At 38.0% G+C, this 113,340-nt stretch overlaps 2 protein-coding genes across 5 annotated transcripts; one reads left to right on the top strand and one right to left on the bottom strand.

Annotated features, from left to right (window-relative positions):
• Positions 1–10,636: 10,636 nt before the first annotated feature.
• On the bottom strand, positions 10,637–63,051 carry letm2 (leucine zipper-EF-hand containing transmembrane protein 2). 3 transcript variants are annotated; one of them, XM_051933321.1, is made up of 13 exons: positions 62,588–63,051; positions 53,350–53,429; positions 52,204–52,648; positions 51,657–51,800; positions 49,884–50,021; positions 37,614–37,817; positions 37,303–37,422; positions 33,105–33,224; positions 28,338–28,445; positions 19,512–19,568; positions 19,253–19,324; positions 14,137–14,774; positions 10,637–13,241 (listed from the first exon to the last, which is right to left on the bottom strand). In XM_051933321.1, exons 2-12 carry the CDS (start codon positions 53,403–53,405, stop codon positions 14,721–14,723), a joined length of 1,518 nt encoding a protein of 505 aa, XP_051789281.1. In that variant the 5' UTR covers positions 53,406–53,429; positions 62,588–63,051; the 3' UTR covers positions 10,637–13,241; positions 14,137–14,720. The 3 variants fall into 3 exon arrangements, with proteins under 3 accessions (XP_051789281.1, XP_028661840.1, XP_051789282.1); XM_028806007.2 differs by lacking the exon at positions 19,512–19,568 and having other exon boundaries at positions 62,588–63,047; XM_051933322.1 differs by lacking the exons at positions 19,253–19,324; positions 19,512–19,568 and having other exon boundaries at positions 62,588–63,046.
• ido1 (indoleamine 2,3-dioxygenase 1) lies at positions 53,460–112,819 on the top strand. Of its 2 annotated transcripts, XM_028806023.2 has the most exons (12): positions 53,460–53,562; positions 74,891–74,933; positions 75,594–75,748; positions 76,437–76,532; positions 83,207–83,326; positions 83,416–83,534; positions 86,112–86,126; positions 91,485–91,584; positions 91,835–91,952; positions 97,832–97,883; positions 100,658–100,806; positions 110,361–112,819. In XM_028806023.2, the coding sequence occupies exons 3-12, from the start codon at positions 75,656–75,658 to the stop codon at positions 110,732–110,734; spliced, it is 1,236 nt and encodes a 411-aa protein (XP_028661856.2). In that variant the 5' UTR covers positions 53,460–53,562; positions 74,891–74,933; positions 75,594–75,655; the 3' UTR covers positions 110,735–112,819. The 2 variants fall into 2 exon arrangements, with proteins under 2 accessions (XP_028661856.2, XP_051789283.1); XM_051933323.1 differs by lacking the exon at positions 74,891–74,933 and having other exon boundaries at positions 53,463–53,562.
• The last annotated feature ends 521 nt before the right edge of the window (positions 112,820–113,340 follow it).

The raw sequence follows: 113,340 nt of genomic DNA on the forward strand, positions 1-113,340 counted from the left end.
GCTGCATACATTTTCACACCGTGTAGATAATAACACTTTTTCTACTTGACAGCCCCTACCCCTACCAAATCGGGGCACCATAATGTATGGGACATAGCAGTGGCAGGTGTATTAAAGCAGTCTTATTTAGTACTTTATCTCATATCCCTTGCATGCAAAGACTGCTGGAAGTCTGTGATTCATGGACATCACCAGGTACTGAGTATATTCTTTGGTGATTCTCTGCGAAGCTTCTAATACAGCCATCTCCAGCGCTTGCTTGTTTCTGGGGCTTGTCCCCTTAAGTTTTCACTTCAGCATGTGGAAAGCATGCTCAACAGCAGGATTTAAATCGGGTTACTGGCTTGGCCATTCAATAATTACCAATGTTTAGCTTTGAAAAGCTCCTGTGGTGCCTTATGCTTGGGATAGTTATCTTTTTGTAGGATGAAGCGCCATCCACTGAGTTTGGAGACAATTATTGGAACTTAAGCAGATGATTCTATATACCTCAAAATTAATTGTGCACGTGCTGTCAGCAGTTACATCATCAATAAAGATAAGTGAGCCAGTGCCTGTGGCAGCCATACACCCCCAAGCCATAACATACCCACCACCATGTTTAATAGATCAGGTGGTATGCTTTGGATCTTGGCCAGTTCCTTTTCATCTCCACACTTTGCTCTTGCCATCACTCTGATACAGGTTCATCTTTGTTTCATCTGTCCAAAAGACCCTTTTTTCAGAATTCTGCAGGCTCTTATAAGTACTTGTTTGCAAACTGCAATCTGGCCATCCTGTTTTTGTGGTTAACTACAAGGTGTTAACAGGTGTGACATTAGGCTGGAGGTGGCAGTTGGGATTCAAGAACTTTCTCAGCTTGCACACAGAGGCTAGCAGTGTTAGGGAAGGGATGAACTGACAAGGATGAGTCAAGCCTGTCAAAGATCTGGTTGTTTATTAGCTCTGTTTTTGTTCCCTTCCTCTACAGGCTTTACAGCCCACTTGGAGCCAGTGATAGTCCTCATCCCATTCCACACTTCCTTCTCGTTGGTCTGCTGTAACTTGCGCTAAAGTTTGTCCTTGCAGTGAACTTTCTCCTTCTTGAGTTGCTTCCTCCTTATCTCCAAACCTGAAGGCTCTCTTCTTCTTATTCGGTAGGGCTTTTAAGTCTTTTGTGATTCTTGGTCTGTTGGAAAAAAGGCACACTGTCTTTGTGGGCATTGCGTTTTCCATACCAACCTTGATGTCTTCTGTGATACAATGACTGAGTTTTTCAATGTGCTCACCTTGTGACTCACAAAGCATGTCCGAACCAGTGTTTTCAAAGGCATCCTTCAGAGCCTGCCATGGCCTGGTGGTGACTGGTAGCTGCTAAACAATGAATTTTTATGCAAGTATGAGCTGTTTCAAGTTATGGTGAGATCTTCCCAAATGTAGCAAAGCAACAGACTCACATGTCCCTTTAACACAGATATATAACAATTTTTTTCCTTGTTGTACAGTCCACAAACTAATAATTGATAAAGGTGGAGGAAAGTGAAACATGGTTGAAGTCTACAGAAATTGTAATGAAAGCATTGGTATGGTCAGTATTGAGTTTGCTTACTACTGCATACAGTGTCTGTTTAAGACAAATTGTAAGACAATTTCATTAATCTATTTTGTAATTATTTACATTATTTTAATATTACTTATGTGATTATGTATATTATTTAAATATTTAAGTAAATTTATTTAATTAATTTAATTGATTTATTTATTTAAGACAAGGTAAGAAAATGGCATCATTTTAATTATGTTTTGACTCCTTTATTCTTTATCCAGAACCTTGTATCAAGTGAATGAATGATCATTCATATTATCCTTTCAAAAATCATCATATGCTTGTGAAGAAAATACTATTTTTCTTCGCTCAACCAAAGCTTACCCTAAGCATTTACACTGGCAGTGACATACATTAGAAATCTATTTCCTGTTTTCAATGATTGTTGTTTTATTAACAATATGTTTTCTTTCCACTGTTCTTTTTAGTAATATTCATGGGAGAAATATGGTTGAATAGAAACAAAAAGCTTTACTATTTTATATAGCCTTTGTGATTTGTCTATTTATGACTCTGCTGCCATTATGGTAATAATCCTCTTCTCAGGTTTATTATTTGGGTCTTCAGATTAAAGTTTTTAAGAACCCCGGTTTTAGAAACATTGGATTCGGTGTTTTTTAAAGAGTACTTGTCTACTAGCTGTATTTTTACTAGGAGATTTCAGTGCTCACAAAGGTAATGATTTAGATACATGGAGGGTTGTGATAGGAGGCATGAACTTGCCTGATCAGAATCTCAGCACAGAATACCTTGGACTGGAGGTTCATGATTGACTTTGCAGTTATCTCTTCTAATCTGAGACCATATATTCAGGACAGTTTGGTAAAGTGAGTTGCTCAGAAGTCAACTGATCTCTACTTGGTGAAGCTCCTGGCTCAGACTAATGGAGCTCTAGCTAGACCGAATCTAGAGTTGCTTCTACATTTTTGGAGAGGTCAAGGACTTGGAATTATATGGACCCTGTTCATGATCTCTGAAGTGGAGGCAGCTACAAGAACAAGATGTTGTGGATGGCTGTCAATGTCACAGCAGTAGAATCCTGGTGATAAACACCAGTAATAAGAGCTGTCAAGTTAAAAAAAAAGCCTTGTGTCACTGGAGAGGGATTTGCTTAGGATGTTGGGCTTCTTGCAGGCATTACATGTTGCTCCTGAGGAGATGTCAGCTGTGAGAATCTAACATGGATTATTATCATTGCAGCTACCACTCACCTAAAAAGAAACCTCCATTATTCAGCCTCAGATCTGACTCTTAGGTTTATGACATGGTTCTTTTGTAGATTACAAAACAATAGTCCAATAGATGGGGCATCGCAGACATTAATGCTAAATACAGCCAAAAGAGTGTAACTGCCAGGCAAAAAGAAATTTGCTTATATTAATAATAATAATAATTCTTTGCTTAATTGTAGCAACAGAAAAACTTTAGAAATACAGAGAAACACTTTGTTTGGCTTTGGTCAAAAATGCATCAGTTAAAGGCCTGTTCTTCACGAGCCAGCAAACCAATGTTCTAAAACACCCTGGCAGCTCATTTACAAAGTTAATCACTAAAATGGTGGGAAATCTAAGACTGGCCCAAGTCACTCTTCTGATTTAAATCCAATCCAAAATACATCCATCCATCCATTATCCAACCTGCTATATCCTAACTACAGGGTCACGGGGGTCTGCTGGAGGCAATCCCAGCCAACACAGGGCGCAAGGGAGGAAAAAAACCACGGGCAGGGCGCCAGTCCACCACAGGGCACACACACACACACCAAGCACAATTTAGAATCGCCAATCCACCTAACCTGCATGTCTTTGGACTGTGGGAGGAAACCGGAGCAGCCGGAGGAAACCCACGCAGACACGGGGAGAACATGCAAACTCCACACAGGGAGGACCTGGGAAGCGAACCCAGGTCTCCTTACTGCGAGGCAGCAGCGCTACCACTGCGCCACCGTGCTGCCCTTCCAAAATACATCTCACAGAAAATACCTTATAACAAATCTGTAAATGGAACGGTTTGACAAAGAATCTCAAAAAAAACAAAGAGGTTGGTGATGTCAGTGTATCAGTGACAGTCTAAATTGGTTACGTGGGCATACTGTCCATCATTATTTTGCTCTATTTTACACATAAATGTACAGTAGCTTGCATTTACCGTACATGCATGTGAGGAAATATTTTGGTTTGAATATGAGACACCATATAGACTGCAGATGAAAGCCTTTTTGAAATGTAAACATTCAAAGTGAAGCTAGAACACAATAACTGAGCTAAAGTCTTAGAAAGTGTCAGAATTTATGGTTATAGAGAGAAAGCGGGTGAAGAAGAGGAGTATACAATATGTAATTAAATCACTTATTGGAAAAATGAAGATAATAATACTATGTAAGATTGTATTCATGGTGACATCTACCACACTCTAGTACAATCTATTTTATCACAATGGCTTAACATTTGAGTACTTTTTTTTTTGGAAGTCATTAAGCCACCAAGCCTTTGGATGTCTCTTATCCAAACCAAACCATCGGGGCACAGTTGAAGAGCCAATCATCTCTTTGACAGACAAGAAACATGTTCCATGTTAATGTTATACCAGAGACACTATTTCCAAAATCAAAGTTCTGATGCTCTGTCTGTACGGTATGAAAGGAGTACTGCTCCTAAAAATATTTTTTATCTGTTACATTTCCCATCCGGGTTCGCTTCCAGGGTCCTCCCTGCATGGAGTTTGCATGTTCTCCCCGTGTCTGCGTGGGTTTCCTCCCACAGTCCAAAGACATGCAGGTTAGGTGGATTGGCGATTCTAAATTGGCCCTAGTGTGTGCTTGGTGTGTGGGTGTGTTTGTGTGTGTCCTGCGGTGGGTTGGCACCCTGCCCAGGATTGTTTCCTGCCTTGTGCCCTGTGTTGGCTGGGATTGGCTCCGGCAGACCCCTGTGACCCTGTGTTCGGATTCAGCGGGTTGGAAAATGGATGGATGGATGGATACATTTCCCATATTGTTTGTAGAAATGTCTGAGAAATAGTTTTAATCTCATGTTTTTATGGAAGTGGAGATCACAAAGTTTATAACAGGCGTTAATGGCTAATACTGAACAAAACTAAACAATATTAAAATGTCCAGAGAAACAAAATTCAATTCAGTCATGTCTCAATATCCACAGGTCATTTATCCAGTCATGCTGTATGTTCACAAGGAGCAAAACACAAGCATTTTCTGGTAAATATTGTTTATTATAAATACTTTCAGAAAAATCAGACTAGAGAATGAACAGGAAGTGCACTCAGCTGAAGAGGACACTTGAACAATGAATTAGTATAGAGGTGGATCTTGTAGGACTGACTGGCATCACCCATTTTGCTTTGGCACACAAGTCATTTACTTAAGAAGGACCTGCCATACTCTCTTCCATTGACTTTTAACTTCAATTCAAATGTTAGTTCTCTCTCCAAAGGGCATCTTTAACATGCAGTTTCTGGGTCTCATGTGAGAAGACTGATCAATCACAGGCAAACTGACATCCATATATTTGTCTGTAATGCACCATTTAAACACTTGGTCGAGTCGAAAGAGCCATAACTCAACGACTGGCACCCTTGATGGACAAAACCTTGCTCTAATTGTCAACCAAAAAGATTGGGCTTATGTGCACATACAGCATCAATGACGAAACGGTAATTAAATCCATTGCAAGTCCAAGATATGTGCTATCTTTATGCTTTGTGCTCTCGGCATGGATCCCTGTTGCCTAGGGTGTGGCCACAGCCAAGGCTGGCGTGATCCTTTTCATTCCAAAGGGTAACCTGGCACTGGACTGGACTGGAAATGTGGAGGACCAGGGGCCTCATGTATAACGCCGTGCGTAGAACTCACACTATAACATGGCGTAAGCACAAAAGCGGGATTGTGCGTACGCACAGAAAAATCCAGATGCAGGAATCTGTGCGCACGCATACTTTCACGTTCTTCCACTACATAAATCCCGATTTGCGTGAAAAGTAACGCACGTGCACGCGCCTTCTGTCCCGCCCCAACTCCTCCCAGAATTACGCCTCTTTGAATATGCAAATCAATATAAATAGCCTTCTGTGAAAAGACAATGGGAAAAGCACGGGAGAAAATATAAGAATTTCAGCGAATACCAAGTGGAGGCAAAGTGGAGTTGGTTTAAACAGTGATATAATCAACAAAAGAAAGTTGATCGAGTGACAGAGTGTCGGAAAAACTCGAAAGATCAAATTCACAAAGTCGCACAGTGCCTGAAATAAAAAAGAAATCACATATCAAAGTCGCCGTGAAAAGGCGAGTCGTAGCCCACCGTCTGAGTGTCATATGAAAGCGTATTAGGGTACAGACAAAAAACATAGGCACACAGTGGGAAAAAAGCACGAAATGTCAACTTTAATCTCGAAATTTCCACTTTAATCACGTAGTTTATTTTGCCATTAAAGTAGAACACCATAAACTTCATCTTTATTTTACTAGTTTCTCAAGTAGCATGTTAAATGCTTTTTTCTGTGTTTGATCTTCTATGTGCTCTATGTGTGTGAATCACTACGTGCTTCCGTTCTTTCTCTTTCTCCGACAGGACACAGAATGCATTACATTCGAGATATTACAGCTCTCTGAATAATTAAAATACTGAGATGTATACGTGATATCATTTTCATGATGATAGGAATGAAAGCATGTTATTAAACATGGGAACACGGTGGCGCAGTGATTGTTCATATCTCACGCAAGAGGCTTGCTGCACCATGTGTGACCTTCGATGAAATAATTTATTACAGAAGTACTGTCTCTTTCAAACGTACTAACCTCCAATTCCTGTCCATACTTTTCTTTCTCCAATCGCCACACAATCAGCTCTGTAATAGACGTTAAGCCATTTATAAGCTTAGAACGCCGATTCTTCAAAACTTTTAAGGAACATTGAAATATCTTCGTAGTACATGTTTAATTATTCTATTCGTCTATCCTTCCAGTGTCGCGTCAGCACCAGCAAGAATACAGCGCAAGGCAGGAGCTATCCTTGAACTAGCTATACGCTGCGGCACCGTGTCCTCACATGTTTAATTATTAACAACGCAGATTATTTAAATGAAGTTAAAGTTTTATCTGTATACTATAAGCAACATATTTTGCTGCATTTCATCTTAAAAATGATATTGTCATCATACGTGCTTTATAAAGTAGCGCAGGTTGTGCAATATTATAACTGTAGTGCAAGTTTACAGTGAGGTGATTGAATGCGTTTATAGTTCTTGGGATGAAACTGTTTCTGAAACGCGAGGTCCGTACAGGAAAGGGTTTTACGCTTTTTGCCGTGGTTGAGGTAGTGTGTACTTGAAACTGTATACCGATAATTCTCTTTCCGATCATCTGCTGCTGTGATTCACACTCAGATACAGTGATATAAATACTCCAAGTGGTGCAGTGAGAGTAATATGGAAAAAGATGATCCGCAGTGGCAACCCTTAACGGGAACAGCAAAAAGAAGAACAAGATGCAGTGAGCGTAACAACGCTAAAGCAGTTCTGGTATTTGGAATACTATGGCTATTCCCTGGACCATTATATTGTTACAGGTTAATTACAATCAGATGCATTAAATTTATGAACGATATGCGGTTAATTTCAGTGTATTTGATAAAGCCGCCGCCGTGGATGTGGATCTAAGAAAGGGTAACCACACAGGAACAGTAGCACTGCTTTGACGCTGGGTGCCGCCAGTCTGCAAAACCGGGCGGATAAATTGCGTACGCCAAGGAATGAGTTACCGTGGAAATGTGCGTGGCTTTACGCCAAGTTTAGGTTTTATACATCGCGATTTGAGCGTGGATAGGTTCGTACGCAACATTTCTGTGCGTACGCACCGTTTATACATGAGGCCCCTGCAGGTGAGTTAGATGAGGGTGATACAAGTCCAAAACTTGCTAAATTTAAGAAAGGATCAGAATCAAGGGAGGTTGTAGGTAATTCAAAATGTTCATCTAAAGACAGGAGTTGACTGATCACTGACTACCTAGCAGATATAAATTTTATGCTAGTAAACAAAGCCACTGTGTGTGAAACTTCAAAAACTAACTGCAATAACAAATGTAATCAGAAAGTGCAACCAAAGTGAATAAAGGAAAAGAGCTCCTGAAATTCTTCCACATGTGCCAGAAAAAGCCAACCCAGATGGATTTGGACTAAAAAATCATCTACACTAGGAATCAACAGAAGCCAAACCAAAAGCACACCTACTATCTTCAGTTTAAAAGCTTCAGTTTATAGTACTTTAACTTAGTATTTCCAGTAATTATACTCACAGAAATGATGGTTATGGAACAATAATGCTGGTGCATATTGTTAAAGTTGTAATTGTAAACGTTTAGGGGATATTTGTGAAGAAATGTGTTGAAATAAAAAAGACAATCAGTCTTTCTGCCTCACGTAAAATATTTTCTATGATATTAGTATTCCCTGAATGTACATAAAAAATAAAGAATTAGACTAATTAGAAAGAGACTCAAAAAAGGTCCCTCTATGAGAGTATGTGGATATTTGTGTGAGTGCATTCTGTGTTGTGCCCAGTCCTGTTAGAACAATAAATGGACGGTTGCTTGATACTATACTTGCACATCTCACCCCAGAATGCAATGGGTGACATGAAATATTTAAAAATATTAGTTGTTTGAAAGTAGAGATTTAAAACCACAATCTGCTACTTCCACAAGTATTCACATCACTTTGTTTTGGCAGCTCAAATGTGAAATTTTCCTGGGAAGAAGAAAACTGGCCTCTCGTTGTGCACATTCGAAATCAATATTAATATGAAGTAATGGTAATAATAGTCACCACTAAATTGATCAAAGTAAACATCACAAGAGACTATAAAATTACTGTAAGTCACGATATTTGCATCTCATGCTTCAAATGGTTGGTCCAATTATTAAGAAATGAAGGCTCCATCATAACACACATATTGTACATTGCTCATAAAAAGGTGTCTGCCAACTCAACTTCAAAGTTAAGACTTGCGAGGGAGGCTACTCAGAAGCCAGTGGTAATTATTAGAGGTGCACAGAATTCAATGGTTGATAGAAAAGATGCATCAGTAACCAGTTCATGACCCCAGCAAGACAATGGGCTGTACTGGAGGATGGAAGAATTACCTTAGAGCAGTTTGGAATTTGCAAGAAAGGCAGAAAATGGAATCAAACTTACTTTTGAAAAAAATATTTGGGCAAAACATGAAAATGGCCTCTAAATACATAAATGCTTTTATCAGTAGAAACTGAATAACAGCTTAACAAAATAAGGAAAACAGAAAAATACATATTTCAAAGGGGCCTATGTCAGCCTAGGGGTTAAGACCACTGTTTCACAACACCGGAGCCCAGACTTCAACTTTATGCCCTGTGGCATTGGCACACATTTCTCCCTTACTGTAAAGATATTCAAGTTAGGTTTGATCAGTGACTCTGTATTGACTGGGTTGGAGTGAGTGTGCTCTGTGATGGATTGCGGTCCTAGCCAGGGTTGGTTCCTTCACCCCATTCTAACAGGATATCGTTACAGGGAGCTTCAGCCCTAATAACACTGGGATGTGATGGATTTGGGAAAACAAGTGAATTATGTACTGATGTGAAAGAAACCAAGCACCCTTAAATAATAACAAAATATTCTTTAATCTGAAATACACATTATGAGCAATACAGTTGATGGGACAAAAAAAAGAACCATCACCAGTTTCCTTGCCAAAACACTATATTCAAGCACCAGTTGGATCAGGAACCAATGTACAATACAAGTATGTATTCTTTTCTACTTTCAAATTTATTTTATAGAAAGGGCTATACACATCTATTTGCTGATGAAACCACTATATACCATAAGAATGTATAGAAGACAGACCTTCCTGGAGTGTTAAGTCTGCAGATGAAAGACAGCAGCAGTGGCATGCAAATGTCTGGGCAACTTGTTTAAACTGTCTGTTACTGTGAAGAGTTAAGTGAGAAGAAGATGAACTGATCACCAAAAGGCATAAAGATGACACATTTCTCTAATATTTTAAGCAAGACTGTATTTTATTTCCATCATTCACAGGTACAAAATACCAAAAAATTGAAAAATGCCAGAAGCAAAAGTTTGGGCACCCAGCATGGTCAGTACTTAGCAATACCCCCTTTGGGCAAGTCTCACAGCTTGTAAAACACTTTTTATAGCCAGCTAAGGGCCTTTCACTTCTTACTTTGGGTATTTTCACCCATCTGTGCTAGCAAAAGGCTTCTAATTCTGTAAGATTCTGTGGTCATCTTGCATGCACTGCTCTTTTGAGAGCTATCGACAGATTTTTCAATGATAATTAGGTCGGGGGACTGTGAGGGTCATGCAAAACCGCCAATTTGCATGTCAAGGTATTCCATTGTAGATTTTGAGGTGTGTTTCGAATCATTGTCTTGTTGTAGGACCCATCCTCTTTTTCACTTCAACTTTTATTCAGATGGCGTGATGTTTGCTTCCCGAATTTGCTGGTATTTATTTAAATCCATTCTTCTCTACAATCCCTCCTAACCCATTAACAGCTGTGTTCGGTGTTCTTCCAGACGGACTTGAAGTAGAGAAGGACAAGCAAATGGTGATTGCATTCACTACACTTTTGGCACGCAGACTTATTTTGTTAAATTGGAAGAATCCTAACTCTCCTCTGATAAGCCAGTGGGAAACCGATGTTTTATATTATGTGAAATTGGAAAAAATCAAATTCTCAGCTAGAGGATCTGTACAGAATTTTTTCAAAACCTGGCAGGATCTAATCAATATTATTTTAGAATAAGAGAAATAACTTACCGCATTTATTTTCCTTCTCCATTTTTTATTTACCTATATATAATTCTTCCTTTCTTTTGTTTATTGTTGCCTTATTAAAAAGCCCTAAGCAAGTCTCCTTTGGCTAAGCTCTCCTTCTCAGGGGTGGAGTTTGATTTGTCTTCAATTTTTTCTTCTTTTTGTTATAAATTGATCTATTTGTATGGAATGATTACAATAAAATTAATAAATAAAATAAAAAAAAAATCCATTCTTCTCTCTTCCAATGACATGTTTCCTGTGCTACTGACTGCAACACAAGACGAAAGCATGATTGATGCACTCCCATGCTTAATAGTTGGAGAGATGTTCTTTTCCAGGAATTCTGCACCCTTTTTTCTCCAAACATACCTTTGTACATTGTGACCAACTGTGTTCTACTTTGTCTTCATTAGGCCAGAGGACTTGTTTGCAAATGAACATCTATAAGCAAGCCTGATGTATTTTGGAAACTTTAGGCACCAAATTTTGTGGCTAGAATGCAGGAAAGGTTTTGTTCTGCTGAATCTACCACGCAGGTTATATTTGTTCAGGTGTCGCTGCACAGTAGAACAGTGCACCACCACTCCAGATCCTGCTAAATCTTCTAGAAGGTCATTTGCAGTTAAAAAGGTGTTTTTATTTATCATTCTAGCAATCCAACAAGCAGTTCTTTCAGAATGTTTTCTTGGGCTATCAGACCTCAACTTGACCTCCACCGTTCCTGTTAATTGCCATTTCTTAATAACATTACAAACTGAGGAAACAGCTACCTCTACATGCTTTGTTATCTTCTTGTAGCCTTCTCCTGCTTTGTGAGGAGTTCATGGCTGCCGATTGTTGGGACAAGGTTTGAGTAGTCACAGAATTTATACAGCTTTGCAAATTTATATTACCTGAGGTTTTCTAACAATGACTGTGAACAAGCAATAGCCCTAACAAGCCAATGAAGGTCGGAGACCTTGGGAAAAGTTTACTAGGATCTCAAATATCTTGGGGAGCCCAAGCCTTTAGCATGCCACTGTAAAACCTGAGTGAGGCTGTTGAATCTCTTTCACAGGAAGAAAAAAAAAGAAAGAAAAAAAAGTCAAATGAGGAATTATGGAAGATTCTATAAGCAAGAACCTTCAAAGAATTTTCCACAGGCCTACTTGAAATAAATTATACAGCAGTGAACCAAAGTGAATTACTTCAGTTTTGTTTTCTAAGGTAGGACATTCAAAATACTTTTAAAAACACAAGATACTTTTATTGTATCAATGTTTGTGTTTAATTTAATGTTATATATTGCTTTCGTGAGCAAATAAACCCTGTTCAGATGATTAATTATAAATAAGCTTCTTGGGTGGACTATGATTTTTTGCACAGTACAGTACACATACATTATTTTAACTGAAGACATACGTTTTCAGAGAGATCAAGTTGTTATTGCATATGACGGTATTTTTTCAATGTGTATTAGACATTTATCTAAACAACAGGAGAAATGCTACTTTTTCCGAGAACAGAATAAATAAAGAATTGGATGTTCTAGTTCAAAGTTATAAGATGACATGCCAAAATATGATATCTGCTCATCTATTTGTAAACTACAGTATTACACAACAAAATGTCACTTAGCACCATATTAGAATAATCTAAGGTATTAACTCGGAGTTTAGTACTTTAAGAATATTTACATTTTATTTTTATGTTCTTGTATTTAACATCTTGTAAAGTGATACAGGGATTACACAGTATATTACACACACTCACAAATACATGCTATATATTTATGCATTTTTAAATATACTGTATAAACATACACATACAAAAATATATGTCTGTGTGAGCAATGTGTGTAATACACAGATGTATACTTTTAAAATTAAACCGCAAGTTTAACTGAAGTTTGCATAGCATGTAAACAGTCATACACTCTATATAATATAAAGCTTCATTCAAGCTTCAACAAAAAAATTAAAAAAAAAAAAAAAAGGCAAAAAAAATACAAAAAAAAGAAAGACCACAATAGTAAAGTGATTTCAGTTGTCTCTGCAATTTAAAATAAATGTGAAAAGGACAACTGTATTAAGGAATTACAAACATTACACAGCATATACAGGGGATTTTTTTCCCATTTTGCTTGAGTATAGCACAGGTGACAGATGATAAAGTTAATGTAAAAATATTCTAGAAGTGATTAAGGAGTGCTATTTTTAACAATATGTTTAAACCATCTTCCAAAATCTTTGTTTTAAATTATTAATTTGTGTATCAAACTAAAAATGAAGATAAATACTATAATAAATTATAGATTTTGTTCAGTAACAAAAGTATCAGCACATACTGAATGACTTTGTGGCCATAAATCATTTAGGTAAAGCCATTTGGTGAGAAAAATCTTGAACTCTACAACCAAAGATGTGATTTTGGATTATATCTCCAGCATAATGAAAAATAAGTTTAAATAGAGATGGAGAACACATTAGCAATTAGAAGAAGAAATAATTTGAGGAATAGATGCAGATTTTTGTAAGGCTACTCTGCAACATCCAGTGGGTTATTGCTTTTTTTATGTTTATGTTTTGGACATTAACTGCAGATAATAAATATTTTACTACAGTGAACTCAAAACAAAAGCTTGTCTTTTGTATGGTCAGTCCTGAAAAAGAACATGTCCATGAGTTAAGACCACTGGAACTTAAAACAACATACAAGCACACCTCCTCCAAAGCTATCTTCCACAAAAATATGATTTATCAAACTAAACTTTAAATCTAATTGCAAAAGGAGCAATTTTAACCTTATTCTTTCTACACAGAGTAATGATTTTGACAGTACAGTGATCCTTCGCTATATCGCGCTTCGCCTTTCGCGGCTTCACTCTATCGCGGATTTTATATGTAAGCATATTTAAATATATATCGCGGATTTTTTGCTGGTTCGCGGATTTCTGAGGACAATGGGTCTTTTAATTTCTGGTACATGCTTTCTCAGTTGGTTTGCCCAGTTGATTTCATACAAGGGACGCTATTGGCAGATGGCTGAGAAGCTACCCAACGTACTTTTCTCTCTCTCTTGCGCTGACTTTCTCTGATCCTGACGTAGGGGGTGTGAGCAGGGGGGCTGTTCGCACACCTAGACGAAAAATGCTGAAAGATTATCTTCACGTTGCTATCTTCTGTGCAGCTGCTTCCTGAAGCGACATGCTGCACGGTGCTTCGCATACTTAAAAGCTCGAAGGGCACGTATTGATTTTTGATTGAAAAACAAACTCTGTCTCTCTCTATCTCTCTCTCTCCCTGCTCCTGACGGAGGGGGTGTGAGCTGCCGCCTTCAACAGCTTTGTACCGGCGGTGCTTCGCATACTTAAAAGCCAAACAGCCCTATTGATTTGTTTGCTTTCCTCTGTCTTTCTGACAGACTCTGCTCCTGACGCGCACTCCTTTGAAGAGGAAGATATGTTTGCATTCTTTTAATTGTGAGATAGAACTGTCATCTCTGTCTTGTCATGGAGCAGAGTTTAAACTTTTGAAAAAGAGACAAATGTTTGTTTGCAGTGTTTGAATAACGTTCCTGTCTCTCTACAACCTCCTGTGTTTCTGCACAAATCTGTGACCCAAGCATGACAATATAAAAATAACCATATAAACATATGGTTTCTACTTCGCGGATTTTCTTATTTCGCGGGTGGCTCTGGAACACAACCCCCGTGATGGAGGAGGGATTACTGTATCTGCAACCAAACACAAACTTTCAACTTCAGAAAGTCTGCTTGTCAACAAAGTATATTCTTTCACACATTGCATTAACAAAACAGTACAAAAAGAAAAAGGCAATGCATTTTAGCAACAATATGTAATGAGTTAAAATTCCCCTTACAGGTTAAAAAAAGGCCAAATAAATTACCTCACTGTGTTACGAGGTTTAAAATATATGGAATTCCCTTTAAGAGAAATATTTATAAATATAAACTTTATTTTTTTTTACAGTTATTAGCAGTTGAAATATGTAAATATACATTATTTGCAACTTTTATCAAAGTTGCCTTTAATAACACATAATTATTCTACATATAAGATCTATGTAGAAAAAAAGTGGGTGACTGGAAATTTATATATAAAAATTTTCACCAGATACGGATTTAGTTATGCTAACCATGACATGATAAATAGGGTAAAGACTTTAATATATATATATTTTTTTTAAACACAGCTATGGCAAATCTTTACCAAACAATTTTCAAAAACACAATTGGTCTGTCAGGAACAGTTTAGTCCAATTCTGTTAACTTCTTTTTTTGTTATTTTCCATAGACTGACAATCTTCAGATGCCATTAGCACTGGCTTGGGACTTCTGGGCATCTGCTGAACCTTTACACTGACGAAAAAGAGACAGCATTAGTTGTTAGTGGCACAAAAAGTATAACTGCAAAATTTCTGATTACATAGGCAAGGCTTATAATATATGCATGCTTTAGGATTAGATTCTTTTTGATAATTTTTTAAAGCATCATGATTATTGAGATAAGTGTAAATATGAAAATTGTCAGTAAACTGTCATAACAATTATTTGAAAGGAGAAAAAAATATTCTCAAATTTTACTTCCCAGTGAAGTTCACAAACATTATTATACAGTATGTAGTGTCATGTGCATGTGAGTAGGGAGCTTTCAAAGGGCTTGTGTGGTCTCATTAGTGACTAGACGGGGTGCTCGTATTGACAGGTTGTCCTTTTTCATCCACAGACCAGAAGCTCAGAATGTCAAGGACCCATGAAGTCGCTTCCAGTTTCACCTCTCAGACTCGCAACTTTCTTCCCTGAAGAAATATAGCCCTCCACCTGCCATCATGGAGTTAGTTCACTAGGTGGATTCACATGTGCAACTCTTGTTTTAATTTACTGCTTGTGAAAACAATCAATCCTTTAGAATATATGGGGATCACCAACTGGTGCCTCAATTCTTTTTCTGGCTTTACTTGTTTAATTTTGACATAGTCGGAAGCCAAATCAATCCAAAAAACATTCTTTAAAATGTCAGGCCAAATATTTAGGCTACACAGGGAATACTTACTGTATACATTCCCAGTGGTTGCAACACACAACTCTACATTCCCCAGGATTCTAGGTTAAGCTTGGTTTAACTTAAAAAATGAAAGGACAAAAGCCATACCCACTCTAAATTCAGGCCTAGTAACTAACAAAACTTCCCCATCACAGAATGACTCCATGCCAACCCAGTCCAAAATGAGAGATGGCAAGGGGGTTGTCATGAGTGCAATGGCAAAGACTTAAGGGAGTCTCCGTCAGAGGTTTCTGACAGAGCATCACAACAAGAGATGGCTTCTGTGTTGGTCAGCCCTGAGCCTTTGGCTCAGCTATATTTTTCATATTGGTAAAACACCTGCCATCTTTAACAGGGAACAATGGAATGATGAATCTCTTAAAATTTACCAGAAATGCTGTGTTTTTTTAAAAAAAAACAACACACACACACACAAAAAAAAACGTTCAACCAACCATTAATTCTATGCCACAGGGGCCAGATTTCATAATTGAAAACAATCCATTATTTTGAATGGCCATACTCCATAAATACAGAGGAGAAAAAACAGAGAAAAAGAGGAGGATGAAACAGGAAGTGACCTCATAGATCTCGGATATTTTAAACTTCTAGTCTGTGGATGAAAAAAGGACAAGATGTGAATACCAGAAACCCCTCTCAACTCAGGATGGAACTAAGACCACACAAGCCCTCTTAATGTCTTCTACTGACATGTCCTCAACAGTGGTCATAACATCATGTGTACAAGCAAAACGTGAATGCTACATTAATTTTTAGTTTACTTGTGTACTTGTTGAAACTGATAAAATACTTTAAGCAACAAATGAGGCACATTATAAAGTTTGAGAAAATGTGAATGAAGACAAATGAAAAATTTCTGATGGAAAGATGGAGAAGAAAACTATGAGACAAATTCTACACACGCACATCTTCATATACATCACTTATCTCAGCCCTTCTGTGTACCACTGCAGGTAACAATGAAGTTTGTTTATAACAGAGTTTTTTTTCTTTCCATAAATAAATTTGTTGTTTTAGAGACATCTGTGTAAGAGTTTGAAGGTTGATGGAAGTCTGACTTTAATAAAACAAATATATTTAATAAAGGAAGGGCTAAACTATTAATTCTGCATGGTGTCACCATTTCCATTTTATTGCTTGTCATAATATAACATGCACATAAAATTAAAGATGGTTGGATTTTGGGTGCTTTATTAATTACTTTCTTTACACTTTTCCAGCAAAGCTGTTCTTTTTTTTTTTGTGTTAAACGCCATGACCACACCTTCCAAGAGTATAAAAAGTGTAAGTGAATGTGACCTCCAAAGAGCAAAATGCCTTAATTACCATAACTATCATAACTTTACTCTGCCCCCACTTTTAACGACCTGCAGTACAGCAGCCATATACTGATGTACACCCACTCATCACTCTCCTAGTTAAAGAAGTAAATCTGTCCCCATATCATTCTCCATCTTAACCCATAGAATGTACTTTTAACCAGTCAAAGACTCTTAACCATATTCCTAATTCAATTCCTTTCCAAATGTAATCATGTAAGAAATATGTGGAAATGGCAATAAAGTCAAGATTTACAGAAGAAGAGGAGAAAGTGTAGACATTAAAAGAGCAGGCTTTTAAACTTCATTCATTAGTGCTTTGGGGGTGTGGTAATAAACACGGTGCCACTTTGGTGCCCTAACATAGGCATTTTGAAGATAAGATACTAGTTAAATGACCAGCTAAGCTTAATACTGCTGCATACTGTGTAAGAGGCTTTATAATAAATATTGCTTTACAAAGATAGGTACATTATTGGAAATACTTTGACAAAGTTTTATAGGAAATTGAGGATGTATTGTGTATATAAAAGATGTTAGAGCATTTACAAATTAGCTATGGCGATTCATTTCACGCATAACAATTCATCTTTCTTTTACTGATAAAGAAAGAATTGGTCACATTTACATATATATGCTAACAGCACAACTATCCCACAAGCTCTCTTGGAAGTTCAGGACTATAAACAGTACTTAAAACAAGAGTATGGACTCTGGAGAACGCAAGGTTTCATTTTGGTAAGCAAGATATTAATAGAACTGTTATAGGAAAGATAAAATACAAAATTTCACATTCAATTTATAACAATTTACTCTTGTTAAAATATCAGTTTGGTTTCTGACATCCTTCAGTGGTTGGAGTTATTTCAAAAGTATTCATGGCAATAAGAAAAAGGGGAATAAAAACATAAGAACAGGAAAGATTAACCCTAAATAAAGCTGATATATATTAGTATTGTGCAGTATTTTGTTTATACCAGGCATGGCATATCATCTAATAACCAAAAAGTTCAATTTTGGTCGACTACAGAACCTTACTCTAGAGGAGTTCATAGTCACCTTCAAGGGGCAGTGCAATGTACAGTTTAAAATCCACTGGGGTAGTGACATGCTCATCCACCACTGTCTGCTACAGGTCTGTGGATGTCACACAGGCCTTGTAAACCATCATGGGGCACTAACTTTAAAAACAAACTTCTAAGCCAGCCACACTGTGAATTTTCAGGGAAAGAGTCAGCGAACAAGGTCATAAGCCTTGGCAAATTTCACTGATAAAACACTATTCACCAATAACTTTAATATTACATCAAATACTTAGCAAAAGAATATACATTTACTGACTAACTTGATCCAAAACCAAAGACCTTCAATGTTTAGTATTTATACTACATTTTCAAAAGTGTTTAAAGTTGATATTTTTGAAAAGGTACACTCTGCTGGAGATATCCTACAATTAACAAGTACCAATGTGGCAGAAATTGCTTTAACTAAGAAAATGAATACATTTAACTTGGATTTCAATATTTTACATTATTTTGTAAATGCTAGCTGTTACATATTAAGTACTAGCTGTCCCTTTGTAGTAGTGAAACACAACAAACTTTAAAAATCAAAGAAATGTAATAATTTGTATTGAGAAGAATTTATATTGATAGCTTTTGTATCCAATGGCCTCTTGATATACCATTTTTTTGGGTTTGCTATCAGGGGTGAGAATGTAGCTGTGATCTCTTTGCCAAAAATGTAAAAAGTTGGCAAGGTATCTCTGGCCAAGCGGAAGGTAAGTATGCTCCAACGTCAAACGCTGCCACTGTATCTGATCGTGTTCAGCTCTGATGGGATAGCGTCCCCCGTGTGGGTAGAAGACCATGTGGCGATGATATGTCTGCCAATGAACACGTAATAACAATAATAATATCACTACTACTACATTTACTCTGTAAAACACACGTAGGTGTGATCTCTCAAAAAAGTCACACGTTACTCTTTAATAACCTCTAGATGATAATGTTCGCTGAACAAACAGGTATTGCTAGCTAAGCGGAGGCAAGGTATGCTCTAACACGTGGCAGGAGGTAGAGCGACTGGAATGAGAGATGGCGCGTGAGTGAGGATGGCCCCGCCTGGCTCCCTACTCTTGAGGTCCCGCCTCACCTTCCCCTCGGCCAGCAACCTGTCTCTCGGATTTGCGTGAATAAATTGGTGCAGCAACCGAACTATAATACCTAGCATAAGGACAGAAGTTACAAAAATCAACCAGAATGTTCAAGCAAATTATGGAGAAAAAAAAAAAAACCCCGATCTAAATCCATTAAGTAGTTCTCTTTTGAAAAAATATATACATATACATACACACACACACACACACACAGAGAGAGGGAGTTGAATGGCTAAATAGCTCAGTCTTTCTCTGTATTAAAATATAGCATACTCCTGAAAATGGTGTAACTTACAGTAGCAAGTTCAGCGGCCTTTGCTGATTTGCTGCTAATGATTTCTGCAGTCTGATCTTCAAGTCTCTCTCCCTGAAAACAGAATCGAAAAATTTAAATTCAACGTGAGTGCTAAAGAAGGGCAGCCACTAAACTGTTCAAACTATATTTTTTCTATGAAGTAATGTCTATTTATAGACAAAAGAGGCTAATATACACTAAGGTGCCACAGGGTCACTGGTCTAAAACACCATAAATGTTAAAAGTAGTAGAAAAATACCAGAGGAAACCGACGTCTGATCCCAAAGAATGGTGAATAGTAGGAGAATGAAAATACCTAGAAAAAGGTGACCAATCTTTAATAGACTCATTGAAAAGTTTCTGAACAGATAACAGAATCTTTAAAAACAATTTCAGAACTGTTAAAACCTTATTCTATACTATAAAATACAGGTAAAATTCTGTAACAATGAACTTCCAGGGACCTAAAATATATTTCGTTGTAATGAGATTCTGCATTTGTCACTATAGTGCTTTCTTTAACTTGAGTCCAGGCGTTTGCAATCACTTCAATAGTTTCTTTCATGTTAATTTTAATCTTCTCCTGTCTACAAGTTATGCTGACGAGAATTTTTCTCTGCATTTCCTTGTGATAATCCACTTTCAGCGTGCGAATGATTCCCAAATCCAATGTCTGAAGCACTGCTGTGCAATTGGGTGGGAGGAATTCAACGCGAACATTATCTAAATGCGGAAGCATGTTGTGGGCTGCACAGTTATCAATCAGAAGCCGAATAATCCTTTTCTTCTTCTTCATATTGTGAGGTTTCTGAACTCTTTTGGGATCCCCCCCAATCCAACGGGAACATCACGTTGAAGTGCATTCCAAAGTGTAATTGCCGCGTCTGTGTAAGATTGTTTGTCCATTGCCAGGGCAGGGCAACAGCAGGCTCACAGCGGTGCAGTGAGGCTTCACAGAAGCGAATACTAATAGATTGGCGTCGCGCTATAAGTCCCTGTCTTATACCCAAAAACACGAGGCCGAATCTCAGTACTTTAGCAAAACCAACTTTTTTCAGCTTGAAACAGGAACAGCATGGTTATTTATTGTAGAGGGATCTGCCATTCTCCTATAAACAGACACAGCACTCAGGCAGGGTCGTGGCCAGGTTAGTGGTCAAATAATCCTGTGTCCTCCATTTACAATGTTCCTTACAATTAGGTCCATAAATATTTGGATAGGGCGGCACGGTGGCGCAGTGGTAGCGCTGCTGCCTCGTAGTTAGGAGACCCGGGTTCGCTTCCAGGGTCCTCCCTGCGTGGAGTTTGCATGTTCTCCCCGTGTTTGCGTGGGTTTCCTCCGGGTGCTCCGGTATCCTCCCACAGTCCAAAGACGTGCAGGTTAGGTGGATTGGCGATTCTACATTGGCCCTAGTGTGTGCTTGGTGTGTGGGTGTGTTTGTGTGTGTCCTGCGGTGGGTTGGCATCCTGCCTGGGATTAGTTCCTGCCTTGTGCCCTGTGTTGGCTGAGATTGGCTCCAGCAGACCCCCGTGACCCTGTGTTCGGATTCAGCGGGTTGGAAAATGGGTGGATGGATATTTGGACAGAGGCAACTTTTTTCTAATTTTGGTTCTGTACATTACCACAATGAATTTTAAATGAAACAACTCAGATGCAGTTGAAGTGCAGACTTTCAGCTTTAATTCAGTGGGGTGAACAAAACGATTGCATAAACATGTGAGGCAACTAAAGCATTTTTTTAACACAATCCCTTCATTTCAGGGGCTCAAAAGTAATTGGACAAATTAAATAACTAATACTTGGTTGAAAACCCTTTGCTGGCAATGACAGCCTGAAGTCTTGAACTCATGGATATCACCAGATGCTGGGTTTCCTCCTTTTTAATGCTCTGTCAGGCCTTTACTGCAGCAGCTTTCAGTTGCTGTTTGTTTGTGGGCCTTTCTGTCTGAAGTTTAGTCTTCAACAAGTGAAATGCATGCTCAATTGGGTTAAGATGAGGTGACGGACTTGGCCATTGAAGAATTTTGCACTTCTTTGGTTTAATAAACTCCTGGGTTGCTTTGGCTGTATGTTTTGGGTCATTGTCCATCTGTATCATGAAACGTCGCCCAATCTAGCTAACTCGCTAGCTAGATAGATAGATGGATACCTAGATAGATACTTCATTAATCCCAACGGGAAATTCACATACTCCAGCAGCAGCATACTGATAAAGAACAATATTAAATTAAAGACTGATAACAATGCCAATAACAATGCAGGTATACAGACAGACAATAACTTTGTATAATTTTAACGTTTACCCCCTAGGGTGGAATTGAAGAGTCGCATAGCGTGGGGGAGGAACGATCTCCTCAGTCTGTCAGTGAAGCAGGACATTGATAGCAGTCTGTCGCTGAAGCTGCTCTTCTGTCTGGAGATACTACTGTTTAGTGGATGCAGTGGATTCTCCATGACTGACAGGAGCCTGCTCAGTGCTTGTCGCTCTGCCACGGATGTCAAACTGTCCAGCTCCGTGCCTACAATAGAGCCTCCCTTCCTCACCAGTTTGTCCAGGCGTGAGGCGTCCCTCTTCTTTATGCTGCTTCCCCAGCACACTACTGCGTAGAAGAGGGCGCTCGCCACAACTGTCTGATAGAACATCTGCAACATCTTATTGCAGATGTTGAAGGACGCCAGCCTTCTAAGGAAGTACTAGGGGGCTCCGCCCTCTGCTCGCTTCGCTCGCCAACCCCTGGCGTTGGGGCATGACAAAGAGTGAGATGTATGAATTAGATATAGAATAGTGTGCAGGTTTGGATGATGCCTATATAAATAAAAAATAGAGTGTTTGGCATAGAGTAATGTTTTATTGGAATATTTCTTTGTATACAACATTAGTAGTAAAGATGGTGTCTTGTCTTTGAATGAGTCTTCCTTGGCATGGATCATTTATAAATTTAACTTTAACGTCAGATGAACGTCGAACACGTGAGAAGGCAACAAAGTTGTCCATGTCCAAAAACGGGCTCAGAGAGGTAGATGCCAACCTTGTCCATGGTTTGTCCTTGTGATTTGTTGATGGTCATGGCAAATGCAGGTTTAATGGGGAACTGTCGGCGTTTCAATGTAAAAGGTAATTCTAGGTCAGAACTCGTAAGGTCAATTCTAGGAATGAGAACAGTATTGTCAGCATGTGATCCTGTAAGAACTGTTGCTTGAATAACATTGTATGTCATGGTGTTGACGACTAACCGTGTGCCATTGCATAAACCCTGTTTAGTGTTAAGGTTTCTTAATAGCATGATTATTGTTCCGTTTTTAAGGGTAAGGTTGTGTTGTGGTCATCCGTCCGGGTTAATAGTGTTCAAATATTCTATGGGGAAATTCAGATGTTCATTGTCGTCATCAGAGTCAACTTTGTCAGAGTTTAGAAAGAGCCGTGTCTCTCCAGGAAGTAATGAAATGACCTGGTTATTAATGTGATTAACATTAATATTTTTTGGACATAATATAGTGCGTTGTGTTAACCACATATGCGAAAGCAGTATGGGCCATTGCCTTTTGGTGGCCTGATATGTACTCCGGTAGATGCAAAAGCAAATGAACTATTGTAGGATCTAATGCAGTTCATAAAGTTTGTACTTTCAGGCACATCGTTAGTTAGAAGCTTCTGTAGATATTCAGGATATGAATGTAAAGGAGGCAGTCTAATCTGCCCCTTTTGACAACAACGTGTAAATTCATTATTTGTATTGCCAGTTGTTTCTTCTGGGAAGTTAAGTGAATGACAATGATTGCAAATGACATTCATTAATCCCAATGAAATTTGCTCAATAGTGGACTCATTATTGAAGGCGTTGTCAGCCAACTGGCGTAAGCGTTTAGCAGGTGTCTGGCGTTGATGTCCGCGACGGGCATGTTTTTCTTGTGGCGTTTGAGTGCCGCGTTGTTGCATGTCCATTATTTGTGACGCGCTATTTTTGAGTTCTAATTGATTCGCCTCCGCTTTGCGCAAAGTCCGTTTCAGTCTACGTCGTGCATTGTTTGTATCGTGCCTTGTCCGTTTTTGTATGTCGGTCAGTTGAGCTTTCTGCTTTTGGAGTCTTGCTTTCTTTTTTTCTGGCAGGTCATATGCGCGTTGTACACGTCTGCGTTCATTTATTCTGTCTCTTCGCTTCCTTTTTTGTATGTCTGAGACGCGAGCTCTTTCTTTTGAAATCGTGCTTGTTTTGATGCAGCACTTTGAGACGCGCGCTGTATGCATCTACGTTCATTGTGTCTGTCCATTTGGGCACGTCTCTGTAACGGGGTTACTTGAGTTTTGCTTTTTTTGATCTGAGACATTTTTTCTCCCGGAGTTTCCGAAGCGCGTTGTATGCTCCGCCGTGTATTTTGTTGTTTCATTCGTGTTCGTGTGTTTTGTCCCGTTATCCGATCCGAATCGTTTTGTACCCGTGACCGTGTATTCATGACTTGTTTGTTCCTCAGCGTGCGAAATATGGATAAGTAATAAGGAGGATCGCACTCACTGTTAATATGGAGCCTTTTCTGCAGTTGAACGGTTAATAGTGCTTTATTATAAGGAGATCCACCTATGCTGCCTAGTGTGAAGGTGTTGAGATGACGTATGTTTAATATGGACGTTTCCTTTAGAAATGTGGCTTTGGGTGTCACTTCTTATTGGTGGGGGGGGGTGAGGATTGTTGTTGCGCGAGCGTCTTCTTTCTTTTTGTGTTCCAGGGGCTTGTTTAATCCCCCTCTTTGTGTGTGTCCCGTCCGTTGCTTGTAGGGTGTGTTGGGTGGTTTTGTGTTCTTTTTTTTTTTTGTGTTCCAGGGGCTTGTTAAATCCCCCTCTTGGTGTGTTTCCCGTCCGGTGCCAGTAGGGGGGTGGGGGGGAGCCTTGCTGTTGTGCGCGAGCGTCTTCTTTTTTTTTTGTGTGCTAGTTTCGTGTGCAATGGGTTCCGTGCGGCGCCTGCGTTTGACTACTTTTTTCTGTGCCTTTTCCTTTTTTCTGTGCTCGCGTTGCCTCATTTCTTTGACTCCTTTTTTCTGTGCTCACTCCTTTTTTCTGTGGTCTTGTCCGCCTCTCGCGGCCCCTCATTTCTTGGGGCGCCTGCGCAGTACGTCTTTTTGCGGCTACGGCCCATGGCCGGATGTCCCTGCGTCCATCCGGTTTAGCATTCTCGGTTAGTAATATGGATAGTCGGCTCTGTCCTTTCTTACACAGAGCATCAGTATTGGCAGTCCAGTCCAATTTATCATCCAGCTGCACTCCCAGGTATTTATAGGTTTGCACCCTCTGCACACAGTCACCTCTGATGATCACGGGGTCCATGAGGGGCCTGGTCCTCCTAAAATCCACCACCAGCTCCTTGGTTTTGCTGGTGTTCAGTTGTAGGTGGTTTGAGTCACACAGCAAGTTCCTGTACTCCTCTTCCTGCCCATTCCTGATGCAGCCCACGATAGCAGTGTCATCAGCGAACTTTTGCACGTGGCAGGACTCCGAGTTGTATTGGAAGTCCGATGTATATAGGCTGAACAGAACCGGAGAAAGTACAGTCCCCTGTGGCGCTCCTGTGTTGCTGACCACAATGTCAGACCTACAGTTCCAGAGACGCACATACTGAGGTCTGTCTGTAAGATAGTCCACGATCCATGCCACCCGGTATGAATCTTCTCCCATCTCTGTCAGCTTGTCCCTAAGGAGCATAGGTTGGATGGTGTTGAAGGCGCTAGAGAAGTCTAGAAACATAATTCTTACAGCACCACTGCCTCTGTCCAAGTGGGAGAGGGATCGGTGTAGCATGTAGATGATGGCATCCTCCGCTCCCACCTTCTCCTGGTATGCGAACTGCAGAGGGTCGAGGGCGTGGCGGACCTGTGGCCTTAGGTGGTGAAGCAGCAGCCGGTCCATGGTCTTTATTACATGTGATGTCAGAGCGACAGGCCGGAAGTTGTTCAGCTCACTAGGACGTGATATCTTTGGGACGGGGGTGATGCAAGATGTTTTCCAAAGCCTTGGGAATCTCCCCTGTTCCAGGCTCAGGTTGAAGATGCGCTGTAGAGGACTCCCCAGCTCCAACGCACAGGCCTTCAGCCGTTGTGGCGATACTCCATCTGGACCCACTGCTTTGCTGGCACGAAGTCTCCTCAGCTCACTGCTAACCTGGGCTGCTGTAATTGTGGGTTGGGGGAAACTCTCTCCTATGCTGATATCAGCAGAAGGATAGTTGGAGGGTGCAGTACTCTGAGGTGAGAGTGTGTTAGGGTTGTCAAGCCTGTTAAAAAAGTTGTTCATCTGGTTTGCTCTCTCCACATCTCTCTCGATAGTGGCACCCCGCTTCAAGCTGCAGCCAGTGATGATCTTCATCCCATCCCACACTTCCTTCATACTGTTGTTCTGCAACTTCTGCTCCAGCTTTCTCCTGTACTGCTCCTTCGCTGCCCTGAGCTGGACTTGGAGTTCCTTCTGCATGTGCTTGAGCTCATTTGACTGCATTTAGCTGGATTTGAGCAGACAGTATGTCTCTGAACACCTCAGAATTCATTCGGCTGCTTCTGTCCTGTGTCACATCATCAATAAACACTAGTGTCCCAGTGCCACTGGCAGCCATGCACGCCCAAGCCACCACACTGCCTCCACCGTGTTTTACAGATGACGTGGTATGCTTTGGATAATGAGCTGTTCCACGCCTTCTCCATACTTTTTTCTTGCCATCATTCTGGTAGAGGTTGATCTTGGTTTAATCTGTCCAAAGAATATTTTTCTAGAACTGTGCTGGCTTTCTTAGATGTTCTTTAGCAAAGTCCAATCTAGCCTTTCTATTCTTGAGGCTTATGAGTGGCATGCACCTTTCAGTGCACCCTCTGTATTTACTTTCATGCAGTCTTCTCTTTATGGTAGACTTGGATATCGATATGCCTACCCCCTGGAGAGTGTTGTTCACTTGGTTGGCTGTTGTGAAGGGGATTCTTTTCACCATGGAAATGATTCTGCGATCATCCACCACTATTGTCTTCCGTGGACGTCCAGGTCTTTTTGCGTTGCTGAGTTCACCAGTGCTTGCTTTCTTTCTCAGGATGTACCAAACTGTAGATTTTGCCACTCGTAATATTGTAGCAATTTCTCGGATGGGTTTTTTCTGTTTTCGCAGCTTAAGGATGGCTTCTTTCACCCGCATGGAGAGCTCCTTTGACCGCATGTTGTCTGTTCACAGCAAAATCTTCCACATGCAAGCACCACACCTCAAATCAACTCCAGGCCTTTTATCTGCTTAATTGATAATGACATAACGATGGACTTGCCCACACCTGCCCATGAAATAGCCTTTGAGTCATTTGTCCAATTACTTTTGAGCCCCTGAAATGAAGGGATTGTGTTAAAAAAATGCTTTAGTTGCCTCACATTTTTATGCAATCGTTTTGTTCACCCCACTGAATTAAAGCTGAAAGTCTACACTTCAACTGCATCGGAGTTGTTTCATTTAAAATTCATTGTGGTAATGTACAGAACCAAAATTAGAAAAAAGTTGTCTCTGTCCAAATATTTATGGACCAACTGTATATCACTCATCGAGTTTGCTTTGGCAGAGAGACGCAGCAGAGCTGTGAGCCTGCTGTTGCCCCAACAACATATAAACAGTCTTCCACATACGTGGTGATCGCACTTCGGGGCACTCTTTGGCTTGTTGTCCCATTGGTAGAGGTCCCAAGAGAATTTAGAAACCTCACATTTTCTTGAATGAGTGCCGCATTAATGGGAATGTTTCTTGAATGACCATCACTTAACCACATAAAAACGGCTTTCCCGACGTCTTCAAATGCAGCAGTTCGCATACATTTGCAACCAGAGATTTTTCTTCTTTTTTTTTTTTTTTTTTTTGTTCGGTCTTTCAAGAAAGTTGACAGTGTCAATGGCAAAATTCCAAATTCACTGGCAACGTCTTTTTTCTTTTTGTCGCAATCGAGAGCTGCAAAAATGTAAAGTTTTTTTTTTCTAATATGAACTATTATCGTTTTTTCGTGTCTGCCGTTTCTATAGGAGGGTGACAATGAGTTAAATTCCAATTTATGTTTTTCAAATGTTGACGAGCAATAAGCAAAAGGTATCTTTGAAAACCACTGAAAACAACAACAGCAAAAAAAACAGTGCAAGGAAAGTTCGAAGAAAGAAATTTTTTTTTTTTTTTTACAATGTTTCTGTTTGGGTATCGTTGTGCACAACTGAACTGCGACCACAGAACTAACTGCTCTGTGGATTATTCATTCAGGCATTTCAAGGTCTTTTGGGCACTTCGTTGTAATGAAAGTATCTGCTGAATGTACTTCGTAGTAACAAGATTTCTATAGACTCCTGTCATATGGGGAAACTGTCGGGACCATAAAAATACTTTGTTGTAATGAAAATCAAATTTTACCTGTATACTTAAGACTATTTTTTGGAGATTTAACTTGTTTTTTTTAATTAAAACAAAACATTATTATTTATTTAAATGAATATAGTAACTGACGTCATGTAGTACTTAAGTCAATTTTTATTTTTAAAAAAAAAAGGTAGTTTTTCTTTCATAGTTATGTGGAAAAAGTTTGTGGAGTATCACAGAGCAAACATTTACTTTACCTGTAAATATCTGACAGGAATACAAGTTCCACAATAATACAATTAATTGGAGTCTATCAATAGATTTACTACAAGAAGACAGAGGATTTGTCACATGTGAAATGAAATCATGATTGGAACATCAAAACAGACAATAGCTTTTGATCTACAGTTAAATATCATTTATAATGTTATCATTAAAAGGTACTGTATATTAGAAAAATATATGATGGAATTAAGAGAACAGTAATAATAAGGTAAACCAAAACAAAACTCTGTCATCTATTTAAATGTACGCATTGAATGGTCTAGGCTTTCCTTACAGGAGTAGTATGTTTTAATGCTATTTCATGAACTCAACTCAGGTTTACCAATGGTTTAAAATTTTGTCCAAAACAGTTACCTTTTCATTAATACATCAGGGCAAGTAAATCATAATGAATATTCTCAAACTAATGACTGAATTAAGCATAACAATTTACAGTAAGCAAAAACTTGAATACCTTGATACCATGAATTACTTCAGCTGGATCCTTTAGGGTCTCTGTGGTGGGTGTTAATATTTTTTCATTAGTTGGGGCTTCTTTATTTGTAGCGGCAGGAGCAGCAGTCTAAAAAAAATAAAATAAAGATTTTTTGATTTGGCGATTGTTTTTTTCTGTAAAATGTGTGTAATTGTTAAGATTGTACCATTGTAACTATGAACTTGCTTTTTACATATGCATAAGAGAACTGCAGAAATTATATTTAATTTCGATACAGATTAAAAGTACCTTGCTTATTACAAGCACAAAAAAATCAAATTAATCAAATCAACTTTTTAAGTAGCTGTGATGTCACTATTATTTGTATTTTTAAAGCTGCATGGTGAAGAACAGGCAACTTTTATAGTTTATCTTATAGTAATGTGAGAAATATCTGTTGTGTCATTTGTTTTAAGAATTGCTTTCTTTTCACCACATATTGGGAAACGGTTGTTAAAAAGGTGCCCAACTTGAACATAGATCAGAAAAAAATGCTAAATGGAAATGCAGAAAACAAACATTTTGAAAATGACACCAGAAACCCAGGGAAAGGTTTAGCAGCTAGTTGCTTTAATTCTGCTTGACCTAAAACAATTCACAAAGACCTACAGTGTTCTGAACTTAACTATTCCTAGCAATCTGCAAAAACACTATGATTTTTCCTTGTTTCACTTTGAAACCTGTTCTTAGCTTTGCTGATGTTGAGTTACAAATACAACACTTTATATTTATGAGGGAGGGGTCATTGATGAAAGTGCTACTGCTCTACAACTTTATTCATACTTTATATAACTGCAATTCTGGGTTTACTGCATCTGTTTTCTTCAAAAGATTATCTTTGTGAAAATGGCAGAACTGATTTACTTATTATGTATCTTAGAAGAAATTCTGTGTCTCAGACATGGCTTATAATTTAACATAGGCAATGTGCAATCAGGCTGTATGCAGGTAGATGCTGGCTTATATAGTAGTTTTGCAAACATGACAGTTTATACAATTTTATTCTAGAAAAATGCTAATGTTTTTGTAAGTAGTAAGCCTACATCTTCATCCTGAGCCTGGAACAGGGGAGAGTCCCGAGGCTTTGGAAAACATCTTGCATCACCCCAGTCCCAAAGGTATCACATCCTAGTGAGCTGAATGACTTCCGGCCTGTCACTCTGATGTCGCATGTGATGAAGATCATGAAGCGGCTGCTGCTTCACCACCTCAGGCCACAGTTCCGTCATGCCTTCGACCCTCTGCAGTTCGCATACCAGGAGAAGGTGGGAGCGAAGGATGCCATCAGCTACATGCTACACCGATCCCTCTCCCACTTGGACAGAGGCAGTGGTGCTGTAAGAATTATGTTTCTGGACTTCTCTAGCGCCTTCAACACCATCCAACCTCTGCTCCTTAGGGACAAGCTGACAGAGATGGGAGTAGATTCATACCTGGTAGCATGGATCGTGGACTATCTTAAAGACAGACCTCAGTATGTGCGTCTCGGGAACTGCAGGTCTGACATTGTGGTCAGCAACACAGGAGTGCCGCAGGGGACTGTACTTTTTCCGGTCCTGTTCAGCCTATATACATCAGACTTCCAATACAACTCGGAGTCCTGCCACGTGCAAAAGTTCGCTGACGACACTGCTATTGTGGGCTGCATCAGGAGTGGGCAGGAGGAGGAGTATAGGAACCTAATCAAGGACTTTATTAAATGGTGTGACTCAAACTACCTACACCTGAACACCAGCAAAACCAAGGAGCTGGTGGTGGATTTTAGGAGGACCAGGCCCCTCATGGACCCCGTGATCATCAGAGGTGACTGTGTGCAGAGGGTGCAGACCTATAAATACCTGGGAGTGCAGCTGGATGATAAATTGGACTGGACTGCCAATACTGAGGCTCTGTGTAAGAAAGGACAGAGCCAACTATACTTCCTTAGAAGGCTGGCGTCCTTCAACATCTGCAATAAGATGCTACAGATGTTCTATCAGACAGTTGTGGCGAGCGCCCTCTTCTACGCGGTGGTGTGCTGGGGAGGCAGCATAAAGAAGAGGGATGCCTCACGCCTAGACAAACTGGTGAGGAAGACAGGCTCTATTGTAGGCATGGAGCTGGACAGTTTGACATCTTTGGCAGAGCAATGGGCACTGAGCAGGCTCCTGTCAATCATGGAGAATCCACTGCATCCACTGAACAGTATCATCTCCAGACAGAGGAGCAGCTTCAGCGACAGAATGCTGTCACTGTACTGCTCCACCGACAGACTGAGGAGATCGTTCCTCCCCCACACTATGCAACTCTTCAATACCACCCGGGGGGTTTTTGACGGGTGAGGGGTTAAACGTTAACATTATTCAAAGTTATTGTCTGTCTGTATACTTGCATTGTTATCACTCTTTAATTTCATATTTTTTTTATTAGTATGCTGCTGCTGGAGTATGTGAATTTCCCCTTGGGAGTTAATAAAGTATCTATCTATCTATATAAAGAACAAAATCGTCAGTGTTTATTTAAATGAGGAGTTTAAAATACAATACTTATAAGTAAAGCACAGATGTATGGTTACATTGTTATAGTGAACAACCTATGACATTGACTTTAAGCTTAATAGCTACATTGCTGCAGCAGCTATGTGTGTGTGTTAAGTGTGAAATACAAGTCTGTGTTAAGGATGTCAGGCAATTTGAAACTGCAATATTCACAACACTTGAAAAACACATTGTAAACAAGTAAAGAAACAAGGAATGCACATCTCTTCATGTACAGTCAGTCAGATTAAAATTATACATCATTATTTGTATAATCACAAAACATGTTATACATTTTGAGTCTACAGTTTGGCATTACTCTTCACAATATTGTTTTTTTTAGTGTTTACTTACACATACAGTATTTGGTTTTTGTCAGTCTGAATTTTATAACTGTTTCAAAGTGTTTACCATTTCACAACCATTAACAATTTGTGTTATTTGTATAAAGATTCCCAATTACTAAATAATTTTATATTTTAGAATTTTAAAAGTTGTAGAGCAGAAACATGGAGTCCCTTGTGTTCATTTCTCACATTTGCAGTATAGGAACAGTCTGCACCTTTTATTCCTTTTAAATTCGCCCTCTTTTTATCCATTTTAAATTTTTTAAAACCAAATTTTCCCATTTCTGAGCTACAAATTAAAACTTAATCACTTCAGCTACTTCACAGCTTGACTGGCATGACATTTTGTGTTTGCCAGGTGATCTTAATACAGTTATGATTTGCCAACAAAGGGAAATACATACTTTTACTATTGCTATTTTGGGTCTGTTTAAGACTTTCTCATGCAGCACAACACTGCCCACGTCAAGAAAAAAAATGGTTAAATTAAACTTGGAATTAAACCAAGGAAAAAATTTAGGGACAACATTTTTTAGTGTTAATTACAGATATACCAAAGCCAAAAACAAAACACTGTTTTCAGTGCGAAATTATTCTCAGAGGTTTAAGTAAAAACATCAGCACCCTCAGGACAAGCTATTAACATGATTTAGTACAAATATCCGGCTAGCCGTTTTCTGAAGCTACTTTGTCTATTACTGGGGTCATATGGCAGGAACGCAAAGAAACGCCTACATTCTCACTTTACAGACACCAATTAACCTACTACACAAACCTAAAAGGACAATGGAAGTAACATGAGAACCTAAAGTAAATCAGCAGAGACACAAGGAGGACAAACAAGAACCAGACATATTTATAACAAGGAAGGAATTCAAGCCTATGTCCTAGGAAATGTTATGCTACATTCTATTTAAAATGGGAAGTCGGAATTTCCAAGTTCCTAGCAGTAAAATTTAACTGGGATGTCCCTACAAGTTGGATTTCCTACTGAAAAAGACAGGCAAGCCTCACCAGTCCTGACCTCAAAATTCAAGATTGCTGTACCAAACATCAACAGTAGTAAAAGCTGTAAAGTATTATACTGTTTATTGGCACTTTTGTGTGTATTTCATTATATCAGTCTTACAGACAGCACTGGCCAACGTCTATCATGTCCATGCTGATACAGTGTTTGGATGCTGAAAATACCATGTCATGTATTGTTCAGTAGTTGTTTGTATTCTGAAAGAGCAAGCACAACAATGTTTTTTCTGGAGATGTCTCTATTGGTTTTCCAAATGTTTTACTGCCAGAATGAAATATGTTTATGTCAATTATTGTAAAGAATTTAACCATTTGTTTATCTCTTTCAAATCACAGGTTTTGGTTAACCTGTTTATGTGTTCCTAAATACAAGCTAAATACTGCAATTTGGTTATACAAGTTTACATTTTTATTGTTAGGAAAAGTCAAGTAATTATTTATTCAAACATTTTCTGAACTTGCCTTTTGATAAATGGGGTGTGGCAAGTAGATAACATCAGATGTAAGTTGGGAACCAAACACAAATAAGATACCATTTCACTGCAGAGCATGCTAATGCAGAAATACTAAACCAATTTAGGGGGCAACATTTCATGTAATATGTATGTATCTGGGATGTGGAAGAAATTCTGACCATACACATAGGACACAACAAAACCCAGGTGGACAAAGGGAGAAACTGACAACGATTAGCTCTGAAAGAAAACAGGGCTTAAAACAGCTGTCTTCTTCACAACAATCTGACATTAGTTTGCCAAAATAAGAGGACTGCATCTGCTTATCATACATGCAATAGGCTTAATATAAAGCAGGTGAAAAACGTGTGTGTGCAGAAGCCATAACAAAGAAGGTCTTACCTGGATATTTGGTACAGGTGGGATGATGGGAGGTTTTGCTTTAATGTCAGTCAAATACATGGCACGGGAGAGTAAAAGAAGAGAGGGAGGAACATTTTCCTTTAAGTGAAGATCCACCCACTGTGTAATAAATAATTTAGTTTGAGAAAAGATAAATCTGGTTAATAAACAGTAGTACTTAAATTTACAACAATCTATTATTATCAGTGTTCTTCCATTTTGCAGGTCTAGAAGACTCAAAGCAAAAAGAAACAATCTGAGTATCACTGCAAGTATCCTAATTTAGAACTGCTGTGAACATTATCTGGTGCTTATGACAATATGTGACGGGGGGAAATTTACATTCATTAATTTAGTGCTTTTACCCACAGGGAAACTTGCACATACTATTAACTGCTGTACATGCAGTATGTATATGCATGCATGCATATATACATTCAGTATAGAAGGTGTTGTAATGGTGGGACAGAAGGCCCTGGCCAGTCAAACAGAAAATGCAGCTTGACTGATGTTCCATGAGTGATGAATGGGAGTTCCTTACCTGACCTTGAGATCAGCATAACGGAAAGACATTTGGGGACATCATGACTGAGATGGTCAGTGTTCTCCTTTCCTGGCTAGGATGGTTAAGGTTCCCTTTCCCAGTTGGGAGGCTAGGGTGAAAGAAGGGCACTTGGAGGCTGCCTCCTGTGCTCACGTCACTCTCCCATACACTGGGGGCAGCATATCTACTGGGAAGTGCCTATTTGGATAACTGCTGGGCAGCATGGGAGTTGTGGTTCTGCAGGGTGCTAGAAATAGATTCAAAATGGAGCATTATACACAGCTGGAGGAGATGGAGTCAAGAGAGAAGGTGGACAAAGCTTGCTCAGGAGAATTGGAGGAAGAAAATAAGAAATGGTAGTATGGGCTGTGGAAAAAGGGGTATTTTGTTAAATAAAAACAGTTTTTTAAATTCTGGACTATAGTTGGAGTAAGTGTGTCTGGAGTGGAGATGCCCCCTAGTAGCCAGAGTGTTTGTTCTAATTAAATTAGATTCTAACAGAGCAGAAACATAACTGCTGTTATATATAGCTGTTATAGTTGACAAATAAGTTAGTACAAACTGATTTTTTGGAAAGTAGCAGATGTAAAAAAAACAAAAATTACAACAGACATTAGTTTCCAAAACAATAAACAACTGTGCTGTGGAGTGTTGCAAATATGGTTTGTTGAACTTGCTTTTGCATTACCAAGAAATGTCTAGATACCCACAATGTCATCTTCTGTTAAATTCATGTATCAGATTTTCTTCTGTTCCATATCCCTCTATTATTGAATTCACTCAATCCAGATCACGAAGAACAACATGGCCTTTTCCGGGTGAAAACTGGATGGAGAATCAGTCCATTTAAGGACCTAAATTATGGGAAATGTGTGACATTTTTGGCAGGATTACATTTACTACAGAAAGTTATTTAATAAAGTTGTGAATTTCATAGCTACTATAGCTTTCTATTTTATGCTTCTATTTTATCTCAAGTTATATTCTACATGAGAAACAACTTCATAGATTTTTTCCCCCCACAAACAGCTTTCCAAATTGGGCAAGTGCAGGGTTTTACAAATGAATGAGTACATGTAGCTTAACCTTCTCTTTGGAGTGTGAATTGCTTGTATGTTAGATTGGACTATGTTTTACATATTAAAATTATCTTTATAACTTTTTGAGTCTGATTGCTGTTTTATTGTAATGCATACATTTTAATACATAAAGCACAACACCAGCAAATTACTCAGGCTGACCTATAAATTACAAAAAAGTAAACAAAAAAAATGCACAGCTACATGTGTCAGCATTAGGTACATCTCCTTAACTAGCAAAACAAAAAGCAAGTTAATTTTGCCATTGATTTCTAAAAGTGTAGATTGGGGTGTTGTGTCTCTTATAAACACTGCACAGGTAGGAAATGGTACAGGGTATTTTGCAAATTGTTGGTGGCACCTGATCATGTGCAAAACAGGCTCCCTTGTACGCAAGTGTGAGATGACATAGCTGGTCAAGGAATTATCCAGAATTGTTTTTTTCATTCGCTCTCCACAATGAAATTGCTGCTGTGTCGGGTCAGGCATTGTCCTTTGAGGAAAAAACCTACCTAGCCTGTCACAAAACATGGCTGAAAGCATACCTTATTGTAATTTCAAATCATGTCATATTTTTTAACATTGATTAAAATATTTTTGGATACAAAAATTTAACTGAAAAACAAAAGATCTCTTCTAGGAAAATTAATTAGTAATAGTTTCCTTAGTTATAGGATGTATAAATTTATACAATTAATGCTTAGCGGAAACAGCTTTTGCTTTTATTACAGCAGCAAATGTTTCAATTAGTCAGCACTAACGTAACAGACTTGAATTATGAAATTCATATTTAATTTTCTTTGGAGAACAGTTCAGGTTGAATCAGAGATTATCACAATATCTTCTATGCATTTACCTCATATTATATATAAAAAAATAAAAGTCAATGCGTGTATGTATGTCTGAACAGCTGGAGTGATTTTCATGAAACTTGGTACACATTTCTCATTGGTCGACTAAAAATACTGTAGGGTGAAATCAGCCCTAACCCACCCCCTTCTGGGTAGGGTGGGGGGTGATCTTATGGTCTTGTATGCATATTATCATTTAGTTGACACTCGGAATGACCACCAGAGGGCAAAATGGAGGTGATTGCCAGCATTTTTTGTTTGAGCACCACCGCACCCCTGTTGCTTTTGAAATTAAATAGAGCTCTACGACTGCAATGAGAAAATGAGACGTAGAGTCAGGGTGAGGGCTCCAGCTCTGAGGATATGCAACCGATGCCAGCACACTGGCAAAAGGAAACCTAAGAAAGACAGTCGCTTAGTTGCTAATACACAAACAATGCAAACGTGTCGGCAACACGAATCCTCATAACAGAGAGATACCCAGAGTAGTTCTGACGATTCCGATACTTTCTAGGATCCCGACGCTGGCTTACACAGTTAATATATAGCAGGCGACTGCCACCATTCTTTATGTTTAAGCAGCACTGCGCCCCTGTTGCTTTTCAAATTAAATAGCGTTGGCCGGTTCCGAGCGTCAACTGGATGATAACATACATACAAGACCGCAAGACAATGACATTAGTGAGTCTTTATTGTTTGTTAATTTTTAAAAGTTGTGTTTTTTTTAAATTATGTTTTTCTCAAACCATTAACTAAAAAAAAAAAAAAAAAAAAACCACTTTATTTTCCTCCTGGGCAATGCTGAGTATTTCAGCTAGTTATAGATAATAGAGATGTTCTCCAAGATTAAGACCTGAAGGACTGACAGTGCCATGCCATATCACTGATCTTCCTTTTTATAAGTCATATCTTGGCTGACAAGGCTGTGTGCTTTACATTGTTTACATCATACTAAGAAGATTCAGAAAATGACTGGAAGGAAGACTAGTGTATTTGCAAAATGACAGTTTTCAATAAATAAGCGCGGAGACATAGAAGTTGTGTCTTTACACAAGGGTAAGTGTGCTGCTTTTTCAAAGGCTTGCATTGTGTTTATTATTTATTTGTGTCTGTCATACTGTGTCAGTTTTGGTAAGAAACAACCACTGCATAATTAAAATGGTAATTCACATTTAGAATTAAAAATCTCAAGAATCAGGAATGTCTAGCTGGAACACTGAAAAGAAAAAAAACACATTTTAACAGTTAGGAAAAATGTATTTTAAGGGAATTATTTAATTTAGCATTTTTATGGTCACTGAACAATAAGCTTACAGAATTTCATTTTGTTAAAAAATGAACAGGTAACACTTGTGGCCTATAGTTTAATTATGAAAATAGCAAAGTTAACACTTTAATGTAGAACATAAGGCTTTTTCATGTCTGGTTATGCAGGAGGTTAGTGTAAATGTTTTTTAAAGAGATAAAGAAAATAAAAAATCTGAATTGGCCAATCGAGTAACAGGATATCTGTGATCAGTACTGACCCTAAAAACACCAGATCTGAGCATTCCTAACTTTCAAGCTAAATATTTTAACGTAGAGAGAATAGGGACCAATGTACTGTAAATTTCTCAACAACAAGCAGAAGAATAAACAATATTAAGAGATAACTACTAACAGAAAGAGAAACAATGTGAGAGAGAACTACAAACAGTATTTTGAAAACAAAACTGTCAAATCACCTGTGTCAGTTGTTCTCTAAGTTGGTCCTCTGTTAGTCCTAGTGATCGCATCCCCCGACTCCTACATGCAGCTTGAAGCTCCATAACACTCATAGCAGCCACACCTTCCTTAGCAATCATCTGAAACCATTTCAGAATTAATATACTAATCTGAACATAAAACAAATCAGCACCAATAAGGAAAAAAAAAAAAATCACAATACCAAAATAACTACACAGTGATATTAAAAAAAGAGAAACCTTTAATTTTGTAAATGTAATTTTAGATTTCAAAGGACATCACACATTATGTCTGAGTTTGGTTTTCTCACCTCATCATCAGCTTTGATAGACCTCAGCTTCATAAGAAGCTGGAAACGAAGGAGATTGTTGGTTCCAATTGCCTGGAGTTCTAACAATTTGCATAAGGCAACCAGTTGAGGGCGCTCCAAGTGCTCCAAGGTAAGCTCATCCTCAAAGAGCTTAGAGAAACGAATTATGTCCTTTGTAGCTGGTTGCTCTCCAGTATGCCGAACCTAGATAAGACAGAAAGAGTGATAAATCCTTAATCCTACAAGTCTGTCATGTTAAAATTTGTGGGTCAAAAATAATATAAGAAAAAACATTTTGACTTTAATATTAGCATTATTTATTATTTCTATAATCTGTTACAAATTATTACCAGATTGCCACAAATATTTAATTGTAAAGCAGTTTTCTTATCACTGTGATGAACTGACATCTTGTATTAAGAAAATGGCTCCATAGCTGCACCACCTACACTCGGGGAACCCTTACACTGCCACCTAACAGCAACTGGCCTCACGTTTAAAAGGGAAACACTGTCCAACTCTTGTGCTGGGCTACATGCTAACCTCTGTCAGTCAGGATTAAAAATGTCAGTAATGTTAAAGTTAATAAAGCCCTGTATGATATAATGTGTCCATAGCCTTCAAGAATCACAGTAAGTCTGTCACTCATCCAACTGACTGTATGTCTTAAACTAAAATTCTTCAATTGCTAACTAATCACACATGTTAAATGATGGAAAAAAAGGTATTGCCTACCTTACTGTATAAAGTTCAAAACGGAAAAATAAATTAGAAATAATCCTACTTGTATTAAGAGTTTTCATATATCCATAACGCACATAGTATTCATCTCTGCTCCTCCGAAACATTGAATATGGCTCTATTAAATGTTAGAGCTTTAACTAACAAGACGTTTTTTATCAACGATCTTATTAGTGATAAAAAAATAGATTTTATTGCACTAAGTGAAACGTGGCTTAGCTCACATGGCGCAGCTGTTCTAATCGAATCTGCGCCTCCGGATTATAGTTTTACTTGTGCTGATCGCCAAGGAAAGAGAGGTGGAGGGCTAGCAAACATTTACTCAAGCAGGTTAAAATGTAAAAATATCAGTTTTGGTAAATTCAAGTCTTTTGAGTATCTCGCCATTATTATTCAGGGAGATTCTCATGTTCTAGTATTATCCGTGTATAGACCTCCAAAATTCAACACGTCTTTCTTTGAGGAATTCTCTGACTTGATGTCAATCTTAATTACGAACTATGACACACTCTTAATAGTTGGCGACTTTAATTTTCATATAGATAATCAATGTGACCAGAAAGTAAAAGAATTTATGAACCTCCTGGACTCTTTTGATTTGAGACAGCTCGTTAATCAGCCTACACATAAAGCAGGTCATACGTTAGACTTAGTAATTACTAAAGGACTAAAAGTTGATATAAAGCAGGTCATTGATATTGGTCTATCAGACCATTTTCTTCTACTCTTTAATATAGAAATAATGATAGAAAACACTCATGAGAAACATATTGTTAAAAAACGCTTCTTTGACTCATCAGCAGCTTTAAAACTTTCAAACATTCTAACCAATCAGTCCGTTTATAGTGCCAACTATAATAGCGAGGAGAATGTAAATAGTAAGGTGGAAAGATTTAATACTAAAGTGAGGGCTGCTGTTGACTTAGTTGCACCTGAAAAGACAGTTAAAAAATCTTCTAGCATTGTTATACCATGGAAGACCCAAAGAGTGTCTGATTTAAAGAGAACATGCCGTAGAGCTGAGCGTAAATGGAGGAAAACTAAACTCACTATTGACTATGAAATATTAAAAGTTAAAATAACAGAATACAATAACACAGTCCGTCTTGAGAGGCGCTGCTATTTCTCTAAGATTATAAATAACAAGACTAGTAATCCCAGAGTCTTATTTTCGACAATTGATCATCTGTTAAACCCAGGTAACTCAAAGGAATGCCTCCTAAGTACTTCCAGTAAAAACTGTGAGGCTATCGCTGTATTTTTCAATCAAAAAATTAATGATATTAGAAATAACATAGTATATCTCCCCAACACTAAGGATCATCCTAAACCCCAGTACCCCATAATAAACAAATTAAAGTCTTTCACTAGGATAGATTTACCTGATTTACATAAAATAATTTCTCAAATGAAACCCTCCACCTGTGCCCTTGACCCAATACCAACAAATTTTTTCAAAGTAGTATCGGGCGTGCTTAGTGATAATGTTCTTGACATAGTAAATTCGTCATTAGATACGGGGGTCTTCCCAGACTGTCTTAAGACTGCGGTAGTTAAACCCCTACTTAAGAAAAATAATCTCGATCCCTCTGCTCTTGAAAATTATAGACCCATCTCTAACCTGCCTTTCTTAAGTAAAATTCTAGAGAAGGCAGTCATTATACAGTTAAATAAGCACCTCAATAAACGTGCTATTCTTGATAAATTTCAGTCAGGTTTTAGAACAAATCACAGCACAGAAACTGCACTCGTTAAAGTAGTAAATGACTTGCGGGTAAATGCAGACAGAGGCCATTTATCTGTTCTCATCCTCTTAGATCTGAGTGCCGCATTTGACACCACTGATCATAATATTCTTAAGAATCGCCTTAGTCAATGGGTGGGCCTCTCTGGCAGTGTCTTAAATTGGTTTGAATCCTACCTGGCAGGGAGAAAATTCTTTGTTAGTTGTGGTAATTATAACTCAAAGACACATGATATTCTATATGGTGTTCCACAAGGCTCTATCCTGGGTCCACTGCTCTTCTCAATCTACATGCTTCCATTAGGTCAGATTATCTCAGGGCACAACGTGAGCTACCACAGCTATGCTGATGACACACAGCTGTATTTATCAATAGCACCTGATGACCCCAAATCTCTTGATTCGCTAACACAATGTCTAACTTGTATCTCAGAATGGATGAATAGTAACTTTCTCAAATTAAATAAAGAAAAAAACGAAATCTTAGTGATTGGCAATAATGGATACAATGAGGCTATTAGAAATAAACTGGATGCATTAGGATTAAAAGTCAAATCGGAGGTAAAAAGCTTAGGGGTAACCATTGATTGTAATCTGAATTTTAAATCGCATATTAATCAGATCACTAGGACAGCATTTTTCACCTAAGAAACATAGCAAAAGTTAGACCTCTTATATCATCGAAAGATGCAGAGAAATTAGTTCATGCGTTTGTTTTCAGTCGGCTAGATTACTGTAACGCACTCCTCTCAGGACTACCCAAAAAAGACATCAATCGTTTGCAACTAGTGCAGAATGCAGCTGCTAGAATCCTTACCAGGAAAAGAAAATCCGAACACATTTCTCCAGTTTTGATGTCACTACACTGGTTACCTGTGTTATTCAGAATTGACTTTAAAATTCTGCTTATGGTTTATAAAGCTTTAAATAATCTCGCCCCGGCTTATATATCGGAATGTCTGACACCTTATAATCCAAATCGTAACCTCAGATCCTCAACTGAGTGTCTCCTTAGAATTCCAAGAGCAAAACTTAAAAGAAGTGGTGAGGCGGCCTTCTGCTGTTATGCACCTAAAATCTGGAATAGCCTGCCAGTAGGAATTCGCCAGGCTAATACAGTGGAGCACTTTAAAAAAACTACTGAAAACACATTATTTTAACATGGCCTTCTCATAACTTCACTGTAATTTAATCCTGATACTCTGTATATCTAATTCATTATAATAACTATTCATTCAAAATCTGTACTAGCCCCTACTCTCTCTTCTGTTTCCTTTTCCGGTGCCCTGTTGGTGGTGGCGTGCGCCACCACCATCTACCCAAAGCACCATGATGTTCCAACAATGATGGATGGATTAAAAGCCAGAAGTCTGTATGACCATCATCATCAAGTGACTCCGTGAAAAACCCGAACTACAAAGAGGACTATTTCATTTATGTTAGGTAGAATGCCCAAAGGGGACTGGGCGGTCTCGTGGCCTGGAACCCCTACAGATTTGATTTTTTTCTCCAGCCTTCTGGAGTTTTTTTTTGTTTTTTCTGTCCACCCTGGCCATCGGACCTTACTCCTTTCTATGTTAATTAATGTTGTCTTATTTTAATTTCTTATTTTGTCTTTTATTTTTCTTCTCTTCATTACGTAAAGCACTTTGAGCTACTTTTTGTATGAAAATGTGCTATATAAATAAATGTTGTGGTTGTTCATGCGATTATCAGGGGTTAATTTAACTTTATAATAAATTTACAAAACACACAAACAAAAAAAATCAAATTTCTTAGACCTTTACCTTATTCTTTTCAAATGTTTTATTGAAACAGATACTGTATGATGAACATATACTGTAGGTGTAAAAGGGATCAAGTTACATGGTAATTTATTAGCTCACTCTGAATCTCTTTATTGTATGGCTGCTGGTTATGGAAAAAAAAACAGTTGAGGGTTCAGAATCATTAAATTAATTTAAATCAAAAACAATCCAAAATAATTATGTTTCATTAGCAGCAGTAAGAAAGTGGCAGCAATGAAACCTGCAGCCACTGTGATCCTCCATGAGTTTGACTCCCGTGCTGTAAATGAAGAACATGTTCACATCTGCTTAATGCAGATAAAATAAAATATTAAACACTTTAGGAAAAACTTTCCATAAGTGCAAGAAACATCAACGGATAAACAAATTACATGTGTAGCATTCCTGTACAACTACATTTATTTTCACATAAATATTGAAACACTCAACATGTTCAGTGTCATAATGATCAACTATGTTCAACTTATTAGGACTGTCTAATATTCGTATACCCCAGGGATCTACTTCTGCACGGAGGTGGTGAAAATAACATCCAAGTGCTCCATTAACTTCCCAATATCTTTCTGTTCTTTACTGTGCTATACTTTAATATGTTTACAAGGTATGTAGTACTTAGGCTTCCCTTCATCTTTACGGCAAAAATCCAAAACTTGACTAAGTGCATCCTATTCTATTAATATACATTTTTCCTATTCAGGGGATAAATTTGCCGTTTACTCTTCAACAACATTCAAACAAATGGTCTTCCTGTTTTCATATCAGACACACCCACATTAAAAATGTAAAAACAAAATAATTATTTTTAAACAGGCACACAATTGTTATAGGATTAAGTCAAAGTCTTCAGTTGAGTATATTTAACAGAATATTATAAGTCAGTCAATTAAAGAAAAATCATAATATGAAACAAGGTTATTATAGTTTTGCCTTTTTATATTAGTTTTTATTTCTATATTTTTTCTAACCTTACTTGGAAATTCAGTTTAGTTTTAGTTCTCTTCCATTGTACTGTATATTTTTAGATTTATTTTAGTTTTTATTTCACAAAGACATTTCTACTTTATTTTTTATATCTATTGATTTCGGATTGGTCAACCGCCACCAGTACTGTTAGCCAACAGGGTGCTGGCAGAAATTGGGCTACTGTTGGCCGAAGAAGAAGAGGGGGGAGACGTATCCGGAGGCAGGAGGAGGAGGAGGAAGGTAAAGACAGTGGAACTGAGGGTAGGAACTTTGAACGCTGGCAGTATGACTGATAAGGGGAGAGAGTTGGCAGGTATGATGGAGAGAAGGAAGGTTCATATATTGTGCTTGCAAGAGACTAAATGAGAGTAAGGCCAGGTGGATCGGTAGGGGTTATTCTGAAGGAACAGTATATCAAGAGTGTTTTGGAGGTGAAAAGAGTGTCAGACAAGAGTAGTGATTATGAAGCTGGAAATTGGAGGTGTGATGATGAATGTTGTTAGTGCATATGCCCCGCAAGTTGGGTGTGCAATGGATGAGAAAGAAGATTTTTGGAGTGAGCTGGATGAAGTGATAAACAGTGTTCCCAAGGGACAGAAAGTGGTGATTGGAGCGGATTTCAATGGACATGATGGTGAAGGGAACAGAGGAGACGAGGAGGTGATGGGTAGGTATGGTGTCAAGGAGAGGAATGAAGAAGGTCAGAGGATAGTGGATGTTGCCAAAAGGATGGACATGGCTGTGGTGAATACATATTTTAAGAAGAGGGAGGAATATAGGGTTATGTACAAGAGTGGGGGAAGATGCACACCGGTAGATGACATCCTATGCAGAACAGTCAATCTGAAGGAGACTGAAGACTGCAAAGTGGTGGCAGGGGAAAGTGTAGTTAAGCAGCATAGGATGGTGGTCTGTAGGATGACATTGGAGATCAAGAAGAGGAACAGAGTGAGGGAAAAGCCAAGGATCAAATGGTGGAAGTTGAAAAAGGAAGACTGCAAGGTTGAGTTTAGGGAGAAGGTGAGACAGGCAATGGGTGGTAGTGAAGAGTTACCAGACAGTTGAGAAACTACAGCAGATGTAGGAAGGGTGCTTGGTGTGACATCTGGGGCCTCATGTATAACGCCATGTGTAGAACTCACATTATAACATGGCGTAAGCACAAAAGTGGAAATGTTCATATGCACAAAAAAATCCAGATGCATAAATCTGTGCGAACGCCAACTTCCACGTTCTTCCGTTACATAAATCCCGGTCAGCGTGAAAAGTAACGCACGTGTACGTGCCTGCTGTCCCACCCCAACTCCTCCCAGAATTACGCCTCTTTGAATATGCAAATCAATATAAATAGCCCTTAAGTTCAGCCTTCTGTGAAAAGACAATAGTAAAAGCACGAGGGAAAGTACAAGAATTTCAGCGAATACCAAGTGGAGGCAAGGAAAAACTTACTATTTGTTGGTTTAAACAGTGGTATAAACAACAAAATGAAGTTGATTGAGTGACATAGCGTGTCGGAGAAACTCGAAAGCTCAAGTTCTCAAAGTCGCACAGTGCCCAAAATAAAAAAGAAATTGTCACATATCAAAGTCGCCATGAAAAGGCGAGTCGTAGCCCACCGTCTGAGTGTCATATGAAATTATTAGGGTACAGAGGGGAAAAAAAAAAAAAAAGGCACACAGTGGGGAAAAAAGCATGAAATGTCAACTTTAATCAAATAAACTACATGCTTAAAGTGGAAATTTCGAGATTAAAGTAGAACATCATAACCTTCATCTTAAAATTGTTTAATTTACTAGTTTCTCAAATCCCATCGTAACTAAAGTAGCACATTAAATGCTTTGTTTTGTATTTGATCTTCTATGTGCCATGTGTGTGTGAATCACTATGCGCTTCCAGGCTTTCTCTTCCTCCGACAGGACACAGAATCCATTACATCTGTAATATTACAGCTCTCTGAATAATTAAAATACTGAGATGTATACTGTGCATGATATCATTTTCATGATGATAGGAGTTAAAGCATGTTATTAAACATGGGAACACGGTGGCACAGTGATTTGCATGAGACATGAACAGATAATTGCTGCGCCATGCGCAACCTTCGATGAAATACTTTATTGTAACACTACTGTCTCTTTCAAAACGTACTAACCCCCAAATCCTGTCCTTACTTTTCTTTCTCCAAATACCCAGTCACCACACAATCAGCTCTGTAATAGACGTTAAGCCATCTGTAAGCTTAGAACGCAGATTCTTCAAAACTTTTAAGGAACATGGAAATTTCTTCGTAGTACGTGTTTAATTACTCTATCCATCTATCCTTCCAGTGTTGCAACATCACCAGCAAGAATTCAGCACGAGGCAGGAACAATCCGTGAACAGAGCGCCAGCTCCTCGCTAGCGCTGCGGCACTGTGTCCTCACATGTTTAATTATTAACAATATAGATTATTTAAGTTAAAGTATATCTGTACAATATAATAAACATATTTTGCTGCATTTCATCTTAAAAATGATATTGTCATCATATGTAAATACATGCTTTATAAAGTGGCTCAGGTTGTGTAATATTATAACTGTAGTGCAAGTTTACAATGAGGTAATTGTACAAACAGTTCTACAAGGAGCACTTGATGGACTGATTGAGTGCGTTTATAGTTCTTGGGATGAAACTGTTTCTGAACCGCAAGGTCCGTACAGGAAAGGCTCTGAAACGTTTGCTGTATGAGAGCAGTTCAAATAGTGAATGCCTGAGGCAGCGTGTGCTTGATGCTATATACCGATTATTCTCTTTCCAATCAGTTGCTGTAGATCTGTGATTCCCCACTCACATATAGTGATATAAATACTCCGAGTGGTGCAGCGACAGTAATATGGAAAAAGGCGATCTGCTGTGGCAACCCCTAACGGAAGCAGCTGAAAGAAGAAAAAGAAGGTGCAGTGAGAGTAACAACACTAAGGCAGCTATGGTATTTGGAATACTTTGGCTATTCCCTGGATCATTATATTGTTACAGGTTAATTACAATCAGATGCCATAAACTAATAAACAATATCCAGTTACTTTCAGTGTATATGATAAAGCCGCGTCAGGGATGTGGATCTAAAAAACAAAGGGCAACCACACAGGAACAGTAGCACTGCTTTGACGCTGGGTGCCGCCAGTGCAAAACCGAGCGGAGAACTTGCGTACGCCAGGGTTGGAGCTACTGTGAAAATGTGAGTGGCTTTACGCCAAGTTTAGGTTTTATACATCGCAATTTGTGTGTGGAAACGTTCGTACACAACATTTTTGTGCATACACACCGTTTATACTTGAGGCCACTGGACAGAGGAAGGAGGAAAAGTAAACCTGGTGTTGGAATGGGGAAATACAGGAGAGTATACAGAGGAACAGGATGGCAAAGAAGAAGTGGGATAGTCAGAGAGATGCAGAAAGTAGACAAGAGTACAAGGAGATAAGGCGCAAGGTGAAGAGAGAGATGACGAAGGCTAAAGAAAAAGAGTATGAGGAGTTGTATGAGAGGTTGGACACTAAGGAGGGAGAAAAGGACCTGTACTGACTGGCTAGACAGATGGACCGAGCTGGGAAAGATGTGCAGCAGGTTAGGGTAATAAAGGATAAGGATGGAAACATACTCACAAGCGAGGAGAGTGTGTTGAGCAGATGGAAAGAGTACTTTGAGAGGCTGATGAATGAAGTGAACGTGAGAAGAGGTTGGATGATGTGGAGATAGTGAATCAGGAAGTGAAATGGATTAGCAAGGAGGAAGTAAGGACAGCTATGAAAAGGATGAAGAACAGAAAAGCCATTGGTCCAGATGACATACCTGTGGAAGCATGGAGGTGTTTAGGAGAGGTGGCAGTGGAGTTTTATGGAATCTTGGAAAGTGAGAGGATGCCTGAGGAGTGGAGAAGAAGTGTACTGGTGACAATATTTAAGAATAAGGGGGATGTGCAGAACTGCAGTAACTGCAGGGGGATAAAATTGATGAGCCTCAGCATGAAGTTATGGGAAAGAGTAGTGGAAGCTGGGTTAAGAAGTGAGGTGATGATTAGTGAGCAGCAGTATGGTTTCATGCCAAGAAAGAGCACCACAGATGCAATGTTTGCTCTGAGGGTGTTGATGGAGAAGTATAGAGAAGGCCAGACAGAGTTGAATTGCGTCTTTGTGGACCTGGAGAAAGCATATGACAGGGTGCCTCGAGAGGAGTTGTGGTATTGTATGAGGAAGTCGGAAGTGGCAGAGAAGTATGTAAGAGTTGTACAGGATATGTAGGAGGGAAGTGTGACCGTGGTGAGGTCTACAGTAGGAGTGACGGATGCATTAAAGGGATTACAGCAGGGATCGGCTATGAGCTCTGTCTTATTTGCAATGGTGATGGACAGGGTGACAGACGAGATTAGACAGGAGTCCCCGTGGATTATGATGTTTGCTGATGACATTGTGATCTGTAGCGATAGTAGGGAGCAGGTTGAGGAGACCCAGGAGAGGTGGAGAAATGCTCTATAGAGGAGGGGAATGAAGGTCAGTAGGAACAAGACAGAATACATGTATGTAAATGATAGGGAGGTTAGTGGAATGGTGACGATGCAAGGAGTAGAGTTGGCGAAGGTGGATGATCTTAAATATTTGGGATCACCAGTACAGAGTAATGGGGATTGTGGAATAGAGGGGACAAAGAGTGTAGGCAGGGTGGAATGGGTGGAGAAGAGTGTCAGGAGTGATTTGTGACAGATGGATATCAGCAAGAGTGAAAGGGAAGGTCTACAGGACGGAAGTGAGACCAGCTATGTTATATGGGTTGGAGACGCGGTGGCACTGACCAGAAAGCAGGAGACAGAGCTGGAGGTAGCAGAGTTAAAGATGCTATGATTTGCAATGGGTGTGACAAGGATGGATAGGATTAGAAATGAGTACATTAGAGGGTCAGCTCAAGTTAGGTGGTTGGGTGACAAAGTCAGAGAGGTGAGATTACATTGGTTTGGACATGTGCAGAGGAGAGATGCTGAGTATATTGGGAGAAGGATGCTAAGGATAGAGCTGCCAGGCAAGAAAAAAGAGGAAGTCCTAAGAGAAGGTTTATGGATGTGGTGAGAGAAAGGACATGCAGGTGATGGGTATAACAGAACAAGATGCAGAGGACAGAAAGATATGGAAGATGATGATCCACTGTGGCAACCCCTAACGGGATCAGCCGAAAGAAAAAGAAGAGAAGATCTACTGGTTTCAGTTTTAGTAATTATGGTATGGTTAAAGAGCTACAATGTAGTTTAGTTTTGTGTCACAATCAGACACAAGTGTACACTTAACGAGTTTGGATATAATATTAGTTTAATGTTTGTGGAAGCTTACTACACTACATGGTTTACTATCTGGTATTGTTTTTGTGCGATAAACAATCAAAACCAGTTACCGAATATTAACAATTTTATAATTTTTAAAATATTTTCTTTGTCATTTGTGCTGAACAAATGTGCGCGGACTGTTGACACTTTTTCAGCTTTTTCTTTTATTGCCCAGGATGGGCTGATTTATAATGAAATTTAGATGAATTTTAAGGTTTGATGGTTTTTTACTCTACAGGTCTGTAGCACACAACATGTCCTGCTCCAAGACAAGGTGCTTATAATGAATGCCACCTGCAGGCCTGAAAATAAATTCTACTGTGATCTGACAGGTGGGATCATGAAAATCATGGGGCTTAGGAAGAACAGGGCTCTTAGGCTTGAAGGTGTCAAGCTTATGGGCAGTTAGACTTGAAAAGCCCATGCATAAGAACAGAAACCCAAAATGAGCAGAGTAAGAGCATGTAATAGGTGTATGGACAGCCACAAAACGACAGAGCATCTGAGATTTGGAACAATATATACGTTATTTAAACTGGTTTATCCAGAGCAGGATTGCAGGAAACCTGGAGCCTAACCTAGTAGGTTTGGATGCAAGGCAGGAAAAATCCTTGGTATGCAATATGTATGTTGATGTTAAGAACAAAAAAGAATATGATATTTCAACTATTTTGAGAGAGAGAGAGAGAAATTGAAAAAACGGGGGCAAATATTTTAAAATGCAATTCCGCTACTGGATTATTTTCACAATATCAGATATTTTGAGCTGTGAATATCAACTAAAAGAATATAAATTAATAAATATAAAATAAATACAAAAACACATTAGTATGTTTAGTTTTTCACCAGTTGGCAGACTCTTAACCCAATTACCTGAATTTTACAAGGTTTGTATCACTTCATTGTTAAATTACTTTTTTTAAAGCAAAAGTGACTGGTCAGCAACAATATGCTGATTTAGTATGACCTAGTCAGTCTCTCAATCAGTACCATTTTATTTTCAAAAAGGATTCCTCCTGTGTGAAGTGGCAGGTGAATTATTGTCAACAAAACGCAGGCACCTGAGAAATAAACTGAGACGTTACTCACATGTGATTTTTCTGTCCATACAGTAAAGGTTTTGTTGACCAGCACATTCTGATTTCAGGCATTTGAATTACATCTTGATATACAAGAAGCGCAAAGAAAAGCAGCACCGTAAATCACTTTCTATTTCACACGCTTTATGCACCAGTGTTCAGCTTGCTCTGTCACAGCAAATGCTGTGTGAACACCCACCCTCCTTCACCAGCCGCCGTTCACTGGATGAATATGTGTGGGCAGCTGGTGGTGGATTACTTTCTGTTTTAGAGTTAAAAGTTACAAGGGTTAAAGACTAACGGCAAGGATATTCATTTAAAAACGAAAACTAAAAATATTTTTGTAAATTATTATTTTATTTCAGTTAGTCTTTCCAGCTACTTTAATTGTTTCCTTTAGTTTTTCATTTCGGTTTTGTTAATTATTTTATTTCAGTTGATGAAAATGTTTTTTTAATAATAGTTTCAGTTTTGATTTTAGTTTTCGTTAACTACTGTATAATAACCTTGATATGAAAAAAACGCGTATAATTTACAAACAAGAGTCTTAAATAGTAAAACAAGAAAAAAACAAAACAAAACAAAAACCTGTTCGACATAAGTTGAAAACTTTTGGGCTTCATTTGCTGTTTGTGCTTTGTTTCGCCTTGCCATCTCAGCAATAGTCTCCTGAAGGAACTTTGCCATCTCGAGTTTAGCAGCAAGTGCTTTCTTCTGTTTTTCTTCCTGTTGGAATTACAGTAATATACATGCTTTACTTACCAATCATTACTGCATGTAGCTATATTTTACTTAGCATAGAATTGTAATTTTTAATTTATCACACAAGAATAGGACAAATAAAGAAAGTTAGAATTGTTATGCAATCTTGCAGAGGGCTTTGCAGCATGACAAAACATTAATAATCTACAACTGTATTTACTCAATTTGAACATTCCACTAATATTTAGACATGCTCATTTGTGAAAAAAAGAATAATTTCAACACCAGCTCCCCTGTAAGTGGTTTTGGCAAATAGCCCTAGCTCAGAAGAAGCTACTCTGCACATCCTTACTGTAAAATACTACCCATCTATTCATCTCCTCTTCCAAATGAAGATATTTATCTATGCACAGGGTAAAGGGTATGTGCTTGGCTATTCCCATTCCACTGTGGACTTGGCTTTTTATTTGTACACAGTGCTGACTTCTGGCCATTATCTACTTCTCTAGTAAAGGGAAAAATCTACTTAAGCCACCATGCATTTTGCATTGTACTCCAAGTCATTAACAGCCTCAGCTGATCACAAGGAGGAACATGCAAGCGCTAAATGTGAACAGTGATAAAGAGTGATTGCTACATGATCTGGGGTATGCAATCCCCGCTTTGCCAGTTTATACAGGAAGGATCTGCACATTTTCCTGGAACATATTTAGGAGAGGGCATATTTTCATTGAAAACAAAAAAAGAACAAATCCATTTTGTAGGATGCCAACCAGAAAACATTAACACATTTAATGCATTTACTTATTTTTATTTTTGCAAACAGCAAAAAATACAAAAACAAAATTTCTGCTCAATCCACATAAAAATGTAGTTAAACAGTAAGCTTTTTTGTCCCAAAAATAAATGTATTGAAAAATTTGATAATGTCAGAAGATGCACAGTATGGGGTCAGAAAATATAACATGTGAAAACAGTAAATCACAAGTGAATTTTTTTTTTTTATTTAAGAAAAAAAGAAAGAATAAACTGATGACAGCATGCAATCGAGCTAGTGCTTGCTTCTTGCCATCAACTGCTGGTATTCAGCTTAGGAATTAACTGGTGTCTTGAAACCACCTTGTTCCCTTATGGCTTTAACACAGTTTCAATAGCGGTTTAGGATTAAATCCATAATAAGAATTAAGAACAACACACAAGAAAAAAAGCTTGCTTAGGTAATCCTTTATGACTGTTATATGGCATCTTACTTTACAGGTATTGCAAAAATCATGGAAATGTATTGATGAAATTAAAACAACTTATGACTATTTCCAAACTCCAATAATTGAATAACTTATCCATTGTCAAACTTTAAAATATAATTTAAAAACTCACATAAAAGATGAAGCAGAAGTGATACTATGCTGTTCTTTAAACTATGGTTTTAATTTGTCTGCTTTCCCAAAGCTTTTTAATTGATAGCACAATTATAAAAGCACTACAAAAGATGTCTAGCAAACTGAACATTGGTGCTAGTGATACAAAGTCTAAAAAATGCGGGCTTATTCTTCTGTGCTTAAACAATGTATTCATTTAACTTGTCAATTTAAAGAGAAAAACATTCAAAATAAAACAGTTCACTTGCCTTTTTCTATAACTGCTTATTTAATTACTAACCTTTTTTGATTCTGTTTCAAAAGTTGACGGGAGCATTTCTGGAAAGAATTTTAGAAATACAGGCAGGAGAAATTCCATAAATGGGACAATTACAAAGACCATGAAGGGAACAAGGCGAAAGAGATCTGCACAGGTTCTGAGAAGCTATAAAAAAAAATACAGATAGCAGATGTTAGAAGATGCCATTGAGAAACAAACTTTAAACTAATTTCCACTTAATGTGTATTAGTTCTGTTCATTTCCTCAAAGGCATATTTTATGGTGCTCCCCAGGGCTATTCCAATACAAACACAAAAGGGTTAATATTTAATATTTTTTTATTATTACAATTTCAAAACATAAATGGATCTGTCATGCATCTGTTCTCACATTCTTATTTTTTACTTAATAAAACATAGCTACCTAGACTAACATTTGCATCTATCAAGACTAAAGTCAGGGTCATGAAACCAAATTCAACAACTTACCTGAACTAGCAAAATAATCTCATCACAAACATATAATCTTCAACATGAACATAAATATCCATCATCTTCTTTACACTTACCCTTCTCCTCTCTCTCCTTGTAAGCTGCTGACCATGCAATAGCCTCCAGACCATGCGAGCTGCAATGTTGGTGTCAATTCCTAACTGGCGAAATCCATTATAGTAATGTTTGAGTTCATTCACAATGGTCTGCTTCCAAGACTTCTTTACTACTACTTTTTCTTGAGAATTAGATGTGGTGGGTGTTGCAGTAGACGCTGCGGCAGACACCGGTGTTTCATTCTTTGGAGAAGTAAAATCATCAATTCCAGACTTTGCCTCTTGGAGCAAAAAGCAAGAAGTATGAAATGCATGAGTGCAAAAACAAAAAGTGCTCAAGTGTGGCGATGTGCAGTGGAGTTCCGGCTTGCTTTTTAAATGCAGGGTTTTCCTTGAAGCATTAGAAGGGCACTGAAGAACTAAAAAAGCTGGAAATGTCCGATAATGGCATATAAGGAAAGGCTTCCTATAACAAAAACAAGATAGTATTTTCAGTATAAAGAGATAAAAGTGTGATGTACTGTTTGAACCAATTGCTTGAGAAAAAAAAAAAAAGAGAGTTGCTTTAATAAGCTTCACTTAATCCAATGCTTCTTAAAAATAAACATTAAATGTTACATCTTAAAGTGCTTACCTTATGTAAAAAAAAACAAAACTTTGTCAAGTTATTAGATTGAGTCACTTTTTGTTTTGATTTTATTAAAATCACACAACATTCCATACAAATAAATCAATTTTACAAACATAAGATCGAAAACAAATCAATCCCCACCCCTGTGAGTCACATCTTCTACCGTTTATAACCCTCAACATTAATGAAGTAATACACCGACTAGTTTAGTAAATTTTTTAAATTCTGTTTACTAAAATGAATACTTAATGTTGAGTTATCAAATGTCAGCATAATTTAGGGGATTTCAAAAATAATTTTAAAAGAAAAAAGTATTAAAATTCACCCAAACAGACATAAGAAAAATGTCTGCAGTATAGGCAAATGCTTTAATAGTTTTTTAGTAAGTCAAAAAAATGTGTAAACTTAAATTTCAAATTAAGTATAAAAAATTAAAATGGAATTTCATGTGGCAAAAAAAAAAAAAAAAAAAAAAAATTGGACAAATTGATGTTTTGTTTTTTTTTTCTTGGATGTGAATTCCTATCATACAGTACCTTGATTTTAACATACTGGAAAGTATACTGGAACCAAATGCTGACATAGTGCTCATAGGGGTGGGATTAGTGCTGATGACCTGATAGAAAGAGGAGAGAAAAAGGTAAATAAAAAAATCAATACCAGCAGGAAGAAAACAGCTGAGCTGAAGCAAGCATTTTAGTGTTCTGTACTGCTCTAAGAAGAACTATGAAAATACACTGAAACGCAAGGTAAGGGAAAATTATTAATTAAATCATATCTTTTAAAAACCAAAAATGTTATATTTAATCCGTTTAAAATGACAGGTGAAAAAAATTACTAAATAAACTGAGAACAAAAATTCTGTTAATAAATTATTAGATATATCCTTCTGAAAACATGTACCTCCATCTTTCATTGTGATAGTTTTCAAAAATTCTAATAAAAGGAGAAATAAAACTGCAACCCTCTTCAAATAAATAAATAATAATACATTTTAACACAAAATGTTTATTATTAGAAATCCATCTGAATGGATTACTGCACTAAGTTTAAACCCAACTGTTTGATCTGGAATCAGATTAGGAGCTTCATTAAGTGCAGTACAGTGAAAGATATAAGATTAAACATTTTACCAAATGTCAGACACTGGAAAAATAAGGCTTAAAGTGCTCACTATATTCATAAAATGGATCATCTTCAGATTGACATTATGTTTTCATTTCTGATCACAAGCAGGTTACCCTATTGCACTAACCTAATAAGAAGCATACCACTTAGCAAACGAACTTAATGGACTAAATGGTTTCATCTTATTTATGAAATTTCTAATGTTCTTATATGTTTTTAACAGATTTAATTCTCCCTTTTTAATGTTTGTGACAATAGAAAACATTAAATATTTATAAAACAAAGATTGTCTCAAACTTCTTTCCCCGAAACATTTTGCAGAAAACTAAAGAAAAAAAATCTAAAACACTAAATACATTCTGGATTAGATAACCCAGGAAAGAGAATTCAAGTGGGGCCAATAAAATCGATGAGCATAGGGACAAGGTTTAACCAAACTTCAAAGCATACTTTGAGAGTTATAAGCATATTGAAAGAGGGCAAAGGGGGCAGAGTTGTATGTACACTGCGGAAATTTTCAACCAAAATGCTTCAGATATGCAGCATGTTAATGTTGTTTTCTATTTGCAATGTCTGAACTGCATCATGCACAGGAATTCACAGAAAACCAAGTGTACTCAAGTACATTTAATTTATTTTATCAAGCATTTAGTGAGTTTTAACAAATAATTGTGCTGTGTATTCCACTGTTCAAAGCTTTACTAATATATACAGTAATAGGCTAAATTTACTTGTATACAATTTATAATGTAGTAATCTATTTCAGCTCTGCTTGTTATAATGCATGTGCAGTGACAACACTGAAACTAAATCTGTCACCCTTAAACCATAGAATGGTATAGACACTTGACTTGCTCTGATAAAGTAGTAAGCCATTTTCAATGCATAATTTGGAAATTGTAAAAATAAATAAATAAATTGCATGTTATGTAATTGATAAAACAATAAAAAAAAGCAAAACTGCAATACTATATGAGTATTCCCCACACCTTTGATTGCCACCACTGTGTAGAAAATCTTAAACCAATATAATGCATGCATTAGCAGAATTATTAAGCAGATTTCAAAACTAGTCAGAGCAATACTGCATTAAAGGGTATACTCACACACACTAGGTAATGCAAATGCAATTTTTACCTAAAACACGTCTTTCAAATATAATCAAAGTAGTCAGAGACACATTCATGCATACATAGGGATAGTGTGCCGGCTCCAAAGAAGACAGTGTCGAGTATGAAAATCAAACTACTGTACTGCGCCAATCTCTTCATACTAAAAATCATCCAGAAGCTGAACAGGTCAAGCAGCCAAACACAATTTACTATAGGTTTTAATACAATTAGACAAATTCCACCCAGCCTACATTCAGGAGCACAGGTAGCAACATTCTATTCAACAATAAGGGTAGGGACACTGTAAAGTTTTCTACTTTAGCTTTTCAGAAAAGACTAAATGTAATTTTCTTCTGTGTAGTGTCCGGTGATCTTGGTATATATGGTGGTACATACAGTAGCTTGGATAGTGCCATTGCAGTTAAACTGCACTGCTCCTGGTCACATTTGTTTGCAAGTGTCTTGTAGTATCACTTGTAATTGCCAGATCAGTTCAGTTTATGAATGTCGTGTAAAATTTAAAGCATTTTAATAAAGTTCAGAATCCTTTGTAACAGAATTTAATCTTTAGATTTATACATGTTTCTGTATATAATGGTGTTGATACACAGCATGAGTTTTTTTTTTTAGTAATTATTTCAATTTAGGCTTTCATTCATAGAATCTGAGGTTTGCAGAAGTGCACATGCAGATGGAAGTTTTCAGGGGTTATGGGTGACCATTTAGCCACATTAACATTACATAAAGGCAGCACAGTGGTGCAGTGTTTTCCACTAACTCATGGATACATTTTCCTGGTTTTGAAACTTGTGTCTAGTCATTGTTCTCACACACTATGCATGTTCTCAAAGACATATAGTTTAGGTTGATGGGTGGTTTCAAACTGGCCTCATACACACAGTGCAAGTGCATGTATATGCATAAGTTGGCCAACACTCAGGACTGTTTCTTGTCTTATACTCACTGCTGCCACTAAAGCCTCTGGCACTCATGACTCTAAACTGGATTAGATAGTATTTGAGAATATTGTTATATATAATGTCAAATAAATTATCAGTACTATGCCTTTTTGGCATTAGCACCCTGATTATTTGTTATACAAAGCGCTTAGGGAGAATGGAACTTAGTCAAGTACAGAAGCTGTCAGTCGTATGACAATGAAAAACTTCTAATCAACTATAACTGCCACTTCCTGGGACACAAACTGTTTTTATCTGTATTTGCCCATTTTAGTTTAAAGTAGTTACCATATTGTAATACTTTAATAATAATACATTTTATTTATATAGCACCTTTTCCATGTTCAAGGCACTTTGCATTTGTATACCTTGTATTTGTTTACTCTGGTTTTATAAAATAAACAAACAGAAAGAATTGTAATCATTAAGTATAAACAGTGATTCGGAGATTCAAAAACATCTAAAGCATTTTTAAAAAATTTGTGTAAAGAGGTAAGGAATGGTGAGCTTCTTGCTTTACGCAAAGCAAACTCTTATGATTACATGTGTGATTTTTCCAAGTTTGTTGCCAAGTATTCAGTTTGGAGGCTTAATATCACAGCTCTAATTCATCCAGCAATTGTCATTTCATATAGTCTTTACCAGCTATCATAGTATTGTTGCAAATGTTGGAGCTAAGAGAATCAAATAATACAGGCTGAAAAACAGGGAGCTTTACTGTCTTAAACTTTCTAAAAATAACAGAACTAGGGGGACCAAGCCCCCTGGCGCACAACCCCCAGTTGCAGCCAGAATATTAGTAGAATGTGTAAATGTACAAAAGAAAAATGATTATTTATTGGAGTCAAAAATCACAAAATTCTATAAATATGTAAAAGAAAAATGAATTATTATTTAATGGAGTAAAAATCATGAAATGAGAATAAAATATTTACTCTCTTACCATTTGAAGTATTCCCATTAAACTGAGGTCCACTATGCTCGGCGAGTATTTATAAGAGACTAAATAAACGATCTATTCATTTTAATGGACATTCTTATGGATAAAAAAAACTTTTTTTTTAAAAATAACTTATTTAAATGACAGGAAAAATCACGTGAAAACTAAAGTGGTATGCAATGGGTCATCGTAACTCGACCTTGAGATAACTAAATCACCTAAACACAAACATTGGTGTTATGAATAGATATATATATATTTTTAATAGTTTGTTCCTATGAAAGAAAGTTTACTCGATCAAAAATAAAAACCATGACTTTCTTGATATTTTAGTTTATAATTTAAAAACCGAATAAGAGTCATCCCATTAAAGTTCGATAAATTCTGAAATGAATGATACCAAACATATATATGTAGGTTTTAAAATAAGCCCGATTTAAATCATGACAAAAAAGTGACATAAAATCATCACATAAAATTGTTGCACTTTTAGGCTTAGGATTTTATATATAGAGAGCAGATGTGTGCCTAGTAACTTTGAAAACTGGAAGGAAAAGTCTGGAAAGAAAAGAAAAAAAAACATGGAGTATGTCTTCATACTGGGTTGAAACAGAGTTTCATATTGTAGGAGTGAATAACTGTTAATTAAATCCACAATAAAAAAAAGAAGAGGTACCTTTTGAATCAATATAAAAATTAAAATGACCTAGTAGGAAGAAGAGTCTATTAGAGGGAGTCCAAATACAAGAAGCTATAGAGAAAGTTAAGTTTGTAACTGTGGGAAAATGAAAGATGTTGGGCTAGATAATCTGAAAGTCAGAAATTCAAAAAAGGTTTAATTGGGCAGTTACATAAAACATTAGATTTGGAAATTGCACACAGGACCCCATTGCATATAAACATAATGAGACTGTACAGGGATTCCTGTGCTTAAGGGCTTGTACAGTACCAGGTCTCCTTTATAGAAGATAATGGATTTATTGGTCCAAAATTTTAATGTTTAAAATATGCTTAAAAGATTATAGTGCACTTTGCAGGCAGAATGAAAAAATTAGAAAACAGAAAATTAGAACATGACTATGGCATCAAACTATGTAAATAGTTTCCTTTGTTAGGATTTATTCCTAAGCATATGAGCCCAGTACCATTGGATACATACTGTACATGGATGAAAGATAGGCTGGGAAAACAGTCAACCTTCCTCAAGGTAGCAAAATCTACAGTATACATTTTCCCTAGAACCAATTTTGGTAAAGAAGACAATTGGTTATAGAACACACCAATAATGAAGCAAAATATAACCAAGGAAAACTCATAATTAAATCACCTATTTGTAATGTTTGAAATAAAAACTGACTAGAAGCAAAACTACAATGGAAGACCTATATTACACCTACAGGAAGAGGGAAGAAAATGATGAAATGCATATTCATCCACCTGATCCTGAACTTGTGAAACCCAGTTCAGGATAACAGAGATCAACCCAATGCCCAGCAACACTATTTTCAAAGGAGGATGCAAATCATGGAAGGAGAATAGTCTATTGCAGGGCACACCTATGCGCACTTATTCTTGAGCAATTTCAAATCATCAGTTAAACTAGCACAAATCTTCTGGAAATGAAAGGAAACCCTACGTAAATATTGGCAGAAAGTGCAAACTATACAGTGACAAGGCCTGGATTCTAACAGGCAGAAGGCAGTGGTGTGAACTTCTGTGCTTACACATGAAAGGTATAAAATCCATATTAAAAAATGGCAACTGCATGGTATACTGTGGGCCATTTGGCACTAACCCTGGTGATTATCTTTTATGAAATAAAAACTATGCCTGACAGATACAGAACTGAACATTACTATCTATATCAAGCAGTGTTGGTTTTTTCACTATTCTTATTTAAGCATAATGCAAACAAATACTGTCAGCTTAGTCATGATTTGATTATAAAAAAGACAAAAAAACTAAAATTCAACACATCTTAATAAATATCTTTTGATTATTTTAGTCATATTTTACTCCAAACCAAGCACTTAATTTTCTACCTTTGAAGATTTCATGGTGTCAAAAAATAAAAGTGGATGGTGATCATGTGGCATTTACAAATCTGAGGTGCACTCAAGCAAGTCACTAAATTCTCCTATAACATTTTTCTTTCACAAAAAAAAGACATTATTTGCCTATTAAGACTGTCTGACAACTTTAAATTTGCCCAGTATGAGAAAGTGTGTGGTGATAATTTGTCCTGCTGAATTATACATGGATAACAAAATTTAAAACACCTTATTTTAAATTAAAGATGGTAACTTTTTAAAATTGCACACGATACTGTACTTTTTTTAATGCTTAATTCCACCAAACAACAGCAATAGCTCAACATACATGATAAGTAGCTTCAAAATAAAATGTCTGCTGTGAATTTATCAAAATAGCCAATCTTTCTACTACATTCTGCTAAACACATAAATCAAATCCACATCAAAAAATAAATAAACAAACAAACAAATGTTAGACTACCGTGTACATGAAACACAATACCTTTCCCTTTATTAGCAAAATTAAGATGGTAAGAAAGAATCACATGGAAAAATAGCCAGGAAACACTTGTGTTTTTTACTTTAGGATACCTGTCACTTTACAAATGTGAGAATGAAGAACTGTCTGTGGTAAGATTAAGTTAATTCTCCCCTTACAAAATGTCCGTCTTGGAGAATAATGGTTATCTATACCTACAGTGCATCCGGAAAGTATTCACAGTGCATCACTTTTTCCACATTTTGTTATGTTACAGCCTTATTCCAAAATGGATTAAATTCATTTTTTTCCTCAGAATTCTACACACAACACCCCATAATGACAACGTGAAAAAGGTTTACTTGAGGTTTTTGCAAATTTATTAAAAAAAACAAACAAACTGAGAAATCACATGTACATAAGTATTCACAGCTTTTGCTCAATACTTTGTCGATGCACCTTTGGCAGCAATTACAGCCTCAAGTCTTTTTGAATATGATACCACAAGCATGGCACACCTATCCTTGGCCAGTTTCACCCATTCCTCTTTGCAGCACCTCTCAAGCTCCATCAGGTTGGATGAGAAGCGTCGGTGCACAGCCATTTTAAGATCTCTCCAGAGATGTTCAATCGGATTCAAGTCTGGGCTCTGGCTGGGCCACTCAAGGACATTCACAGAGTTGTCCTGAAGCCACTCCTTTGATATCTTGGCTGTGTGCTTAGGGTCGTTGTCCTGCTGAAAGATGAACCGTCGCCCCAGTCTGAGGTCAAGAGCGCTCTGGAGCAGGTTTTCATCCAAGATGTCTCTGTACATTACTGCAGTCATCTTTCCCTTCATCCTGACTAGTCTCCCAGTCCCTGCCGCTGAAAAACATCCCCACAGCATGATGCTGCCACCACCATGCTTCACTGTAGGGATGGTATTGGCCTGGTGATGAGCGGTGCCTGGTTTCCTCCAAACATGACGCCTGGCATTCACACCAAAGAGTTCAATCTTTGTCTCATCAGACCAGAGAATTTTCTTTCTCATGGTCTGAGAGTCCTTCAGGTGCCGTTTGGCAAACTCCAGGCGGGCTGCCATGTGCCTTTTACTAAGGAGTGGCTTCCGTCTGGCCACTCTACCATACAGGCCTGATTGGTGGATTGCTGCAGAGATGGTTGTCCTTCTGGAAGGTTCTCCTCTCTCCACAGAGGACCTCTGGAGCTCTGACAGAGTGACCATCGGGTTTTTGGTCACCTCCCTGACTAAGGCCCTTCTCCACCGATCACTCAGTTTATATGGCCGGCCAGCTCTAGGAAGAGTTCTGGTGGTTTCGAACTTCTTTCACTTACGGATGATGGAGGCCACTGTGCTCATTGGGACCTTCAAAGCAGCAGAAATTTTTCTGTAACCTTCCCCAGATTTGTGCCTCGAGACAATCCTGTCTTGGAAGTCTACAGACAATTCCTTTGACTTCATGCTTGGTTTGTGCTCTGACATGAACTGTCAACTGTGGGACCTTATATAGACAGGTGTGTGCCTTTCCAAATCATGTCCAAGCAACTGAATTTACCACAGGTGGACTCAAATTAACCTGCAGAAACATCTCAAGGATGATCAGGGGGAACAGGATGCACCTGAGCTCAATTTCGAGCTTCATGGCAAAGGCTGTGAATACTTATGTACATGTGCTTTCTCAATTTTTTTATTTTTAATAAATTTGCAAAAATCTCAAGTAAACTTTTTTCACGTTGTCATTATGGGGTGTTGTGTGTAGAATTCTGAGGAAAAAAATTTATCCATTTTGGAATAAGGCTGTAACATAACAAAATGTGGAAAAAGTGATGCGCTGTGAATACTTTCCGGATGCACTGTATGTAAATGTACTTTTTGTACAGTTGTAAACGAGTCGATACTTTACAGAATATATGTCTTGCCTTTGCTGATCATACTGTATTAGCAGGGAATCGTACTGGCATGGGCCTAAAATGTAGTTGAACAGTCTAGAATTTAAGTGGGAACTGGATCTTCCAGAGAGAGAGAGAGAGAGAGGTTGGGAGCATGCACTGATGCAGTATGTTGCCACACCCACCACAGGACAAACCACCTCAAGATTCCAAATTAGGACCAGAGTGCAGCCATGCAATGGGTGACACCTCAGCACCACACTAGTTCAATTGGCGACTGAGTAATGAACATGTTTTTGTGATTCATCAGTGTGCCAGACTGAAATGCACTGTAAGGATTGTGACTTGCAAGATGGATCATCAGATAAGGGTATATATTTAGCATTATGACAGCTGGAACTTAACATAAAACACAGAACTAAATTTTACTTTTACTTAAGGCATAAGCATAGCCCTTACCAAACACATTTAAGAACAATGAAAGATTCAACATATTAACAGCTTTCCACTATAAGATAAAGCTTGTGTTTCACACTTCTTGGCCCATGAACAATGCTGGCATTGCATTATCATTATACAACACTAAAAAGATAATTAAAAAACAACTTTTAAAAACAGATGTAAACAATGGCCAGACACTGACATAATTGACATACTGTATATTAATCTGAGATATTTATGTTAGTGTCTGCCTATAGTCAATATGCACAACTTGATGTATCATTTTTCAGAACAACATATTACCAAACAATCTGGAAAATGTTCTCATTCTCCCCTAATCTGTATTGCTTTATCCTCTCAGATCCCAAACATGGGAGTGCTGGGTTGAGAAACAATTCAAAATGGACTAGGTATGAACGACATGACAACATATCAGAACATTACCATAACTGTGACAAAAACAGCCCATTCAGTCCAACATGTCTGTCAATCTTATTCACCTAGATTCTCTAAAATAACATCAAGTCGAGTTTTGGAGGTCCCTGAAGTGTTACAGTCTACCACACTACTTGGTTATATGCTGTTGCTGCATATGGCATCCCATCCAGGTTTAGATTTAGTATAGCTCCTTTAAATTTGAAAAGGCACGTTTTAAAAAAATTAAAATGTCTAAATCTACATTTATTTCAACAATAGCTGCAATACCTAGAACCATTCTTCTTTAATCGTAAAGAATAAGACACTAATACATGTTATGTATATTACATACGCTCATGTTATATTACACTTCACTTACCTGTAAATGGTTTTAATAATGTAAATGTAACCAGAGAGGTCAAATCACAAGCTAATCATATACTGTTAAAATCCAAAAATAACTATTGCTCGAAAGAACCCAAAACAAAAAAGGGTTGAAAAGAAATGCAAGTTTCGTTTCTAAATGTCTCCTTATCATTACTCTTTCTTTTGTTCTGTCAAATTGCTGTGAAAATACGTTATCACACTAGTTCACATAAACAAGAGGTTCAAATCTGGAAATTCCATTCGATAAAAGCTAGCATGCCTAAAAAAAGCGAACGAAGCTCAGTAACAGCAGGCCTGTTCACAGTATCCGGCCTCCCTATTTAAGTTCCAGAACACCCAGCTTTGCAAGGAGGTCTGGGGGACCGCAGAATTCATTGACGCGCCGATCAGGAGAGGAGTGAGAACCGCTGACGAATAAGCCAGTTGTCCAATAGAAACTCTCATTACTGCGCAGACTCGCGGAACAACAACAAAATAGCCAAGTGTTTAGACAGCGCCCCTGTAAACTGGCCAATGCTATCTGATGGATCGTCCAGTTCCTGTGACGTCACATGTTAGTGAGTTAAAAACAGGAACTTGTGGGACTACGAGGCTTGTCAATACGAAAGTGCCGGTGGACGAGTAGGAAAGAGACTCAAAGTTGTTGAATACTGTAAAGTAGTACGTTTATGTCCACCTGACATTATACCTGTCCCATTTGAGGCTGGTGTGCCTACCCGGAGCTTCATTTGTATTTTTTCGGGCAAACATCGACTTGGATATTTTGGAGGCATTATAAAGGAATATAGAGTACGATAGAGGAATTCCTCAGCAGATACGGAAGACACTGCCAGAGATGGTTATGGTCTCCTCCGCTGTGTATTTTGCTAACGTAATCCACACCAGAATAAAATGGGCGAAAGTTAAATGAGATCCAAGTATAATAATGTTGGTAGAAGCAACTGTATTAACGGAAACGTTTGGCATTGCGTTCAACGTTCAGGTTGGCTCCTTTATTACCACGGAAAATATGTACAAAATATACAGTGAATTTGAATGTATAAAGGGACAAGTAAGAAATTTTACGCATGACGTTACCTGCCTTCAGGTGTGTTCGGAGATTTGGTTAGCTAGTTTAAGAGCTGGTGCATTTTTACATTTTTAGTCACTTCATCAAATAGTTTTCACAGTTTTATCTTTAACTTTGGTAACTGTGATTAACTTACTTTTGTAACTGTGAGCCATATTCAAAATAACAGGTAACAGAATGTAATTACTACATGTATTAGTGTACATAAACGTGATTTACAATACCATTTTACAAAGTCTTGTGGCTGAAGTTGCATTCACATAGAGCACATTCCAACTTGAGTGGTGAAATGATTATTTTCCTATTGTTAGATAGATAGATAGATACTTTATTAATCCCAATGGGAAATTCACATTCTTCAGCAGCAGCATACTGATACAATAAATAATATTAAATTAAAGAATGATAATAATGCAGGTGAAAAACAGACAATAACTATGTATAATGTTAAATATTAACGTTTACCCCCCCCCCCCCCCCCGGGTGGAATTAAAGAGTCGCATAGTTTGGGGGGGAACGATCTCCACAATCTGTCAGTGGAGCAGGACAGTGACAGCAGTCTGTCGCTGAAGCTGCTCTTCTGTCTGGAGATGATACTATTAAGTGGATGCAGTGGATTCTCAATAATTGATAGGAGCCTGCTGAGCGCCCTTCGCTCTGCCACAGATGTTATAAACTGTCCAGCTCCATGCCAACAATAGAGCTTGCCTTCCTCACCAGTTTGTCCAGGTGTGAGGCGTCTTTCCTCTTAAAGCTGCCTCCCCAGCACACCACTGCGTAGAATAGGGCGCTCGCCACAACTGTCTGATAGAACATCTGCAGCATCTTATTGCAGATGTTGAAGGACGCCAGCCTTCTAAGGTAGTATAACCGGCTCTGTCCTTTCTTGCACAGCGCATCAGTATTGGCAGTCCAGTCTAATTTATCATCCAGCTGCACTCCCAGATATTTATAGGTCTGCACCATCTGCACACAGTCACCTTTGATGATCACTGGGTCTATGAGGGGTCTGGGCCTCCTAAAATCCACCACCAGCTCCTTGGTTTTGCTGGTGTTCAGTTGTAGGTGGTTTGAGTCGCACCATTTAACAAAGTCATTGATTAGGTCCCTATACTCCTCCTCCAGCCCATTCCTGATGCAGCCCACGATAGCAGTGTCATCAGCGAACTTTTGCACATGGCAGGACTCCGAGTTGTATTGGAAGTCCGATGTATATAGGCTGAACAGGACCGGAGAAAGTACAGTCCCCTGTGGCGCTCCTGTGTTGCTGACCACAATGTCAGACGTGCAGTTCCCAAGACGCACATACTGAGGTCTGTCTTTAAGATAGTCCACGATCCATGCCACTAGGTATGAATCTACTCCCATCTCTGTCAGCTTGTCCCTAAGGAGCAGAGGTTGGATTGTGTTGAAGGCACTAGAGAAGTCTAGAAACATAATTCTTACAGCACCACTGCCTCTGTCCAAGTGAGAGAGGGATCGGTGTAGCATATAGATGATGGCATCCTCCACTCCCATCTTCTCCTGATATGCAAACTGCAGAGGGTCAAGGGCGTGTTGAACCTGTGGCCTAAGGTGGTGAAGCAGTAGCCTCTCCATGGTCTTCATCACATGTGATGTCAGAGCAACAGGCCGAAAGTCATTCAGCTCACTAGGACGTGATACCTTTGGGACTGGGGTGATACAAGATGTTTTCCAAAGCCTCGGGACTCTCCCCTGTTCCAGGCTCAGGTTGAAGATGCGCTGTAGAGGACCCCCCAGCTTGGTTGTTTAGGACCTGTGGCTCAGAAGCAAACCTATGGGAGTGTCTTGTGGGTCTAAGGAGGCCCAGGCCCCTCCATTCAGAAGCCAGCCTGCCCCCCACAATATTTCTATGTGGTCTACATAAGTATAGGACCTCTGCAATCAATTGAGCCACTCCCAGCCCCATCCAACTTTAGATTGATAGGACAATGAATGGAGCCACTCTAAACTTCAAGGGGGATTCCAACCTGGAATTCAACCCAGGTCCACAAAAATATTAATCTAATAAACAGCTTTTGACATGACCACTCAGTTGTTTACAGACTCCCCCGCTCTGCAGGTGATGTGGCTGTGGTTCATATATAAAATGTTTCAAATAAGTACCTAATGGAGATTTAAAATCTGTGCTGAAGTCTCAAGCTAAAATTGCTTCCGAACATGACAAAAAGCGGATCACTGTGGCCCTTTGCCGATTAATTACAGTGTTAGAGAAATACTGAATCATTGCAATGTTTAGATCAGGGCTATTTAGTTACAAATTCATTTGGGCCAGATTTTCAAACCAAAAAATGTAGCTCGGCCAGACATTTTCATTTGGTAAGCAGTGGGTAATGACAAATTTTAAATCAACATGGATGTATTTAAAAACAAGTAATGTTTATTCATTGTTTCCCTTTTAAATTTGGTCACATTTGACACAGGCACATCAAAAATGTATATAAAAAAACACTTAAAGCTATAATTGAACAGAATCTGAGGTAATAGCAATACTTTTTTCCACTTTTGAAAAAAAAACCATTTTGTTCACAAATTGCAAAAAATAAAAAAAGTGCACACTATTAGTAATAACTTTGGTTTCCCTTTTGAAATATGTAATCCTCCCCCAGTTTAAAGGGGAGGTCATGACAAGAAAGGAATTTTTTTCATAGAACTTAAAACTATTTAATTCACACAGTTTTAATCACTCATGTGACAGAGGTTAAATTTGAGTTCCACAACAACACATTTCCTGTGGAAATTGGTTTTTTTTTCCACCAGAAAAAAAACTACCTGAGTAAATGCTTAAGAGCAAGGCACCAAATGTGGCGTGAAAGTGGATTAGTACATTTATTGTAATGATTTGTCTTCAAAATGTCTTTGTACAGAGTTATTGTGTGTCACATAATGAATTATTAATTATAATTATTACTATTATTATTTTGTATATACTTAACTTTGTTTCTTTGTTAATGAGCTCCCATTGAAGAATTTATTGATAAAAGAATATGTAGCGTGCACACCAAAATGACTGAAGTAAAAACTAACGAAGTGGCATTTTTTGATACCATTTTAACAAAGTTTACTGTCTGCCGGCAATCACAGAGCAGCCCAGTAAAATGACAGTAATACACTTGAAACCTTAAAACGCAGTCTTCATCACATCACTGTGTGTGACTAAACAGCAGGCAGGCGACTACTCGTACATGTTTACTGACAGACAGACAGGCTGGCATCTTGCATGGGGTATGAGTTAAATCAAAAGAGAAACAGCATGCAAAGATGCGTGAACATAGGGAGATTGGTGACAATTAAACCTAAGTGTGCCTGTGTGAAATCAGAAGGGACCACTGAATTCCACGAGGCAGAGATATCTTCATAACTGGGGACCTATATGATGGGCAGAGGAATTTCAAATGTTTTGTATGCCTACCTTTTATTTTGATGACCGGTTGCATCATATTCAGCCCTTCGTTCGTTATTCTGGGAAAAGTGTAACCAACCTCTTGTTGAAATTCACAGTCGTCCTGTCAGCAGCACCGTGTACTTAGAAATATTTTCCTGTGCATATCTCCAAGTCCAGTCATGTTCACTGTGACTCCCTTGCACTGCATAAACTGTCCTTTATGAGGCTCAGTGATTTGCCAGGGGGAGCTCGTACCAACACATATGTTAATGACATATCCACTCAACAATAGAAGTTGGCCTTTGCATCTGTTACAACATAATAGTTTAAAGTTTCAATGATTTCATTCGCCACTGGTGAACTAAGTAGAAATGATACATGGCAAAGCCTATTTTTTGCGACCATTTAAGTTGCAGTCTGGAGCTCTGATGGGACCAGGGGCTGGGCCACTCGAAAGTTGCTTCTAGGCCACATGTGGCCCTCAGGCTGCCATTTGAATCGGCCGGCTTTAGATAATGCAACAATATTTTTTTTACTTTTATGGACTTTTAATGTCAATTAATTGTTTGGATTTCAAAGAGCAGGAGTCCTGTGCAAGTATTTATCGAGTGTCTTAGAGTAGTAAAATGGTCTTACCTAGCTCGAAAATCTCAGAATACACAAATTTGGCATTAGTCTAAGAAGTAAAAACAAAAGCATTTTATCAAATATTGATTTAGTAAACTACTCTCAACTACACTAGGATTTAGGAGTGTTCGTTAGGTGTCCATATGTTCTAGGAGCTGTCAGAAGCACATTCTGGGTAAAGTAGAATGTTTTGGAAACACTGGGCAACAGTGAACTCAGAAAAAGATATTGATTTGACAAATCTTGTATGTCACGTGATCGCTCCATCTACACAAAGAAGCTGTGCTCTGTTAGCCGAAACAAAAGCTTTTGTAACGTTATGTTTTTAACTTTGGGTAAAATACAGCTTTGCAATAGTGATGATTCACATATGTCATAACCAATCGTTTCTGAAAATTTGCACCATTCTTTGAAAGCCCTTACAACACGCGAGGGAGGTATTAAAGCAGATTCATAAGTTTCCCCACCACTTCACGTGCAGTTATGTTAAAACAAGCTTCATTCATGCAAATCAATAGTTTTCCTAGAGTTGTTGGTGTGATGAACTGCACGAACATAAAGATCAGGTGCGGATGAGCATGCATATGTGAATCTTAAGCAATATCACAGTATCAATACACAGGTGACACCCTTTCAGATTTGTGAATACTGTGACCCATTCCCATTTAAACTTTCTCAGCTTAATGCTCCCTCTTCCCCCACCTTCCTCATTTTGGATCCAGGTCAGCTATCAAGGAGCGTCAAAACACCTGCTATAAAACACTTCTTTTTGATTAGATCCAGGATGGGTGGAGAAATCTTCCTTTCAGATTTTGAAATGTACCATTGGGCATATGTTCTTCGTCCACTATACCTGTGGCTGAACCCCCCACTTCCCCTCACATCCTGGCTACTTATAGAAACAAATCTTGTTTCCCTCCATGCTCTGCAATATCTACCATTTATTAGATTTAAAACAAAAAACAGAGCAGACAAATATAATCCTCTCATAAATTATGTTTGGCCCAAAGTGGAAGAACACCTTGGTTCCACACTGTGCTGGCACTTCCTCACACCATTGTTTCACAACAGCTCTCTCAACATTGGTGGATGACCCATCTCTTTTTCACTTTGAGCTTCTAGTGGTATTGGCACACTCAGCAGTTTGTTTGATGGAACTGGGCTTGCCTCTTTTCAGTCTCTGAAAGACAAATATTGTATTCCTCCTTCCTTCTTTTTTTCTATTTACAGGTTAAATCTGTTCTCAGGACGTGTGGAATAAGTTTTTCAGTCTCCATTCCCAGCCACCCATTGTTTAATTACTTTATCTTGCCCTCGTGTTCCAATAAATGCATTTCTGTTCTGAACGTTCAACTTTGTGACTCCATAACTACATCTATCTGAGTCACTCAAAAATGGATACGAGATCTTTCCTTATCAACACCATTGTTTTGCAATACTATTTTTAAAAACATTAAAAATTCTTCTAGAAACTCAAACCACCAACACATCCAATCTAAAATTGTCCATAGAGTTTATTATTACTCTAGGAAGTGTTTCATGATAGACTTAACCCCTGATTCACACTGCCATCAGTGTGCCATCAGTGTGATGTACAGGGCACCTTTTATCACACATTCTGTTGCTATTCTTTGGGGTTCAATTGCTAAGGCCCTCTCCTCCATCTCTATCCCTTGCTGTTCTTCTACTCTGTTAGATTTCTTTCTCTTTTTCTTTTCATAATCATCACATTATTTCATTGGCCACAACAGTAGCCAAAGTTCTAATAGTCTCCCAATGGAAGAATCCATATCTGTCACCTTCTTGGTCTGGAAGCCCTTTTTTTAATATCTAACATTATTAGAACTGTCAGCCATGCGGACTGACGGTGTACCTGCACCTTCTGTTAGTAAAAGGGAAAATACTATCACCCTAATCATGTCATGGCTAACTGCAAACCCTTGATTTCAATCCACTTTTCTATTAGATTTCTTTCCTCAGCTGAGCATGTGGGCCTCTGGGCCCTGTCAGTGACCACGTGTACCGCATGGGTTTTGGGTTGTCATCGTTGGAGGGGTTTTTTTTTTCCTTCAAAATTTGAATATGAAAATTCATTTATTGTTGCTTTTCTATTTGTTTGACATCAATAAAAAACTGATTACAAAAAAAGAAAAAATACACAGGTGACATCATGGATGCAAACTGTATTGTAGTCGCCAGCATATTACACTGAAGACAAGCGAGGCTGGATGGGTGATTGACAGAGAAATGTCACACAGGTATGCTGAGCTCTGCATTCCACAAACCCCTGGAGTATTCATGTTGACCTTCACAAGAATAGGAAAGCTCAAGAAGAGAGGTGCAGACTTCAAGGTATTGGATAAATTAAGCCTAGCAGAAGATAAGAAGGAATCAGGAAGAGAGGCATGCCATGCCACTCTTGGGTTAGTTGCAGTGTACCTGAGATAGTACCATACTATCAAGACCAGGTTACATAGTATAGTAATAAGGGAAGATGATCCTCAGGTCTAAGTGCTTTCACAGTGTAGAGCGGAACAAGATCAGTCCCAAGTTTAACTAATCTGCAGCTAGCCTTGGTTTGGTATTGTGTTTCTCCTTGGCTTAATTTCCTGTTAACAACAACACACTAGCAATAAATTTATCACCCCCTTTCAATTAATGATGTGCTGTGACACATTCCTTTGTATTTAAAGGGACAGTGCACAGGGAAAAAGTACTTCCTCAAAAAAATAATTGCAATCTTTAAGCTACATTAGATCAAAATTAGCCTTGACATCGTTATTGTAAACGTTCACTTCAAGTGTATGAAAAGGCTGTGAAATACCTACATGGAAAGTAATAATGACAAGAGATACACGTTAGAAAAATTACATCAGAAGCACAACATTCTCTCTCTCTAACTAACTTCCCAGAGACATAGATAATACAGAAGATTTGATGCTTGCCATTCATTATGCACCCAGCTTTTCCTAATAACCAAGTTAATCCAACAGTCACAAAAGTATAATAAAATGCCAAGACAGAGGCTGGAAAATATTCACAAAGACTGTCCCAATACAGCGGAAACTTCACAGTAGAGCACAATCTCTTATTTAGATTTCTCTTCTGGTCTGTCCTGCTTCCACTTCAAAACCGGTCCTGCCCACACACAGCCGACACGGCATTTTTCGATTCCTATTCATCCTCTTCCAAACCCTTCCCCACGCTACCTGCGTCTCCTCTTCAAAACCGGTCCCGCCCACATGCAGCCAACACAGCATTTCTCGATTCCTATTCGTCCTCTTCCATGTCATGCACTATACTGGCCTGCTGAGCGTAATACATCCAACAAGTACTCAAGGTGCTGCCACAACAATAAAGTAGCTTTACCACCTTTGCGGGACCTACCTGTGTCTTTCTTACACAGCAAACATCAGAAGCTAAAAATTATCGTGAACACATTCGAGAATACAACTCTTCTCTAGCGTTTGCTTCCATGGGTGCACAGATAACTGAACCTCCTGGCCATGGACCATACTATTTTAAAATACACAGGCAAATTTATCACCAAATCTCTCCACTATACGCTAACACTTCTACCTCTCCAGGATATGGACAGTTGTATGTTTTTGACACAGCTCAAGCTACTGAAGTACGCTTACAAAATAAAGCAAGCTCTGCATGCAGCGAAAATGTACTTCTCCAGCTAGATTCCATGCTCAGAACCATCAACTGCTTTGCTAAATCATACAAACACATGCATGAAATCGCTCAGCCCAATCCAACAGCATCTGTACGAATGGTTTTCAAGGAAAACCCTAGGCAGGATTTACGATGATACAATGCCCTGACATGTCACACCGATGATGCAGCGATTTTCGTCGGAGAAGATGGTGAAACACCTGCCGAAAGGGACATTTGCATCTATCCCATAGGCAAACTCCTAAAAACAGATTTCCACGCTCGATATCTCAGATTACATCAATAAGATCTGCGCGTGGAACTATTAGACGCACTGCAAGCAAACGCTGAAAATAACAACGTACGTGTAGGCAAGATGATCATATTACCATCCACATTTCCAGGAAGTCCAAGATACATGCAACAAAACTATCAGGATGCCATGGCCATAGTACGTAAATCCAGAAAGCCTGATTTATTTATCACTTTCACATGTAATCCTGCTTGGCCGGAAATTCTACATGCACACTGCGTCTTTCAAGAAGTATTTATTTCTTCTTGATTTCTGAATTTCTTTCTCACTATTTTCCGTACCTATATTTACACGGTGGGCGTTGGCTTGTCATTATATAATATGTATTGGGAGAGATCTCATGTCATATCTGGAGGACATTCACAAAATACCTCCACAACATTCAGAAGGAATACAGAATGGAAGAAACTGCTAGCATCTTTCAATGTGTACTTTCCGAATTAGGGCCATGCATCATTGCGCACCTACAAAACTTATGGAAAAGAATGAAAATAGGAGCCAGAAAAGCAATGAGAGAGCATTAGACAATGGCTATGCAAGAACAGTTGGGGTTCAGCTGGTATGGCTGCTCCCAAATCGACACTGATGTATGTTCATATGTATTTTTCTGTATAAATATTCCCATGCATCACAATTCCTTTTCAGTTTCATTGAGTTAAATATATGTCAGTATCATGTTATACTTCAGTCCAAACATAAATATAAAATATGTTTTCCATATTTTTAGTGGTATATAATTGCTTTATCTTGTCTGTAGAAGTCGTCTGCTTGGTGTATGTGGAATTCATTTTGTAACATTACAAACCATACTAAGTCTGTTGGACCTGCTCATGAGGTAGTCTAAATTGGAATGTAATTTTGCTCCCCTTCTCCGACTCCAAGAAGCATACTGCAACTGCACCTAGTCTTATTGTTGATTTGCTACTAGTCCACACCTCAAAGGCGCACAGCAACAGCAGTAAACCTTGTTACCATAAATCCATACTAAGAACAGATCAGCATGGTAAAACTACAAAATGTTAACATAAGTGCCATTCTGCAGCTCCAGGTACTATAAAATGTTATAATGTCATTCATTCTCAAGCATGAATTTCTGCTCCTTGCTGGAAGTAAAATGACGTTTCATAACTACTTCTCATGGATCTTCTGGGGGAGAACAAATTCTTATCCAGTCAAACAATTAGTGCATTTCCTAGTAGTAGTTCTGAAATGCTTCATAAATATGGGCACTAAGCTGCTTTGACTGAGGTTTGTGCAAGAAGTTGTGCAACTTTAGAGATGAGTATGGGGTGGCGCTGAGGTACAACCCAAACATACACCATCAATGAAAAGTTTTAGAATACCTCTGTTTTTCTTAAAATGTAATAAGCTGGAATGCAATGAATAATCTAAAATGGTGAAAACGTGAGCAATAAACTGTCAGAGGTTTAAATTTAAAGTTTAGGTTAGCAAAAACATTAAAAAGAAAATATCAAAATATTATAAAAGACCTTCTTCAGGGAACAACTAATAGTTTACAACCTACATATGTTCTACAGCAATTAAGGTAAATTAAGCCTTGCAAGTTGAAGCCAAAAATTTGCCGAGGTGTCCAAACTTCAGCTGATTACTTAAAAACCCTCTGACAGTCTTAAAGCAGAGATGGAACAGACTGGGTTACTACACCCTCTGAAGTACTACTTGGCAAATATACCAGTGAAAATGGCAAGAAAATGACAATTAACAAATGAAATGAGACAGAGCATTATTAACCTTAGAAGTGTAGGCATTTCATTTAGAGAAATTGCAAAAAAAAATCTAAATGTCAGTGAGTGTGGGGTCCTACACAATCCAAAAGCAACTGGAAACAGGAAGAACTCTGATAGGAAGAGATCTGTTAATTGCTAATATTATAAGTCAAGCAATAACATAAAAAATGAGCAGAGTTGTGGAGGGCTGGAGCCTATCCCAGCAAACACTGGACACAAAGCAGGAACAATCTCTAGATACTGGACCAGTTCATCATAGGGCAAAGACACTCAAAAGCAAATGTGAATTTAGCATCACCAATCCACTTAACCTATGTCTTTGGACTGTGGGAGGAAACCTACACAGACAACAGGAGAACCTAGAATGTGAAACCTGGTCTCCTTACTGCAAGGCAGCAGTGCCACTACTGGGTAACTTACTTATACTGTTTTTGTGTTACATTTTTGCATATTATATGATTATATAAATTAATGATTGTTATTATTTTAAGCCACACATCACCAAATGAATCTAGTTTGAAAGTGTATTTATTATTATCAACAACAATTTATCATGGCTAAAAATAAACAGTCACAAATACTTTTACAGAGAGTGATTACCCTGATGAAACTGGCAATCCACAAAACACTTAGGCAGCTGTTTTAAATAATCCACACTGGGACCTTGATGGACCTGTTTGCTCTGTCTGATAACTGGTCAACTCTCATTTTGAAGACTGGCGTCATTTGATTGATTTTACATGCTGATGTTGATGCTGAGTTGCCTGGTTTGATTTAGTTTCAAGGATTTCCAACTCCTTTGAATAGACTCTTTATATTAACTCTGTATGGACAATTACTCTTGTTCATACTATTCCTAATTTCAGAGAATTGAACACAAACAAAACTAAACATTGAACACTTACTTATCTTTTATATTCCTCTTCTCTGAATCACCTGCTTAAAGTTTATCATTGATGATCCATTGATATTCCATTCAAATTACACCCCTTATGTCCTTAATTTCTCTCTTCCCTTTATTTTTATAATATCCATGTTTCTTGCCAGGCTGTGTAGTATCGTGGTTAAAGCTGTGCAATTTAAACCTTGGGGTTGTGGGTTCAAATCCCTCTACTGATCCTGTGTGAGCATGAGCAAGTTGTTTCAATGTTGTGTGCTCTAATTGGATAAACAAAGTAAATGTCACATTGTAACTAATTGTATCTTAGATGTTGTCAGCCAAATAAGTCAATTAAAATATTTTCTAACTTTTATTAAATTAGGATGCATTTTTATGTATATTTTAATTTCTCCATGATTAAAATATATTTGATTGATTATCTACTGAATTTTGCTTTCAGTTTTTTATGCACTTTGTAATGCTCTGTAAAAGGTTTTATAAAGCTGATTGTATTTTCATTGACATTGTCACTACTCCAAAAACAAACCTCCCCTACATTTATTCACTTTCTAACCTACTTTTTCCATTTTAGGGTCACAGGCTGTCTGGCCTATACTGGTAGTGTTCGCTGCAAGGTAAGAGCCTCCATAGAGCACAAGTACATTGCAGAAGACTGTACAGGAAATAAGCTATGATAGCAAATTGATAATTATCTAAATATTTCTTTAAAATGCTTAAAAGTGGGGCATCTCCCAAATATTTCCCTTTTCAGGAGGTTTGTGGTAATAGATTCCCCTAACTTCTTTACCACATTGATGCAAATTCATCTCCACGCTTCCCCCTACTTGATATACAGTAAGGACTTTTTTGTGAGATCAGGTTATGCTGTACATAATCATAGAGTAGGATAATAATGGCCACATTAAATAAATTAACAGTAGAAGAAGTAAAAAGGTTGAGTTCATTCCACCTAGCTGTTTTGATTATGTGATAACTAAAGTATTTCTGCTATCTATTTTAGATTGGGTAGTTTGTTTCACATTCTGTTTGAAGAGGGTGATTGAACATCAGAGCATCTCTTGCCTTAGTAAACAGCAGACATGGCCTCAGACTTTTTTTTATCTCAAATTGGTAAACTAACATCTTTTTGGGTCATGAGAAATAACGATGCCAAAGTCCTTGGGTAGTGAGTGCAGTTTCGTAATCTATTTGCATACAGATAAAAAGTTCAGAATATCAAGGCTGAGGACTGTAGACCTTTTAGCCTCATGTATTCTTATTTTTTACTTTTCTAGAAACTTGATTTGAAAAGTTGAAACTGCAGTAAGGTAGTTTTCCAGTTCTTTCAAAGGAAACAATGGCAAGCAGTATGAGTGAAACCAGCCGGGTTTTTGATATGGACCATTACCATGTTACAGAGGATCACGGATTTATTCTGCCGGAGCCTCTGGTAAGAACTACTTTCATACTGCTATTCAAATTTTTCATATTTTTCAGCTTTTGTTAATATCTTAATTCATGAAAGGAGCTCTACCTTGTTCTAAATGATGTATGATGTAATTTATTAAAATTATATTTTCTATGTCTGAGATATTTGTCCGCTTTTTGGTTTGCTGCTAGATTATGACAAATATGTCCAGATTTCTTTTAGGTAAGAAAAACAGTAGTTTTCTGTTTTTTATTAAGGTAATTATACTTGTGAATCATGCCACTGAGGAGTAGTGGTGTGTTACATGTTGACTAGGACATGCAAGGAAGAATTCCTCTGTACTCTACACATATTACAATAACGACACTATAAACCTATTATTATATCACTTTAACCCTTTTATGTCAGAAATACGTTAACAAATAGATTTTTTTTGCATATTGTTAAGTTAAGAAACTTGCTAATGACGCTTTAGACAGAGAACAGTGTGATATTGGCTAGGCATGGTTGTGATGAATATACCTTTTTAATGTAGTCTTATACAGCCAATTCCACAATCAAAATAGTATATGTAAATTCTGCTGAATGACGGCCCTTAAAACTAATGTCCATTGCAATTGTAAATTCTGTTGAGAAAATTTGAGAATGTATTTATCAATATATACTTTATAATGACACACTGCTCATTGAACTATGTGTAATTTTTTAGACAAACCTATCTGAATATTACCAGCCCTGGATGGAGATTGCTAATAAGATTCCATTCTTGATCAAGACACATTCACTACGGGAGGAAGTGAATAAAGTAAGTAGAGGACATTATCAATATAATTCCCTGTTTCTAAGTGATCTCGTTTCACTAAGGAGGTGGTTTACTATTGCTGCTAGTGACAAAAATGTCTTGTGGGACCATAAAGGATGAGAAACACTGCTTTACAATATTTTTTTTTATCTTATTTGATCTAAGCCCCTGCCTGAATATTTAATATTCAGATTCTTTATAATATTACTGGTTTGTATCTTACATTTTCTTTTTAATTTTCAAGATTACAATTAAGGTAGTCCATCATCAAAGTCACTTAATTTGATGTGTGCAATGTTACAGGGAATCCTGGTAGAATCAACTCTGGACAAGACCCCAGTTCATCATAGGTTATTCTCACACACCTACACCCCTTCACTCATTCATGCATGGTCTATTCAGTGTCTTCAGTCAATATAACCCGCTCTGTCTTCTGGATGAACACAGACAAGCAATGATGAAGACACAAAGAATTTAAAAAACTCTTTACAGACAGTGACCAGGCTAGAATTCAAACCCAGTCTAGTGGAGAGAGAAGATTTGATCAATATGGCATCATGCCAACACCACATTAAAACTACATAGATAAGATATATGAAGTGATCTTTATTTATACATGTTCATGTATAAACTCCTATCACATCAGCTGGATTGACAAGTGATGAGTCCATCTCTGACTATCAGTATACTTTGCCCAAAGCTGAAGACCAAATAAGGAGCCAACTTGAGTCCTTGAGTTCTTAAGGCCTTTGCTGACCAGCTTTGTGGTGTCCTCTGTCTCCTGTTCAGCCTGTTCCTAAGGCTCCAGAAAGTCCCGCTGCTGTGGCAAATATTCTGCATTGTTCCTGTTCCAAAGACACTTCCCATATCATGAAGACCTTTGAGGTGCTGGTCCAGGAATATATGAGTCCTCTGGTGGTAGACCATCTGGTCCAACTTTACATTGTCTATTGGACAAAGACTGGAGTGGAGGATGCAGTTTTTCTATCTGCTCCACAAGGCTTATTCTCCTGGATCATGTTTTTTAATTTCTCGAGTGCCTTCAATACCATCCAGCCAGCATGTTAAGGGTTATCTCAAAGGTATGCAGGTTGTTGAGTCTATGGTGTGCTGGATAATGGAGTATCTGTCTAGCAAACCACAGTTTCTGAGACTCAAGGACTGTGTTTTTGATATGAATGATAGGAAGCAGCAAGTGAGACTGGGAAAAATCACATCCAGCACACGAACAGTCAGCACTGGCGCCCCCAGGGATGTGTCCTCTCTCCTCTGCTCTTCTCCCTCTACACAAATGACTGCACCTCAAGAGACCCGTCTGTTAAAATCCTGAAGTTCGCAGATGATATGACAGTCATTGGCCTCATCAAGGACAGTGACGAGTCTGTATACAGACGAGAGGTCGAACAGCTGGCCCTCTGGTGCGGTCAAAACAACCTGGAGCTGAACAAGCTTAAAACTGTGGAGATGACAGTGGACTTCAGGAGGAGCCCCCCAGTGCTGCCCCCTCTCACACTACTCAACAGCATTGTGTCTGCTGTGGAAAACTTTAGGTTTCTGGGATCCACAATTTCCCAGGACCTAAAGTGGGAACTAAACATAAACACAATTGTTAAAAAGGCCCAGCAGAGGTTGTACTTCCTGCGCCAGCTCAGGAAGTTCAACCTGCCTCAGGAGCTGCTCATCCAATTTTACTCTGCAGTAATCCAGTCTGTTCTCTGTTCATCTATCACAGTCTGGTTTGGCTCAGCCACAAAACAGGACAGGAACAGACTTCAACGGACAGTCAGGATTGCAGAAAAAATCATTGGTGTTGATCTGCCCTCCATTCAAGACTTATACAGATCTCGAGTCAGGAAACGGGCAGAAAACATCATTGCAGACCCATCACACCCTGGTTACAACCTTTTTCAACTTCTTCCCTCTGGTAGGCGCTACAGAGCACTGTACGCCAAAACTACCAGACATGTGAACAGTTTCTTTCCTTAGGCCATCACTCTCATGAACACTTAAATCAATCTCACAGCATCAGGGACAATACTAGGTAAAACCGGAGTCCAATTCCTTGTATGTGTACATATACTTGGCCAATAAAGCTGATTCTGATTCTGATTCTGATTCTGAATGTGAGCATCACAGTCAGATTTTAAATATACCACCAGACTATGTCACTTGAAAAAATTCCCAGATAATTCTGGACTTATGGGGTGTATTGAGAGAGAGTATAGGAGTCAGTTGGAGAACCTCTCTAAACTCTCTCATCAACAAACTGTTTCCAATTGAAAAACTGTTGCTTGCTGGATTTGTTTTTCCCACCATTTTCAGTAAACCTAAGAGACTGTTGTGCTTGAAATCCCAAGGGATCAGCAAGTACATAAAATACTCAAACCAGGCCATCTGGCACCAACAATCATGCCATGGTCATAATCATTGAGATTACATTTTTCCCCATTCTGATGTTTGACGTAAGCATTAACTGAAGTTGCTGAGCTGTATCTGAATGATTTTATGCATTGCACTGCTGCCAGATTAGTGGCTGATTAGATAAATGTATGTATGATCAGGTGTTCCTAATAATTTGTTCAATGTGTATTTATGAGCTACAGAGTGACAAAGCCAACATTTGTACTAAGGTTTCAAGACGTAAGGTTCTAACCACTGCACCACTGTGTCCTTCCACTGCCTACAGCAACTTGATTCACTAGTAGTCATTAGATCTAAATACAGGTCTATACCCAAAATAACCCTGAACAGTATGCCTTTTAAACAAAGAAGATATAACAATCATTTATGTGCCTGTTCATTGAGAAACTCAAATGTTCAAGAACTTAAGTGGCAACAATTCAGAATCTACTAAAACCTGAAATCTGATTATTCTCTGACAAATATATCCAACTCCACATCTGGATGGTTCCACTGGCTGCAGGTTTTCATCACAATCTTATCTTTTAATCAGAACCAAGTCAGTGGTTGAATATGATCTCTCTCTTTGGGTTTAACATCCGTTTTTCTTGTATTTGATCTAAATAGCTGTCATACGTATAGTATATTGAAATTTGGAAGTTTAATAGCACTTATTCAGTCAAGCAGTCGAGTTTTAAAAACCATCCATTTTAGCATACTACACCAGAATCTTGTACTCTTGGATTCTTTCTTGTACACAATTTTTTGAGACTTTGTAAATGAAAATGATTACTTCAGAAACATTGTGACTGTGATGAAATATCAGTGTAGAAAAACTGAAGAATTTGTAAACAGTGATTACTTTAATCACTTCACAGTGGTCCTTATCAAATATGCACCATACACTCATGTAATCTATTAGCCTGGAATCAAATCATGTCCAAAGGACAAAAGCAGCCAAACAAACGTAAGGTTTTCTTTTAAAACTCATTGCAGTAACTCAAATATTAATCACAAAAATGGCATGCTGTCATCATCCATAGTGTCATAATAAGTAGAGACAGCCTCACCAAGCACAGCCACACTCTTTAGTATTCATAGCAAACATAGTAGTGAATGGTCCTTGAAGGCAATAATGTTTTAAAGACCTTTTTCCCAGTCCTTCATCATGATCTCTGTTATAATTGTACTAATGTAACTTGAATTGCTACCAACAAGGTACCCCTTATGCACATCTAATGGGAGTTGGTGAACTGCAGCCGAGTGGCATGGCAAAAGCTTTACATATCATCAGTGACATGTACTGCAAACAAGAAGGAACACTAACATTTTTCTGTCTAGCATGGTAGCTGTGGCCAATGCATTTTACAATCACTCTTGGAATCTTCCTCAGTGTTTAAGGTAAGAGAAGAATTGGGTGTTCAGACTGGAAAAAATATACTGTTACATTTATGGCAGTAAAATAACTTATACAAAGTATTACTTTCATTTCGGAATTGACAGAATAAATGTGTAGCAGAGCTACTGGTTAATGGTGTAACTTAGTATTCTGCCTTCGTTTTCATGTTGCCTGCATAGTGTTGTACTGTTATTTTATTTTACCCAAGGAATTTTACATTGAAAAAGTTCAGTTGTCAACGATAATGAATGATGCATTGATGTATGTTTAGTAAACTTTACAATTTCTTTTTTATGAATGATTTTGAGTTCATAGAAAATAGAACAGTACATCAAATACACCTCTAGGATCAAAACAGAGGTCACATTTACTAAATATTCTAGAAAATCAGAAGACAAAATGTGGAAATCAGTCATCTAACTAAATAAAAAGTGTAATAGGAGATTATTTGATTATCATTCCAATTACAATTAAATTCTCATCCAGTGTAGTTCTCTATGGACTGAACTGAAAATTCCGCTTTAGAATTTTTTAGCTCAGAATAGTGAGAAGTTAAGCTTTTTACACCTTTTATTGGCTAACTACAGTAGAAAGATTATACAATATGTAAGCTTTCGAGGCAACTCAAGCCTCTTCTTCAGGCAAGGGGCCTGAGTTGCCTCGAAAGCTTGCATATTGTAATCTTTTTAGTTAGCCAATAAAAGGTGTCATTTTGCTTAACTTCTCACTACATCCATAATGGCTAATACAATGCAACACCCTAGTACTACTTAGTTCAGAATATTAAAACATTTTTGTTTTTTTTGGATCTTCAGAACCTATAGTTACCCTGATTAGAATCTCGTAGAGATGTATTATTTTGCAAACCAGTAACTTGACTTTAGCATTCATAGTTTTCATCCTCTTCCTCTGTACATTTAGCATTTGTTTGCTCAGAGGTTGATGCGCTTGCTGCTTCCTGAGCACCTTTTCTTTTCTCCACCCTAGTGGCCCGCTTCTTCTCTTCTTCTGTCGGCATCTTTTCGCATTAAAATTGTTTAAGTCAGTTTTTGTGTTGTAATTACTTAGTACATTTTTCTTAATTTTTCACTTAAGCTGGCACTTAAGAATGATTTAAGATATGAAGAGGTAGAGGAAGTGACGGCGAAGGTGGTAGGGATGAGAATGGTGCTTGTACACATGTGCCGCACAGCTGTCCTTCTGGCTGCTGCTGAGAGTTGATTCTACAATAAAATAAAATAAAAATAAAAGCAGGAATAAAAATCATCACCCAGAAAGCGGACAGTAGAGATCACTTAGTATATGTTTACCAAATTTCAGGTCAATAGGTCAAACGGTTTACGAGCTACAGGTGATTTAAAATCCTGGACAGGTAAATGGACAGTAGCGTATTATATAAGAAGATTTTCATTTCGAAGTATTGTTAATTTAATGTTTCTTTTTGCCTGTAAACTCACAGGTTTAGAGAGATGTCAGTACAGTAAATGTGACACAACCCTGCAGTGTCCAGTATTCTCAGCAAGCGTGTTACTAAATAAATGCAAAGTGGAGTATAATAGTATTAAAATAAATACAAAAAAATTACGTAAAATGCAGCTTTCACAGCAGTTGCTTTCCCACCACAATCGTTATCAACATTTGCTCCATTCCATCGCCATTCTCCTTGCTGTTTCCCTTTTCTCAATACACACACATGCTCGTGTTTTTATAGTTAGATTGTTCAAGCACAAATTTCCTACTGATTAACATTTCGATTTTATAAATAATTTCTTGTTCACACTTGCTCACAAAAAATAATAATAAACAACAGATGCCAACAGTAATCAAAGTGTTTTTGAAATCCTGTCTAACTCTGCCCCCATGTGAGCACACTCTCCCACTGTGAGTATTGTTGTACTTCTGATTAAATCATAATTTTCACCCACATAATGCTTTCCAAAACCCTCAACAATTATTCTCCACATCTTTTCCTCTTCTGCACCTCAAATGTTAACCAGTATCCTCCCTATAGATAATAACACTGTTATTTCTGTATGTTTTTTTTATTTCTGCATGTTTAATCAGATTGGATTTGACTTGTCCGAAACCTGACACAAAATTTTGGGTCATCAGAAGTTCAGATTTTAGAACATTGGAAGTTTTCCACTGGTAGTTTGGGTGGTTACGCTGTATGCTTTGTAGAAGGACTTATTTTTCTTTAGCAAATCACCCAATGTCATCACTTTGAAGAAGACTTTTTAGCCTTACTACATGCTATCTAATACTGATCAGATGCTTCTATACCTTTTGTTCCTGTTTACGTCAAAAGTACAACTATGTAGCCAAAAAGTGGACTGGGATTACTTAAAGATAATGTCAATGATAAAACTGTGGTCATTCTCTTTGTGGCTGCCTTCTGCATATGTTAGTGCCAGGTTCAGCCATGAATGATGCACACCTTCAAAGCCCTTCTTGCCATACCTGATGAACAGCTATATGTGAGTCTTTTCCACATATGAGTTCTTAAAAGATATCTCTTGATGTCTAATGTGCTGTCACTCCCTCGTTGAAAACATTGCTCTGAGTTATTGACACATTAGGAAAAGAATGCGTTCACTTCTAATGACAGATATACAAATGAGGAAAGGGCTTCCTTTTCTCAAAGTCTGTTTCGCTTTGACACACACACCTCTTGCTCTTTAATCACTTTGAGATATATTACAGTAATGCCAGGCTAGCTTTAGATATCTCATGTGTTTTACAATTTAGTGCTATACTTGGCATCTGGAAATCCGTATTGTTAATTTGTCTGTTATAATGCATTTGGTCCTAACCAAAGTCTTTCTCTATTTTGTTATCTTTGTCTAAATTTGGATTTTTTTTTTGTTTTCTTTTAAAGATGCCACTCTTAGACACAAAGTACCTGAATGGGTATAAAGAGCAGAGGCTGGCACATTTGTCTTTAAGCTTTATTACAATGGGCTATGTATGGCAGGAAGGGGAGCAGGGATCCATCAAGGTAAGGTGCTTCAGTAACTCCTGATTCGAGGTATCAGATTAGTTCAAAATTAATTTATAAGCTTCAATAAAGCCAACATGTTTCTACAGGCTTTGCCTCAAAATCTTGCCATCCCTTTCTGGAATGTGTCTCAGTGTCTTGGACTTCCAGCCATCTTGGTACACGGAGACAGTGCTTTGGCAAACTGGAAAAAGAAGGACCCTAATGGGTATGTCTGCAAGGTTAAACTAAATAAAGTTGAAACGGATATCAAAAACATTTTTTTTTACCAGACTAAAATTCAAGAAAAATATCAACCAGTTAATGTTAACTCTAACCTATTAATCTCTGAACAGCTTTCCCATGTTGAAAATTACGTTCAGCACTTGCTAAATTTAATGTGTGATTTAAGAAGTACGATTATAATCTTCCAAGCATGGGTCATCGTAGTTGGTGGAAAGGGTAATGATTACCCAGGGCCCACGGTTTTTTAGGGGCTTGAAGCCTGGAATGAAAAGAGACTGTTTATGTTTCAGGCCCACAGTTCTGTGCTACACCCCTGCTTCCAAGCTAAATGTGAGCATTTTTTAAGTACTTACTCCTCTAGAAAGTTATAAAGACTGATATCTTTTTATGTACGTAGTTCTGACACTTAAAGAGGTTGGTGGAACTATATTTTGTCTGGTCAAGCACAACATATCTTGGAGGATTAAGAAGATTATTAGAACACCATTTTGCCTTTTTTTAATGACGGCAACAAGGTACTCCATTTTTTAGGTTAACTGGAGACTGTATACTGGACCGTTGAAAGTTGTGAATTGTGTTGTCTGAATATGATTTGCCAAGGACTGGCATCCTATCCATGGTTGATTCCTGCCTTATGCTTGATTATTCCAGGGCATTCTTCATTCCACCAGAACTCTGAATTAGATTAGGCAGGATTGATAATGTAACGTTAAGTCTGTTAAATGCATCCCACAATGAACCGGTGCTCTGTTGAGGGCTAGTTCTTGTCTTGCCGCCAGTGATACTGATATAAGCTCTAGCCTCCATGAGTGCTAAATGTGGCACTTGGTGCCACGGCCCACCTGCCAAGTTGTTTTGCCTGCCTAAGGTAAAATCATCCCTGATGGAGGATCGCAGGAATCGTGGGAAAGAGGGGTCCTTTCATCAGATTAGTGTTATTTCAGCTGTGGAATGGCCAAATGGGGGAGGCAGCTTGATGAATGAGGTCTCCAGGACACTAAACAAATCCAAATCATATTATGTGATATCATCTACTGTTAAATTCTACTCCGTACTTCTAAAATCTTTATTTTTATACTGTATTGAGGATTTGTTCTATTCTGTGTATTGTACTGTATTGTATTGTCCCCCTTCTTTTTGACACCCACTGCACGCCCAACCTACCTGGAAAGGGGTCTCTCTTTGAACTGCTTTTCCCAAGGGTTCTTCCATTTTTTCCCTACAAGGGTTTTTTTGGGAGTTTTTCCTTGTCTTCTTAGAGAGTCAAGGCTGGGGGGCTGTCAAGAGGCAGGGCCTGTTAAAGCCCATTGCGGCACTTCTTGTGTGATTTTGGGCTATACAAAAATAAATTGTATTGTATTGTATTGTACAGTGTTCTCAAACTCTGATCCTGGAGGGCCACAGTGGCTGCAAGTTTTCATTCTAACCCTTTTCTTAATTTGTGACCTGTTTTTTTGCTGCTAATTAATTCCTTTTCCTTTCATTTTAATTAACTTGTTTTTTTTTTAAGATTTGTTCCCCTGAATGTCTTCATCGTTCCTCTGAATTGGTTCATTTCTTTCCTTAAATGGCACCCAAACAGAAATAAAATGTGATATTAGTGAGCCAACAGAAGACCAACTAAGTCAGGGCCTCAAACTCCAACCAATTTCACTCCAACCAATTGCTTAAACAGACGCAGAGTCTCATCGTTAATTAAAACTGTTCTTTAATTCCATGGCTTGTTGCTACTATCATTGTGTAATGGCATACATTTCCAAAATTATCGATTTTGTCTTTTCTATGAGCACTGATAAAATGTTTTGTGGACAGAGCAGATCAACATTCCTGATACCTTCATCTTTCTTTATTTTCAGATATTGTGTGATGGACACATTTTGCTGGTCATGTTTTGGCTCATTTTGTATCTCATTGGTTGACTGCTAATTAAGGAAAAAGAAACAATTGAGGGGTCTGAGTCTTCAAGAGAAAGTCAAATAAAATTAATTCAAAAGAAGTTAATTAGCAGCACAAACAGGTCACTAATTAAGAAAAGGTTAGAATGAAAACCTGCAGCCACTTCGGCCCTCCAGGACTGGAGTTTGAGACCACTGATTTAGTGGGACTGAGAATGTTGCATTGTAATTAATCTATAAATGCCAACTGGGCAGAGCAGTGGCACAAGTTATCAATGCTGCCTCACCTAAATTTTAATGCATGTCTGGTTTCTTTGCATGTTCCAAAGGCATACAGGATAAGCTGAATTAATAGACTAAACTGTGTGTGTGTGTTTGTGTGTGACTGAAGATGGACTGACGTTCCATCCAGAAGTGGTTTCTGCCTTGTATTTTTGTTGCCTGGATGGGCTCAGGCTCTCCTTGGCCCTTTAGTGGATTAATTAGGTTCAGAAAGTAGGTGGATGTACAAACAACTGTTGATGCTCTTACATTTAGAAAATTACAAAAAGTTATTTACTTTACAACTTCAAAACTGAAAGCTTTAGGGGCACCAATTCTACAATGCTAACATCTTCTTTTTCTATTCATTTACATGTTTTTTTTGTGGAAAATTCCTAAACAAGTCCGTTTGAACTTGAGTGAGTATATATTTTAATAAATTAACATGTTTCACTACAATCATGTACAAAATGTATAAATTAAATAACAAACCTAAAAATAAAAGAATATTCACTTGATTTTTTTTAAAAGATAATGAAAAGAGATTTGATTGGTGGCCACGGTATTACTTTCAGTTACATTTGTCTACCACTTATTCTTTATACTGTTTGGTTTCCTATGAGAAAAGATGTTTTAGCAGTTCCAGGATGTGAAGCTTATCATCTGTGCCCCATGTACATATTTTAAAGCAACAAGTGCCACTGAACTTATTCCTTTCAAGATTCTGATTATGTCTATTATGTCTCCTCTCAGTTCCTGTTGCCTTAGGCTGAAGACTATTAGATCCATCATTTTTTCATTATATCTTATGTTCAGTCCAGGAATAATTCATCAATAGTTCATTTTTGACTTTTCGCTAACCTGATTATGCCCTAAAGCAATGAGTCAGAATTACTCTGTAGAAGATGGTTTTTATTGCTGCCTTTTCTTTCTGTTAAGATGACAAGACTTTTTACTGCAATTTTGAAAATGACAAATTTAGTCTTTACCTCCCTACAAACTTCATTATGCTTGTTCTTAAAGTCACTGATTTAGTCCACAAAATTTTCTTGAGGCTCTGTGGCTGAGGCTAGGGATCTGCGCCAGCAATCGGAATGTTGTTGGTTCGAGTCCTGTAAATGCCAGAAGTGACTCAACTCCGTCGAGCCGTAGAGCAAGGCCCTTAACCTGCAATTGCTCCATCCTGGGTATGACGTTAATCTGAATTCAGCCATGCAAGCAGGGTCTTCAACTTCCTGGGAAAACTTGGGGATTGGTGCAGGATTGTTGGCACTTCAGTCACCATAAAAAAACTTAAAGGCTGTTCCAGTGTGGTGCTGAGGTGTCACCCACTGCACTCGGGTCCCAAACCAAGTTGTTCGCCATGTGGTAGGTGTGGCAAAGCGCTACCAGCGCATGCTCCCAACCTCCTCCTCTACATTTTTTATGACGATTTTTATTAAAATTTTAGTTCTTTATTTGTTTTCGTCCCTTGGCTGCTTTCAGTTTGAATCAAGTAAAACACGTAAATAAAAAGGGAACTGACTTGATACAATTTGGACCTATGTGTTCAGAATAAAGTATGGTAAATGTTTGAATTCAATACTCATAAAGGAGCAGCAGCTGAAGAAGTAAGTTGTGCTACTCCTGCCTTATGACACACTGGCTAGGCCTCGAAGAAATTGACTATAATCTCAGCCTGGGTACTGTGCAGGTTGAGTTTACTCAGAAGTAATTTCAGGACTTTGTACAGGACAGTGTTTTAAATGTTTTTCAGGTAAGGAAGACAGCATTTAGAGGTAAGGTTTATATACTTAGCAATCATTGTGCCGGAAACCGGTGACCATCTAAACCTGCAAATTTGTAAGGTTCTCCCCTGCCAAATGCTCATTGAGTGTGCAGTTGGGCAGAAATTTATGATAACCACTCAGTTGGTGGAAGAAAGAGATGGCAGAGTTTGGATTGAGAAAGAGAGAGGAGTGGGAAGAGGAAAAGGAAGTGTCAACTGAGAAAGTGAGTAAGCACCTATATGCACACCTTTTTCTATATTTTGTGCTTCTTTGGCATTATTGTGATTAGGATCACACACCTTATATACAATATATATATATTGTGGCAGACGGCTGGGGATCCTGCTCAGCCGGAATGCCTGGAAGGTCCGGGAGAGGGACAATACTTCCCCTGGGCCACAAGATGGCAGCCGCCCTGGTCTGCATGGGGGCCATGGGATCAGAGCTTGGAAGTTCATCCCCGTTGGGGCCTGTGGCCACCACCAAGGGGCGCCCAGCCGATTATGGAGCCCTGGTCTGCAGCACTTCCGCCACAGCAGGAAGTGCTGCAGGAACAGATTCCAGGCAGACCCGGAGTGCTTCTGGGTGCTCAGGACCAGGAAATGCCATCAGAAGATCATCAGGAAGTACCTGGAGCACATCCGGGGTATTATAAAAAGGGGCGCCTCACTCCATTTGAGGAGCCGGAGTCGGGAGGTAGAAGAAAGAGAAAGAGAGGACTGAATTGACGGTGAATTGTGCACTGCATTGTGTTCTGAAGAATTAAACCATGTGCGTTTTGGGACATTTGGTGTCTGTCTGTTTGTGTCCCGGTTCAAAGTCTACAAAATATATAGCGTCATGCAAGGGTATGTTGAGAATGAGTTTAAATGTTACACTGGGAAAGATATCTGTGCTGGAATGTTGTAAACAGACAAGATCAAGACATAAAGAAAACTGCAGAAACTCAAACTGAAGTGGCACATCAAAAAAATGATATTGTAATTATAGTTTTAGAAATGTAGAACTCATAAAAAACAATTATTTTAAAGAGAATCCATGACATTTTGTAATATTGATAGTTATTGATACAGAGGCTGTTTTGGACTATATTTCTACAGTATGGCTTTTCTTGAAGTAATAGTCAAACTTCTTTTCCGTATTTTAAATTCATGAGCATATTTTTCTAATTCTCTTGACTCTGAAATGAATCATGAGGCTTGATAATGATCAAACAGACACTTTTTCCATTTCAAAAACTACTTTCTTCATTATATTTTTGTAAAAGGATGATAAAACAGTACTTCTGGGTCATTACCACTTTGGGATCAGGTTCTTTTTAACCGTTTTGAACTGTTTTGAAATGGCCATTACTGTGAAGGTTCCATGCTGCCTTTTTGAAATGTATTTTTTGGGTAATCAGATAGGGATTTGTGGAGTAATGACTTTAGGAAAATTTACTCTCTATATAAAACATCCTAAGGCTAAAAGTGCAATGATTTTGTGCAACGATTTTATATGACGTTTTTTATGTCACCTTTTTTGTCACGCTTTAAATCAGGCTTATTTTAAAACCTACATATATATGTTTGGTATCATTCTTTTCAGAATTTATCGAACTTTAATGTGATGTTGTTAGATTTTCAGATTCTTATTCCGTTTTTTAAATTATAAACTAACAAATATCAAGAACTCACAACTCGCAAGACGAGACTTTGTGCCAAGACATTTAACCACGGCCGGAAATAAAAGACAAAGAGTAGGACAACTTTTATGACGGCTTTTAAATATTTAAAGTGCCGCGCAAGTTGCAGATTACGCGGCACGGCAGCAATGGCAAGCCAGCAGCTGATCGAGCAAAAAGGAAGTAAAAACAGAACTGTATTTGTCTTCCACTGTATCACCATGTAAGAGAGGGTTTAGGAAGAGCGACCGCATCTCCTTGGGATGCGTTCAGCTCCCCTCTTCACAATGCGAGCGGCAGAGACACGAAGTGGCTGGCGCGTAGCGCAGGCAGGGGAGGTTGGCGAGTGAAGCGAGCAGGGGGTAAGCCCCCTAGTAAATAAATAAAATAGATTCTTTGTAATATATACATTGCTGATGACCATCACAGTATGTTTTTGATGATGATGTTTTTGATCAGAGTATCTGCAAGGCAATATGCAGTGGCAGGGATGATCAGGGGAGCTTTCATATGTTGTTATGTTTTGTGAAAGAGTGAGTCTAAACCGCATTCTTGTACATGCAATATAAAAGATGAAAGGTTTGTATGCTGTGTTTAAGCAAAGTTATGCTGATGGTCAAGAAATCCTTGGACAAAATGTATGTTTTTGTTTTGGTCGTCATGTTGAACTGGGTCATGTACTGCTGAGATTGCTATATTATAGAGAATCTCTCAATGTTTCAGCATAGAAGCCCAGTGAGATCTCTGAAGCAAAACATCCAATGCTGTATACATATGCTAATAATCTTAAAACAGTCTCTATGGTGCACCTTATAATGTTAACAATAAACTTTCACTAATGTTTGAATACTTTTTACTATTATAAATAAATTTATAATATGAATAACACTATGTAGAGAAGGTCACTTTATCAGTGTGTTAGTTATGTTTGACTTATTTAGACAGCTGTCACCAGTAGGGGGCACCACTGATCCCCCAAACACCAGACACACTGCCCAACACCACTCCGGGTTCAATTAAAGGATTTTTAGTCCACACAGCTCAAATATAACAATTAATATGGCCAATATACAGACTTAAATGCTCGCTGTTTCGCTCTCTTTCTTTTTTCTTTCCTTCTCTCCTCCAGTGAGTGCTGCCGGCCTTCTCCCAACTCTGACTCCATGAAGTATGGCGGCAGGTTCCTTTTAAGCTGAACCAGGGAATACTTCTGGTGCCACGTCGTGGCTTGATGGAAGCACTTCCAGGTCATACAGAAACCAGGGAGGTCCTCACCCGGCAGCACCCTCTACAGTTACCCAAGGATTCTTACAGGGCTGTGCTTCTGGACTCTAATTTCCATGTAGCCCTGCGGGGGTCTAAACTGGGGCAACTTGTGAGGAACACTGCCACTTATTAATTTAGGGGATGAACTGCTCCTGGCTTCCAGCTCTCACCAGTCAATTCCTCCTTCCAGCATCTCAGCCAGGACAGCAATTAAAAGGTGTCCTGGCCAGGTGGTGTCCACAATATCACCATCCTTCCATTATGGTTTACCAGCCGGGCAAGAAATCCTCCTTCATCCTGGCTGGGATGCCAGTCCATCCTCCTGGGAACTTGCACAGCATTAGTTTATCAATAATTTATCACATTTTTGTTACCATTAATCCAACCATTTTTGTAACCCTTCTATACACATAATTTATCTATTTATCCTGCAGGTTTTGGAGCCCACTGTTTCAAATAGAGCTGCAAGTCCAAATCGGATATCTAATTCATAATTCAAAACTGTTTTTTTCAAATGTTTTCATATACTCAATAATAAATGCATAACACTGTGTTACAAGATAAAAAAAACATGTACCATTAAAATGTATTTAAAGTATATTGGGTGCTGGACAAGAGGTGTGTATGTGAACTGCAAACAGGAGGGTAGTAAGAAGGTAAAGCAGAACCCTGGCAATGGATGGCATTTTAAGACCCCTGGTGCATATTATGGAGAGCAGACCACCTGGGCTTACCAGCAATGCGTTGTCCTGACAATGAGAGCTGGAGATCAGGGTGCAGGTATGCCTTACTTTGAGAAGCTACTGTATTAAGCAACAGTGCTAACCACTGGACCCCCTGGCTCCTCTTATTTATTTATGCTTATCATAATTGGTGTACTTAATTTAAATGGATATTAAGGTAGAAGGCTTTGTTATTATGGTATAAGTGTAGTACTTAAAGCTTGATAGATTATGTTTTCATACTTTGCATTTCTAACAATTTCCACTTTTATATGTGAAATGCATTATAGTACACTAAAATGAGAAATCACATAAACAGTAGACATGAACATCCCATTTTTCCCTACTTTTTATTAGGAATCTGGATGTGATTTTCTCTTTTCCGGGAGAAGACAGTGCAAAAGGCTTCTTTCTTGTGACTCTGCTGGTCGAAATGGCCGCAGTCCCGGGGATTAAGGTACAAGGACAAAATTATTTGCTATTTTTTTTTAACATAAAAATATGATATCTGTATTCTGCATATCTTAAAAAATGAGTTTATATGATACACATTGTGGTCAAACTTGTTGGAAAGCTTTTCATTTCTGGAACTAATAATGTGATTACTGATGAACATGAGGGCCACCGATGTTCTGTTATTAATGAAGAATTTGATAAGGCCTGCACAGGAACAAATAAACAATGTTGGCTTTGTGCTTTGATTGTAGGCAGCGGTGACATCCATAAATGCGATGATTCAGAAAGATGACAGGAAGCTGCACCAGGCGCTTCAGGATATTGCAGACTCCATCGAGTGCATGGTCACGGCTCTTAAAATGATGCAAGGTGTCTGATCTCTCTCTTCTCTGGTGATGTAAGGTAGTTTTGCAATATGACCTGTCACAAGTGTGAATGTGTCCAGCAAACAGAAAATTTGAATCAATCAAAAAATAATGCATAATTTTAACATGAATTTCAGTGCACATTCTGGAACTTTCTAATATTTCTAGAACTCAAAATATTAGAGTGAAGATATTTGCAATCAGGTATATAGCACACTATTATGATTGCCATGGATGTTGTTACATAGACCTGAATATTAGCAGCTTCTGTAAATTCCTACGAAAACTGCGTATTGGTTACATTTCTGGTGCACTACGATCCTGCATTGGATTGAACAACTTTGGAGTGGAAGGCATGAATGGATGAATGAACATAATGTGGTACGTCAGTCAAGGCAATTCACTCTTTGATGAATCTTCAGTTGGAGTTCGAAAAACATAAAATGGTGCCCATCTTGTTATCATAGAGAAGTGCTTCAGAAAAGAGCTGTGAGATCCCATAAATCTCATAACTTCCTAGGTGGCAAATGCCTTTTCAAAGGTTATGAGTTTAACAAAAAGAGAAGAAAATCCCAAAAAGACTTATCATGTCGTGCTCATGATTATACCCCTGGGCACACTCTGTTGAACTGGTGTAGCAGGTGACAGTATACAGAATACTAGGAACTCCCAGAATACTAGGAACTAGGTTAGCACATCACTTTCATTTTCTCTGGTGCTTGTCGCTGTTCTCTTGTAAACTTGCGACTTCTTTATCTGGCTCCATGTTTTACCTTGTTGTTTTCATGCTTGAAGTTGACCAAACATTTGCCTAATCTTCTTTACCCTGTTCTTCCTTACTGATTATAGATCCCTGCCTGTTCTGATGACATCTCTTTTAAATTGCCCTGTCTTCTTTTCACAGTCTGATTTGTGATAACAAAAGTTTCCATGTCCTTTACATCCATTGCAAGCCTAAGACTTAATCAATGATTTAAATATGAGTATTACGGCCTGGACAGAAAAGTGCAGGAACTGCTGACTCCATTTGAGATCTTACTGAGGGTTAGGTTGAGTCCAGGAGATGGCCAGTAGTTTTGTGACTATGGTGCTGTCCCTACTCTTCCTTTTAAAGAGATTTCATCTGGATGCATGGTCCCAGAATCTTAGCCTCCATAAATGCATGTAGTCAGTCCAAACACAGTTAAGGACTTTTAGTCCTTGAGCTAGCACTCAGGAAATAGAGGTGCAGATGGCCCAGATAACTGGTAACCTCAATGCTTTATACAGAGGTTCTGGAGCCTTGTAGTTATTCAGAGTTTCCACTGGCTGTTATCCCAAAGATATATTATCAACCCCTATTGGAGCAGGGGTGTCTAGATGTGGAAAAATAGAAATAGTGGCAAGAACCAGAGATTTTATATTGCAAGAAAGAATAACATTGAGTGCACGTTGGTTCCCATGAGTATATGCTGAACTCTTCTCACACTCTTACACCACTAAGAATTTTTGAGTGCTGTAGATTGGTTTTAATTCATTACTGATTATTTATTTTGCTACTTCCAATGGGAATGCTGTTCCTAAATATCAGCCCCATTTAGGCTTGACGCAAGAAACCAACATATCATGCTGTAGCCTTTGTTCTTCCCTTGTTTCACCTATACATTCATATTTGTATTTGGGCCCCAGTGTATCTTCCTTCCTGACAGTAGCAACAAACCACATTGCCATGAAAAGCAAGTCAACTCCACTAAGGCTCACTTTCCCCAGCTCCATGAGGTAAGCTGATCCAAGCCAGGATCTTTCCCAAGATCTGGAACACACTACGAGTAATTTAACTTTTGCTGTTTCTTGCACCCTTATTTCTTTTAGTTGTTATCTTGTTGCAATTTGCAGTTGTTGTTCCATTTGATTTCTGATGGTTGCATGAATAATGCTCAATAATTTAAACCCTCCTCTATATTTACCTTCCATTAATTTATTAATACTATTTTAATATGCATTACACTGTTTTTTGAAAAGTAACATTCAAGAATATGTTGCAAGCCAGTCACCCTGGTTTTCAGCTGCCATGTAGCCTCTGTACTGTTCTGTGATCACTGATTAGTCTGTTTATCACAGACAATTTAATGGAATATGCAAAGGCATTCTTATGAACTTGTTTGAATTTTTCATTTGGATCTGCAGTTGAGTTAATATATTTGCTAAAAGGTGCGCCATCAGAAACCAAACAACAATCGTGTCCATCACAAGTACCAGCATAAGATTACTTTCCACCTGATAGCCAGTCTTTGCTGGTGGCATCGTGCCATACGTTTGGGGGTTATCAGCCTTTTCTTCAACAATAAAACTAATCCAACAATTTATATAGTTAAAAAAGAACAGCCGCAAGTTCTAAGTGGTTTCTTGTCAGGAATTCTGCATAACTGCAAAAGACATGCGATCCATGCTCAGTACACAAACACCCACGCATCACTTAACTTGGAAACTTCAAGCCCATTGGAATGCTGTCCTAAATTTTGTTTTTTTTTTTCTAAGATGTTGGTAGGCGACAGATCTAATTAATGGAAAAGATGTGGAAAGTAAAAGGCTTTTTCTTATTACAATAGTACTGTCATTTCACTTAGAGGGAAGATTTTTAAACAATAGATCTCTTAGAATTTGAATGTTGCGCTGCATATTAAGGAAACACTAATGTCTGCATCAACATGTGAAGATAAGAAGGTGTTACTGAAACGAGGAAGAATCTTCCTTTCATATTTCATTGGCTGAATTTCTTTAGTGCAAGTGAACCACTGCCTCCCATCTCTAAACAGATAGCACTATTAAGCAAAAAATGAAATAAACAGTAAACGCTCCTTAATTAATTAATGTATTGTTAAAATGGTTATAACAAAATAAACTGGGTCATTGTAATCAACTTTCATTCCAATTCCTTTCTAGACAAATATTGTTTTTTGGAGAATGTGACATTTTCTTTGTTCCTTGTGCCACTAGCATGTTTCCGGGTTGGATCAGAGTCAACTCCACTAGGGCTCACTTTCCCCAGCTCCATGAGCTAAGCTGATCCAAGCCAGGATCTTTCCCAAGATCTGCTGGCAACCACAAATCCAGGGCAATGGATTGAGAGGAGTGGGTCTTGAAAATTTTACTCTCTCACTCATTCATGGGAAAGGTTCTGTATAAATAAAATGTATAATTATTATTTTATTATTATTCACTCACACACATACATACCCTCTATATGGCTTCACAAGATAGCTCGGCTCTTCCCTCAGTGTCACTGTCCCAAATGTACATGTATCAAACAGAATTGTTATGATACACATGCAACTTGCTGTAGGCATCACCATCTCAAACTTTAAAAGCTCTTAAATGAAGCAATGCATTCATTTTGTCCATTAATCCACATAGCCATTAAAGGGCTTTAAAAGTTTCATACTAAATTATCATTTAAAAACACATATGTGATGTGAATGAGGGTTTCTGGGTGTGTTTAGTAAACTTTTCAAATTTGCTGATGACACTAAAAATAGGAGACAGCAAAAGAAATACAAAAGTGTGTAGTCTCCACCTGTAAAACTTAGTGTAATGCAAAAAAGTGCAAACTGCTACATGAAGAAAGGAATATTATAAACAGAAAATGCAATTCTACAGGAAGCAACTTCTGAAGCAGGTTAAGGATTTTAAGGCTACACAACATTTTCACTATGTTCAGAAAGAATTGGAACATCTAACAAAATTGTTATATTGTTAAATGTGTTGCATATAAATCAAAAAATATTTCTTGACTCTGACTTTGTTATGTGATAATAAGTCATCATTCTGGATACTGTGTGCAGTTCTTGAATCTGTCCAGACAGAAGCATCCCTGGATGACAGAGAGATAAACGAGTAAAACGTCTTGAATTGTGCATTCAAACAATAAATAATCCAGGTCTTAAACATCCTCAAATACGCTGATAAAGCTGATCCAGCAGAACTCTTTTTATTAAATTAATCATGTACATGAGTACACTCTTAGATATTAAGAATGAAGCACTGCTTCCTTCACACTAATGGTCGAAGGGTATTTGCTGCTACCTAATGACTCATTTAGTTGAAGTGGGAACCATTACAACTTTTACAAAGTATCTGAATGAGACACTTGGAGAGATTACGTTTTAGCTGACCAAACTGGCTCGATGACTGAAGTGTCTCCTCACCTTTCCCAGACTTGTTATATTTTAATGTTACTCCTACTACAGCATGTAATTTGGAGGTGTGTGATATAAAATATATCATCTCAGTGAACTGAACTGAGGCAGCACGTTGGAACAATGATTAGAACTGCTGCCTTTGAGCTTCAGGAGACAGGGTTTGAAACCAGGTCTTCTCAGATTCTGTAGAGAACTGGAACATTCTCTACCCATGTCGGTTTTTGTTTTTCTTTGTGTACTCCATTTCATTTGCTGTAGAGTTCCTGTATGAGAGGGACAAATGATCCAATGATTTCCTCAGCTGCTTTTACCACTTTCTGTAGGCAATGCAGTCCTGATACCAGATGGAGATGCAGGTGCTGCCTCTGTACAAAGAAGTGAGGGTGGGGGGGGGGGGGGGGGGGGGGCGGCAAGTTCTTCTCATGTGCTAAAGGGAGTGCAGTCGCTTCTGTGCTCGCTTAATTAGGGAGGGGATGTGTTGGGTCCAGTAAAGCTCATTTGTTATATCCACTCCCTGGAAATTTGTGCTCCTTGCTGACTCCACAGTGGAGCCATTGATAGAAGGGGGAGATGGGTGGCAAGGCTCTTCCTGAATTCAACAGTTGTCTCCTTGTTTCATTGATATGTTCTTTCATCAGTCAACAAGTTATTTGACCAACTCTCTGCAAGCTATCTCTTCATAGATAAGGGAGTCCAATATTTGTGAAGGAAGTGTGTTTTTGAGTTATTTGATTAGGCTTCTTGGAAATTACCAACACAGAGTTTGTGTTTCTCCTTCTAAATTTAATATTATTGATAAATTTCTTATTCTTACCAGGTTTGTTGTTCATTACAACGTTGTTCTGTATCAAGGCTCACTATTCTTGACCACTTAGATTAAAACTGAAGTAGCATTGGAATGATAATTTTTGAACAAATCTATACAGTCATGACATAGGAGAAATAGAAGGGAAAAATGAGACAGAGATTTAAGCAAGGAGAAACAAACAGAGTACATAAGTGAGCTACACCAAATTATTATACATTAGCCAGAGTCTAGGGTTTGTAAGTATTTTGGTGATTCTTCTGCGACTAATATTAATTATCTTCAGCATCACCCCTTTACTATGTGAGTCTTGTTCATGCCAAATATGTAAGAACAGAAATATAATATTTTACTTTTGTCATCTAAACCAAAGAGAACAAACTGTGTCAGCTGGCCTAAAGTGGACAATTTCTTGAGAGGGGAAATGGAATATCAAAGGATAGGTAAGCGTTCTTAATGGTTGTCAGACATTTATTTTTGTTAAACAGTTGGCAGTAAGAACAGCTAATCAGTAATCATGATATGTTAGACTAAAGCAGTGAGTCTTTAGTGTAGATTTAAATACTCAGACTGATGGGGAATCTTTGACATATTAGGGCAGATCATTGCACAGCTTTGGGGCCCTGTAGGTAAAAGCTTGCCTAGTCCCCCCCCCCCCCCCAATTTTATATATATATATTAATAATTTAATATATACTGTATATATTTTAAAATCTGATTCACAATCTGATTATTTGGGTGGCCACCTACCAGGTAACACTTGTGGTTGGTCAGCCAGTCGGCAAACACCCGCCACGTCCTCACAGTTCCGAGAACCAGCTCATAGGTATGTAATACAGTTTCTGCCAAATAATACAAATATATATACTTTATAAATATATTCTCATTCTTCCTTAACAGGAAATGTTGATCCACAAGTGTTTTATGGAGTTATTCGGATCTTTCTGTCAGGGTAAGTAGTTTTCTCCATGTTTTCCAATCAATTTCCACCTCCATAGACTATTCTTAAATGATTATAGTGGGAGCAAATAAAAATAAATATGATAATAATTAAAATAGTCCACTAGTGCTCTTGCCAAAACCATGCATTTTTTTGTGAGCAATTATTTTTTATTGATTGAAAACTGAAATTTAAACAGAAGACAAAAAAATAAAATGAGCATGTAAATTCCAGGACAAACCACAAACTAGTTTATAAATATATAGAGTTCCTTGCCAAAGTACTCATGCCCTTTTGAATATGCAAAATCTTTGCATAATTTTTATTTTGAGTGTTATCAGATGTTAACCCAAATCTTAAAACTAGAACACCAGAAACAAATAACATCACACTGCTGTATACATTTTATTAAAAAAAAAAAGTAGTGTTCAACATCCCCTTGATTTGCTAATTGCTACATGGCCTTTAGCTGCAATTGTTGGAGCCTGAATGCTTACTGTAATTGTTGATCAGCCTCTCACATTGCTGTGGAGGAATTCTGGCTCATTACTGCGTCAGCAAAGTATTAATATTTGAAGCTTGTCTAGCATGATGCCAGGAGAAAATTTCCACAGAAGTCAATTTCTTCTATTTTGAATTTCTTTATTATCACCCGTGCTCTTAAAGTGTTTTGATCATTATCTTGCTGAATTGCATTTTAACTGTAGCAAACTGTTGGATGCCATACCTTTAAATTTTATATTTTTAATAATATGCTAAAGTCATAGTTTCTTTATTGATGGTAATTTTTGAGGTCTAGAGGTGGAAAAACATCTCGACCCTACAGTATTGTTTCTGTCAAACTTCACATTTTTTAACTATGCCTTATTCTCCCAAGCTTTTTACACCTGAGTCCACCATACTATGTTTTAGCCTCTCTCTGATAAATCCTATTTTCTTCTGATAGTGTAGTCAAGAAAAATGACATTAGTCAAGGCATTAAGATCCATATATGATTTCATAGTTTGCTTTTAGATAGATAGATAGATAGATAGATAGATAGATAGATAGATAGATAGATAGATAGATAGATAGATACTTTATTAATCCCAATGGGAAATTCACATTTTCCAGCAGCATACTGATACAATAAATAATATTAAATTAAAGAATGATAATAATGCAGGTGAAAAAAAGACAATAACTTTGTATAATGTTAAATGTTAACATTTACCCCCCCCCCCCCCCCCCCCCCCCCCCAGGTGGAATTGAAGAGTCGCATAGTTTGGGGGAGGAACGATCTCCTCAATCTGTCAGTGGAATATTTTATACAGATTGTGGCAGCTTTTAGCACTATTGATTATTGCCACCTTTTAAGAATGTGATTGTGGTTATGTGAAGCACCTAATACAACACTTTAAGAGAAGATGTGAATATCTGTTTACTGTGAGTCTTTGGGAATGTTGTTTGGAATGGGAGATGAAGTGCCATTAGAATCTGCCTTGTTAGCACATCTCAGAGATGCTGAGAACTGAACTCTGTGATATTTATATACGACATGACTGTCTTCAGTCAGTTTTAGTTTCTCAACATACCCTAAAGCCATAAGGTTTTATGTTCACTAAGAGGGCAGCACAGTGGTGCAGTTTTAGCACCAGTATAGAGACAGGGGTTCACATCCCAGGTGCTCCCCGAGTAGAGTTCACATGTTCTCCTCATGTCCACGTGGGCTTTCTCTGGGATCTCTGGTTTCCTCCCACAGTCCAAAGACATGCAGTGTAGATGAACTTGCAATGCTAAATTGGCCTCTAATGTGTATGTGTGTGTGTGTGTGTGTGTGTGTCTACCTTGTGATGAGCTGCCATCAAGTCCAGGGATTGCTCCTGCCTCACCCCAGCTGCCCCAACAACCCTGCTTTGGATAATTGGGTTTGGAAGATGGATGTTCACTCTCCATACCTGCCTAATTAAACTATCTTCTAATAAACACATCAATTATCCTGGAAAAAGAAATGGCAAAACCAAGTCCAAGGAAACATTAAAACTTAAACAGCTAAAGACCCAAGACATTTTCCTTGGGCCTGCTTTAATAGGTAAAATGGCTATCCTTTTACCATAGGGGTATCAAACTTGGTTCCTTGACGACCACCATTTTCTCTTCAACGGATTTCTTAATTAGAAGCCAATTATTCCTATTAAAACATTATTTAATTGTAAGGCTTCTTAGTGCTCTCATTTTCCCACACCAGACATTTCTAAAACTGTTGATTTTATTTTTCCTAAAAGCACCATCCAAATATTTTGATGAACCAGAACAAATTAATATTTCTCAGCTCTTCACCTTCTTCTTTTCAGATATTTCATTAAAGTTTATATGATGGACATATTCGTACCAATGGGATCAGGTTAGCTGGCCACCTGTAGGCTCAGCTAGCATTTGATTATGGTTTGGCTGCTGGATACTAAGGTTTTGAAACTTAAGCAAATTAATTTAAATTAAGAAGAATGTTCCTCTAGCAGCAGCGATTGATTACTAATTAAGCAAAGTGGCTGCAGCTACCTTTGTCCTCCAGGATCTGAGTTTGACACCACTGCTCTAAAATGTAGCAGTGTGAGTATGTCCTGCAATGGACTGTTACCCTGTCCAGGACTAAGGCTATATTAAAATGGCTCTGGGTGGGTTTGAAAATGGATGAATGGACATAAACAGTCTGTTTCTTCTTTATGAAACCTATGTAGGCTGTATAAATGCACACAGTTTCAAGGACGACATTGCAGAACTATTTTTGAATTTTCTCCTGGCTGCAGCTGGAAGGATAATCCTTCTATGCCAGATGGCTTGGTGTACGAAGGAGTTCATGAAGACCCAAAACAATTCTCTGGAGGAAGTGCAGCCCAGAGTTCAGTGCTTCATTGCTTTGATGCCCTTCTGGGAGTCTCTCACAGTGGAGAAAGTGGTAAGTTTACTTCTGTATCACAACAATTACAATATCAGTAAAGTGTTCTTTTTTTTTTTTTCAAAAAATATCACAAGCTTCTTTATTTATTTGCACATTAACTTAAGTCCTTCCAGACATGGCAGTCAATCACTGTTTGGAATTATCTAAATTCATTTGTCTATGCTATAGACACTTAATTATGCTATTGTGTAATGGAATGTCTCGAGAGGGACTATGTGCCCAGTATGGCTACTAGGGGGTGCATCCGGCCCCAAATCCCAGACTCAACTGAAGCACCAGAGTCACAGGTTCAAATAAAGTGATTTTACTTACAAAAGTACCTTAGTTTCTTCTCACTCTCTTGAGAACAACACAGCACAATGTAATAGAATATAATCCTTCCTTTTTCTCTCCTTCTACTCCTTTCCCTCCTGGCTGTATGTTGTCCTCTTCCTCCCAACTCTGACTTGCAGACCAAGGCAAAGTGGCCCTTTTTATGGTACTTCAAGTGCCACAGTATTGTATGGTGGAAGCCCCTTAACAGGTGGATAGTTTTCGCCTAGAGCTTCCTCCGGTGGTACCCAGCAGGGCTGCCCAACAGGACTACAGTTCTCAACATACCCTGTAGGTAAATACATGGGTGCACCAGTCCAGCAGTGCTGTCACCTACAGTATCAGAGGAGCATACAGTCTTGAATGGCTGTCTCCCCTCAATCCACCCATTTTACAGTCCTATCCGGGGACAGGAACACCATCCATCGAGGCTGGGACCTCAGTCCAATGCCACCTCCTATTACATTAGTTAGCTGAAGTTAGATAGACTTCATTTTGCTTCTGCCTAATAACTGTGGATCCCAGAGTTTTATTTTACCAGAATTCTATGTACATCACTTGTTTTGTCCCTTTCATTGCCAGGAAACTTTAGCTTCATATATCGATGTTTATATACTGTATACACACCCTTTTACATAATTATGAATAAAGATCTTTAAGAACCCTATTAAAAATAATAATTAACATATAAACCTACTTAGCTACACTAGGTTTACTTTCTTCTTACCTATTCTTTGTACCAGACCTGTACAAAAGATATATCAATGATTGTATTGGTGTTACCTGTTGCTCCAGAAGCCAGCTACAGGAATTAATTAATAATTTTAATAGTGTCCATACATCTTTTATATTTACAGTTAACCTTTTCACTACAAATCTACCATTTTTGGATCTCAGTCTTTCTATCAGCTTTCCAGGATTTAAAGCCTCTGACTATTACAAGATAACTGATACACAGTTGCCTTCTCTACAGCTCCTTGAATCCCTGGCTTACCAAAAACTGTCTTCTTCTTTGATAGTTCCTTAGGCTGTAGCCCCTCTGCTTTGATGAAATTGACTTATGTAATGAATGAGGAATTTCCATCCATCCATTTTCCAACCCGCAGAATCCGAATACAGGGTCACGGGGGTCTGCTGGAGCCAATCCCAGCCAACACAGGGCACAAGGCAGGAACCAAACCTGGGCAGGGTGCCAACCCACCGCAGGACACACACAAACACACCCACACACCAAGCACACACTAGGGCCAATTTAGAATCGCCAATCCACCTAACCTGCATGTCTTTGGACTGTGGGAGGAAACCGGAGCACCCGGAGGAAACCCACGCAGACACGGGGAGAACATGCAAACTCCACGCAGGGAGGACCCGGGAAGCGAACCCAGGTCCCCAGGTCTCCCAACTGTGAGGCAGCAGCGCTACCCACTGCGCCACCGTGCCGCCATGAATGAGGAATTTCCTCAATATATTAAATACCTTTCTCATATTATGGTTAGGGCCCTTAATCAAGCTGGGAGAAGACCTCATGACATCCACTCTAAGAGGAACCCCAATAAAGAACCTTGAATTTCATTGGTCCTCCCATTCTCCACCCTAATAACATCTTTCCCACAGATCATCTAACAAAATGTTCCAGTTTTGCAGACTTATCCTTCCACAAAAGGCTTTTCTTTCCCTAACCCTTCCTTGTCTTAATTCCACCAATCACCTAACCTGCAGAAACTTCTCATCTGTAGCTCACTTCACAGAGGAGAGCCACATTCCTCATCGGTCACTTCAAGTTATAACAAGAGCCACTGTGTCACTTGCAAACATGTCACTAGCAATACCCTTGTAACTACTTCTTCTAGTAAATTCAATATTAAAACAATGGGCCTACTGCCTGTCTAATAATTATTTACTTCATTTCTAGTAGGAAGTTTCCATTAATCTACATAGATTAAACAGGGAGACAGCTAGCAGACCTTTTCAGGGACGTTCAAGCAGTTAAGATCGAATATCTTGCAGAGACTATTGTAGAACACTTCATATCTCTTGATTTTAGCTACATCGACTTCTGTTTGCGATTTTCATGGGGCTTCAATTATACTTTTCAAGGAAGAATAGAAGAAGCTAAGATCATTGTTATTCTGGGATCACACTTTTCTTTTGGTTTAATTGATTTGACTTTTTAATCTCTCCCTTTATCTTTTCTAATGGCAGCATTTTCATACCTACTCTCACCTTCTTCTTTCATCTGCCCTGGCTTTGTTCCATTCTATATATGTTACCTGCTCTTTCTTTTCCAGTTGCACATCTGATGAAGGCCTTAGACCAAAACATTATCATTTTTAGTGTTTCCTTTTCAATGTGGAAATAATCTTTAACCTTTTTTTACTTGCAGATGCACACTGACACAGCCCTACGCTATCTACATATATGTGTGTACTGTATATTTACATATAGTGTTGAGTTGTAGGTACATATTGCATGTTGTTTTATAAGGTATGATGAACCACAGTGTCTCTCACCAACACACCAGTATTCCCAATGTCAAGCCAGTTTTATATGTGGAAAATCCTACAATTCTTCTGGAAATGAAAGAAGATTGATATAGCTGGTGATGTCTGTGCAGACAAAGGGGATATACAGTCACCATGCTGAAAGTCAAACTTAGGTCAATTCTCTAACCACTATGCTGCATTGTTTTGTTTTAACTATATTTCATAAATGATTAAAACACTCTGAGCTTTTAAATGGAAGTATGTATGCAATGTTACAATAAATTAAGATTAATTGAAATGAATACATTAATTAAAAGCACTATGATGGACTGACATTCCATCCACGGCTGTTTCCCGCCTTGTGCAAAGTGATTTAGGTATAACTGTGATTCCCATTACCTTAAATTGAATTGATGGTTTTTTTATGTTATTTTATTTACTTTGCCAAAAGTGAAAATAAAAACATAGTTCATGGCAAGACAAAAACAATAGGAAATAAAAGCACTGTCAGTGCCAAGACTTAGCGAACACCTACAGCCTCTATAAAATGCGTGAATTGGCACTTATGTTTAGAAATAACCAATTAAGTATCTTCTGTATAGCAGTTTGCTAATGATTAAATTTCAAATTATTTCTGTATAGATCTCTTCACTAAGTATAGCTTGCATGATATTTGCATTTTTTTTATTTTTTATTATTTTGCCAGGGGCTAATATTATTAGTTCAATGGAGTGTCTTAGTCTTGAATGTGCTACATACGGTTATCCATGAGTAAAACATTCCTGACGTAGATCAGTTCCTGCTTTTCCTAGTAACTGACATTAGCTTCTGTTGATGATCATTGCAATACGCAATTTTTCAGGAAACTGTATTCTTCTGAATTCAAACAGGTAATTTAGTTGAATAATAGGAATTTTGAGTATTTATGTCCATCTGCCTTGTGCCCTGTGCTTGCTGGAATAGGTTCCAGCTTCTCTGCTCAGGATATAGTAGGTTTAGAAAATGAATGGTTAATGATTATGATGCTTAGTGTTCTTATTATTACCGTATGTTAATAATTTACATTTGTTTACATCATTCACTCAAGCATTACTTTTTTTTTCATCAGTTGTATGTTCAACCTTCAATTTTTTTGTGTTATAGAGGAGAATAATATACTGTATGTCATGAGATTTTCAGAACATCACACCACAGCATGAGTTGGAGCGGCTGATGCTCACAACTAGATGTTGCACAGCAAGAAGTTTACGGCATAATGCCCACAAATTCACAGCCTTCTTGATTTTTTTAGCTGTTACAGATCTGTTACAGTCAAGTTACTAAATGCTCGTAGTGTATGAGACGAAATATAAACATAAAGTATGTTGTATGTATTGTTGCAATCTGAGGAAAAAAACACTGACAAAGTGAATAAAGTCTGTTAAATACCACAACAGACAGTGTAACCATTTCAGTGCACAGTGTAAACGTTTCAGTATTTGCTGTATGTATTGTGAAAAATGAATTATGAATGTCACAAATGGCAATTTATAGAAAAGAGATATCATGAACTACATGTACAGTGCAGACTCTTTCATACCTTATGCAAAGGTGTAAATATAACATTATATGGGATTTGTGGGCAATATTCTGTCTGTGTTGGTAAATTACGAGCATGCATTTTAGGGTATACTAAATTGAACAAAGGGTTTTCTGGGTTCCCCTTGATGTTACACTTGTGCACTATATGCAGTGTCCATCCCCTTTCTCTTCTGAGCAGTGCGATCACCGTCAATCATAGCTTATTGTTTGGGGAATCCAGCTCCTCCTGCATTTCTCTCTCCCTTGCTGGCAGCTGGTCTCGAGGTGTACAGGACACCTTGAGTGTGTAACCACATCTTACTTCAGCTTCTAAGAACTTTCATTCTTCCACTTCAGAAGCCACACTACATATCATTCTGTCTCTTTCCCTTGAATCAACACCTTGTTTATTCACTTGTCTGTCCACACCACAGGTGTTGAACTTCGGTCCTGGAGGGCTGCAGTGTCTACAGGTTTTCATTCTAACCATCTTCTTAATTAGTGACCATTTTTTGTTGCTAATTAGCTTCTTTTGCCTTAATTTGAATTAACTTGACTCAGGGCCCTTTGTTGTTTCTTTTTTTTTAATTAGCAGCCAAATAATAGTGAGACACAAAACAAGCCACCTCATGACCAGCTCACCTGGCATGTGTCTGTGCTAAGCAGAAAAAATTATGAGGTGTGTTAACAAAAAAAGTCCAGTTGTTAAAAGCATTATTATTGACAAATAAAATTTAAAAAAGCACAGGTCAGCTAATTTTCTCTTTTCTTTAAAGTCACCAAATTTCAATCTGATTAGTCAAAGCATTTTTTAGATATTGGGATATTTAGCTTTCCTATTTTGTGTCTGGGGTTACCCCTGAATACTGATAAATCAAAATGTCCTTTTTAGTGGATATCTACTTCCCTAGATGTACCATCCATCCAAATTTCAGCTTTTTAACTAAACAGGAAATAGTGTTTTCATTGATGAGTGAGTGAGTATATATATGATGGAAACAATTAAACCATGCCTCATTTACATACATGAACAGACAAGTTAGTTTACACACCCAGTAAAACAAAGCAAATTTTACATCTCTCTATTATAATAAAAAAATCCTGGGATGAGACGTGACTTTTTCAGAAAGATACTTTCATGTCCCGCGAGACAAGACTTTGTGCCAAGAGATTTAACCATGCCCGGGGCCGGAAATAAAAGACAAAGAGTAGATGACACAGTAGAACATTGTAAAGAATTCAAAAATGTTGCCGCAGTACATACGGTTTTACTGCATCATGTAGGAACTCTGAGAAATAGACATTTACATGTTTACTGACAATAACATATTTAGTCACGTTTACGTTTTGCATAAGCTATTAAATTCAACAGAATTAAAAGTGTTTTGCTCCTGATTTTCTTTTCTATTCAATGTCTGGTGCATCACGTTGCAGTGTCCAACAGTAGTCAGCAAGCATTGACGGATTCCAGTTGCCCTGGTATCATTTTTCCATCGTAGCAATGTCCTGGTGAAACCTTTCACCATGTTCGTCACTGACAGCACCGAGATTTATGGGGAAGAAGTCCAAGTGTGAATGGAGGAAATGAATCTTGAGTGACATGTGGCAGTTCGTTGTCTTGTATTCTTTGAGAAGTTTGTCTACCAGCTGAATGTAGTTTGGGGCTCTGTAATTGCTCAGAAAATTGTCAACAACATCTTTGAAGGCTTTCCAGGCAATTTTTTCCAGCCCAACTAACAGATCTTCAAACCGCTTGCCACTCATAACATGTCTGATCTGAGGACCAACAAAAATGCCCTCTTTGATCTTGGCGTCAGTTATTCTTGGGAACATCTGTCTTAAACAATAAAAACCTTCTCCTTCCTTGTTCAGTGCTTTCACAAAATTCTTCATGAGTCCCAGTTTTATGTGAAGAGGAGGCAAAAAATATCTTTGCCGGGTTGACAAGCGATTCATGTGCCACATTTTTCTGTCCTGGAACTAATTTTTTATGGAGTGACCAGTTCTGTCGAGAATAGTGCGACTCTTTGGCACGGCTATCCCATTCACAGATGAAACAACAGTACTTTGTATAGCCGAGCTGCAGTCCTAGTAATAGAGAAACAACTTTAAGATCTCCACAGATATTCCAGTTGTACCTGCTATACTGGACGTGCTTCAGCAAGAGTTCCATATTCTCATACGTTTCTTTCATGTGTGCTGCATAGCCAACAGGTACTGAAGGATAAACATTGTCATTGTGTAGCAGAACAGCTCTCAGGCTTAACATTGACGAATCAATGAAGAGACGCTACTCTTCCGGGTTGTGATCACAACGCAAGGCTGAGAAGAATCCTTCAATGTCACAACAGAAACAGAGACTGTCGACTTGTGCAAAAAATTTGGTTATATCATGATGTCGGCCTTGAAACACAGAAATTTTCCTACCTGGTGACAGCAAACACCATTCCAGCAGTCTCAAACCCAGCAGCTCGGCTTTTGCTTTTGACAGACCCAAATCTGACCAAATCGTTCAATTCGGAATGTGTTATCAGATGTGGATCGCCTGATGAGCACAGTTCAAAATCCGGGTCAATGTCACTGTCAGTACCCTGCATTGCAGTTTCTTCAACTGGTTTATCTAAGGTCCAATCCTCTGGTGGTTTTGGAATTGGAAGGCTGTCGTCATGTGGCACAGGTCTCATTGCTGGAGGCAGATTAGGATATTCAATTGATGTCTTGTTTTTGGCAGAGAAACCAGACACATTAGTCAAACAGAAGTAACAGTCCATCACATGGTCTTTCTGTTCTCGCCATATCATCGAAACAGCAAACGGCATTGTCTTTTGAGTGCCTCTGAGCCAGGCTCTCAGACTGAGACCACATGTCACACAGCAAATGTGAGGCACCCATTCCTTGTCTTGATCACCAATTTTGCAGCCGAAATACAGATGATAAGCTTTCTTCACAAGAGCAGTCATCCAACGTCTCTGAGGCGCAAGTGTATATTCGCCACAGATATAGCAGAATGTATCGCAGCTGTTACGACATTGATGAGACATATCGCCCGACACCAAAACGTCTATAGCATCAAGCTTACTTACTGTTATATTGCTACAGATACTATACTTTACTATACTGATACTATATATACACACTGGCTATCTATATTAACCAAATGAGCAGGATCGGTGTATGCAAACCACCTTTATAGCATGCTGAGACCGCGTCAAGCTCGTTCAGACCTGCCCAGGATGTCCACTTCGGACAGAACAACTTCCATCCTGGCCTGATTCCATGCCTGGACATGCCCAGGCTGCTCAAACTGTTGTTGATAAGTCACTTACGGGAGCGAAAATGTTTGGATACAAATATAAGAAAAATCATGACAAAACTGATTTCTCTGAAACGGTACGTGATGATGTGATATTCGTGATCAGCACCCAAAAATCTATACGAAACACCCAACAGTGTGCAAGAAGCAAAAACTTTGTTGTGCAGTGTTATTCACATCCTCTAAATCCCTGCTGACTTAATCTTTAAGCCTTATCACTGTGTGATTAGGAAACTTAAGTCTGAGCATTAGTCATTGATCTTTGCACATTCTTAACATTAGAAACGTTACTTTACTGCTGTGTTGAAGACTCTTTCTTGAATGACTACAGCTCTGTCTTTGTACTGGATATGGTTCGGATCATTTTACACTTTTCAGAAAAGTATTTGTGTTCTGCTCATGAAAAAGTCATAGGAGTTCACTCTGAGCAGTGCAATCTCAAAATGGCATTGAAATCTTTACCTTCAGGAGGAAGATCAATGATTTAGAAAACATCTACATGTTCAGTGCCTCAAAACTATAACTCTCTTTACTCATTAGGTTTCTACCATTAGGTAAAGCATACAAGACGGGACCCAAATATTCCTGGTATTGTTATAGAAAACTTTATTTTAAAATGTATAGCAATTTAAAATACACTCCTAGAGATGTAATACACTTGTCCTAGCACATCTCCCATTCCTGGAAACATTTTCTGTACTCATCCTTTGTTACTGAGTGCTTTTCGCTGGTTTTTCTTCTTCACTTCACTTCAGTCTCAGTCTTAATTTTGGAAACAAAAAGAAGACACAGGGAGTTAGATCTGGTGGATATGGGGAGTGTGAAGCAACAACCATATTTTTTGGTCAAAAACTCCATGACTGACAACACCGTGTTTGCAAGTGAGGTGCCATTATGCAACATTCAGTTTTGCATCCACCATTTCTCCAGATGTTTTTTTTTCCTGATGCTTTCCAGTAGACGCCTCAGCAGTTCAATGTAATGTCACTGATTCGCAGTCTGTTCATGGGGATGAAACCCTTTATGAAAAAAACTTCTGTTAATGTTGAAAAGCATGGTCATCATTGTCTCTTGAAAATATGTCATGGTGAATTGGAGGAAAAAAAATCTACAAAGTTACAGTATCTGTGTAATTGTAGAGTAAATAACAGAAACATGCCCTCAATCAACTCAGAACCATGACACTCGTCGGACTGCTTAACCAGACTTTTAGGCATACAATACTCGGAAGCATACACTACTCCTGCTGTATTGACTGATTATGGGAAGTTTTGAGTCCCCCCTTGTATGTACTCTGTTTAAATAAAATAGTAGGAATTGCTTTGGCATTTTCATTAAAAATGGACAGCACACTTCAGCTAACTTTTAGTCTGATCTCATATACAGTCATTACACTCATCTTATTCACCAAGGAAAGGTAAGTCTCTCCTTTAGTAGTTTATGTTCATTTCCAGCAATAGCTATAAAAAACACAATGGATTTTCTCATCCAAACCTTCATTTTTCTTTGCCCTTTTTATATGATACTATATGTGATACTTTATATGATATGATATTTAATATCAGTTGTAAATTAAATATTTTTCAATGCAGATGTCACTGCTATTTCTAAAAGGATATCATTTCAAACTAGTGTCTTGACTGTGTCTATGGGTGATACAAAAAGCAGTGACCTCCCACAATCTACAGACAATGGTGTCAGGCCGACTGGTGATTCTAAACTGCTCAAGTGAATGTGTGTGTGCAACTGGTTGTACTCAGCATGGTGCACTAGCATCTCTGGTTTTCTGTGGAAAAGGATGTTTTTTTCCAGTGTTAATTTTTGCTGCATACTTGAATAAGATTTCTTTCTTTATTTTTGAAATTGTTATATATTTTCAACAGGGAATTTTTTGAATAGGATGCAGGATTACATGCCACCATCTCACAGACAGCTAATACAGGATATTGCCTCCAGCCCATCTTTACAACAATATATTGTGGACAGCAGGAAACCAAAACTTCAAGAGGCCTTCAACAACTGTGTTTCCCAACTTGTAAAGCTAAGGAACCAGCATATTATAATAGTGAGCAATTTCATACTTGTACCAGCAGCTAAAGCTCGTGACATAAGGAAGAAGGGCATCAGTAATGATGAGATCCTGTTGAAGGCCCCTTCTGCTTTAGAGGAAAGGGGAACAGGAGGTTCAGGAATAATGAGCTTTTTAAAAAGTGTCAGAGATACAACAAAGGTGGTATGTGTACCGTCTGCCCACTAGAGCCAAGAAAGAGTCCAGGGGCATTGGGCATTCAATTCTAGAAATTCAGGTACAGGAGTAAAGACTTTGTTCTACTGAATAATTTTTAATGTCAATAAGGAACTTTGGCTGTAACATAACATGGCTTATTTCTTCTCTCTTATTTAAATGTTGTAATGAAACATTCCATGAAATTAATTTCATTCCTACAGCACACTCCTCTTCTGCAGCTGCCAATTCAAGATATTTAAAGTAAGCTTCAGCACAAGAGAATGTGATTAAAAATTACTTAAGTAAGCTGTTGAGTTCTTTTGAACAAGAACACGTCCAAATGGACTTGAAATATACATTTTTATCAATAGACAAATTAGTTTTTTTTTTGATATTCAGAAATTCAGTTGGACTTAGTAATCAAATTAAACTCAAAAATCATAACTGAACTAAGCCCCAATTATTCTTTGATTCTGATTTACTCTAGTATAAGACTTTGTCAGGTCATTCTCTTGATTTTATCCCAAGCGTGACAACATTTATTATAGGAGTAGACTGAAGATGCTTCATCATCATCATCATCGGTACACATGACTAGTAAAAGGTACCTTTACCAAAAACAACATGGCAGAACGCATTTAAAAAAAAAATGCTGAAAATGGTGGTGTCCACAGAAAAGAGCAAACAAAATGGTGACACAATGATGCCACAAATATAAAGCTAAAAAATTAATAACGACACAAATAATTATCTGGCATTTGGCATAATATTTTTAAAAAATATTCCACCCAAAAATGATTTTTAAAAAATGTTTTTTATGCCATGTGGTTTATAGTGATGGCCAAGAAAAAAATTGGAATCTTGTGTTTTCATGCGTAATGGAGCTAACAAAGTTATTTCTTTAATGGAAGTGGATGGTGTCCAGCATTAAACATGAACAAACAATATTAAAATGTCTACAAAAAATCTACATGTTACAGGTAAGCAGGAATGGTGCATTCTCATAATTCTGTGCTTTTGAATTGAAGACAGGAGTCTTGACCAATGAATGAGGGGGAGAGGCAGGTCTTCAATGCAAAAGCATAAAATTATGGGAATGCACCTTTCCGGTTTACCTTCTACATTGATTTTTCAAGAAGTATTAATAATTTATTAAAAATATTTGCATGTTTTGAGCATTTTACTGGGTAACAAATATATGAATTATGCGACACAAGTAACAAGAATTTTTTCCTTTTTTTCCATGGACATTTTTCACATTGTTTACAGTTGAACAGAACAGGTCACCATTACAGTCCATTATATCATAAACTGTTTTCCCTCATCCTGCAATAAAACATGAGATTCATGTTTTTCTTCAGCCATCACTACAATTGGGGTAACATACACAAAAATATCATGTTTGGGTGGAGTACTCCTTTAAAGAAAAATAAATATCATTCTGTGAAATTTCAAACAGAACAATATGTTACAGTATTCTTATTTTTATCTTCAACAAAATGAAAATTTCTCATTACAGGCAAAGTATATGTCCAAGATACAGGCAAGTGCCGACTACCACATTACTATGCACGTGCAAAGACCAAAAGCTTTCTCTAGTTAAGAACAGATATGCTTATCCATAGCAAAAGTTCAACATTAATTCTATTATGTCAATGTTCATATTACAAATGTAAAAGAAAGAAATTAACATAATAAAACAACATTATACAAGTGGTTGACACAGCAGCATTGGTATTCATTCATGTGAGAAAAAAATTATTTGTTTTTGCCAAGCAGAAAACAGATGCCTGTCATTGTTTGATGGTGAAGTAAGTCTTTCATTTTCTTTACTTATGAAGGAGAGCAGCTTTGAATCAAATTGCTGGCAACAGGAATTCCAAGGTCAGAGCACAATTTTATATTTGGGATTGACAAGCCAATGGACCATGCAAGATATTTTATTCATTTATATTTCTTATTTTGAATACAATATGAGATCTAATATACCAGACTGTACAATAGTTAGTGTGTTCAGTATTTCCCAACCTATGCTCTTGTTTCTGTAAATCTGTTTATTGATGGGGATAGTTTTCTCCTTTCTCTGGCATTGAATAAAAACTAATCAAAAATGTTTTCCTGGTACTTTTTGTTTCTTTGTGCTTCAGAAACCAGCAAATATCAATTGTTTGAAAAGCTATTTAAATGCTGTTTATAAATCTGAGCTTGCAAAATATAGTTGCTGTGGAGATACTGAAAGTGGGGTAACACTACATTAATAAATAGCTATTGTGGTATTATATTTATTAATTTTGTGGTATTGCCATATGAAAAAAGACATTTATTATGATACCAGGTCCTGCCATTTACAGACACTGGAACAACAAAAAAATACATATTTCTATAATGACCCAAATAAGTCACTTTCACAAGAAGTACTTTCTCCAAAATCAAAGTATTGAAATACAAAAAAGTAGCCAAATCAGATTCAGTGTGCTGTGCTATTTACGTGATGAAATTAAAAAAGTAAACTTGTGAACTCCCCCTTGAGAAATGTTTATTTAGAGCTACGCCTACTCTCATGTAATAAACTTAATAAACTCCTTTCTTAATAGAGTACTTTATAATGACTCACTGCTTTGACTGCTCTTTTTATC

This window comes from Erpetoichthys calabaricus, chromosome 1 (assembly GCF_900747795.2).
Source record: "Erpetoichthys calabaricus chromosome 1, fErpCal1.3, whole genome shotgun sequence".
Taxonomy (NCBI): domain Eukaryota; kingdom Metazoa; phylum Chordata; class Cladistia; order Polypteriformes; family Polypteridae; genus Erpetoichthys; species Erpetoichthys calabaricus.

Excerpts from the sequence above, each read along its gene's own strand:
- letm2 (XM_051933321.1), bottom strand. The coding sequence starts at position 53,405 with ATGAGCACTATGTCAGCATTTGGTTCCAGTATACTTTCCAGTATGTTA. Across the intron at positions 33,225-37,302 it reads TTAGAGAACAACTGACACAG|TGGGTGGATCTTCACTTAAA; the intron begins GTGATTTGACAG and ends TTTATTACACAG. Across the intron at positions 19,569-28,337 it reads AAGTAATTCATGGTATCAAG|GTATTTTCATTCTCCTACTA; the intron begins GTATTCAAGTTT and ends ACCTTTTTCTAG.
- ido1 (XM_028806023.2), top strand. The coding sequence starts at position 75,656 with ATGGCAAGCAGTATGAGTGAAACCAGCCGGGTTTTTGATATGGACCAT. Across the intron at positions 83,327-83,415 it reads GGGAGCAGGGATCCATCAAG|GCTTTGCCTCAAAATCTTGC; the intron begins GTAAGGTGCTTC and ends ATGTTTCTACAG. Across the intron at positions 97,884-100,657 it reads ATTCGGATCTTTCTGTCAGG|CTGGAAGGATAATCCTTCTA; the intron begins GTAAGTAGTTTT and ends TCCTGGCTGCAG.